Below are 124,917 nucleotides of genomic sequence, written 5' to 3'. Positions count from 1 at the left end.
CTTATGTTATCCACAATGCCATTCAAATGCTACACAGCGCAGCCCACCACACCAAGTCTCCAGGGATATAGTAGAGCCTGGTAATGAAGGCCTACATGTGTTTTAAATAATGTGGCAGCCTCAGATTTAATGTCTCAGGCTGCTGCTTACAGCCTCTGCAGCATATACATTACAGTCTATAATCCACTGCAATATTCAGGAAAAACATCCCACCATTTTAGTCCACATGTTTGTTAATGTGGGAACTAACGAGGGGATGAGTGGACCAAGGCTTACCTGGTCCACTCATGATTGATCATGCAGACCCCTTATTGACAGATTGGAAGTCTATGAGTGTGCACATGTCTCAAGCAGATCTGGGTATGCTATTGGTGGTTTGTGCCATTTGACAGAGTTCTTTGATCAATACCCTTTGTAAATGTTAAGGATGATATGACTGATGCCTCAGTCTTATTAATATGATCCAATTTGACCCACATAGAGCTGGATACACCTGTGTGTGTGTGTGCTGGTGCATGTACGTGTATGAAAGAGCTCACTTGTATGTCGTATTAAAAAAAAAAACAAGAAGGCCTCAGATGCCTGAATGGATGGACCCAACAGTACTTGACCTCATATGTTCATACCATTTTAACAGCTAGCTCTGTGCTCATGTGTGTGTGTTGTTCATGGTGCACCGGATAGAAGGTTAGTCATGTCTGCAGTAAATTACTGGATACAAGCAATGCACACATGGGGGTGTTTTCTCTAGCTGCTTATTGCCACTTATCCGTGTTCTCTGCGTGCTGCATATGTTGTTGTAATTGCTGCGTAAGTGCTGTAATGGGCACACAAGAGCACATAAATTCATGTGTCAACTTGGATTCGTTGACGCAGTGTTTTGTTCTATTATTCTGCGAGTAAATAATCCACTCTTGACACCCTCCATTTAAATGTTATTAATTGGGGACCATTAATGACGGTGGAGCTGTGATATGAAGGTCTGATTAGTCCAAATGTCACCATGGCTCCGGCTCAGTTTGCTGGCTGTTCCCTCCGTCGTGTTATATCTGTTTATTTGCTCATAGCCCTTTTGGAGATTCATTTTTAATGTGAGGTGCGCTAAAAGGCGGCACACTGGATCGTCTCTATCTGCAGGAGTGCTTTAACTTACCCTGCATGTGTGTACGTGGGTGTGCGTGCAAACGCTTGTGCGAAGGCTCTATTTATTTTATGTTACAAGCTTTTTATTTCTGTCACCGCAATATGCGCCAGCTTAGATAAAAGTAAATTCTGTATTATTAGGAGAGAGCAGGCACTACGTGTAGTATACTGCATGAATTGGTGCGAGTTGTGTGTATCTTGCTGCCCATCAGGTTGTTATATGGAGGAATATTTGAATTGTTACTATGGAAACCGAGAACTGCTGTTATACAGAAACACATATCTGGATGAGTCTCTGCCTCTCTCTCTCTCTCTCTCTCTCTCTCTCTCTGTTCCTTCGCCTACTGTCACACTTCTAGTGTGATTGTAAAAGACTTTTTTTATCAAATAGTTTCCCTCCACTGCCCTCTCTGAGTAGCTTCATCAGCCTTTTTTTATTCACCATGCTGCAGGTTGAGACCGTTTCTTCTTTTCTTAGTCCTTTTAGATTTCTTTAACCTCCTCCTCACCCTTAGCTCTTCTTTTATCATCATCTGCTAATCATGCTTCTTTTCATCTTTCCTTCTTGAGCTGCCTTTTCGTTTCCACACCTCCCTTCTTCACCCTCTCTCCCTCCTCTGGGTTTCTTATTGCTGTTCCTTCCTCCACCTCCATCTCTTTTGTGTATGTCTTTATTTATTCTCCTCCTCGCCCCACTCTTCTCTCTCCTCTTCTTTTCTCTCTGCTGCCTTCCTCCCACTCGCATCCTCCTCCTTCACTCTCTCTCTCTCTCTTTCTCTAGGCTCTAGCATCCTCATGGAGAATTCAGCTAGTTTACAATTAGCATGTGCACCTGCAATTAAGCCTGACAAACCTCTGCTAATTAGACCTTTTAGACAAACTGTTTTTTGGAGATCACATTTCCTCCCCTTCTGATTTTCCACAGTGTTCGGCCTTGGTACTCGTCCTGTTTCACAGATTTGCTTGTTGTTTTCTGCCTCTGTCAAGACTCTTAACAACTTCTCTCCTTTTTTTGGGTGCTGACTGGATCAGCTCATACTGGCTGCGTGATAAATAAAAGATTAGCAAAGGTGTTGTGTGAGGGAGGAAGAGGAACAAGCCTTCCACTATGTCCTTCATTTATCCCTCTCATAAAGTGCTGCTCCACTGCTTAATGCAGAATAAGAGCATGAACATATACTCATTAAGATAACTTGCAGAAAATATGCACAAATTTGTACCCCCTGCACACTTATATGCATGCACTCAGTAACTACCATTTTCACATCAGGCCATGACTAATTGTGTTTCTCCCTGCCTGTCACCTCCCTCCGCTCACATCTTTTGCTCTCATGTTGTTTTGCTCCTCTTTTTTTCCTTTAGACTCCACTGATCTTTGTATGTCTGTTAATAGAGGAGCGGTAAATAATAGCAAAAAGAGTAAATAATAGGTCTGCAGTTGACTTCACAGAGCAGCAAAGTGATCTAAGTGGGGTTGGAAGGAACAACTAAAAGAGTAGAGAGTAAAAGGAAGAAAAGCAATGAAACGTGTAGGAGCAAGGGAAACAGAAAGGGAGAGACTCAGTGAAGCTCAGTCTGAGTGTCTAATGGTCATTTAGCCTGGCAGCTAGTCCATGAAGCTGTGAGGCTGTCAATCTGTCAAATTTCACCCAGTGCTGTCCTCACACACACACACACACACACACACACACACAATTCGCTATCTCTTTCCTGCTCTGTCTTTGATGTGTGCCACAGGGTTCCTCCGAGGAAGTCACAGCACAGTATAATGGTTGTGGCATTGCCACTTGATGCTCCATGAGAGCTTACAGGCATCTCTCTCTCCCTCCCTCTCTGTCTCTCAATGTTTGAAACCAGCTATATAGGTCATGCACTTTGGTCTGTCATTAGGTGTTGAATTATCTCTTTTATTTTCAAACACTATAAACTGATAGGTATTACTACTATCAATAACATCAAGCCAAAAGTAAAAACATTAATACGAAATAGTAACACTAATAAATCATTTGAATTAATTATTGATTTTCAGTATTTTTTCTTACCTAGTGAAACAGTATTGTTGACCATACTTTAAAGCAAACAAACAAAGGGAAAAACAATAATAAAAATTTTAATGTAACAGGCAGCACCCAATTTGATTGATGGGTGTCACAGCTGAAAAGAATTACTGTATATAAAAATGACATTTACATACAGCACGCTGAAAAGCCAAGCTGTTTCGACCACTTCTGTTATAATGTTGGCCTTGGCGTACCACTACTTTAAGCCACTAAAGCACATAATCCTCACACCTCTGAGGGTGGCACTTCCGGTATCAGCAGCTGTGCTGTAGGTCTGATAATGTTCCAGATTCATGAATGCTTGCTCTTTGACAAACAGTGTCAGAGTTAGGGACTTTTCTGTCAATTTCACCCACATGCAAGATGTTAACTATAAGAACTATTTGTTTACTGTCTGATATATTCCACTTCATCTGTGAAAGGACGTTTTCCCACAGAAATGTAGTACATTAATATTTATACCTCTTAGCATGTTTGATGTGTTCTAACTGTTTTTAGGTGTGTGGCATTTATGGCCTATCTTTGTCTCTGTTTTTTTCCCTTCAGGGACGGCATTTACACTACTCCACAATGCTTGTCAGCCTCCACCCTTCTCCCTCCCATCTTCAAGACAAGCGCTTGGTTTCTTCCCTCCATCCTTCTCCTCCTACCTCAGACCAGACATCCCATCATCCTTGTCCTCATCCTCGGCTGACCCTGCCCTTCCTCTCTGTGTCTTTCTCTCTGCTCCTCTTCTCTATACTCCTCTTGCCTGTCTGCGAGTCCCGCAGAGGTGGAGGTCCAGGAACCGGACCTGGAGGTTCACCAGGGGGACAAGGAGGCCAGAGAGGAGGCAGCACCCAACGAGGGGTTGTCATCCCTCCTCAGTACCCTCCTGGCTCACCGGCACTCCCGCCTATCAACCCCAAGTTGATCAACTCACTCAGTATTGCTGTCATCCTAGTGGGCAACTCTAGTGAAGTAGCCCTGGGGGCTGGACTTGAGAAAGAGGACTTTCTCCACATCCCTTATCCTCCCAAGGTTGAGGTAGTCACCATGAATGAGACTGACCCAAAGAGCATCATTAACCGGATCTGTGGACAAATGACAAGAAACTCCCTGCAAGGTGTAGTGTTCGGTGATGACACAGATCAGGAGGCCATTGCTCAAATTCTGGACTTCATCTCAGCACAGACACACATCCCTATCCTGGGCATCCGGGGAGGGTCCTCCATGGTCATGGCTGCAAAGGTAGGATTTTTTTAGTTTTTTTGTTTTATAAAAGACTAAAAAGATTACGATCCCTAACAATATATTGATTGCACAGCATTGTCTCAAATATTGCTGTAAAGCAGGAACAGACCTCCTCATTTTATGTGCTTCATTAAGCAATGAGAACAGTGAGTACAATGAGTAATGTCTTTTGCTTATAATTACAGCTTATTTTAAAACACTTAGCACTGAGAATATAATTCTTGGGCAGGTTGATAAATAAATCACCTTCAGTAATTTGTGAAATGATGTCAGCAGTCTCAAACAAAAAGTAAAGATATTCATAAAACAGCTTGTTTAAAAGCCACAAAAAACATCATCATCAGCTCCCACTCTTTTTTAGGACGATCAGTGTCTCTACTCTCAGTTCTGCTTCTCATTCCCACCCAATGCCTCTTGTCACAATCCAGGTTGCAGGAAAAGCTACTCCAGAAATGGAACTTTGAAATATATCCTTAAATAATGCTGTTTTACCATGCTCAGCGGTGTTTTAGTCCCTCACAAGCACAATAAAGCAGTTTGTACTATACTGAATATTTTTTTCTTCAGTTTTGGTTTGGCTGAGTAGCTTTTAAATGGTGTCTATTTTTGAGTGTGAATTTATGTCTTGACCTAGGAATAGTTGCGCAAACGGTACTTTAAGTACAGATTTTTTTGTAGTGCAGTACTAGAGGAAAGAAGGGAAAAGGTAATCTTAATTGCTTTGTAGTAAATATCGCTGTGCATCTGTTACAGAGTATAAAATGTGTTCTGGCATCAGCTTTTGTCCTCTCCTCTGCTTGCCTTTAATATTAGTGAGCTAGGATTTTTCATGTAATGTGTATGATCTGATTGTAGAAGTGGATTGCCAGCTTCTTAGCAACTGCTTTATTTGTGTAATTCATACACTGTAAGACAATGTTCTTGTGTTATATTGGCTGTTGTTGGTTTTACAAGCTACAGAGGACATCATTATATGAAGGCATTCTTGTGGACACAATAGGTCAAGCAGAAACACAATTACATGTTTAAAACCACTGACTGTATATAAAGAGGAATGAACCCGCAGTGATGTCACCCATAGGTTTCCTGAAGAGCAGTTTCCAAGCTCCACAAATGGAGGTGGAGCGTGACTGGAGCTTAGGCAGACAGCTAGCAACCAGATCAAAGTAATTATGCCTTTAATTATACATAGCTGTAAGCTTTTATGCAGTGTAAATAGATGAGGCCAAAACGATCTTTGTACCAGGCTGTAAACATGTTTGTTTCTGCTTTAAAATTGAGCATTTGATTTTGAGGGCCTGTGTAGATTGACTCAGTTTAGTAGCCAGCCTCAAGTGGCCATTCAGGGAACACCGATTAAGTTTACAAAGTCAGCAAGCTTAATACCTTAATTAGGAAAACTGGTTATGTGCAGTGGCACTGGCATTACTTTGATTCACAGTACTTCTGAATAAGCCGCTTAAGTTCAAACAAAAAAATCAAATAAAAGCAAGAAACCTTCAGGTCAAAATAAAAATTGTTGCAAATTAAACCTAACAGTGGACCAGTGGAAAAAGGGAGAGTAAAGGAGATGCGAGAATGAGATGAAGAAGGAGAAAACAGAATAAGCAACTGAGGGGGGAGTGAAGGTTATGAAACAACACAACTTGTGTGGATGTGGAGGAGGAAGAGGAGTTTGTTCAACGTATAATTACTACATTACACAGCTGACAGAGAGACAGAGGGCACAAACTGAGAATGACAGAAGCAGAAGCATAGATAAGACTGTGAGGGACATTTAAAACTACCGCTGTTTGACTGTGTTATACATTATTTGAGTTTTTCAAGAAAGAATCTCAGACCTCCCCACCACCCCACGCCACCCCCTTCCTTCTCAGTTTCTCCATGATTATCACTCACTTGGCTTGTTTTCCTTTATTCTTCTTCTAGTACACATTTGTATTGTCAGGCTCTCTCTCTCTCTCACACACACACACGTACACAAAATGCAGTGAATGCAGTGGCTACTGTTGGCATGGCAACCACATGAATTCCCTCTACATATTGCATAAAGCAGTTATAGAGTCAAAAAGAAAAGAAATGATCATTTCTGAGTCACAAAAGCAGAGATAGAAGAGGAAAGGTCACAGTCGTGGGGTGGGGGGGGTGAATAGATGAATGAAGTTCAGACACAGGGGTAGATACTCAAGGGAGAGAGGATCATAAATCAGGTGGTAAGAATGAGAAGGAGTATTGACGGGTGAATTGCCTTTCAGTGTTGTCAAGTGGTTGTAGTAGCTTAATGTATTTTAATTTTAACTGCTTAGAATTCAGTGTGTCCAGAATCTGCAAACATTGGCTGTTTTTCGTGTGTAACTTTAATGAATAAACACAGCAGTAGTTAATCAATCAGTAATGAAAATGAAAATCCTCACACAAAGCAGAGAAGTTACTGTAACTCTCTTCAACCACGAGGCTGTGGAGAAGCATGTGGCTTTTATAGTTTACTGTAGTCAGGGAAACACATTTCAGACTCTAAGCAATGTATTTTACATATTTTAAGTTTCAGCTTTTATGTTATTTAGATTTTATTTGCACACTTCTGTTGTATCTTTGCTGAAATAGCACAGTTGTGTTTATATTGTGTTAATTTTGTTGACAAATGATATTCTGCAATTTGTTTACCTTTTATGTCTGAGTAGCTCTACTAATGTTGTGCCACTTCAGGTGTTAATGTTCAGTTTAAATATGGTAACACATTACACATTACTCGCTAAATGATCAGAAATTTGGCTGTCAGACAGTTGTTGTGATTCTAAATCTCATAAGTTTTGGCCAACTGTCTTGCATTTTACAAGGTCCAATTTCCCACATTAGCTGCTGTCAAGAGTTTGTTTTGATGTGTCTGCAAGAGTACTTGGGTATTACATATTAAACAAAATTAGGGGGAACCACACAGTGTGGGGTCCAAATCTCAGGTGGAGCTGTGTGTGATGTGGAACGTGAAGCCCTTTGAAGTTATTTTGTCTTTTAGCCTCCTGTGTACATCAGATGTGAGGTTGTGTTGCACAAGTAAATTGACATATTTTGCTTGTGATGACAGTTTTAACACATATCTGGCTAATTTACAATGATACAGTGTGAACGATTGACAGAGCTGGAAGTTTTATTCATTATTAATGTATTACATAAATTACACCAATATACATTTTCATTTTTTAAAATAATAAATTTTAAAATCAGTTTCATATACAGAGAAAGCAGGTTTATTTATGATTGCAGATAATGTTGAAACTGCTACATTGTGCGCACTGTGAGTTCAGCTTCAGTGTTGTTGTAAGCTGGTTGGGAGCTCATACTATCTGTGGTGCATGTGTGTAGATGTGTAGGTGACCTCCACAATGTGTGTTATTAGGTTGGAGGAATTGTATACACCATTCAGGAGATTCAGAACTTGAGTTTAACATTAGCAACCACAAAGTATAGCAGGAGAATTTTGCTCAAGACAGTCATGACAAGAGGTTGTGTGAATGAAACATGTTTGTGTGCATACATTTGCATAAGAGTGCGTGTGTGATTTTCCAGCATCAATAACCCAATTCCCTTTGCTTCCCTTACAAGTCCATTTCTAATCACTTCACATTTGTGTCAAATCTATTGTTCCTCCGGAAGTCCTTTACTTCTGGCAAACTTTAGGTCAAAGCACTTGATTTCTTCATAGTAATTAGATTATTTTATTGTGTTGAATCTTTAAAAACACAGTATTAAACCATATGCTTAGTCCAGATGATGTGGCCAAATAAACTGACCTGCTCCTTTGCAGCATCCGTAGCTTTATTTTCCTTTCCAGTTGCTCATTGTAATGAAACTGTGACAGATGCAGGTAGGCCCATTATGCACCAAACAATTTACACGCTTCCATTTAGCCATTAATTCACTCCGTGCCATGTGTTGGTATTGGCATAATAGGACGATGAAGTTGGCCCCAGCCCACACTCAACTTCGGCTCTGGAGACTAATGAGGTCTTTCAGATGTATTGTTGGGACTTAAGCTGAGTGTCTGTGCATGTGTGTGGACACGTACAGCATGCTGGTGTTCAATGATAATGGCCTCTTTGCCTGCGTTTGGGGAGATTACAGCAGTTGTTTTCACCGCAAACAAGGTACCAAGAGGCGCACAGCATCCTGATACCATTTCTCATAAATGGTCTGCTTTTCTTAAAGGTGTTTTTTTTTTTCTCTTAGCCCTGGATTTTGTTGTTCCATTCAGTGCTGACTACAAGTCTTTCAAACAATGTAGGGGCTTACAGTTCTTGTTTGTTTAATACAAATCTCTCTTGGGGTAAAAAACTGTCCATCTGGTGATCGATAATAAAACTCGTGAATGAATGGACTGCTGCGGCTGCTGTGGCTCTTGTGGTGCGATTTCTGAAATTGATAGAAAGGTAAAACACTTAAGAAGAACAAACTGCCATTGTATCCCTTTAGGGGGAAAATCTTTGTCTCTGCAGACGTTGCACTCTCTGCCATCAGAAACTGATTCACTGCTCCTTGATTGATTACTATAATTATATACTCTCTCTGTCCTAAAATAGGCATCCTTTTCAGAGAAGTACACGTGGACATGAGGAAAGTAAATTATATTCCAGGCCTGTTTGACCGACTGGTAGTTGTACAGTGATATAATGGTCCAGTCTATTGCAGCTGTGATTGTTGAAGCCAAAGGTAGACTCTGTTTTCTCATTCTATTGTTCTCATTTCCAATTTGTGGTTTTATGAATCCCCTCCTTTCATCTTGCACCCCATTATGCTTGCTGGTTGTACACGAGGGGATAATGGACTACCTCTGTAATGCCCCCCTTTGCAATTAGTTTCAATCCCAGAAGACAAGAGAATTAAGGAACAAACTGCAATAATAAACGTCAGTTATTATCAGATATTATTCTTTGCCTATCATTCTTAAGGCCTTTTCAAATGAGTTTTTCAAAGAAATGTGCAGAATGTAGTCGTTAACGTAGGACATCTGCAATGTGGAAAGCCAATTTATGCAGGAGATGTCAGCGATCAGTCTCAGAAATTACACAGACGGGACTGTCGACTCCATTTGTGTGCTGTCACTGCAACAAAAAAGCTCCATATGTCACATGTAACTTTCACAATTGATGCTGATACACTTGAACAGAAACAATATAGCTTGTTTATAAGAGCAAAAGACATCCTGAACCTGTCAATTTGAGCTGGTAATCCTTGCCTAATTTGTGGCTGCACCATGTTTTAGATGATTTTTATGGTGCATGTTGTAATTTGTTAGAGGGTGAAGAAAATGATTGACTAGATCTCAATGGGACTAAAGCAACAGACGAGATCCACACTGATTACTGTACCCGTTCTTTCTCTGTAAAACTAATCCCACCCTATTAGAGCTTTATACACACTATCTTTCTCTCTCACTCTGTCTTTCTGCGATACTACAGCTGTCTGCATTTGATTGATGTTCCTATTTTTTCCAGCTGAGTCGTACATTTAACCCTTTAACAATCCAACAGATGGAGCCTGTGATAGAAGATAAATCAGCTTTAAAATAATCTTGTTTGTCATTCGACAGCTAAATCTAGGTACTGTAAAAGGACACGAAGGTCTGACTCTCAAACCTTAAATCAAGAGAGCTCAGGCTAATTTGAGTTGTCAGGAAACAATGAAGCCTGAAGCTTCTCCTCAGTCAGTGAATGGACACAGACAGTTTATGAAATCTGTGATAACGTCCAGGTTGATTTTCTAGGTTGAGTTATTTTTAAAAAAGTCACTGTTCAAGCTCATTTTTTATATTTATGTACTTCTAATCTTAATGCAGTAACATATCCACAAATCAAGGTTCAGGGGTGTTTTTTTTTGTTTGTGACTGAATTCCAGTTCAACAGAATTGCTACTAAACACCACATTAGAGTTATGGTTACTTACAGTAACGTGTGCTTACATGGGAGGAACCCTTGTCTTTGAATGTTTAACCATTGATTCTCTTTAAGCTGTGGTTCACAAGCAGTAACTCTAACTTTAAGCAGTAATTCCAGTAGGAAAACTCATGCAAATTGATCACGACGCAACATTAGGAATATCAGTGATATGAACTGTATGCTAATATCTCACAGTGTTCAGTGACTCAGTATAGTTGAGCATACTAACATTTGTGATTTTAAAATGGCCATAGAGGTTAATGTGAGTTTGAATGGCTATATCTGTGTGTCCTGTGATAGACTGGTGACTGGGTTCAGGGTACCTCTTGCCCAGTGACCATGTACAGCATAAAGCAGGTATAGAGAATGGATGAATACAGTACCTGGTCATTAACAATTACCATATGAAGCAGCTACCATCTCACAAGATCACATGTAGCTTATGTGCATGTGTTTGGACCAATCAGCGTACAGTAATATTACTGTTAATACTGTTTTAGGTCCATCCAATTGCCTGCCCTACACTAATATGCTACAGTAATCATCAGTAGATCATTGAAAGTCGGGTAAAATAAATTAGTAATTTTTCACTGGGAAATTCTTGATATGTTCAACAGTTATTAAGACATTCCACCCTGAAATATGTAAACAGAATGATGACATTTTAAAAAGGGAGCAGGGTACTAAAGGGCCACTCTGTGCAATTAGAAATTGTTATGAAGTGGCCAAAACATGTATTGGTTAAAGAATGTAGTTATAGTAGAATATCTTGGTTAATTCAATATCCAATCATAGTGACCTGAAACACATTCCTGACGCGGGCTGCTTTACCTTGTAGCTATGATCCATGTAGTAGTTGCATTTATTCTTTTAGAGCAGACAGCATGTTACTATATAATTCTTGTAAAAAGGTTATAATTTTACATTTTATTTTTTCTCATAGTATGTTCAAATCTCTCGCTCAGTAGTTGTGCACGAGTGGCTTTACCTTTGCTCATTGTGGCCTATACATTTGTACATACTTATAGTCTGCAGGCAACAATAGCATTAGGGAGTATTGCACAATAGGTCAAAGCTGCAGTTTTGTTGAGATAAATATTTCATGTCAGTGCAGTATGCTGAGAGCAGGCCAGTGAGATTGCTTTCAGAGTGCAACTAGGATGAGACAGATTTGCTCTTTTTGTTATGCTGTTTTACACACACACAGAAACGCACACTTCATGAGTACCATGTTTTTACCTGCAAGGCTCACCACATGTATTTCTCATTGATAATGTGACAATTTCAAGTTCTCACATGGAGAAGGAGAGTAACGACATTCTGGTCTAGATCATATATAAAGTCATAGCACACAAGTCAAGGAACCAGAAATCAGAGTTGAGGTCAAAGAAGGTGTAGGAGTGTAATGCTAATGTCTGTTTTTCATCCTTTTCTCCTGTCTCTCTTGTCCTCTGTTTCTCCTCATTTTTGTGCTCTCTCCAGCGATACCCTAAACTGTTTATAAATGTGATCCCACACTCTCTGTCCCATGAATTTTGGCTGCACTGACACAATGAGCCTTTCCTGCACTCTCATTTATTACTGATAAATTTCTAAATTTTAATTGTGCCCTTCAAATGGGCTGCAAATCCTCTCTTTCCCCCTTTTTCCTCTTGCTTTCTCTTTCTCTCCCTCCTTGTCTTTCTCTCCATATAATGAGTTCGTTTTATCAGCCGCTGTGCTGTGCGTGGACAGGATGAGTAATTTTGGAGATCACAGGAGACTTCTCTGCATTGCACTCTGTTACAACAGGTTGTCAGAAGGCTTTGGGAGCCTCTCTTGGCTTCTTCCTGCCAGCATTAGCTATCTAATGTTTTAACATTCTGGCATATGAGGCCTAATTAACCAGCTAATCTTATTAAGAAATGTGATGATGGAATATGTTTTAAAATAAAACCAGATTAGTCTTTCATGATACCACATGACAGTCACCAGCCAGTATGTGTTAGATTCCTCACCAAAGACAAATTAAGTAATGATAATTGGCATTTGTTTAGATTTCTTGACTGACAAGGACCTCAGATAACTCTGAGATGATGTTGTAGGGCCAGAAAATCAATTCTTATTGGGAAGCTTCAACAATTTTGTAGTATTGCATTGTCAGTAGTATTTGTAAATAAACAAACCATAAACTACAAATTGTAGTTGTACTTTATTTTTTTTCTGTAGTTTGTAGACAAACTGAAACAACCTGTATAGGCAAGTGAAAATGAACTATGCTGTATAGATGGAGAAGAGAAAGAGCTGCCATAGTCAAGAGGCATGCATCACCAACTTTTGATTGAATCGGTAGGGACAGCTGGTGGAATCGGGCCTCAAAATGAAGCCAATATGGAAATGCCAAAACTGCAGTTCCTGGCTCTGAATGTATGTTGGCAGTGTTTGGGATTCCACCAACAACTAAGAAAAGTACCCTCGATCTGTAAATGTCTTTATTGTTTTTATAAATCCAGCAACTTTTGGCTGGTGCTGGGATCCTATATAGTAAAGAGTGGCTTTATCATAGCTTGTTCATGCAAGCATCTGCACCATATGTGCCGATAGGAACATCCAAATTGTAAATGCTCAAATGTGTTGTGTTTGACGGCAATGGCAAACATATTTTGCTTAGTTTAGAGGTCTTCTGTTGATCACTGACTGATGAAGAATTTGTTCTTTACCCTTTAAAAGCCAAGCATTGATCAGTTTGAGTGATAGACTGCTGTGTTCTGTGTTTTTGTGTTGTGCCAATCACAGCAACTGCCTGGTCGGTTTAAAATCAGAACATCATGTGGTTGCCAGTGGGAGTGAGCACATTAATGCTGACAGATGCCTCACTTATGCCCTGTAATCACAGGATTGTATTCAGTTAAGCCTCGGTGCATCATAGAAAAACAGAGGTACACAGAATTATCTTCTGTTACTAATAGATAAGATACATAATGACCATTTTTTAAAATCTTTTTTAAGGTAGTGCTTGTTTTTTTGTTCATGAAGCCGTTTGAGATGGTCTTTCATTTTACACATTCAGTAGTGTTGCCAGGCTCTCAAACTTAAAACAACTCCCTGTTAAATTCATATTTTCTGGAGCTGTATAAATGTATTAAATGAAGCTCTGGTGCCATCATCCATGAAACTGACCTTCATCTTGGTGGTGTTTGTTATGTTTAGGGATTACAGAGGGAGGAGATAGAGATAAAAAAATATAGAAAGATAAGAGCCAATGTCACATATTATGGTGGTTTTCATGGTTTTGCGTCAGGCTGAGGACGGGGATCTTAAAAACAGAGAGAGCTGGCTGACTTGTGGGTATTAAATCCCAAACAGGCAGACAGGTTGACTTTGTTCTAATTGCATGGAACAGGGGAGTGCAGTCATTTACATTCATCAGTGAGCCTCCATTCGGACTGAGATAAAGAAGGAGCAGAGGAACAGCAACAGATGAAGCAGAATGAAAGAAATATTTTGGTCCAAGTTTGGATGTTTTGTTCTTGTATCAACAAAATCCCTCCATGTGTTGCTCTGCTTGTTGTTGCTTGTTGTATTAGTACAATTCTGTAATGTTATAATTGTGCGTATTGTCAGTTAAAAAACAGAAGAAATAAAAACAAAACTAGGAAAAAAGATGGATGATTGAACATTTTGACATTGCATCCACTCATTGTCAGTTTGTAACCTCATGAAAGCATTGACCAGTGCTTTTTTTATTGTTGTTAAATAAGTTAGTGGAAATCTTACCTGCATCAGAATGTGTGTCCGTATGCATAAACGTGCGCTTCATGCATATGTCCTTGCGGCTATGTGCTTGTATGTCTGTTTTGTGTGTGTGTATGTGTGTGTTAGTGATGGAGAGCTGGAAGTAATATCTGTTGGTGACAGCTGGTGAGTCTCCCCCAGTAGCAGAGACTCACACATCCGGCTCAGTGGTCTTTATCTACGGTGAGACTGACACACAGTGAGTGGCACCTTCGCTGGCACTCGTTCACTCACCCTCATCTCTAATCAGCCTTGGCCTGATTCTTAACACTTACACTACGTTGCACTCGGGCCTCCTGCTGTGCTTTACAGCAACATCTGACCATGAGTGTGCTCTTGAAGCCTTTGCTTTGCGTAATTCATCTCAGGTAGAAAACATGCCGTGTGTGGTCAGGTAAATTTATGTGGATACTGTTGCCACTGTACAGAGCTGTATGCCACAGAGGCATCAAACTGTCAGCCTGCAGAAAGGTGAGTCTCCAAACTGTTGCTGAGACAGCTAAACAATGACAGTGACGGAGTTATATAGTGAGTCTACCATACAATACCTCATGTACTAAATATCAGCGGTTCTCATCCCTGGGGGCTACATTCTATATTTAGTACAAGGGATTTGGAAAGCAAGTGCACAGAAATCCTGAAATACCGTGTCAGCTACTGCAGAGGTATGTTAATGTTTTATGAAAGCGTGTAAGGATTTGATGAAGAGGAAATCTTTTATTTTCAATCTTAATTAATGTGTCACACAGCACCTTCAGACAGAGCTGTAGTTGTGAAGAATGAGCTTGTTGTATACGCTGATGATACCAGGGCGAACGCAGGAGGTGATCTGACACTGCAGCTGTTAAGAGCCTGCGGAGTGTTATCACACACAGTCCTGTTCAATACCTGCTGGTGAGGGGTGCCAGATTCTCCAAAATGTTCAGCTGTACTGTACATGGGCTGCTGCTTTCTGTTTTCTTATTGTTTCTGTGGATTCTTCACTGTCTCTCCCTTCCCTCTTTTTTTCCCTCTATCTTAATACCACATCTCTCTCTCTCTCTCTCTCTCTCTCTCTCTCTCTCGCCTCTTCCCTCTAATCTTCTTCTCTTTTTATTTTTTTCTTCTTCTGTTCTGCTTCAAAGTAAGCCAATGCTCCCCGGCAAGCACCAGCTCAAAGCTTACATTCTCACCCTTCAAAGCCACTGCTTGGGTATAAGTGAAGAAAATTCAACATGTTTTGCATTTTTGACACGCGGCGGAGAATGCAAGTGTAAACGGTAAATAAATTTAAATGTGATTCATCATTCATACACTTACCACTGTAAACTGGCTTACAGAAATAACTTGTAGACAACTTTTCATGGCATGTTATATGACTGTGAGAAACGGCAAGTTAACTACTTCTAGAAAACACGTTTTCTAAGAAAGGTTAAAAATGTGTCAAAGGGAGATTTTTGGATAGAATTATCTAAACTATATAATCCCACATCATTACTTGTACTAATAATCACATTATGTATATGCTTAGTTAGTTGACCAATTAATTCACTGTTTTTAATGTTATCATCTCTCACCCTCCAAGCTTCCCTTAGTTGCATTATCATACACACAAGCTCTTATCATTCACGTTACATGACTTCTGGTCCAGCAGGACCCACAACAAGGCCCCCACTTAGCATAATTATGCCACAGAGGAGCACTGTTAATGTGCTGATAATGCTGGCATGGCCTGACTGATTACTTGATATATTGTCTTTCTCGTTTTATATAATAGTGATCAGAGTATATTTGTAAGGTGAGATTATTAATTGAGTAGATAACTGGCAAATTACTAAAAAAACAGTGATCACATGCAGCCTTTTATGCAGTATATATGATGCTGTGCCTTAGGGGATGTGCGTTGGTCTTCTGGGATGTTGTAATGAAGACATAACTCTGTCTCCACAGTTGTAGAGAGACCTCATTCTGTTGAATCATCCACACATGATTCACACATGTAGATGATTACAGGCCCTGCTGCCCTTATACATACTGCAAGTAGGACTTTGTACACAGTCCACTTCTGTCAGCCCTAGTTAGCTTGGTTGGTTATAGTGTGTATATATAGTATGTGTGTGTAGATGAGTGGGTGGTCCCAGCCTGCAGACTGTCATAGTCAGTGAGGCAAGAATTTGATGCCTGTAGCTTAATCATAAGGCAGTAATTTGAAGACAGAAGTCACAACAAAACTCAAGACTAATGCTACAGCTTAGACTATTAGCTAGACAATTTTTCACTTCTTTTCCCAAAGGGGCAAAACCTATAATTGAGCTATGAACATAAGTGGCCTGTAATTGAGCTATTATAACTGACCTCAGGTGTGTCAGTAAGTGAGACTGTGTGAAGGAATGTTCTTATGTGTGCCTTATACCTGCAAGAGCGGACTTAATGTGTTAGAACAGATATGCTCCTATATTTGTGTGCATACAGTGCAGTAGAGTGTAAGCAGGTATTTTTTCACACTAATGGCATCTTTAGCAAGCCCGTTTCTATGGGAACAGAGTTGCCACGGAAACACCGCATGTCTCTTTGAATTAGAAATGTCTTCCTCTATCCCTCAGTCCTCCCCGCTCCATGCATCTCCCCTTCACTTTTTGCTTCCTAGTCCTCTTCTTTTCTGACTTCCCCATCTTTGACAGGCCAGCTGCTGTCAGTCAAAAAGTCTTGCACTGTTGAAGGAGACATGCAACACAAATGGAGGAAATGTGGGGAAGATGGGTTGGCATCTGTGCTCTCCACACAAAAAAAGGTAGAGAGGACTTTGTTTTTGGGGAGGGTGAGGGGTGAAAGAAATATATTGAAGTAGGAAGGAAAATGTTGAATGACATTCAAAAGATAATGATGGCGAGGAGGATGCTGCGAACAGAAAAGCGGGAAGACTGAAAGAGGAAGGGAGGGCCACAAAGAGGCAGAGAGATGGCTGATGAAAGGGAAGGGGTGAAGTGATTGATTTTTGCTCTCTCTGGTGCCTCTGGTATCAGTGTAACCATGCTGTCACACTTATCCAGCCTATCTGATTTAACAGCCTGCGTGATAAAAGGAGGGAGAGAGATATATGCACACAGAGATAGTTTCAGAAAAAGAGGCCAGAAAAAGTGCAACAGATTGTGAGAATCACTGATAAAGACAAAGGAGAGTGGAGGTGTAGTGAGTGTATAAATGAGAAAGTGGGGGGGAAATCACCCTCTTTCACAAGGTGCTGATGAATGTTGAAATAGAGAGAGATTAATGCTTCAAGAAAAGTGGAGGGAGCAAAGAGAGACAGAAAGGGAAATGGAGTTGAGATGTGTTGAGGAAAAGCGTGCCATGACAAGGTTTTGAACTGCATGTCTCTCATTGCACGCTGTGCTTGACTCCAGCCTGCACTCTCACCCTGTGTGCTTGTTAGAGAGGAAAGCAGAATTGAAAAGGCAGAGTGTATGGATGTAGGGAGGACAGATGGGAGGGAGAGGTAGAAGGAGGAGAAAGAGCAAACCTGCCTTTTGACACAGTTAAAGGCTCACATAAAAGCTTACAGCTGGAGTTTAGCCAACAAATATGTAGTAAGTATTCTGCATATTTGCACTGTTGATCATTTGACCTCATTTACTTTGTCTCCCTGCACTGATACAGAATCCTGATTTTTGTTTTCCACCCAGCTCACTTCACCTTGAAGGAACATTTCTGCAGCTCACATATTGAACCATTAGCTATTGGGCTACATCTATACTTCATATATAGGAAGGGTTCACATGCTGTCTTGGTTGTTTGTGCTCTCTTTCCTATTCCAGCAACAGCAAATGACGTCATCCACTTTTTCTACTTTTTGCGAGACTGCAGTCTATGCATAGTCTATGCATTCTAGTGCTTTTTTCATTCTTATATAATTTTACAACTTCCACGTATTTAAGCAATGAAGAAATTTACCTCTAATTGTCAGATTATTTTAGTAACTATTGATGAAAAATGAACACCAAGAATATACTTTTATACTTATATATATATATATAATCTATGGCAATCTCGTTCTCACACACACACCCACACATACAGCACACCAGTTGGTTAGCCAGGTCACACGTCAGGTGAGGGTCAGGTCTAACTATGTTGCATGTTTGTTTGGATTGGTGGGATCTAGCCCAATCAGCATGCTAGCTCCCATGTGTCAGTGATTAATTACCTGTGTTCTCTGTTGTGCTAATGAGCTTAATCAACTCCTCGTGAAGGAGCTTTCTATTAGCTTGCTGGGCCAAAGGTGATGTTAAATTGACTCCCTGCTTCTTTCCTTCTCTCCCCTCTCTCTGCTGTCTTACTGAGGGTTTCTGACAAGTTTCCTTCCCTGTTAGTTTTACAGCTTTGTATCCTTCTCTGCCTTTTTTTTAATTGTGCTACACTGTTTAAATCAGGAGTTGTTTTGCAGATATGTTTTCATTCATTGCTCTCTGTCATCATTTCTGTGTAGGACAAGGCTTTGGGCTTGACTGACATAATATGAGTGGTGCTGAAGCGTCAGATGTGGGACAGTGGGAGATTGAATCAGACAATTAATTGTATCTTCCTTGTGGTGCACACAGTGATGATAGCAATGTAGTGCTGGAGAAAGCTTGAGGCAAACGCAAGTTTCTTGTTCTTTCAGAGGAGTCTGTCTGTGTGTGTGTGTGTGTGTGTGTGTGTGCATGAACATGGTGTTTGCTGGGTACTGCATGCCTTTTGGTGTGTTTGGTGTGTGTGTGTATTTATATGGTAGTTAATGTGTGAAGCGAAGAGATTAATTTGTTATAATTAGACATTCAGCTGATGATTACGTTTCAGTAGCTAGTGGTGCAGAATTGAATACATGATGGAGCCTTTTAGAAAATATAATAAACACCCTCTGGTATTTTAATAGAATCTGAATGGTAGTGTGCTGGTAGTGGTTTTATTACATCTTACTGTAAGAGAAGGGATCATATTGATAAATAACCGTTGTGCCATACCAATGCCTGGAATAATAGTCCTTTTTCATGGAAGCCTTAAATACCAGGCTTGGTTTTCATGGAAAGATAGCAAGTTTTAAAGTAGCGTCTCCTCATCCAAACCCACACCCTCCCCTTGGGAACCTCTTAGGGCTCCCTTCAAAGCCTCACTCCTCCACTATGTCTACTATTAGTAATAATAGCTGTAAAGGTAGCATATTAGGCTCGCCTGGGTGTACCACTAACTGATATGTTAGGACAAGCTAAAATGTCAGCAAGATTTAGCATTAGTAGTACAATTTCACTTACTTGCTGGGAGAGAGGGACCTGTCACTGCAGTGACTGGTAGCTGTTTTTACAAGATCAACACTCAGCTCTACACTCTACAGATGACACATCTTGGTCCTTTTTCAGAGCCCATTTGTTACTTTTTGCTGTCAAGTTGTATGGATCATTTGAAGAAATATGACAAATCATAGGTAATGGATTAAATTACCAATCCTGGCTTTAAGCTAAAAGTAAAAACATGATTTTTTTCCCCCTGGGTGATGACTAAATATTCTGCCAGCAATAGGCTAACATTTCTCACTTAACCAAGTATTAGCCATGTGGCAGCCGACCTTATTAATTTCCTCAGCCAGGGATTGAGCCTTTTTCTCCTCACTTGGTACAGGATTTGTACATGATGTCATTGTTACTAAGTGTCATATCTACTTGATAAATCAGGATGAAGTTGACTCATCTAGACAGCACAGGAACATGTGGCTAAGCTTCTAGCTGTGACATAGATCGTGAATAATAGACACTGTGACTGGGCTGCAGTGCAAGTCCTAAAAAAAGAGATAATTTGCAATTTATCTCTTTTTTAGGACTTGCACTGCAGCCCAGTGAACAAAATAACAGTCTGCAATATCAATTTCATTACAAAAACAGATGTTTTCCAAATCTTATCAAAATAATGGAAGGCAGTATGCCCACTCACATGTACTGTAAACTCTTTTAACGATTGCCTTCTGTAATTACATATGGGAACAATTAGACATTCTATTGTTGACTGATATGTGGGATGTTTTGTGTACATTTCCTGGATAATGTCTGAACATTTTGCAGAGCTTGAGTGCACGTAAGAACAGTGAAGGGGTTGAATAACATAGATAGTGTGTTTAATACTTTAAATTACCTATTAACCTTTTTGACTGTTAAGGAACATAAATAGCCAAAAAAAGCTCACCAATATGTGCCACGTATTGACATGCAGCTGCAGCCCGTGGCTTAGCTTCTTCAGCATTGCTGGCTAGTACTACCTCTTCCATCGATAAAATACCAAAACAAAACACTGTTTACCTCCGACTTCCTCTAGTTGATTTTAACCGGATGTCATATAACCTAGCATTTCATATAACATGTGTAAAGTTGGTAGTGTGTTGTGAGGGAAGAGCTGAAGGACAGCATCCTCTCATCTGCAGAACATAGAAATTCAGTCATTATGACACCTGTCATAGACTCATATTGAGTTGGTCACTGAAATCATTTATGAACATTGAAATGTCACCCAAGTCAGACTGCCTGGCCATGACTATTATACTTGCTTGTTACCAGCCCAAAAAGGTGCTTAAAAATCATACATAATCATTGAAATATGTGTCATCTATCAATTACTATCAGCTTTTATATTTTGTCAGTCAAGATCCATTTTATTTGCTTCTGGTTTTCGTAGTGTTAACACTGAGGCCTGCAGCATGCACTGCACCAGTACAACCTCCATTCATCTAGTCTGAGTGACTCTCACTCACTCGTGCTGTCAAGCAACTCAGCAGGAGGTGGTGTGCTATTACTTTATATATGATCCACACCGGAGTCTTTATTACTACTCTATGTGGGAACATGAAACATGACATTATAGATCGGAAGTATATGAGTGAGTGTTGCAGATAAAAACCGTGGTACTTATGTAAGCTGATGGAGTGTTGTGTGTGTGTGTGGACTCTGCGAGTGCAATGAGGAGTGAGTATAATGTACCTCATACTAGGGGATCCTTAAGAAAAATAACAGCTTTAATCATAAATCATGAAAAAACATGTCACAATTTACCAAAGCTTTTTGTTTCAGTTCTTTGAACACTTCTTCTAGCACAATATATGTTGATATCTTCAGGCGGAAATATGCTGTGTGTTAACCAGTAACAGCTTTCTTGAGGGCACTGGTGTATCAGGCGTACTATGAGTGCACACTGTAGGACATAATTTGCATTATATGATTTGTGAGCTTTACTTAGCGGGTGGGAGGGGCAGAGAACACTAATTTGAAAGTCAACATATAATTTCTGTATCCACTATGCTTCTTCAGAGGTGATTCAGAGCTTTACGTCTCCATACATTTACTAGGTAATAGTTGTCTAAGTCTAAGTCTAAATTACATCTGAAATTATTGTTTAATACTTGATCTGCCACCATCTGTAGTACTACAATCAAGTTTTAATTTTTTCAAATTTTGCCATCCACTTGCCCAGTTAGAGTAAAGGATAATTTTGTAATATAAAAATTTCAGTCCTAGGACAGTGGAGTAGCAAGGAAACATAGAAACTAACATTAAAAATCCAATGGCTGATGTAACAAAAGAACAAGAATCTAGTCGCTGTTTACTGTAAAATCTGCTCGGGTTTTGAATGGTAGCTCATCCTTTCAAAAGATCATTCAAGATTATTCATAGTACAGTGGATCTCCAGTTTTAGACATGCTACATTTTACCTTGTATGTATAGCTCACACATTCAGCAGCCTGACCTGAAGGACCTCATGGCTGTCATGTAGTGGAAACAAGGTGCATGTAAAATCTGCTGTGGAGATCCTGTCAGTATAACAGCATGTCACCAAACTAAATGCGAGCAAACCTGAATGAGATGGGAGAAGTTTCCTTGTAACATGTTGTGTACATTGCCTCCCACAGTGTGCCATGTAGCATTTAAAAAAGAAACCAACAAAGGACACACAGACCTCAGTCTCCTGGGTGATGGTCTATAGAAGTGTTGTATTCACCATCCGCCCCTTGGCTCCTATTTGTTGGTCCTATTAGCAAGTTGTATAAGCTACATTATCGCATGTCATTTTTTCAGTTAACTGGAAAATGACCTGTTCTGTTATATGTGAGGACACGTTAACACAGATTTAATGAAAGGAGGACGAAAATGTCTTCAACAAGGGGTATTGTGATTTTTCTGTTCCTGCATTATGTGTTGTGGATGTCTGTTACATCAGAAAGCTCTAAATTGTGTAGTCCTACAGAAAAGCACAGGTTAGTGTCCCTAACTTGTTCGGTTGAACATTGTGTTGTTTTCTAAAAGTGTTGCACCAAAGTGGCTTCTGAAGCTTCTTTAAAGTAAAGAGTTGTTCAAAATCTGAACAAAGTATTATCAAAAAAAAAGAACAATTAGGCAATTGTACCTTTCTCTCTCAAATTATCTGCTCCTGTGTTTTTACTTTATGCCACTGTACTGAAAAAGAAAATAAAAGAAAATCAGCTGCGGTTCAGTTAGAAGACATAAAGCATTATGTTCTTGCACAAAATTATGAAGACAATGAATAATAAAGAAAGACAGTCAATCAGAAGAATCAGAAGAAGACTTTTAACACAATACGTAATTATTAAAACACAAATGATTGTGAGTTAATTAATGCTGTCTTTATTCTTTTATTCTTTGTGCTCGGTATATTTTATGTTCACAGCCTGGCATTCAGTAGATCGTTCTATGTACAAAGCAGGGCCATCATCATCGCTCTGCTGGCTGCTGTGGAGTGAATCATATTTCTAAAATCATTTCCTCGACAAAAATAGCAAGAGTAATTCAATCAGAACATTATGGGATGTTTAAAATGAAGTGTACTGGATGGAGCCAGGGATGAGGCATTGAAACAGGTTCATTGATAATTAAACAGCTGAATATGAGATTAATTAACAGTGTGTTTGATTAGAAATGTGATGATGAAGCATGAGGAAGATTGACAGCAGTGTTCAGACCATGAGGAGGAGAGATAGACAGAGAGAAGAAGATGAAAGGTGGTGCAAGACGAGTGTGATGAAGTGGAAAAAGCTGAGTGTTGGAGGGAACGATGTGTGCACTGCCACTTGTGTGTGTGTTTTCATGTGTGTTTGTGAGCCCCTGTCTCTGTGAGTTCTAAGGGTTTGCCTGTTTTCTCAAGCGAGACTCCACACTCTCTCTCAGCCTCAACAGCCACCCCTCTCTTACTCTCTTTCTTTCTTCTTTGTCTGCCACTCTCTCTCTCTCTCTCTGTCTCTCTCTCTCTCCCTGGTTCACTCTCTACCCTCCAATCCTCTCCCACCAGGGCTTGTTGAGCAGTGGGCTGATATGTCGCTCTTCCTCTGCAAATCTAATTGGAGACAGGCTTTCATTGGCATGACATGGAGATGAGTTGCCAAATCCTTCCAGCTCTCCCGCTCCAGGCTCGCTTCACTCAGCTCTCGTACAGTACTGCACACTGACGCAGCAGCTGCAGCCGCAGAGGCAGGCTCAGCTCCGACCACATATCCAGAGGAGTGTCTGTGACAATCTAAGCAAAATCAAATACACCCAATGCTCACTTTCTTAATGGGTTTAAATCATGCAGCAGGCACTGCTGCTTTACTGGCAGACACATTTTATTTAAATGTGTAGACAGGGATCTGTCTGTGAAGAAATAGCAAACTTTGTATTTTATTTACACAGATGAGTGTGTGCATTAATATAGTGTGTATTTCTGGGTCACCAGTGAGTTCAGTGGGAGTGTGGAGTCACCGTCTTAACTGGAGGTTATACTCACATGTGGGGCAGCAGTATATAACCTCAGAAAGCAGGAATGACACACAGTGGGTTGTTAAACTTAGTCCCATATCTGCACAAAGGTAAACTAAGGCCTTTCAAGTGATGCACGCCTTTTTTTTTGCAGAGAGTGGGGGTTAATTTGCACAACTCGAAGTGCTGACACCACCACACCTATACTATTTTGGGATTCCTGGGTTCTGAGGCACAATCTCTGTTTGATGTATCTTCAGAAAGAAGGATAGATCAATTTAACAGAGGGAAGTGTATAAATATATATATATAGAAGCAACATGATAATGCATTAATTAGTCATGACTTCAAACATTTGGAGGTGACTGAGGTGGAATTTCAGGTATTACATGATAGGAAGCTACAGTAAATATTAGATATTGATTAATACCAACTGCCAGGGCAGTTATTAAAAGAAAATGAAGTTTATTTGTGCACCTTTCTCCTCAAAAATAACTGTATGGTAGTCTGGTTTTATTAAGTTGAAGTCTCAAATATTTAAATATCCTACATATATTCATCCATTATCTATTAACCCGCTTCATCCTGCAGTGCAGGGTCACAAAGGGCTGGAGCCTATCCCAGCTAAGTATCCTACATATATAGATATTGAATATAGAATACACATCTTATGTAAATAAAAGACAGATAAAACCTAAAAAAAATGTTCACACTGACCTGCACACACACATTGTAAGCTATAACACACACACAAAAAGAAAATAAAGTGGCGAGGCACTTTCCTGGGCTCTTGGTCAAAGTGTGAGATGCAAAACGACAGCCAGAAAAGCAAGCAGATAGATAGGCAGCCAGCTCCGGTAATGACATAGACTACACCTCACAGGACACTTCACACCTCTGTGATATGAAGTAATGGGGCTGCAGGACATTATGTAAAAACAAAGGGCAGAGAGGAGAAAGATAAGATGATGTTGGCGGGGATGGATGAGGGGGAGGGAGGAAGGGGGGGGTGGTCAAGAGAAAATGAGAGGGAGGAAAAAGTGGACACTATAATGCCATGTGAATACAGGACCGAAATTAAATTGGGGTGATTAGAATATGAAAGAGAAAGTAGAATGAGATGATGATTAGCTGTAATCTAAGTAGGAGAGAATGAAGTAAGTAGTGCCTTCACAATCCCTCTGAATAGCAGGTTTGGTCTCACAAGTGATTACGCCGCACTGAGTCCACTTTTAGAAAGAGAGAATCAAGAAAGAGCAATACCAAGACAAAGAGGGAATTTAGAGGGTTGAAGCAGAAAAAGATAGTGAGTAAGTGAGAGGAAATGAAAAAGAGATCCAAATCTCGAGATCCAAACTAGCCAAGTAAAAACAAAGGAGATATACGTTCTAAAAGGGAGAAGAGCTGGATTTTTAGATACCCATTTTGTTATAGGAGCAAGAAGGATATTTACCTTTTTTAATACATTCAAACAAGTTCTTTCAGTACTACCAATACTATCTTTTCTAACTAAACTGTTTTTTATTTTTTTATTTTTTTTGTCCAAAAAGACTCAATAATTCTGTCACACAACCCAGTATTGACTGGACACAATCAGACCACATTTAGTGTGTATTTAGGCCAGCAGGACGGTGTATGTAGGGCTGGCTTAAAATAATTATAAAGAAGGAACATGTGATTCAGTACAGTAAAGTGGCTCACCTGTTTTTGGACATGGAGGAACAATAGAAGAACAAACTGACTCGGACCGCACTTGTGAGGCCGATGAAGTAATTTTTAGTTCCGGGTCTTTTCAAGGGAACATTTTAACCTCTCGCTCCACAGTCTTGCCTATATTAATAACAGACTGTAAAAATGTAACTGGCATCACTTTCTAAAGCCATACATCTGTTACTAAGCTGGGTGTCGCAGTGGCCTGATGTCTGTTTTTGAGATTTCTTTGGTACAGGTTCAGAAACATCTGTATCTACTGAAAAATCACAACATTTTGGTCTTGTAGTTTTGCAGCTGTATACTGACAAAATATTAGCATGGTTATTTAAAATTTAAACAAATATAGCATAGGGTTTAAGAGCTTAAGCCAGGAAGAAGTGTCAGTGTGGTGAACAGATTGAAGTGTGGTAGGGGACATGGAAGACTCATGTCAGGGTAAATTACACGTGACACATATCTTCACTATTCATTTAAGCATGTTGAAGCTGAAATGCTGAAACAGTGGTGAATTCTGATGGCGTGAGGTTAGAGGTAAATATCGGCCATGCATGAGTATACCATCATTACCTACCTGAATGTATGTGGAATATATGTACCGCCACTGTAGGTAATATGTCAGACACACACACACACACACGTTGCCTCCCCCTTCATTTCAGGCAACTCCAATCCCTCCACCCTCACTTGACACCGCAGTGCTATTACCATATCATTACAGTGAAAAGTCCTTTCTGCCCCTTTGGGTTAAAAAAAAAACAGGAGGAAGGAAGAGCTGGGATTTGATGTAAAGTGGAGGCAGGTGCGCCAACCCGAGGACCGCTCAGCCTCCTCTGTGACTAACATGTATGACTGATTACACACGTGGAAGGAGCCATGTAGTTAACAGCTTGCAACATATACAGTGCATGGAAGTTAAACAAGCACAGAAGAGGGAATTTGTGAACTTTTAGTAAACTAAAGTAAAGTGATCATTGATCATTGATCAAAAGCACATAATGTTCTCTGTGCTTCTGTGATTTGTTCGCAGTTCCACCTAGGTTATTATTACTGCTTTTGTGTAAACAGGAAAATGAGTGAGCAGATTTTGGGGTAGTATTCTTAATTTGTGTTCATTTTGAGAGGTAAATGAGAAGATGGTGCGTAAATGATGTCAGGATGTACCAGCTGTGCCTGGTTTGAAAAACAAATCTGACAACCAGACCTACTACCGTTACAGCTAGAGATGTAGCCCAAAGCTGCTGACAGAGTTAAATAAGCATTACACAGTATGTGAATAAGCTAACATATGAAATCATCCACCACTTTGGGCCAGACCAAAAATAACAACAGCTATTGGATATATTTCAAAAACTTTAAGCAATCTCGAACACATAGATGAACAATATAAATGTATAAAGGGTTAAAATGTAGATTTTCCTGTAGCTACCATATATGCGTCAGTGTGCTCTGAGAGAAAGTAACAGTGATGGGCATCAGACACAAATGCCCAATGAGAAGTGGACTTACATATAAAGTTGTGGTCAGGGGGTTTTCATGAGGTTATTTACCCATGATAAAACTTAGAGGCTGTATGTAGAGCAGAGGAGTTTGTTTACCAGTGTGGAAAAAAGCACATGTGGTGTAAAGAGCTAGACTGCTCACTAAAGAATTATTGCGTTTACAGTGCTTCTATATCCTGTGTAAACTCGGCATAATAACATGCTGATGCAAATAACCTTGGTACTAATTAACATTCTCACAGAATTGTCATCCTTTTAAAGTCTAGATGGAGCCAGGTGGTTTTGATAGTGTCAGTTGTTTTGTTGGTGAATGATACTGGTTTAATCATTTTACATGTAGACTGCACACTTCTATATTTCAATCACACTTTCAGGGAGATGTCTCACTTTTCACAAAGAGAAGACAACTGTCGTGATGCTGTTCTCATTACAGCCCCACTGACATGTCCCCTTCAGTCACTTACATTTTTAAATAATCCATCTTGACTTTTATGTCTTGATGAATGGCTTGGGAGTTTTACATGGATGACTGACTTGCCCTCAAACACTTCATGCAACCAAACAGCCCCTGCAGTTACAACAGAGCTTCTTACTCTTGTCTCTTCTTGTTTTCTCCGCTGAGAAAAATGTGAGCACATAAATGTCTGGAGCAAATTTGGTACCCCACTGTAAGTATTATTGAACCAGGTGGCCATCTCTCCTGCTGTGCTCTCAGGATCCTTGATAATGAATGTCACCTTGTCTCTGTTTGAATATTCATGACTAATCTTGAAAAAAGCAAAACATCATAAATGCATCATAAAAATAAAACATGTTTCCGTGTTTCTGCATGTTTTGTGGTGCAGACACAGCATGAAGAGGAAAAACTCTGAGCTACAAACAAGAAGACTATATTTGTTCCTGAGGCATGCAGGAGCTGGACACGCTCCACAATAATCTATGCCCTACCTTCCAGTTCCCTCTCATGCTGCATGACTCATGACCTTGTTTGCTGATTGGCTGTGTGTCTCTGGTTTCCAGGACGACCACTCCATGTTTTTCCAGTTTGGGCCGTCCATCGAGCAGCAGGCCTCCGTCATGTTGAACATTATGGAGGAGTATGACTGGTACATCTTCTCCATTGTTACAACTTACTACCCCGGGTATCAAGACTTTGTCAACAAGGTAAACAATCACACTCCAATAGAGACATACAAGTAATATATACCAGTATACCATCGGGTAAAATATATATAATGCCAGAAACACAAGCAGGAGTATAATCTGTAATGATGAATGTCTTCTTTTGATAAGAACTGACTTCAGGATACTTGTTATAAAGCGATGTGCCAGCTTTCTTAGCTGTGGCTTTAAATGACGGATTCACTTTTGCTCCAAGTCGCAGGCGAATTAGATATTTTTACTTTTGTTTTGTACATGTTATCTTTTTAGTTTTCTTTCATTTTTTTCAAGTTCATTTTATATCAGTTGATGGAATGATCCTAACAATTTGAGGACATGATTGTCTGGTTTTAAGCCATAATTTCAAGCTTTTAAAAATGATAAGGTTTGGCAGTGTCTGATATAAGTGGGCAGCTAGTTCCATTTTCTGATTGTTGTAATGGGAAAAGGCAGATTGGCTGAACATGTCCCTTTGAATGCAGCCGCTCACTAAAGCTTCAGGCTCCTTATCTCCAGGCCTGAGAACAGAGATCCTGAATAGCTTTGAACATCTGACATCTAAAAACAATTTTAAAATATTATTTAAAGCCAGTTGATCACATTTTTTTTAAAAAACGTCTCTCCTTAGAACAAACCTAAAGTAAACAAAGAAAAAAAACAAAAAGGACACATGAATGTGAAGGTCATCAGCCTGTTCATATTTGTGCAGCCAGTTATTCAGCTTCATGAATTTTATTCTCCTGTCCATAAAAGTTTTATTTTTCTTCCTCCAAGACAAAAATATACTACACACAGTGTGTTTTTTTTTGCCTGTTGTTCAACTTACATAACTCCCTTTGAATTGATTTCCTTGAGGATCAGTTATTATTCTCTGACCCTGAAACTCAAAACAAAAATATTTCTTTCATCTAAATGCCATATATAAGTCAGAGATCCACAAATACACATTTAGAGACAGTCCCAGGATCACTACTTGCTGCACTGCTCTTTTATCTATTAAAACTGTGCTGTTGTTTTCTGGGTTAACAGGTGTATAAGAGGATATAGCTAAGATTTGGGGGAAGAGATTACCTAGTCTCATTCTTGTTATATTTCTTCTATCCAAGAGATGTGTAAAGACAAACTGTTTGGCAGTCTGGGAGCTGGAGGAGGAGACATCAGTTATGTTCCAATATCTCTCCTTCACAGCTCCACTTTATCTGTTCAGCCTACACTTTTTCATCTCCCTCTTTCCCACCCAGGTCCGCAGCACTATCGAGAACAGCTTTGTGGGCTGGGAGCTAGAAGAAGTCCTCCTACTGGACATGTCAGTGGATGATGGAGACTTAAAAATCCAGAACCAGCTAAAGAAACTGCAGAGTCCTGTCATTCTCCTCTACTGCACAAAAGAGGAGTCGACCACGATTTTTGAGGTGGCACATTCTGTAGGCCTCACGGGTTACGGCTACACCTGGATTGTGCCCTCGCTGGTGGCTGGTGATGCAGACCATGTTCCCTCTGTCTTCCCTACAGGTACACCCAAAACACTTTATATTTTTTTTTAAATAAAAAAACATAAAAACATCTAATTATAAACAACAGAGGATGCTTGTTGAGCCTCTCACGCCAAATTAATTGTGATGTTTTGTTTTTATTCATGGTGTTTAAAAATGATGATAATTTTTTGTAAAGCCCCCCACTTCCTGTTGCATTTGACAGATATGATTTGCAGCAATGAGGCCTGGAGCATCAGTCACAGCTTTATATAAGGTGTAGCATTGTTACCCTCTCACTACATCTATTGCATGTCTGTCCTTCCCAGAAGAGGGGTCCCTCATGTTGCTCTTTCTGATGTTTTTGGCTGTTCTTTTTTGGTGGAGTGTGTGCCTTTTATGTGCCTTATTCTGGGAGTGTCTGTAATTGAATGCAATCTAATCAATAACCTGTAGCTTTCACAGTGTACGGAACCCCACCAACATCTGGCCTTTGTCTTAAATAGGAAATAGGAAATCTGAATTTATAATTTATTTTAAATGCCTCTAGATAGTCTCACTTGTCACATAGGGATGATGAGGTACCTCTTGAAGTAACGTCACAGTGCAGCATGAGAACTCTGCTGGTGCTGAATGTTGTAGATGAGGTGAAACAACTGAGAAAAACATGGGCGAAGTCTAGTGCCAATGGGAGATGTTTGCCTTCTCTTACATGATTAACCTTGTAAAAGACTTTTTCAAACCACCCCCAAAAGTAATGCTTATCCATGGGATAAACCCAGGTCTTCAAGGTGTCTGAAAAGTCCATCACCACCTCCTGATGCCTGGCAGTAATGGAGACATGACACCTGGGTGGATACACTAATTTTCACCCCCTTTCTAACTCTAACTCTAATGCTATGAGGCTGATGTCGCCTCTGTCAGTAACATTCTGCTCTCCATGTCAGTCTTAAATTCTGCTCATCTCAGTTCAGGCAGAGCTCCATTACTTTGCTTAGTTTGTGTTGATTTTGAAGAGAACAGGATAACTAGCCTTCATGTTGTTTGCAGATCTGTTTACTAATCCTGATTTCGCATTTGCACAGATGATCTTGACCCTAACCTACATGTACAATGTGGTAAATTTGGAGTAAAAGTAGTTAAGAGTTGATCTGTATGTGTTGTCAATAAAAATAAGTGTAGTTAGAGGGGTAAAGTTCACACTCCTTATTGAAAGAGACACTAAAATCTGTATTGCTGTGATTTGTATTAAAAAAACATGAATGGAAGTGGGGGTACAATGACTGCTTGACTCCACTATTTTTGCACAGGACACATACTAATTTTTGATAATTGTAATTGTAACTTTTCCAGCATTACATGTTTATAAATGTACATGTGGAAAGCTTCACTTTTAAATTGAGCTGTAATACTAGTTTGAGCTGTAGCCTCAGTGGAGTCCATCATTAGCTGAATTCCCAGTGATGCTTTGAAAATATTTCTCCAGGGTTTCAGGTCATTTTGCAGTGACTCTCCCAAGAACCCTTCCACTCACTGAGCATGTTTGAAGTTGTTGTTTTCCAACTACACATTTACTGCATTTCCCTTTTCCTCAGCAGGTGAAATAAATGTAATTCTAAGATGTGAAATCAGTAGAAACACCAGGGCTGCCTGAAAATGCAGGTTCTCCTTTTTCCGATACATTTACGGTGCAGGTTTGAAATGTGAATGCGTAATCCGAACCAGCCATAGACAATGACCTGAAAATGCACTTGTTTATGCGTGTAAGACATGGATTTTGACGTCTGATAGTCAGCAGTTCCTCATGCTTGAAAAGCCAAGCATGACAAAACTAGCTGAGCGGCGACCACATTCTCCACTGATGCTCCACTGATGCTCATATTTTTTCTGCCATGTTTTTAACCTGTATGAGCATTTCTTTCAGTAACTAGTGACACTCAGAATATTATAGATACTGTTACACTATTAATTATCTCTGTTTCTGTCACATTACAGCTGCCTTTTTTATGCTATTTTCCCCCTCGAGTTGTTTTTCACGGTACTCTGCTTATTTGTATCCTCACTCACTTTTCTTCTCCGTCTGTGTCTTTCTCTCTCTCCTTTTCATGCTTTCTATCTCCATCTTTCTCCACCTTTTTTTCTACTTCTTCCTTTTCTGTCCTCTTTCCATACCCCCCCCTTCTGACTTTATCCCTCTCCCAGGGCTTATCTCAGTGTCATATGACGAATGGGACTACAACATCGAGGCCAGGGTACGTGATGCAGTGGCTGTCATTGCCACGGCAACCTCCACCATGATACTGGACCGAGGGCCTCATACCCTGCTGAAGTCAAGTTGCCTCGGGACACCTGACAAAAAGAGCGCCAACACTGGCCACTCCAAGGAGATACTGAAGTGAGTCAATGCATCAAGTCAATGTATAAATTATAGCAATGAAAACTATCACCAGCCAGCAGAACTACACCCAATAATACTAATCTTCCAGCCACAGATAACTAAGTATTGTGTTTAGTGAAGTTATAGGTTACTTCAAAATAATATCTGTTCATGGTGGAACTGCAGTTATTTCAGCTGATGACTTTGAGTTTACTGTCACATGGCAGGCTGCTTAGGCTCCAAAAGCAATTTAAACCCCACAGAACATTATGTGCAAACACCAAACTTTTATGTACTTCACAATAAGCTAACATTTTTGCAGCCTGATAGCACATCTCTGTTCTTGCTAGAATCCCTTGTCGATGCTGTGGTTTCACGCACCATTGTTAGCCTCTTTAGACTAGCAGGGAACTTAAGTTAAAGCCACAACACAAGACACCTTATCAGAAAACCTTCAAAACTCCACTGCAAGCAAGGTTTCCATAGTTTTTTAAATTTATTAATATCAGAATGTGAATTGTACCATGTGTAGCAGTTTTTCATGTCATCATTTTGTTTCTTATATACGTTACTGTAAATGGGGCACTGCTCTAACTATGGTGGTGAAACCTGCTAGCATGATTTTAGGCAAAAAGCAGGTTGCTTAGCAGGGTGGGAAATAATAAAAATGTTTGGATAAAGCTGTCAAATCCTCCTCATGATAAACAGGTCTGCTTTTACATCACACTTTCAGCACAGGCTGTTTTTTTGCCAGCACTACATAAAAAACCTGTGCTTTTGAATAACTATTGTGTTGAGTTTGAGCTGCAGATCAGGCAAGAAGATCTTCTTGGCTGAGTAAAACATAGCAAATGAAAAAGTAATGAGTCATATTCACCTAGTTTTGTAAGCTTTGAAATGTATTTCCATGCAGAAAATGAGCAGGGGTTTGTGCAGAATGCAAAGAGATGGGCTGAAAAAGACTTGAGACGAAAGCAACTGAAAAAATAGATTATTAATAAATAAAGTAGTAAAATAAATCTAGCAAAGTTATGACCACACGTGTGCAGTGCAACATAGACTACAAATATGCAAAGGCATTAATAATACAGACAGATCCTCGAGCAGAGCTGGAATTTGTTTTACCAGCCAATAAATACATGAGAGAGACATGAAGGTTCAGATTTACACTCTCTCTCTATCACTTATCTTTATCTTAACCCACAGCTATCTTTAAACCAAAACATCCTTTTTTCCCCTTCCTCTGAGCTTGTTTTGCTTATTTTGGGCACATTACAGAACAAGAAAGAGCATCGATATTCAATAATTAATCCTCATTTAACTTCATAGGGCATGCTTTTACTCTTTACATTGATCAGTGAGTCCACAGCTAATTAAATGCTTGGGGACAACCAATTTCATTAATCACAATTAATGAAAAAAAAAGAGAACAGAACAGGGTTGGGGTGACCATTAACACATGGGAACACACATGTGTTGGTGTAACGTGACATTTAAATCCTCTTTAGGGCTTAAGCTAATAAAAGCGTAGAACTACTGATGCTATCCCTTATTATAAATACAGTTTATTAGCCTTACAGAACTCTGTGCCAGGCTGCCTCTCATCATCACCCCCCGCCCCCAAATATCTTCTCTGTTTTGTTTGGTTTTCTGTGTCAGTCTGAATTTGAGGAATGTGAAGAAATGGCAAAATATTATGCAACCTCTCCTGCCACTACTGCATTAATCTCCACATTGAGGTTGATGTATTGCTGCAAGTTTTTTTAGGTCTTGTCTTTACCCTTGTTTCTGTTTTTAATATCAGGATCACTTATGTGTGCCATCTAGCATTCAGCCACCAACAGGGACTAAGATAACAATAGCACCACAGCCATGAATATTTCAGTCCCCGAAGGACACTATCAGACACAGGGTTAGCTCTCAATCATCCTTCAGGCACACACACGGGATGCTACTTTGCTGTACATGTGTATGTGTGTGAGTTTGTGTGTGTGCAGATGAGTGTGTGTTTTCCAACCATTCCATTTTCTCCATATGACAGAGTGAAGGTAGCGAATTTGGATCGGTGGGTCTTGATGGTGACTCCAGGGGCTAGCAAAGGCTAAAGTAGACACACACACACACATACACACACAGAGACAACACATAATTCCACCTATTCCATGCCCTCGTCCCCAGATACAAAAGCAATAATAAGGCCATATGTCTCGGCGTGGTCCTGTATGGCTACAGGCCACAGTGGGCTGCATGCACGCTGGATTAGCATGCCATCCTGTCAGTGTTGATGGACGGAGATGGGAGACCCCAGTGAGTCACACACTCTCTTTGTTTAGGGGCTGCTTGACCTTAGTGGGCGGGCACACGCGTACACACACATATGCAAATACATGCATACAACTCAAGCAACTCACATGCTCTGACACAAATAACCAAACACGCACATACACAAAGAGCTCTAGAGGCCATCCATTGTTTCCTGCCTGACAGAAAGGACAGAAACACTGGGATAATGAGAAAATGTGCTCCAAGTGGTTTTGGATGAGGCACTAAGGGGCTTATTTGTGTGTATGTGTGTATGCGTTGGCAGAAAAAGCATGTTTTTTTGTTTTACTGCTGTTTGTTGGTTGTGCATGTGCACTGAAAACACTGCACATGTAAGATGTAAGAGATAATAATATTTTCTGTGAGTTTTCTTCATTACAGTCAAACAGTCAAAAGACATTTGTGTCTTGATGTGTAAGTGCGTGCTGCTTGTAGTTCGCCTTCTCATGCGCACAGGGTGAGCATGTGACTGTCATCTTATTTCACCTTAAAAGTAGTTTGTCCTGCAGCAGGAGAGTGGTATTATTGAATTTCTTAATGGGCACAATAAAAGTGTCTGTCTAATAAATCCTGTGTTTATTACATGGTGAGCAGGCTGTTCTGTTCTGCTTCTGGGCAACTAGAGCACAAATGACCGTCTCTTTCTATTGAACCTTTCCTTGCTGAAGTGAGTTACAGCATCAGTTGACATAGTTCAGTCACCTGCTCTTTGTGTCACTCAGTACTTGTTTTTTCGTCACTGTTCTTTTGTTAACTCCTCTGCTCTTCTTCTTTGGCTCGCTCTGTGATGCTCATACAGCTGCCCATTTTCTCCAAGAAGGCTGTTTTAACAGTGTGAAGCTCAACTATTTATCTATTATTATCCCTCCTACTTTTAGATTTTTTTCCCCACAAAAACTGTTGATCCTGCTTTGGTGTATATATATATATACTCTTACACACCAACCACCAACATATATATATATATATATATATATATATGTTGGTGTGTAAGAGTAGAATTACTTACAGTATGTTCAGCTTTGCTGTAAGAGATTTTGAAATGCTGTAGAAATAACCAATCAATATTTCATATGACCTTTTGCCTATTGGAAATGTTCACTTATTGGATCAGTGAACACTGGCACATGTTTTCTATCACTGTATGTGCTCTGTTTTTAGAACCAGGTGTGACAACTGATTGTCTACATGGTCTTGGTATCACTAAATGGCAACTTTGACATTTCTTTTTACTTATTAATCAACATTAATTTGTTGTGGATTATGTTTGGTGTAAGATATTAATGCTAACAAAGTATTTATATTTTAGACCTTAGGTTTTAGTATAACTCGTCTAGTCTATCCTATAGTCTGTCCCACTTCTCGCTCTTTTGAATCTAGTCTTTTTGGGTGAGGCGGAGAAGCTCTGCAGAAAGGAACATTCTGTCATCACACCTACCGCATAACCTCGAGCCACTAAATATCTGTTACACAAATATTAATCAGGAGGAATGTAGTTGTTGGACATTTCCCCTCTTGTGTTCAGATTTGTTGGCTCTTTATATTTTATGCTAAGAGCACATTCTTCTCATTTGCTTTATTTTGAAAAATACATCTTGAGCGTGCAGCGCAAAATTTTCAGACAGTGGAAGGTCATTGTCCTCGCCTCTTTGCCCTCCTTCACATTTTAAATGAAAGAGCGCTCTCTCTGATACATGCTGCCTCTCTAAAGACTCCACAGGTATCTGTCTGATGTCTCCTGCTCTACAGGGGTCTGCATGTGCCCAGATCACATGGAGCTCCTGTAGACTTACTTATTAAAGGCTGCAGCTCAAAGAAGCTCTGCCATCTCTCCTGTGTGCAGTCCACTCACATCACTCAGTGTGTGTATTTATGCTGTCAAAGCAGGGCCACTAGCACTAAATGACTCTATAAATAAGCAATGGAATTATTTGAGGAATTTTTTAATTTTGAATTTTTGAACTCGAATCTAAAAAAAAAAAAAGTGAAGAATTCAGAAAGTATTTCATTAGTGTAAACTTCTAGCAATTGGGAATGGCAGCCGACTCCAGATTTAATAAAAAACCTGCTGGCATACTTGATATTCAGCTGATACAAAATGTTAAATTACGGTACGTGCTGAAGACGACTACATGCTGCTCATGTACGTTATTAAGAATTATAAAGAGTTCTAATAAAGAGTTATTATTAGACAATGAATTATTTACAGCCAGGCTTAACATGCAAATGTGTATCATTGTCTTATTTTAGACTTTTGTTCTGCAGTCTCACATAATTGTGATGTACAAATTGTGATTACTAAAGGTTGTGCTGAGAATGTCGGCTGGTGTGGAGATGGGGTTGGGTGGGTGACTGAGAGGTGGACAGGCAATGGAGAGGCAGAGTGCAGACACTGACTGGAGAGTTGTGTGAAGCTGAAGAAGCAGTCTGACAGGTAGTTTCTGTCTCATCGGCCAGAAGCTTCCACATCAGGTTTTTAAGTGTCACCTTGTTCAGCTAAATTTCAGGTAACGAAGTATAATGCAGGACTTACAGAGAAAAAAAGAGTTATATTTAATTGTACTGTAGTGTGGTTGTATTTTTGCAATCAAGGAGTCGGCTCATCTCCTATTTGTTCTACACACACTCATCCGGCTGTGACCTGAAAATGTTTTGTCTTTTAATTACATCATAATCATACAAATCCCCCTGATGAAAACCTGTTGCCAACCCTTTCTAATTTGTTCTAGAGCACACCTCAAGTGGCACTGCTCTTACACCACAATCTTCTTCTGCATTACCATAATTTACCATATACTCTAGTTGTCCAGTCTCCTCACACAGCCACTGCTCCCACCCTACAGGACTTATACTGTGTAGTACAACATTATCAGTAAGAGGCAGGCCTTCTGCAAATTATGAGTCATCCACCAAAACCTGGTACAGTATGTGTGTGTGTGTATGTGTGTGCACACGCTTTTTTTACACTGGCAGCAGAGATGTATATTTTTACATCCCTGCATTGCTGCGACACTGGAGGAGCGTGTTCTGCCTCACACAGAGTTAAAAGAAAAAATTCAAAAGTGTTAAATGGCTCTGAAAGAAGATATCTGATTGTGTCCATGTCATTGATGAGTCATTGTCTCTGTAACCAAAAAATAAATTCCTCTCACAGCCAGTGATTAGCTGGGGAACAGTTGGTGAGCAGGGTGCAGACAAGCACTGCATATGGCTGTGATGAAGCCGCATGAGGTTCTGTTGGTAGCTCATACCAGTAGTTTTAATGTTTTTTTCCCTCTCTTTTTCCACCAGAGTCAGAGGGGAGTTCTGACATGAAGAGGGATCAAATAGCACATAAAAGCTACATCAATAGTACAGGGCTACAAAATGATAAATAGAGCAGCCTCCTCTGAAAATTCACAGCATGCATCAGTCTTTGTAAAGGCGCAGGTTAATGTACGGGCAGATGAATCCTATTGATGTGCAATTTGACGTGCTACTCAGAGGTTAGATGGAGAGATTGATCTGAAAGTGAAAGACAGCGTGAGGGGAAGTGGGTAAACACTCAGGTTTAGACTGAAAAATACTCCTTTCTCTCTTTCACCCAGCCTCTCTTGGGTGAGATTACTGTTCCCATGGCAACGCAGCTGATTGCATGAAAATTGCTTGTGGGTGCCATGGTAACACATTACATTACATTATTCTGTGTTAAGAGCCTCACTCCATCCTTATGTTGCAGTTTTTTTTCTTTTTTTGTCTTACCCATGTGACGACACATGCCACATGCACTTTCGGGGCGGCTGCTGGTCACATGGGTTGTCATGGTGTCGGTGTGGCAACAAGTTGGACCTCCACCCACGCCGCCTTGATCTTTTCTTGGGCGCCTATTCAAACATTCTTAGGAGGCTAATCCCATGTTACACGCGCATTACAGCACTTGTAGTGTGCAAGGCAGCCGGTTTGCAGCAATAGGCATTTCATGGAGGCTTGAGTCACATTATTGACTTGCTCAAAGCCTACTTTGGGCTCTGTGTGTGTATGTGAGGTGGGATAAAAATATAGTTGAAGACATTAGAGATAGAGGTACTGAATGTTCTTGTGGGAGGTACTTGTGATAAAATCTTGGGCAAGTTTCAGGCCCATTGCTCATCTGTTGCCTGCATTTTATTCACTTGTGAATAGATTTGTTGTCTTGTTTTTCACACTGTTTACTTGGTTGGAGATGGTGGGTAAAATGTCCCTTCTTTAAAAGTCCACACACACACACAGCTTCTTACTCCTTACATTTAGACAAGATATTTATTTCTCCGTTGGATTGTTTCAGAGGCTGAGCGTCTCCATGGTGATGGCAGCCCACAGATCAGGACAAGGAAGAGTAAGGGAAGGAGGCGGCAAAGAGAGAGAGAGAGGGAGAGATGATTCCAGCTTATCTGCCACTGCTGTACACTTGTTGACATAAATATAGGCTATGCTGATATGTATTCATGCAGGCGGTTAATACACTCTCCTCTCCCTTGTTGCTCTTCCACCTCCCAGCTCTGGTTTCTTGTTCTCTCTCTTTACCCTCCTTGCTTTTACTTACTCTCCACACCCGCCCTGTACTCCTTCTGTATTCTTTCTCTGAGGCACCATATGTTTCTAACTGGGTCACCTTTGTTGTCTTGGTCAGGAGCGTGAATCAAATATCAAGGTTACTACTGCTACTGATAAATTATAACAATAAGATGAAGACTCAAGTTAAACAAGTAAAAAATCTAATAGTATACAACATGTCCATTTATATCAACAGAAGATTGTAATATTTTACAGCTATAACACTGACATGTTATCCTGCATAAAAATATCTATCAGGACATTTTTAGTATTTCACAGCCATAACTGATGCAGCTTGTGCAACTGAAATGTTTTTATATTTATAAAAATGGTCTTAAACTCACAGTAAAATAGTCTGCTGATATCTGTACAAATGTTTCGAACAGCTTGTACTCTGTGAACAGTGTTGGTCATGTTGGGTTGCAACTTTTTAAGCTGTGCTAATCATTAATGATAGAAAAACTATACTATAACTATAAGTTCAGCTGTGGCTGTGAGAAACTTGTAGTTAGTTTACCGTTTTCATTAAACAGCAATGTAACAACTAACATACAACTAACAACTGACCAACTGGCCAACTTAAAGTAATAACTGTACTGGACAGAGCATCCGTGATATCACCCATAGGTTTCTTAAGAGCTGTTTTGAGAGTCTTTGGGAGGTTCCGACTGACCGCAAACTTACAGTCAGTGTAAACTTCCAGAAGTAGAGCACAAGTGGAGGTGAGGCAGGCAGGCAGTCACCAGGATGCTCGCGCTATGAGTCATGTGTTAGAGAACCAGATGTTTCTTTAGAAGCTGAAATGACCTGAGGGAGAGTAAATATGAAATGAGAAAATTCATCAGACAAGATATTTAAAAAACCTGCTTGTGTACCTATGCTAGTGTTGTGTTATCTCTTTGTTGTTGAAAAAAAAACACCTTTGCACCATTGTGCTCAAGCACAAAGTGGCAGATTTAGCATTAAAATATCAAGATGAGCACTGCCAAAGAATCAAGGACAGAAATACACAGCATAACAAATAATGCAATGATGGGCAATCATGTATTGCAGTTTATACTAAGAACTAAATAATCACATTCCATTCTTGTGTCATATATGTATAGATGTTTATATGTAGACGGTGCGGGGCCTCTAGAAATTTTTGTAAAATGACAAACCCTGGTTTAGTCCAAAATAAACATGCAGAGAAGAAGCTCCCAGTGTTGCTTGATATTTGTAACTCAATTTTCTCATTTTCAGGTACATCATGAATGTGACATTTGAAGGTCGAAACCTGTCATTTAGTGAAGAAGGCCACCAGATGTTTCCTAAGCTGGTCATCATTCTTCTAGACAAAGACAGACAGTGGGATAGGGTAAAATCCTCTCCTCTCCTCTCCCCTTGATGTATTCTCTGTGATGTGTGTGTCACTTTTTCCCGTTTGGAGAGTCTTCCTGCCACTTGAAGTACCTGTTACAGTAAGCCTGTATATCACACAGCCCTTCTCCCACTCACTCATGCAGGTTGGCAAGTGGGAGAGAGGCTCTCTGACGATGAGGTACCATGTGTGGCCTCGCTTTGAGCTGTACTCAGGAGCAGAGGAGCGGGAGGACCACCTGTCCATCGTGACTCTGGAGGAGGCGCCATTTGTCATTGTGGAGGACGTGGACCCGCTCAGCGGGACCTGCATGAGAAACACTGTGCCATGCCGAAAACAACTCAAACTCAGGTGAGACACCTGTACAGCTGCATCTGTAGTTAACAGAATATTATGCAAATGGTGATTATAATTTAAGGGAACAAGTGACTTACTGCTATAATTAGACATGGGCACAGATGCCTGATTACAGCCTTAAATTATTTTACATTTCCTTGAATTTTTATTTGGCTTCTTATTTTCCTATTTTCCCATGCTTACTCTGTGTCCTTGAGTCATTTTACTGCTGCTAACTAGATCATTGTCTTGGATTCTGTCCCTGTTTTCCTGCCTCCCCTTTCTCTTTACTCTGACCCTCTTGCTATCTGGTTCTCCTTGGATTGCGATAATGAATTTTCTTCATTGGCCTCCTTTTCTATCACCGGCATACCTGAAATCTCCTGAGAGCGTAGCTCAGTGTTTTTATTGACAGATCTTTCACCATGTACCCAGCTCTTCTCCCTCTGCCTCTTCCTTCACTGCCTCACATACAGCCAACAACATGCTTCAGAGGATTTGTATCATGGATCTGTGTAGACTTGTTTTTGTATGCACAAAAGCTGAAATATATGGACACAGAGTAAGACAGATAAACAGCTGTGTTCACTTTACTTCCTGTTACACATTTAATCTTAGTAATCACGCAGGGTTTTTCACTTTCATGAGCTGAATTTATAATCATACAGCAGTGATAAATAGAGGTGAAAACAAAACACTTAAACAAACACATTTGTCCTTGGTCTGGCACTGGCAACATCCGCTAACTGTGCCAAAGCTACCATTGTGATGTCCCTCACAGCTGTAATGCACCTGTATTTGCTTTGAGCCAAAACAACATCACTGACTGACGCACAGTTTGATTCAATGTTTGACTTGGTGTGTGTTATTCTTAGGACTGTATTTCTGTATCATTTGGATGCTAGGGTAAAACATGTTCTTAGAATTGTGAAGGTTAATGAGCTCTCCACAGTAGCATTGTTAATATTTAGACCTCCTGCATAAAACATAATGATGTGCTGGAAAAAAGCAAACAAAGTCACTGAAATCACAGCAGACCTCATTATTTTAAAGTGTCCATTTTTGAGGAAAAGTGATTTCTGGTTTCTGCTTCAACTGACAATTATTTTAATGAATCATTCTCATTAAAGTCTTAAATTCAATTTTCCAGCACCTTATTTATATATGTGATTTGGTCTCCTCTCAATTGATCTAATAGTTGCCAGCTACTTGATATTTAATAAAAAATACCCTCAGCATTTCCAGGTTTTTATGAACCTGAACTCAGCTTAAACATTTTCTCCTGTTTTTCCTTCTGCCAGTAATCAAACAGGAGATTCAGGGATTTACATCAAGCGCTGCTGCAAAGGTTTTTGTATCGACATCCTGAAGAAGATTGCCAAGAACGTCAAGTTCACTTACGACCTCTATCTGGTCACCAATGGCAAACATGGCAAGAAGGTTAACGGGACATGGAATGGCCTGGTTGGAGAGGTGAGGACATTATTCTCCTTCCAACAGTTTTTAATAAATAACCAGCTCTCATACTGCTGCACTGATCTGTAGTGGCCAGATGGTTTTTTTACTCAGCAGAGAATGGTAGAAGTCATTCTGACAACTTTATCCAAGCACCAGTAGAAAAAAAGCATCATCTGTAAGCAGCGTGAAAACACCCACAACGACAGTTTGGTCGATTTCATACAGACCTGCTGGCACATCAGCTGATTGTGGATTTCACAGCTGGCAGCACAATGCAGTAAAAGGCTGGAAATGTTGCAACACAACTGTTATTGAAGCATCAGAGTGACACCATAATGCAGTATACTCAAAATAAAATTACATTTTTGTGCCTTTCTCCGACTTCCATCAGAACCGGTGTAGTGTACCAGCGTAACTGCAGGTCTGTTTATCCCATTTTGCTCATGACCGAAGATGGTTTGCCACTGGGGCTGAGCAGTCTTCCTGTTGGCCTTTTGTATAGAGCTGTAACACTTTATAATCACAAAATGTAATAAAAAAGATATATACTTCAGTATCTATTAATTTGTAATGAAAAAAACAGTTTTGATTCAATTTATGTACTGTTGTTTCTTGTTTTGTTTCCTCTTGCTCATCACTGAGTTTGTATTATAATTTACAATATAGGGCGCAGGCTAAACTACTGTTGGGTGCTCATATTTAAGGACTAAATAAAATGTCAAAATATTTCCCATTCTGTGGGTTTCTCACGGTCTCTGTCATGCCATCTAGCACTTGTTCGCCACAACCTGCCCTGAGGGGGAGCTGTGATCAGCGCCACCAATCCTCAGGAGGACACAATGAGGTTCCTAATCAGAGATGGAGAATGGAGAAGACATGGAGGGAAAGAGAGAGCAATTGAAAGGGTGAAGTAGAGAGAAGGAGAAAGCTGCCTTAGGGAAAGACCCACATCTCTCCTGTACACATTAGACATCCAGCACAATGCAGCCATCATAAATCAATATGATGTCCAACTTAATTGATTATATCAGTGAATTAATGATTTTATTATCGTAAGAACATAGATCAGTGAAGTCTCATATATAAAATCACTGCAGATTGTGGTGAAAAATTCCCAAGGTGCATGTTGGCATAAAGGCAATGCTATGCAAATGTGCAGTGCATGCATGCATGGATTCATTAGTCCACGTCCTTAAATGCCTAAGCAAGCAGCTAATGATTTAATTTGAATGAGGAAAAAAACGGGACAACAGAGCAGAAACCAGAATGAGAAGGGGGGGGGGGGGGCGGCAGGCCATCGTGAAAAAGTGTGACAAAGAGAAAAACAGTGCGTAGAATTCCTGCTCACTCTGACATACATATCCCTTATTAACACAGCCCTGTGTGCTCTTTTTTATTTATGGCCCGAGGCTCCAGAAAACTTAGGGCTAAATATACCTGAAAGCACTCACAGGGAGGCTGAGTTAGTGGGGAGTCAAATGCTGACCCAGTGAAAGACTGATCTACTTTTCCTCCCTCTTTACTGTACAGGAAGAGCCTGGTAATCATTTAGCAGAGATGGATTTGCTGTTTTTCAACAGAGAGTGTTCAGCTCTGAGTCTTAATGTTTCCCCTCTGTCTCTGTGTGTCTGTCTTTGGGTCACCTACAGGTGGTGGTGAAGAAAGCCCATATGGCAGTGGGCTCACTCACCATCAATGAAGAGAGGTCGGAGGTCATTGACTTCTCTGTGCCCTTCATTGAGACGGGAATCAGTGTCATGGTCTCCCGCAGCAACGGAACCGTCTCCCCTTCTGCCTTTCTAGGTGAGGAGAAACACACCTGGTGTTTCTGGCAGATGTGTGATACATTCAAAAAAGCTTACATGCATGAACACACTCATATGTTATTATAGATGCACATTCACACACTGAGACACAAGTGGGTTTATCTGTGCTGAACAGTGTGTTTTGGCACACACTTTTGGTGTTTTTTTCTTAAGACTTGAATTACCTGTTGCATTTAAATCACAATCGGATTCCATGTTAGTTGTTAGTAGTAGTGTGCAGCTTCTCAATATATGAGGCTTCCTGCAAGATTTAAAACAGCTTGTAGAGTTATTTTATTCAGTCAAGCTGAGTTTAAAATGTATTGTTTACAGTCACAGTCTCAAAGCCCCTTTGTGTTTCATCAGCCAAACAATTGTAATTTGTGTTTTGCACAAGCTTGAGACAGTTCTGATATACAGAACATTACTCTGAATCTGAATAATTTTTTCATTTACACAAATGTTAAAAAACATTACACCTTTGCTTCTCGTGGGTTGTTTGCATGCCAGCTCATAAAAAGAAATGTCAGTGCAAAAAGCAATTGTTCAGTTAAAGTAAGAAGGGTTTGACTTCATTTAGTCCTCAAGACTTTGAGAAGTGGAACATGAAAGTTGGAACATTTACAGCTGCAGATTTGATTAAGATGCCATCAGTGCTTCAGAACAGCTGTCTTATGACAGCAGTGCTATAGTGTTTGTCACAGGCTTCATTCTTGGTAAAAAAAAATGGCAAGGCAAAGAACTTGGACTGGACACTGAAACATGTTCCCATTTCAGCTGTCCATTCACACCTACCCACATTCCACTCAGTGGTTCTCTTGAGAAATACTTGAACGTGTTCACAGATACAATCCTAATATGTGTTAAGCACACAGTCCATAGTGTCATCTTGATACCAGGGGGTGATTTTAGAATTTTGTTTAAATTACTTAATGAACTTCCTCTTTGTCTTTCCACATTTTCTCCCCTTTTCAATCCCTTTGTATCCTAATGCTCTTCCCTCCTCCTCCTCCTCCTGTCTCTGTTGTAGAGCCCTTCAGCGCTGATGTCTGGGTGATGATGTTTGTGATGTTGCTGATCGTGTCAGCTGTGGCAGTGTTTGTGTTTGAGTACTTTAGCCCGGTGGGTTACAATCGCTGTCTGGCAGACGGGCGAGGTGAGACGACACACACACCTCCAACAAGCACACACACATACACACAAACCTGTACCCAGTCAATCCAAGCTGCAAAAAAGTAACAAAGAGGTACATTTTCAGGCTGTGCTAAAACGAACAGCTAGGTGGAACGTTTTGTTACCATGAATGCACCATTTAAGCAGAGCCCTCCAGGTGCTAAATTACTTTGACGATCCCTTTCTGAATGAAAGCAGCTCTGGGACTTTCTACTTGATGTCTTTGACTACATCTACAGTCACTTAAGCTCTTTCACTAATGAAAAGGATCATTGACAGGAACCAGATAGGTGATCTTAAGTATTCTTAGAATCCTTGTCTGAACAAAGCATCCTCTGTTCTTGCATCTTTTTTACTCTCAGATATTACACAGCTGTTACACCACCACTGTCAGGGTTGTAAAACCAATGAATACACTTAAAAGGATCTATTACCGTCCATTGAAAATATGTCTGTGTGTGTGTGATGGTATGGAACGGCACCACAGCACTGAATCAAATGCAGTTCCAGCAGGCCGTTCAAATCAATTTGCCCATCAAAATCAATGGCTCATATTCAATTCAATTTCTTTTCTCTCTTTTATACAGTGCACCCTGCGCTGTTTGACTCTGAGGATTGCATTTAGCTGCCACAAAGGCAGCGACTCCAGATAACATTACAAAGTGTTATATTGCTACTCATAGCCTTTTTTATCAGGGACCAGAGAGGATGAAATGGCTTGGAGTTATGCTTCCTACACTACTGTTTTCTGAATGTCTTATTGCAGAGCAACAGCGTGGTTTAATCGCTGGGTTTTGTAAGGTTGTTGTGCTATACTGCCGCTCCAGCTGTATTATAATTGTAGCCTGCTGTGAGCCCATCTCCCCCCTCCCTTCGCCATCTTTGATGCCATTGAGCTACAGTAGGTAGTGTTTCCTTCCTGCCACCTTGTCATAGTGCAATAGTGGTAGGTGGAACAACAGTCTGCAACAGTAGGCTGTCACTGCAGTGGCTGGAACAGCACATGTGGACTGCACGGCACATCCAGCATCACTGACAAACTAAAGGATGGAAATACATCTACTGTACGCTCTCTTCTGGCCAGCTATCAAAAATCCCCTGCAATGTGGTTAAGAGGAAATGCAGATAAACTGAAGTATTACCTGGAATCTATGAAACTGATTGTCATCTTTGTTTGCACACGTTTTCATTTACTGCTGTTGTTCTGTCTTTCAGAGCCTGGCGGTCCCTCCTTCACCATTGGTAAGGCCGTCTGGCTGCTATGGGGTCTGGTGTTCAACAACTCTGTCCCAGTGCAGAACCCCAAAGGTACCACCAGTAAGATCATGGTGTCAGTGTGGGCCTTCTTTGCTGTCATCTTCCTGGCCTCCTACACTGCCAACCTGGCTGCCTTCATGATCCAGGAGGAGTATGTCGACCAGGTGTCGGGTCTGTCAGACAAAAAGGTGTGAATTCAAGGCAGTTGTGGGGTGGAGGTGCAGGTGTGTGAAAGTACATTATCAGGAGCAGTGTGAGAGCAAATCTATAGGATTTATGGCTTCTAAATTATTTTTTAACCTCTTCTTTAATGCACTCTCATGTGTTTTTGTGAAGAACTTTATAAAAATGTTACCAATTTTCAACAATTTATTATCTCATGATGAAAATGGCTGTGATGCATTACTAGAGCACTGCCTGTTAGTTTGCCTTTACTTTTGCTTTTACACTGTCCAAGTGTGACTGAGACTAAATTAGAACTGAAGCAATCAGCTGAACACCAGAAAATGAGTTTCTAATTGATTTAATGATTAAAAGTAATTTTTCATGTAAAATGTTCTTTCCTCCAGTTTCTTCTTACTTTGTACTCTAAACCTTTGTTATCCTATTACTGTAAAAACCTGTAAAAGGTTTGAAGAATTATGATTTTTTAATCAAGCAAACAGTTAATCAATAAACTGAGAAATGTATCTGATTATTGAAACCAATCATTTGTTGCTGCTCTAGTCCTTTCAACATTTTCTTTCTTTCAACTTTATCTACTGTACAGTGTGCTTGTCTAAATGTGTCTGTGTATATCTATTGAGTACAACTTTCTAAGCATAGTCCTGTGCTCCTGCTTAACAGTGCATTAAAGGCTATTTGATGCGGCTCAGTACCTTTTCCACACTAACGAGCACTCTGTCATTTTTCTCTGTTTTTCTTTCTTTTTTTCCAAAACCTGCCACCACAGTTTCAGAAGCCGAATGAATTCTCACCTCCATTCCGGTTTGGCACAGTGCCCAATGGGAGTACAGAGCGCAACATCCGCAACAACTACCGGGACATGCACACCTACATGACCAGCTTCCACCAGAAGAATGTAGATGAAGCCTTGTACAGTCTGAAGACTGGGTGAGGAGGAGAGAGATAGAGAGACAGATGGGGGATGGAAGGAGGAAGTTTAAAAGGATTTCAGCAGGGAGAAAACAGACAATGTTATAGAGCTGTGAGGTCCTGTCCTGATGCAATACAGGGAAAAGATGATGAAGGAATATAAGGAGAGTAAGACAGAGGAAGAGCGAGCATTCTGGGCGATGTGGGTGGGCAGCCAGTAGAGCTGCACATATATACGCCTGCCACAGGCACCCAGAATAGCAGCGTGCCCTGTGGTGGCTCTAAAAAAGTAGCTAATATCTCACTTTCCTTGTCACTCTTTCTCTCTCCCTGTCTTCAAATGTTTTCATCAGCCACCGCTGAACAAATAAGAATGCAAAGCAGTGATGTACCTCTGAGGATAGCCACACTTGAGAAGATTCATTCATTGCAGTTTGACAAAAAAAATCTACACAAGGTTCAACTCACTTGTTGTTTCCATCACATACTTCTGAATGTAGTTGCTCAGTTGTCATGGAGAAGTTTAGGTTTTAATTACACACCTTAGCTTGCATGGAGACACCTAATCTATCTCTATGACAACCGAGCAACTAAAAATAGAAGAAACTCAGAATAGAATAAAATAGAATAGTTCTTGATGGTGTCCAAAATCACTCCCTTCCTGGTTCACTACACTTACTAACCAACTTTTTTATTTTTGAGTCCTAAAAAAATCACACAAAATAAAGCATGCATAGCATGGCAGTGGGACAGGTGTGTGTCAGGGGTCTGAGAGGCTAGTAGCACAATCTGCAGGTACCTTGACCCCAGTCTGACCACCGCACATGCTGAAGATGGTCAGAGTGGGAGTTCCAAACTGTCTCAGCTGAGGCTCAGTGAAGACAAGTGGAAAAATGTTACATAAGGACCTAAATGTGTCATTAGGTTAAGGATATAGGGCAGTTATTTTTTCAAGTTTCAATAAAAATAGATTTGCTATTTATCACTAATTATTGCTCAAATAAAGACAGGGAGCTCAAATGGTACATTTTCAGTTAATTAATTTCAATTAAATGTTAAGCTAGCATAACCCAGAGTGTGTAGTTAGCGCACAGCAGGCCAGCTCAACATACAAAAATGTGAAAAGATATCAAATATTAAAAAAAATCCAGTAATGAAATTCTAAATTGTATTGCATGTGAATGAGCATTCATTACATTACATACGTTCAGTGCTCTGTTTCTGTGACTGCATTCGAGGAAACTAACTAGGAGTTACAAGGAAAATGGAAGTGACTTTGGACAGTGTCATTACACAGAATAAGTACAGGTAGCTTCATGATGTGTTTTTGAAAGTATTGTCCTCATAATACACTTTCAATCCACAGCAAACTAGATGCCTTCATCTATGATGCTGCAGTGCTAAACTACATGGCTGGCAGAGACGAGGGCTGTAAGCTGGTCACCATAGGGAGCGGCAAAGTGTTCGCCTCCACTGGCTATGGCATCGCCATCCAGAAGGACTCAGGCTGGAAACGAGCTGTGGATCTGGCCATCCTCATGCTGTTTGGAGACGGTGAGCGCTTCGATGTTGTTTATACTTAAATGGAGAGTTCTAGGTATTCTAGAATTTGCATAAGAGAGTGGGACAATACGTCTTAAGTGTTTGGATGTAGAATCACGTATAATCATCATTATACTTAGCAGGAGACAAACCTTTCACAATGTAGAAGGATATAAGAAGTGGTGCTCACATTAAAGGCAAACCTGCTTCAGTTTTGATTGTCCAATAATTATTCAGGTTGAGCATTATAGAATGCAGCCATGCTCTCAGGTTAGAGTCATCATAGTGGCTGTCAAGGAGCTGTGACTCAGAGTGACGCCGGTGTTTGTATGGTGACAACCCGAAAAGCTGCTGGTGGGAGCCAGCAGTCAGATGAACCCTCCTGGGCCTCCTGAGATTACAGTTTACACAGTATAGTCCTGAATCAACAGCAAGATACAAGCAGGCCTGAAAGGCTGCATCTGCTGGAGAAGATTGTTTGTTTGATAGCTCAGGAGGTTCTGGCAGCACTCAGTGAAGGGTGATTTGGCAGGAATAGGAAACCAACCAACCTGAGCAGAGAGTTAGAGGGAACACTGATGCTGGAATCTTAGGATAGTCTTCTGATGTTGGATTGGCATGATTGACGCATTTCTTCAGTGTAACATGGACATGGGCCAATTTTTAGTTATATTTTGATCTGCACCAGATTGACACATGAAAGTAAAGTATGGTCACTGACATCCTGTTGGATGATGTCATAAGGTTTCAGGGCATAAAGATCCACTGAGTACTGAAAATGGTTACCAAAGCAGGCCATAGAGTGTACCTGGGCACAGACTTACCTTGTTCCTGGACACCATTGATATGCAGCGCTCAGTTGATTGCCTCTGTTTTAGCTGCTGGCTCTGTCTGTCTCAAGGCTGTGTAGCAATTTCTTCAGAGTGCAGGTGCTTGCGGCATTATTGTTTACAGTTCACTGATTTTAGGGGAAAAGAAAGAATGTAAAGTTTTTCAGCTTTTTAAAACTTGGCTCTGGCATTGTTCTCTTTGAGCAAGTAGCTTTTCTACTACAGCCATCTTACAGGTCTCCACACTGCTGAAGTCACAGGCTGCTAAGCTGCCACCTCTTCGTCTGCTTGCTTCTGTTGACCCTCATTTAAAATGCACTGACCATGACAGTAGAAACAGATAGCCATAAAGCTCCGTCTTTTAAAACCACCACATTTTTCTAATTATTCACCACTTCCTCTGGTGGATAGGTGGTGTGCAGGGAGGACAGGACTCGGCTACATTACACATTTGTTTTTGTTATGTTATGGTGGCAGGTGACCATACTGTGTGAACATGTATATGGATCAAGCCGAATTGTGGGCCTGTGCCCCATATGTGTTTAGTGACTACAGTTGTAGTATAAACACTGTCTAATACGTATGCACCACAGAGCAATGCTCTCAGTTTCTAGGTCGGGTTCTGTTTTGAGCCCCAGCTGCTGTATTGTGATTTGGGTAGTGACTGAAAGAAGCCAGCAGGGTGTCTGGCGTCTCTCTGACAGAATGATGAGTGAACTGACCCACAGAGGGCCTCCGTATTGCGCTGCTGCCTCTTTATCATGAAAGGATTGTGCCAGGTCAGGTGCTCTGAGGGGTGCAGCTCTTTTCATACAAGATGTCAGTACAGACAACTGACAGGAGCCCTTACTTAGAAATCATAATTGATGCAATAGACGGCCATCTATATACATGACAAACACACACCAGTGTCAAAGTGTCAGTGTGTTTTGTCTGCTGTGACACACACTTATTGAACAGGCAGTAAAAAAAATTCTTATACTTGAACTTTAACTGGTAATGCCTAATAAAATCAAACTTGTTTAAGTTAATAACGTCTAGTTTTACGTCTGTAAAGTGGTCCTAAGCAGCAGTAAAGTTATCACCACTGTAAAAATGGTGACCACTGAGCTGCATCATCTTGGAGGCAACCATCTTAGGGTGCCAGGTGAACAGGGTGAGAGTTAAATCTGTGTTCCTGGATGTCAGCCATCACCACTTGTGGGCTGGAGCATTGAACACCGAATCTTCTTGACTATTCCCTGCAGCTGTCTCAGAGATCAGTGTAGTAGGTGCTTTATAATAATGTGACCCTTTTTCGGGTAGTGCAACAGCAGTGCTCCGGTTGCACTCGCCTGCTTGGAAATTGCTACACAGTAGTTGGATGGATATGGTTTGGCATATCCACTCCTGCACCTGTCTAAAAATAATGCATTCTAATGCAGAGGTAGTTCTGCATTAAATTGTTCATAAAGGCCAGTTCAGGGTTTGTCCAAACTGTTAAAGAGACCCTGATACATTTGCAAGCATCATATACACTTATACTGTATTCCAGAGTATCTTCTAGTATGAACAGGCATGTTGGCTTCTACAGAAGGAACTGAGCTCTTTTTGTGAAACAGTGACTAAGAGAAGCTGACCTTTACATTTACCACCACTCTTGGTTTTTGCAGCACTTCTACATTTTACATCTTAGAAAGGCTACATTTAAAAGAACAACTGTTCCTGATGTGAGGCTTTGCCTTTGGAGAATACACCTACAGTAACACTCCACATCTAGAGAGAGCATGTCCCCCATGTTGCTCACTACCTGCCAGATCATATACTCTACTACACACTGACACATGCGCACGCACACACACAGATGGTGGCCTTCGAGGTGCTATCACTTTCCATTTGGGTGTGTGCAATGGATAAAGAGGTCAGTGCAGAGAGAACAGTCACCTTGTATCAGATCTTTAGGAGCTGGATTGACTCAGACCTCAACAAACACACTGCTGCAGACCTTTTGAGTGATGTACACTAAAGTGCCAGTGTGTGCCTGTGATAGGTTTGTGGCTGTGCGCATGCTGGAGTGTGTGTTTCCCAAAGATCAGACATGTCTGCACACATTTACAAAATGGAAGTACAGCCTCATTGTTCTGTCAGCTGTATACATGAGGCCAACATATCAGACCTTACTTCTCATTACTGGATTGTCTCACTGTCAGCCCTCATACTGTAGTCCAGGTGAGTAGCTCAGACTCATCAGTGTTTTGCTCACATCTGTCATGTCACATCAGAGTCAAGATGAGAACATATTAAGCTACATGTACAGAGGAAAAGAATCAAAACAACAGAAAGCTAAAGGGCACAAACACACAAAGAACATATACACTTTCAGAGAGAAACGAGGAGATTAGAAGGATGAGATATGAAGGATATGAATGTAAGGGGGATAAAAACAGTAGGGTTTAGTTCCATTATAGACTCTGCCTATTGATCTTCGTCTTCTTCTTAGCTTGGTTCACATCATTGGGTGTAATACAAACACATACCTGGTGATTTATTAGCTCTAAGCCTTCATGTAGGAGAGCCTTATGTCTCTGTCTCTCAAATCAACATGCCAGTGAGAAGAATCAATCATGCTGGAGCTGATCGTCTGTCAGCAACCAATCAAATTTGAGGCAGTTTTAAATAGAACTAATGATTTTTTAGTTTTTATTGTAGAATGTGTTAAATGAGATATTCACAGGCTTTCATCTGAAAGCAGGTACATTTGCAGTCATGCACCATTTTGATCTTGAACTTGTTCAAAGCAGACATCTTGATCACACCACAGTGTCTGCTCAGTGGAGGTGTAGTGGCTGTACGTTTCCATGTTGGATTCTTAATGAATTCCTGTTAGATGGGAATTACTTTTGATTATGTGACTGGGATAAAAGAAAAAAAAATGACAGCACTAGGTTGGATGAAAGTCAGATTTGTAACACACAGAGATGTCATACAGATATACAACAAACATTAGTCAACTAATCACCTTACAGCCTAATAATACTCTCTTGTCTCTCTGAGTTCCATTGAGATAAGAAAGTGAAAACTAGTTAATAGCTATCTGGCACATACACACACACATACTCATGTGCACAAACGTCCATACGCAAACAGTGTTATGTAAGCAGAGGGAAACTATATACCCCTTGATCTCACACAGACACCAATGGTGTAGATCAAACAAATCTCTCTGGACGTGTCCTTCCCCTTTAGCAGTCCCCCCCAGAGATTTGGAACTGGAGGGGACGCATTTTGGAGTGGAAATGTTCGTCACATGACACAGCACACTTCCTCTCTGAGGACTGTCAAGTCCCAGCAGGCGGTTTTTTCATTCAACAAGGAAGGGATAGCCTTGCATAAGCAATCCTTAATGAGGAAGTTCCTCTGAGCAGTGTTCAGTCAAAATAATTCAACATGACATTTGTTGCACGTACATGAGACCTGAGCTGTTTTTGGCATCAACACCCCATCTAAAAAAAAAAGCTCCCTCTCTTTGTGCACTCACACTTTCATGTCCAGGCACCTAAGGGCAACTCCATGTGAGTGTGCGGGTCACACCTTACCAACACACACATACAGTAACATGTGTGTTTGTGTCTCCAGGTGAGATGGAGGAATTAGAGGCCCTCTGGTTGACGGGTATCTGCCACAATGAGAAGAATGAGGTGATGAGCAGTCAGCTGGACGTGGACAACATGGCGGGGGTCTTCTACATGCTCGGAGCTGCCATGGTTCTGTCACTCATCACCTTCATCTGTGAACATTTATTCTACTGGCAGCTGCGCTTCTGCTTCATGGGCGTGTGCTCTGGGAAGCCCGGGCTCACCTTCTCCATTAGCAGAGTGAGTGTGCTCATGTGTTATTTTAGGTCTGACCTTTGTCCTCTTGACAGAAAGATCACAGGAGGGGCTGGTTTAAAACCACTGGCTGCAGTTGAGGTCTATCGAGTCAGTCAGGGGGATGTGATGACTCACCTGAGATACCTGTGGTGCTTTTAGCCCAGGCAGTTTAACAACAAAACACAAGTCAAAGGTATTATTTGCTATACAAAGATTATTCACCTCATTTCACAGAGCAGATTGTTTAATATTTAAATTTAATTCCCTGCTTGGTGAAGCCACATATAATAACAAATGTGAATTTACTAGTTGCAAAAAACAGAGCCTATAGGTGAATAAAAGAGAATAATTAGTTTTAAGGTTTAGGAGATGAAGAATTTGGGTTCTGCTTAAATATTTTGCTGTGTTTTGTATTTATTATTAAAACACAAACATACTTGTTAACCCTCAAAATTCAAAATATGCACATGAGCTCCTGCCTTTTTTAAAGTATACATCAAATTTAGGGACTGACGATATATTTGCAGGTCCTTGAATGCATCAGATTTAAGTAACTGCAGCATTTAGATTTCAGCAGCTATCTAACAAAAACTGAGAAATCACAGCAATACAAAGAAGTGTAAATGGTTCAAATAGGCAAACTGTGTAGCTGTTACAGAAGAAAGGGTGAAAAGACAGCCGTCACAGGTTGAGCTCCATAATCATTAAAATGTGAACTCTAAGACACTCTGAAGTTTTACAAATGAAAAGGAGCTTGAGTGCAGTCCAAGCCCTGTTTAGTTCATCACCATGTAAATTGGCTCCATATAAATAATAATTTGAGCTGTAATTCATTTGCATAATGTTACCTTTTAAGAAGCAGGTTGTTGTGGCATGCAAATTGTCTTGAGTTATTATTTGCCAAAGGACACGCGTGTTTATGTGTTTGGTGTTTAAGGTGAAGGCGTTTCTAATTGTAATGTCATTTGCTTTACACCTACTCAGACTTGACCTGAAGGACCTTAAAGAGCAGAAATGACCTTTCTGAAACACAATGAGCAATCCGGCTCAACAACAGTTTTAACATGCTAGATTTAATATTCTAACCCGGTTAGAATTTGATTTTAAGTGCAGCCACTTCTCAGACGAGGTGCTTTAGAGCCAGCGATCTATCACACGTTTCCTTGACTGGGTAAAGACAGCAAGAAATTGATTTAAAATAGTGCAACATTCTGAAAAATGCAGTTCATATACAGAATATAAAAAGTGAACAATGGGCTAATAAGATACAGAGAGAGAAAGAGATCAGTTAGCGGGTGTCATGATAAAGGATGAAAGTGGTAGCAGGACAAAGAGCAGAAAAGAACAGACACAGCGGTGTACCAGTAACCTCTGTTCTATTACCTTTCACAGCAGCCATAGTAGCAATAGATGTAGAGAGATAAAGACAGACAATCCCATTGGAACGGCTGCCGCTCACCAAAGCATCCGGAAACGGAGATAAAACAGACACAAAGAAGAGAATGGAGGCATGAAAGAAAAGAGGGTTGACGATTCACATTCATGAATGCAGCTCAGCAACGAGGAAAGTGACTAAGAGACAGACAGAAACTGTTTCTGACAAGCTGACGCCTTTGAGGAATGTTGGCCCATACGCCGGCTGGTGGGTAGTGTGTCCTCGACCTTTCAGATTTGGCTGTCGCCTCGGCCGCAGATTCCCTCAGCCCTCATTTAACCATGCTTGTTTGACTCCGCTCACAAAAGGCTTCCCTTACATGAAAATCTAGTGCTTACCAAACAACATAAACACACTTTTTTAATAGGTGTAAGTTAATACAGCCTGATGAAACTTTCAAAAAGTGATTAATTTTCTTGTTTTTTTCTGAAGTAAAGCAATTGTGATGTCAAAAGCGAGCTGCGCTGGTGTCAGCTGAATTTAAATGACATTGATTAAACTTATTGATTGGCAGTCAAAACCATGGGCTTACAGCTCCCTGTGTGTTATCAATCAAGGCAGTGATTTGCTCCGTCCCTCGCTCCATGTCTCAGGTGGAGTGCTGAGCATCAGCTGTGAGGGTCCGCACTGTTCCCCAGAGAAAAGTCATTTATGAACTCAGACCCTATCACTGTTTAATAGTGTGTAAACAAGAGGGTGGTCATTGAGAACATGGAAATGCATTAACCTCTCTGCCTCTGCCTGTCTCTGCCTCTCACTCCCCTTTCTCTATCTTTCTGTCTGTCTGGTGTTTAAATCTGTCTCTCCAACATTAAATTCCCTCTGGTTCCTGACTTCTTAACACTGCCACACATTTTTCTCTTTTTGCACTCAAACTTGGGTTCTATACGTTACCACTCTCACTCGTCCTCCTTCCTCCCATGGCCTGTCTCACCCTCTCTTTCTCTCTCCACCTCCCTTTTCTTCTCATTTTCACACTCCAGGGTATCTACAGCTGCATCCATGGGGTACAAATCGAGGAAAACAAGTCAACCATAGACTCACCTTCATCCACCATGAAGAAGAACATGAACAACACCCACTCCAACATCCTGCGGTTGCTCCGCACCGCTAAGGACATGACTGCTGTTCCGGGCATCAATGGCTCTCCACATGCTGCCCTGGAGTACAGCCATAGTGGCCGCGAGTCGGCTATCTATGACATCCAGGAGCACCGGCGCAGCCTGGTAGGCCATCCTGTAGACTGTAAGTCTGCACCACCCTACATGCCAGAGGACAACATGTTCAGTGACTACATCAGCGAGGTGGAGAGAACTTTTGGCAACTTGCCCCTGAAGGACAGCAACCTGTACCAGGACCATTACCTGCACCACCACCCGGCCTCGGCTCTGGGTATGTCCGGCCCCCCGCCTAATAGGCCGCGTAGCTTAGGCAGTGCTAGCTCGTTGGACGGGGGCATGTTCGATTGCGACAGTTTAGGGGGAGGGGTAGCACCGATCTTCACCACCCAGCCCCGCCCCTCCATGACTCACAGGAACACCAGTAAATTTGACCTGATTGCTGGCCACACCCCTTCGGATTCCAACCAGGGTGGGTTCAAGGGAAGCAATGTGTACGGCAGGTTTTCTTTCAAAGGAGGCGCATCCAGCACGGGGCTCATCGGGGGTCATGACAGGTACTGTGGTGGGGGTGGGGGAGGCTCGGGAGGCGATGATGGGAACATTCGCTCTGACGTGTCGGATATCTCCACGCACACTGTCACCTATGGCAACCTGGAGGGAAACAACAAGCGACGTAAGCAGTACAGGGACAGCCTGAAAAAGAGGCCAGCCTCTGCCAAGTGCAGACGGGAGCAGGACGAAATAGAGCTGAGTGGCTTCAGGAGGAGACCCCACCACCACACTGTCCACCACCACTTCCCTCACGGGCCCCTGGCACACCGCACGGTCTCACCTCCCCTGGAGCGGAAGCGGGCAGGAGGAGGGGGTAATTCTTCACCTTACTTATTCCGCAAAGATAAAGAGAATCTGAGGGATTTCTATGCGGACCAGTTCCGCTCCAAGGAGGGCAAGGCCAAGTGGGAGCAAGAGGGTGGAGGTGGAGGAAGCGGTGTAGGCGGTGGTAGCGGTGGTGGTATCTGTAAAAGCTTAGTTCCTGTGGAAGACTTCCTCAAAGGTAAAGGAAAGAAACAGGAGTGTAAAGCTGGGCTTGGTGCAGTGTCAGCTGGGCAACAGGCCCACACCTGCTGGGAGAAGGGGGTTTCAGGAATAGGAGGGGGTGGCATAGCAGGGGGTGACTGGGAGTGTCGTAACTGTCACAGTGTGTGTCACCACAGTGGAGGAGGCAGCACATGCCCAGCTAGCGGGGGGACCAGCAGTCGCCCCAGCTCAGCTACATGTAAACGCTGTGACTCCTGTAAGATACAGCCTAGCAACCTTTACAACATCAGCGAGGATAACAACATGGTGTTCACTGAGCGGCAGAGCAGCATAGGATCCAGCCAAACACAAACTCAGGCTCAGCGCAGGAAGCTAGGGCCGGGTGGGAGGGTGTTACGGAGGCAGCACTCATATGATACATTTGTAGATCTACAGAGGGAGGGGGCAAGCCGTATGGGAGGGGTTGGCGGGGGCATGGGGGGACAGTTTCCCCAGCCCCGGAGCGTGAGCTTGAAAGACAAAGACCGCTTCATGGAAGGCCCCAGCCCTTACGCTCACATGTTTGAGAGGTATGCAGGTGAGAGGGAGTCTCCCATGTTTGCAGGAATAGGCGGGGACAGGACAAAAGGAGGCTCCTCCTTCAGCTTGTTCCGTGGAGGCGAAGGTGGGTTGCATCGGCGGTCAGTGGGGGAGAGAGACCTGAGGGACAGAGATAGAGCTATGATGGGAGGTGGGGGCTGTGGTGGTGGTGGTGGTAGCAGAGGGGCCGGGACTTACTCCTTGTCTAAATCTCTCTACCCAGATAAGGTGAACCAGAACCCCTTCATCCCAACCTTCGGTGATGACCAGTGTCTTTTACACGGTGCCAAACCGTACTACGTCAAAAAGCCACAGACGCAGCAGCAGCAGCAGCAACTTCTCAACAACAGCCGAGGAGGAGGGGACTTCCGCGGCTCCATGGGAGCAACTTCCTATTTGCCCGCGTCTGCCACAGCTGGGGTGATGTCCAATGTAGCCCCCAGGTTCCCCAAAGAGCTGTGTCTGGGCGGGGTGGGAGGGCCCATGGGAAACCACCATGGGGCCAACAAGCTACTGGCTGGGAGCAGGGACACATTAGGTTTGGGGCAGGGACAGAGACCCTTCAATGGTGCCAGTAATGGACACGTTTACGAAAAGCTCTCCAGCATTGAGTCAGATGTGTGAGAGCAAAAATGGAGGAAGAAAGAGAGAGAGAAGATGAAGTGGGTGAAGAAAATGAGGGGCAATGGAAAAAGGAGAAAAGGCACAGGCTGATGACCTCTCTGCATGATGGGAAGGAGGAAACATGATGGTGTGTGTGTGTGTGTTGTTCTCACTCCGATAAATGGAAAGAATTTGGACATTGCACAGAGGCCACTGCCGGCTAAGCTGTGGTGAAGTCCAGCAGGAGACAAGTTTTTAATGAGAAGAGAGGATTCTGGTGCTGCTCCGACGCTCTCAGAAAGATCTGAGGGAGGGAGGGAGGGAGGGGGAAGTGAAATAAAATCTCCAGTCTCTGCTCTCTTCATATGCTCATTGTCTTTCCCTCCCTCCTGCAGCTCTTCGACACCAAAACAAACATTTTGTTTAGCAACGGAAATACAATCATGAATGAGAAATCAACACTTCTGTTGAAGTAACAGGGTAAACTAATAGTAATTGTATTGATAATGTTGATAATATTATTGAATATTATTCCAGTGTTTAATGATGATTGGTTTGGATTGTTTTTCAATTTTATTTATTTAAATAGTTCATGTTACATATTTGTATGATGTTGATTCTTTCTTAGCTCACCAATATTACAGGAGACTGGTAGACCAGCTGTCAGTACTGATCTGTTTTTCAGGGGGGTGTTCCTGTAATTTGGACTCTTCTTTGCTATCAATTCTTCATGCTTGATTTTTTTTTCTTTCCTTACTTTTGATTGCTGTGAAGTGTATGTGAAAGGCATGACTCGCTGAGTACATCGTCTGTACTTAGAAATTTGCAAGGGTCTTTTTCTTACAGAAGCAACATCATCATACTGATTTGCCATTTTCCTTTCATTTATTATCTGCAGTACCAAATGGGTTTCACTTTTTGAGCTGGATGTGCCTTAAAGGACTAATACTGATTTTCTATTCTGTTTTGGAGGCAGATCCACAAGCCTGAAAATAAAACTCTGATACAAAGGCAGGGTTAAAACTTAACGTCTACATCAATCAATGACCGATAAAAGAAGCAGATTACAAGGGTTAATCAAACAGCAAGTCAATTTCCTTCAAATCATTTAGCAAGCAGCTCCATAAGATTTATCGCTCCTCACCTCCTCGTAACGAACGACCCAGAAACAGACTGTCCATTAAGTACATGTAAATCACATTTAATGTTTAAGAGGTGCTCTCGTGGTGTTTCAATGGCGCTGACTCAATTGGCCGTGACAGTTTTGCTGTTCAGGACAGGGACATAATGGACGCTCAGAGACACACACAGAGAGAGAGAGGGGAGTCTGCTGCTCTGATGAGCTGTAAATGTTTTCATGATTACTGTTTCAAGCCCTGCCCTCTGTATTAGATGGTCACATCTGAGTGATGATCGGAGGATCATAAATTTAAACATTCATACAAACATTTATTGAGTGGTAACGTGAAGGAATAGTCAGATAATCATGTTTCGGTGAGTTGGATGAGAACACTGAACGTACGTCAATGTCTGTATGATAAATGTGAAGAGATTTGATCCATTTATCTTGACTGATGGTAATGTTTCTGTTCTTTACGTGCTGCTCTGCACTCTTTTAAGATAAGATAAGATAAGAGAAAATAAAACTTCATTAATCCCGGAAGAAATTCTTTTTTTTAAGACCACGAACAGAGCAGAGAAAGTAGAGTTTTCACTCGACAGTCACCCACAGCTTTCATGATGAATGAGCCTAAAATCCAGATATGTTAACATTTTAACACTTTTATCAACTATTTCAGCATTCTTCTTGCATTATGAGGCATAAGCTGCAAGGTGTAATCCACCACTGTGACAGCACCTAGTCAGAAGATCATAGCCACGAGTACTAGTAAACTCCAGCACAGGATAACTTAGCTTAGCATAGCAACAAACTAGAAGGAGGTGGAAACAGCTCTCCAAGCTCTGTCAGGCGATAACATTATCCACTTAATTTCTTGTCTAAGGGTTAATATTATTATTGTTTATTTGCTTAAATTGAAGTGTGATTTTGTAGTAACCACCAAACCACAACTTTTTACACCCTCACCAAAATTCAATACAGTGTAGTTTTAGTTGTGGGCTGTAGCAAGTTTGCCATTACAAGATTTAGTTTAGAATGAACAGAAAAAGAAAGATTGTTGGAAGATTTAAAGTGTAAGAAGACTTTATTACCTTTAGGCAGAGTCAGGCCAACTACAGTATTCAACCCCTCTTTCAAGTCTTTAAGCTAACCTTAGCTAGTTGGTTGTAACTTCAGTTAACACATAGACATAACAGATTTGCTCTTCTCATCCAACTCTCAGCAAGAGCGGGAGCTTCCCAGAACGCTGACCTGTTCCTTTAAGAGTTACCGTCTCAGAGGGGACCTGGTTATACATTAAACCTCCCCTTCAGTGCACTTGGCCGTCATTTCTCCCACTCATGACTGCACTAATTCAGAACATAAAAACATTTCCATTATGCACAGAAGCTTTGATTATGATTTGATTTGATGATGGTCTGCTGGAGGAAGCAGGCCATCATCTGCTTCACATGGTGAGATTTTGATGAATGAAAACATTTTACCCTCAAGTCTATGGTCCTGTGTGGATTGTGTCAATATTTTTTTAAGAAAAAATAAATAGAAAGTGTCCTAAAAGCAGGACGGAGGGACCCGCTGCAGGCGTTTTGTCTGCTCTAAAATCCACAACATCAACAGGTAAACTAACGCATTATAAAGATGACGCTTCAAGCTCACTCTTTTTAAACTATCTGCCATTTTTAGTCACTTAAACTCCACTTTTTGCCAAACCAAATTGTAATATCAAAGCACAATGTGACTGAGGATTAGCTTATTGTACATCTCAGTGAAAACCTTAGAAGATTTTCCTTCTCTTGGTTGACAAGTCAGTATGTATGATACTAGGGGGTCTCCAGTGTTTGTAAGGACTTGCATGTATACACCTTTCTTTATTTCTGTTTTTCAATCTTAACTTTTAGCCCAAAAAATATGTGTGTTTTTGAACAATATTTGGAATTTTATCACTTTCACTGGTACAGATGATCCATGTAGTACTGTAGGTGAGTGTGTGTGTGTGTGTGTGTGTGTGTGTGTGTGTGTGTGTGTGTGTGTGTGTGTTTGCTTGTTTGTGTCAGAGAGGACACCGATCTGGGAGTCTACATTTTGGTTTTACTCAGATAAATATGCCTGAACTGATGAAGGCGTTCACTAGAATAGAGAGCTGTTTTATAGTTTCTACAGAGACGGTGGTGTAGATGCTTTTCAACAAGGCTGAAGTCTTATTTTACACATTCGTTGTCACTGAAGCCTTTTCTTCATTCTAACTACTTTCTCCAATTTTTTCTCTCTCTTTGAATAGATCTCATTATTTCTGTTATTGTATGTGCCTGAATACATACGCTTGATTACCTCTGTGTGTGCTCATGTGGAAGAGAGACAGAGTGCGTGTGTGGGATAACTGTTTATTGTACATGTACTATAGAACTGTATACTGAATACTTTACCTCACGCTCATGGACTTTTGATAAAAAAAACTGTACAAAGCTGGCAGAGGATACATCTATTTGGTATAAATCTTTGATTCGTAGGGCCCCCTCGTAAAAATTGCTTTTGTAATGACTTCAGGCCAGGATATGTGCAATCGTTTACTATTATACAGATACTGCACACACTTGATTTCCGTTTTGATTTGGTCAAAGACCAGCTGAGAAGGTAATTTTTTTTCTCAAAGGGGAAATTGTAAAGCACCATTATAGATTAGTACCCAGAAAGCACAATAGATTATCTATTGTATTTTTACAGAGGTAGTCTCTTTTCTTTTTCTTTTTTTTTCTTCTTTTCGGCTAAATCTTCTGTTTTTTGTGGTTTGCTGCAGAAGATGGAACGACTCTGAACATCCCTGAGCTGTACAGATTGTGAAAAATGTACATAGGACAAAAATCTAGTTCACCCTTGCATTTTTTGTATGAAGAGAAATTACTTGTGTGAAGAGAGTACTTTCAAATTTGATTGAATATTTAGTAATATTGAAAAATGAGATTAAACACAGTCAATGTGAAAATAAGTGCTGAGAAATATTATTCTTCTGTCTCTTTGGAATAAAAGTGTTGAGTATTAATAAAAAATAACAAATCTGAACAGCTTGGTCTTCTTATTCATGTCCATGGCTTGGCATCAAGACATCTTTCATGTTCTTTTTTAATATCACTATGTCTCATATAGGTCATCAGTGGTAGGTAATATCATTCTCTAATGCAGCATTTTGTTTGCTCTTCTCTGTCCTTTAATAAGCAGGACTCTCATTACGTGAGATGTTTCTCCTCCATGTTGGACAAGTGTTTTTAAAGGCTGAAGAGGCATGAGTGTGACAGAGAAGAAGAAAATAATGAGAGATGTATTGAGGGAGAGAAGTGATGCAAAATGAACTGAGCAGCAAGAGATCAAAGCCCCCAAAACCTCCCTGTACTCCCCCTCACTCACTCCTCAGACTCTTAAAGCCTTGTCCAGCAACAGGAGTTATTTAAAGAAACCAGCCGATTTCAAAATGTACCGATGCTTCGCTCACAGATTCGATGGAAGAATTTTGAACATCTGCAGTCCTGGATGCTGACACATCATGGTGAGGCAGGACAAAAATAATCTTGTAATCAGTTATCTGTCCTGCTTCTGAAAAAATAACCAAAAAAAAATCTTCCATTTATTCTGTTTAATTGTTCAGCCTCTACACCAGCCCAACAACCTCAGGATGCGTTGCAACACATGTAACTACTTCTTGACAATTAACTGTTACCTAGCAACTGGCTCTTTTTCCAGAGATGGGGGGAGGGAGGAAGGGTGTAGAAAGAGAGACGGGGAGATTTATACAGTATTCCCACAGCATCTTAACTGGATTGCATACAACAATGCATTGACAATACAGTACCAAAATGGAAAGTACAGCCTGAGCTTAACGCCCACACATCGCAGCAGAGAGAGGAGAGAGAAAAATGGAAGAAGGGGGAGAAGTGAGAGGAGAAGGATGAGGGGTGTGGTGGTTTGATGTACAGATTACACTATGGAGAGATGAAGGGGAATCAGCAGAGGTACAAAAGAAGAATTATGGTGCCGCTGCAGGTTGAAATGAGAGGAGAAGTGACGAAGAGGAGAGACGTGCCACCCTGCAGTATGTGTGTGGTGAGGATGACAAGTTGTAGAAGAAGAGCGCAGGAAACTGGTTGCTGTAGAAACACTTGGCAAAGTTTTAATGAAGGCATAAAGTTCGATGTCTGTGCCCACAACACACACACACAGGATCACCATACGCAAACAAACAGTATAATTATGTTAGTAGATAATAGGCACCCCCTGCTGGGCCCACAAGGACCGTTCCTGACATGAGCTGAGCAAAAAAACAGAAGATCAAGCCTCCACGAATCAGTGTAATGTCACGTCTGATTACAGCCGCAGACGAGCACTGACACCCTGTGGCAAAAACATGCCATCCTCTACTAATACCTGCACCGCAACCTTTACATGTTTACACAACATTCGCTTTTTTTGTTTTTTTTTACACTGAGAAGCTAAATAGTGCTACATGATTAATCTGTCTTCCAGGTTGTTATGATTAGCTTTAATCTCAATGCAAATATTTAAAACATTTTCAAAACCGTCCCCTTTATAGTGTTTTGGAAGAAACAGGAAGTATAATGTTGCCATGGATACAGCAAGTTACATCAGGAGCGTGATCTGAGCTGTTACTAATGCAATGAAAAGTATCACTGTATTAATTTACTAATCAATGGAAAACAGACCATTCACACCATGTTCTAATTGACTGTCTTCTTTATTTAGAGACGTATGAGGTTAGTGCTGGTCAGTCCTCAGCTCTGCTGCCCTTTGGTACTGATATTTGTAATATTTGTATTTGATATTTGTAATATGTAAACACTTGTTGTTGTTACAAGGCAGTGTAAGGTTATTATTATTGTGAAATTGTTTCTATAATTATAAAGTTACTAAGAGGTACTTTTAGCAGCTCAAGTGAAACATGAATGTCATGACATAACGCTGGTTATAAAAGACTTTATTAAGGCAGAATAGATACAAAAGCGTCTTTCTTGACCTCACAGCAGAAGCCGAGTATTCTTTTTTTTTTACAAAAAGGAACTTTATACACTTCATAAAAGGATTTCATTCATTATATTATATTTGCCAAAACCCACAAAGCTACAATCGTTTTTTTCTTTCTCCTCACTCTCTATCTGTCACCCTGAACCAGCTTCACCCCTCCCTTCTTCAACACTCTGACCCGTCTCCTCCTCACCACCCGGCTGCCCCTCGGCACACTCGCCCTCACAGCAGTCCTCGGGGTGTAACGGGCCAAACTCGCCATCTCCCCTCTCAGGCCGTGTGCCCTGCTGCCTCCCGCCTCCTCCCCACCATCCTTCCCCCGGTAGCCGTGGCGACGGAGGAACGGTTCCAGCGTTGCTAGGCGATGAGAGAGCTCTGTGATGCGGCGGTGCAGCAGGGAGACTTCTCTGAAGAGGTCGTTTACGGACTCGGACAGAGGGCGCACCCTGCAGGAGGAGGAGAGGAGGCTCTGGTTTAGATGCTAAAACTGATTTTCTCCAGACATCTCACATGGTTCAGCTAAAGCCAAATATTACAACAACAATATTATAACAGTATCCAGTTCACCTCACATCTGGAACTCACAGTTGCAGTGTGAGAGCCTTTCATCTCTCACACTGCAACTGTAATGTTGAAAAAAAAGAGAGCAAATCAAAGGAAATGAAAAAAACAAGTTAACGCTGCTCAGACAGGTCAGATCAGATCAATGAAGAGCGTTTCTAACTTGTATTAAAAGTAAAAATAGTAGATGTAAAAATGTAATGCAGTAATGAAATGAAGCTGTTGTGTTTATGTTGTGTGATACCTGGAGTAGTCGGGCAGTAGTGTGCTGGGCTGAGAGTGCAGCAGAGTTTTGATCTCACTGAAGATACGTTTCCCCCAGGCGTCTAACACCCGGGTCACACTGCGCACCGAGGCCACGTTCACACTGTCAGCTGAAAACCAGAACACAGACACGCACATCAGGCTTTGATTTACTGAACAAAATGAATGAATCATGAAAATCAAGCAGCAGATGTTCTAATTATTTAGAGCCTCGAACAGTGTTTCTCATCGTGCTGTGTTTCACTCAGCTGTTCTTTTTCACAGCTTCAAACGCGCCGTGATTTACAGGCCTCGTATCTCCAAAAAAGCTGCAGAGATCAAACAGAGTGGATGATGATTTATACCTCCTTCTCTGTAGTTCCAGTACCCATAATCCAGTTCATTCTCCTCGCCAACTGCGCAGACTCCGGCTGCCATAGCAGCCGCCATCAGCACCATCATCAGAGAACAAGGGGCCATGATGAGCAGACTCTCCAACCTGTGAAAAAATAAGAAGAAGAAGCAGGAATCATCACATCGTATCAGATAAATATAGGACAGAAAGGAGAAGTGATGATCCCCAGACGTCAGGTACACGAGCCAGAAACACTGCAGTACACACTCAGGAGCAGGCAGATGTGGGCCCATCTGCTCCCAGCTGTGCAAAGTCACTCCAGTACTTTCTGCCATTTTATACTTTGCTATTGCCACATTTATGCAACAACTGCTGGATCAGATTGCACCTCTACAGCTGTCATTGAGAGTTTTTACATTAATACTGTTGTCATATGACAACAGGTGACTTCACCTCATAGAACATGTTGACTCTCTCTGAGTCTGTTTAACAAGACCTGAGAAAAAAGGGAATGTACGTGTATGTAGTCGTCACAATGCAACCTTCTTTTTGAAGCAGAGGACCCAGAGGTCCTGCTGTACTGGAGGGAAGCCAGCTTCCTGCTCCCCTCTGCTTACAGGAAGACACCAGATAAACATGTGGAGAGATGTACCTCCACATATACTGCAGCTCTAAACAAATAATCTGTCAAAAACAGGAAAACTGTACTAAAAAAAAAAAGTACTAAAACGGTTTTTGTATACTGAGAACAGACTGATTACAATACAGAACCATGTGTTTTGTCTTTTTGTGTTGCAGTGCTGGTTAAAGGGTGAAAAACAAGAAACGACGTGAAGGCAGGCGACCCAGAACGAAGGACAAGCAAAGGAAAAAACTGAATTGCCTCCATATGACAAAGTCTGTGAATCACACTGGACATCAGTGAACTCATGACTCATTGTTGAGGTATTAAAATTGTTTTCAGGGGACATGAATTTGGAGGCAGATTAAAGGCACAGTGACAAGCAGGCGTGCACAATAACCTGATGCAGCCTGTTTCACATCTGTAAAACACACACAAAGCAGCATGTCTTCACTGAAATGATTCAACTTTATAAACATATCACAGGCTGTTTGTAGGAGGGAAAGGGGCAAATGAGGCGATACTCACGAGTTGAAATGATGATGCTTCAACACTCAGCAGGAAGTCTTTTTCTTCGCCGCTGCAGTTTGAATAGCAGATGTCTCCACTCCTCGTGCTGCTCCACTCTGTCACTGTCACCGTCCTTTCTTCTTCTTCTTCTCTCTCTGGTGCTCTCTGATGCTCTCCCCTCTCTTTCAGCTGTAACAGTGTAATAATTAGTGTGGCAGCAAGTCCAGTGCTGCTCAACCTCTTTATGCAAAGTTTTTATATGTGGAAAGTTAGGAAGCTTTACACACCAACACACGCCCACCTCCTACTCTCTCTCTGTCTCTCTCTCTCTCTCTCTCTCTCTCTCTCTGTTACAATCCAGCTGTTGCCAGATGTGGCACACCAGTTAACCTGTATATGTCTCTCTTTGCCTTCTTTATGGAGCAGGCACGTATGGCAGAAGCTGCAGGATCAGATTCCTCCAGTTTTGCACTGTGGTCTCCTTCAGCCGTGAGTTATGGGTGTTTTTTATTTATCTCCCCCTCATCTGCCCTTTACCCTGCCAGGAAGAGCATTTATGTCAGAATTTATGTCATCCTTTACTTTAATCTTTCCCAGGCAACTACTGAACATTTTATTTTACTGTAATGTATTTGAGTGTTATATAGACTTATATAATGCATCTAAACGTTTGATTAAAAGCAGAGAAAACTTTGAGAAAGTTTTAAAGTTGCAGTGAAAAAATGTCTCCTTCTGGCAGCGAGAGGAATTACAAAAATCTTTCAATACCGCTGCAGCTAGGACATTTACACTTACATGTTTACATTTTTAAAACCAGCAGCAGAGGATTAGGTGCCTCCTCAGATGCAGATAATAATAACTGTAGGTTTTAACTGATTATATTGTATATGCCATTCCCTCTAAAGATTTATTGTGACTTGACATACCATGTCTCTTTTAGCATTTATCATTTTATCATCCGTTCAGTCAGCAACCACCTGCAGCACAATTACAGGTAGTGTTAGTCTTATGCATGGTTATATGTTGAAAAGGACAAAACATTTATTATTATAAGTAAAAGATTCTGCCTATAGAGCCCTGACAGACTTTGGGAGTTCTTCTGCTGCAGCTGACAATGTCAGACCATGCACGCTTTTATTTTAGATACATTTTTATACTTCATACGTTAAACAAATTTCCCCTCAGGTATAAAAAAAGGAATTCTTCTGATATTTCGAAGCTAATATATGAGTAAATAAATCCATCCATCCATTTTGTGAACAGGCTTTGTTTACTCACACGCCAGTTTAGGGTCCTCAGTTAACCTAACATGCACGTCTTTGATGTGTGTGGGGAAGCCAGAGCACCCAGAGGAAACTGGTGCTAACCACTACACCGCTGTGCCGCCCAAGGTAGTCATACACAGTACTTTAATGCTAAATATAATGAGATTAAAATAGGTTGAAACAAAATGTTTCCCACCATGTTTTCTTCCTGCCTTCAAACAGAAAGAGAACACTGTGACTACAGTTCATCATAGTTACAAAATTGTGTTATGCTTTCACTTTAGCTTAATATTTAAAGTTCTCCTCTGTGCTGTGTCTCTTTCAATGTGGAGGTGTCTGTGTTTTTACAATAAGTAAAGGGATTTGTATGCTTTACTCCTCAGGATGGAGGGGAGATAAGAAGTGTCGCAGACGGGAAGGAAAATGGAATGAATTATTCTTTATTGACCGGCATCCAGATGTTATTCCAGCTCTGTCTGTTTTTATTCTGTGGCTAAAGTGAGGTCAGAATTGGCCAGAGAGAAAAATGGTAAAGAAAAAAAACACACAACACAAAAAGTCAGGTGGAAGAGACAGCTGAGGAGGAAGAAAAACAGACAGACAAATGGGGGTTTAGTAACAGTAACCGCTGCACTCTAACATCTGCAGAGAACGTTTCAGCACAGAGAGTTATGGCAGTGAAGAAGTCACACCACCATCCACAGCTGGTTCACATTAACAACAGGCAATTTGTCACCTTTAGCTGAATTCCAGCAACACACACACAGATACACACACAGAGACTCTCTCTCTCTCTTGAGTCTTTCTTTCCCTCTGCCTTTCGAAAACCACATGACAATGTGTACACTCACACTGTTAGTTTGCCAATACTGTCTCACTGTGGAGGAAAGCCAACATTGCACTTTGCTTCCAGATGCTGACGTAACACCATTCTGTGACCAAAAATCCTCCAATACAAACTCCAGTTAGGGACTCGAGGGTCTTCTTGTGTTGTGTAATGTTTTTCGGGTGTTTTTTTCATGCATCAAACGTAGCTGCTGGCCCCTTTAGTGTCCAGAAAACATTTGAGGAAGTAGTTTTGCAAGAACAGGAAACATTGCAGCTTATTCACCACATAGAAACACACACTGAAAAGGACTAAAAACACACCCAACAAACCAGCAAGTCACATCATGGAGTCTCAGCAGATCTGCGGTCTTTTTATCATGTTGACTTGGATATTTGTCATTTTTGTCCCGTCTGTCTGTTCAGGAGAGGATGCACCAAGTAAGCCCTTTGAATTATGTTCCTAATGTACAATCAGCTGCTCAGCTGAGAGAACTTCCTGAACCTTCAATGTAATTGTTAGCAGAAAGTGTGTGTTAGTATCATATTAAATGGAAATAATAACTTCTTATCAGTACATCTGTTGCTCAGTTTAGATTATTGAATGTCTAAAATGTTCTCGTTATTATCATTATGTCCCTTTGCAGAAATAATCCTGGACAACACACTGTTTGTGACATTCAAGGGAGAAGATCTCAACATTAGTGGGACACTGACACAGCCAGTCAACCAAACTGCAGATGTCCTCAAGTGCTCCGGTCCTTCCCACAGGCAGATATTCCACTGTGACATCCCTACAAACAGCTATCCGAACACTACACTGATGCTGCAGCTGAAAAAGCTGAATTTATCAGGAGATTACTACTGCCAGTATAAAACAGCTAAAGTGTACTGGTTTGTTTGGGTCAGAGGTGAGTGAAGAAGGATGGACACAACTGATGCATGCAGAGCAGATTCAGGTCCCTTTTTGTTCCATATTTTCACAATAGAACTAATGAGAAGGAGGATCACTTTGGTGCAGCTCACCATTCTCTTTGTATCATTAACATATAACCGCTCCACACAGACACCAGACTGGGTACATTGTAAATGTCAACAGTTTTATTAAAACACATGCAAAACAGATCAAACTTTTCCCCTCTGTGGATGAGGACCGACTTTAACTTCTCTCTCTCTCTCTGCCTGTGTGTGTGTGTGTGTTTCAGATGAAGGCTACAAGGCGCCTGTTGACCACACAGAATACATAATGGCAATCATCACTGGTGTGCTGCTGTTGTTCAGTGTGGTTGGCTCAGTGTATGTCTTCAGAGGAGATTGGGTAAGATTGCTTAGCAGGAGTTAAGAAACAGCTAGTTGCAATGTATGAGTTTAGCTGTGTGTTACTGTGGCATTTGAGTGACTCTGAGCTCTGATGCCTTTACTGCAAGTAGAAAGTGCAAACAGAAAGTCTAATCCATCGTGTTTCATCAAACAAGGTTTTTGAATTTATCACCATGTGAATTGGGTAATGGTGGATATTTTCCACTTACACACTCCCTGCTAGATGTAATGAAAAATAACATTTAACATTGTCAAGATGACCTTGTGACCCTGTACTACAGGACAAAGTGGATTTAGAAGATGAATTCTGTGTTTTTCATGTGTGACCATCTAAAGCTGTAACTACAGTACAACCCTCTCAGTTCACTCTCACCTTCTTCTGAGAAATAATTATCTGTGATTTACTACTACATTGATTTTTTTTACCATCTTCTAGAAAGAAAAGATTATTAAATGTGCTGAAAGCAGCAAAAATCCAGGGCAGACCAGAAAAGTGAGGAAGGAACAAGAGATGGAGGATAACACGGCTGTGATAGCAGATCAGTCTACGTCCTTCTATGCAGTAAGCGTCCCTTCAACTCACTAGACACGCTGTCATTCTACCATGTAATATTTGCTGTAAATCACATTTGATATTTCTTGAACACTGACATGAAATTCCCTCAGAGTCTAGAGCCTCGGCCGGGTTCCATCTATCATGTGCTGGACCGCTCAGCTGCAAATGGGGAACAGGAACAAAAGAAAGTTAAACACAAGAAAAAGGAGATCAAACAAACGGTTTGTAAACTTTTGTGAAAATAAATGCAGTGTTAAGATGTACCATGTGATTATTCACCTTTCTTTTCTCCTCCACAGGTTGCACAAACCACAGAAAACAAGGATGAAGGTGTATTCGAATGTGTTTATGAGAACTTCTGATTTCTGATTCTGAACTTGTTCCTACAAATTAGTGGCTGAGAAATGTATCTGTTGCTTTGTTGTCATCTGTAGTAGTTATAGAACATTTATTTTGACTCTTTCATTGAGCAAAAGTAACAAAACCACAATGTAAAACTTTGAAATTGTAAGTAGGCTACATTATACAGTAGCCTATATGTTTAGAAGCATTGTCATTCAAATGTAGTCACTTAATAATTATACATTATATTTATTCTTATATATTATTCTACTGGATTATTATCTTAGATTCTTAGAATCTTAGTATCTTAATTCTTAAATTGATCAAAGATAAATTACTCTGTATACACTGTTAAAAAGTTAAATTATATGTATGACCATATGCTGCTTCGTCTATCTTTATGAAATGTGTTTTAATAATATTTAGCCAAAGATCATAGCTTTTAAATAATTGCAAAGCTGTATAATGTTTATTAAAGCAATTTCTGCATTTCCGTGATACCTCCTTATTTGGGTTTTCCCGTTTATGACACGCATCAAGCGCACCAATAAAATCGTGAGGTATGACATTTACGAGCCAATACCAACGCTGCTGTCATTTAGACTTCCGGGTTTGTTTGGGTTTTGTTGTTATCGTTATCATGGCTGCAGAGGGTGATTTTTTGGCGAGATACCGAGCTGTGTCAAATAAACTGAAAAAGTAAGGCTTTTATTTACATTGGACGAAATCGAAAATTGATCATTATCAAGATGATCGTTACGTTACTTTGCTCTGATGCTACAGCGATACGTTACACTGCTAACGCTAATAAGCTAAGCTAGGGTTAATCGCTCAGTTTGCTAGTGTCATTGCTGTCATTGAAATATAAGAATATGCATTATACGTTGGTATAGATATCTCCTGCAGTGTTTAATTCAGATGGTAGTTATAACGATTTACTCCAGGCATGAACAGTAAATGCTAAGTCGCTGGTTTGTTTGATAGCTAACGATAAGCAGCTACTATCTAGAGCTATGAAAACTAGCGAAGTACGAGTTCATTCATATACTTAGCACCGTAACATTATTAGGCTTTGTTAAACGAATGGTACCTAATGTAATTTAGATAAACTTAAACCACGAAACTCCTATGTACTCTGTAGTTAAATGACCGTATGTTTGCTTCAGGCGTTTTCTCCGGAAGCCCAATGTAGCTGAAGCGAGTGAGCAGTTTGGTAAGACACACAGGACACAGTCAAATGTCCATATTAATGCTTCTCAATATGTTTGTTTCACATAACCTGCCTATTATGCCTTGTGCTTTCAGGTCAGTTGGCCAAAGAGCTGAAGCAGCAGGACTGCCTTCAGTATGCTGCCTTCTGTAACCTAGCCATGGCTCGGTGAGGGAACACAATTATAGTGTTCATATACATTACTACTGTTGCTACATCATACAGTTTAGTTTTTCTCAGACTGGCTAAATGGTGATCAAGAACATAATGTTGATTCCTGATTCCTTTCTGGTAGTCAAATATGTTTTCTAACTCTACTCTCTAACTAATAACTAATGTATTTATTTATATTATGGTGGTTTACTCTATACCGTATCTTATTTTTCACTGCTACTGTGTTAATCTTAATCTTAATGGTCCTAACTAGCCCGAGACTATATCAGTTATGCAATCAGAGATGACAATGGTGCAGACGTTGTTGATTCACATCTTTGATTTCTCAACTGCAGGTGTGAGCAGACTCTCTTTAACGCTCCAGGAGAGGCCCTGGCATTAACTGATGCTGCCCGCCTCTTTCTCTCATCTGAGAAGGAGAACAGGGCCCTGCAGGCACCAGGCTTTGACGAGCACCTGCAAGCTGCTCTCAACTGCTACAGTTTTGCCATCAAGGTACGCTATTGTTCCTAGCGTCTGATTACATGTGTTGTGTGTGACATCTGACACAGCACCTGTGGTCTGAAAATATCTTGGAAACAAAGGTGGTAATCTATTCAGTGTGCAGTATGTGAAGAGACGAGAGTGGAGGTAGAGAATATGGATTACATTCCTAAACACTGATGTAAATATGAATTACAGGTGTACATCGAGATGAATCAGCCTGTGATGGCAGCCAGCTTGTGTTTGGAACTTGGCAACGCACTCAAGGTAGAACTTAAGATCAGAGCTTCATCTGTCCCATAAGATACATGACCTTGATTTTGGTTTTTAACATTAATGTAATTCATATGGCTACAAATTTCCACTCCACTGCCTTCGTCAATAGGAGATGAACAGACCAGGAGAGGCCATCGTTCATTATCAGAGAGCTGCCGAGTTACAGACACAGACGCCCATTGAAGCCCTGCTGTCAATGGGAGAAATGGCCACATGTAAAGTTCTTACCCGTGAGTTCAGTCTGTCTATTCAGACCTGATTATCGAGCTGCTACTGTACATTTTCTGTTGCGTACATAACTGTTGTGTGTGTGTGTGTTTTTTTTAAGGTGACTATGATGGTGCTTTATCAGTGTTTACAGAGATGCAGCTAATGTGCCAGGAGAAAGGACTGCAACTACCAGGAACCACCACTCCTGTCGGTGAGACTTAGATGAAAGTTTTATGTAAAGATAACATGTTAACTGGATCCTGTAAAAATATGTTATGAATGGACGCTGCATCGAATATCTCAAAAATGTATTAGTCATTAATAAGTCATTAGTAAGTCATTATGTGTTTGATCTGATAACATGAAAAAATGACTATTTTCTATACACCTTTTCTTGGAAAAGGTGCATTTTTGGACATTGTGGCCAAATGTGAGATATCCAGAGTCCTGCTGCTGATGTTGCTAGAGGTATGTGCAACAATTTTATGAATAAAGACATGGTGGCTAATGTTTTTAGCTAGCTACAGGCATTTTTGGTGTGACTTTGGTGTGATTTATTTTCCACTGCATGTTCATACTATTCTGATCCAAATCTGATCCACACCAGTATTTACTTATTAAATGATGCTTTTAACTATAAATAATATTAATATTAGACTGAATTGATTGAATAAATTTATTGTATTTGTTTACACAATGCAGCAAGATGCATCAAAAAGCAGAAGAGCTCAAAGAAAAACAAGTAAAGCTCTAGCAGGCTGTTTGTATAGAAAATATGTTGAAGTGTTTTGAACACCAACCTTGGTGTTTTTCTGTGCAGCCTCCACCTCAGAAATTGTTACCAGAACATGCACAGACACTGGAGAGATATGCATGGGAGTCCTTTGATCCTCACAGCCAAGGTAAAAGTTTAATTAATTTAGAGCAAAGTATGTGAATTGTATCTCTCTTCTTGTTGGGAATTCAAAGAATGTGTCGTACATGTTGTGAGTAACACATATTTGAAGTGTGTAAGCACAGATCTTGTCCTCTCCTTCAGTGACCTTCCTGCCTGAGAATGTTTTCCTCCTTCTGCAGTCAGTGGTGGTGAGTTTCATCATCCAAACACACTTCAGTTCACAGGATTTCCTGATACTTCCTGCTTCCTACAGGGAAAAATTATGGTCTCCATGGCCTTCACATGACAATGATGAATGTGGTGGACTCTCCTTAGGGGGTTCTTTTCTAGTTGCAGTATTGGCAGTGGTGTAAAGTTTTCTTCTCTCAGTACAATGTGCTTAATAAATATTGTAATCATTTACATAACTTTCTAAATAATATATTTTCATTCTTGACAAGAAGGCTTTATCCCTACGATGAAAGAATAAAGTTCAACAACAGATCAGGGAGGCCTTGACAGGGTCGTCTGAATCTGCAGTTAGGTTTTTATTAGTTTGTAACAGCGAATGTGTTTTGCAGATGGCGTGTCAGGAGAAAGACACAGAGTCCCTCAAGTCTCTTCAGACTGAACTATGGTGATTATCCAAAAATCTTAATTTCCATCATTAAATGACGATCATGTCTATGTATTTTTAATTTTCCACATTGATCATGTTTGCATATATTTCCTCTTTTTAGGCCGTTTCTGACTGCTGAGCAGAATCATCTTCTCCACCTGGTGGTGCAGGAGCGCATAACACCGTCTGGTCAAGGCATTTAGTGCAGCCCAGATTTTACTCACTTCCTCTGGGAACGACGCTTTATATAATGGAACATTCCTGTTTCTGACTGGGTCTGTTGTAAGACCTGTAGAAGGGTTGTTTTCAAAACTTCAGTGTTGTAACTTTCATTCAAAGAATTGTGCAAAATATACAAAAAAAAATCTAAAATAATCCAGCAGATTTTGTGCTAATGGCCTTTAGTTACTGTGATGTGTTTCTTAATTTAATTTCTTTTGTGTTCTTCTTCAACTAAAGGCTACACGTCATGTGTATTTATGCTGTATGATAGATAAAACACACGTCTTGTGTTATAATTTGTTTTATTAATAAATGTCATGGCTTAAATCCCAATGTAATTACAAACAAAACCTTCTATTGCATAGTTCTGTGATATGGTGACATGAAACACTATCGTCCTCCATCCCTGGTTCACTTTATGTTCACTTGTACAAATGCATGTACTTTCCTTATGATAGCAGCCAACTACAGACAAAAACAAACGGTTAAAAAAACAGTCATACAAAATGCTACAAAAATATAATGATTACAATGTACAGAGATTAAAAAGGATACACTATACTTCAGTTGTAAAATAAGGCTAAAGGATTAAAAACTACTTGTAGTGTGAAGGCTTGCTCCTCAAATACAGATATGTTTTCACTACTCGGCTCTGGAAACCTGCAGTAGTAACTGTTGGCCTCACAACAGGACTACACTGAATGACAATAACAAAAGGGGGTTTTCACTGAGGTAAACACTCCTTACAACCTAACTTTAGATTCTTTTAACAACAGTTTAAGACAGTTCACCTCATAATCGCGTCTCAACCCAATATTACAGCTGATATCACCAAACTCAATCAAAACAGTCTTAGTGGATAAACAGCACTGCAGGCCACAGAAATCTGAATATTTAATTTTGGAATAAACTCAAGTCAAATGAAAGATACCACTAATTAGCTTAGCATAAAGATGGACACGTATGAATTCAAGTAAAGACAAAATAAGCAAATATTCTGTCATGTGAGTTTTGGAGCTTCACTAACCAACAGTTGGTTGAAGCTTCATATTTGTCACAGACATAAATGTTGTCATGATTGTCTCCCAGGAAAACAATGAAAAACCTAACCTTACTGCAACTACTACTTTAAAGACGTGGAAATAATGAATGTTTTCTCACTGGCTATACTGCTATGAAGTCATTTTTTTAAGTGTTGTGCACATCTTATCCCGACTCCTCATCCTGTCCCACCTCTGAATAAAATGGTCAATTGCAGCCTTTTATGTCTGCATGTGTTACGTTCAATTTAATATTCAAAACAGAAACAAATGGCTCTTTTTTTTAGCATTTGAACTTTTTCCCTCATGTTCCTAACTGCTGATGGTCTTCAATTTGTCCGACTTTGAAATAAATCCTATTCTTTAATCTCCCTGTTCAGAGGAACACGAGCCCTGAACCTCCTTCTCTCCAGCCTCTCACTCACTCTTCTTCCGAAGGATGAGGTAGGTGATTGCTAAGAGAAAGGTGAAGACGAAAGAGATCCATGCCAGGATATAGGAGTGTCCGTACTGTTTCTCCTTTTCGTTGGCATGAAGCTCGGCTGTGTAGATGGATGCTGCTATCATTATACACAGGCCTGCATGTGAAAAGAGGGAAATATGGTCACAAAGTAAGACGAGGAAGTTAAAACTTGTCAGAAGTACATGAAGTTTTAGAGTCCTGTGCATGCCGAGAAGATCCACAATTAACCATCAGCAGGAGATCTTAAGGCAAACAGGTGTTTCCCTCACTCATCTGTCATGTCCCACCCAAAGTCAGTATAACTACCAGAAATTTGATAGAAGGGGTTCAATTACATTGCAAATGAACAGAAAACATGTTAAATGTCCAGTAATCTTATCCTGGTCTGACACAGTCCAGAAACCACTGTCTCCCAGACTGCTCTTCCTGCAGGGTTTTCACCATCTGCCCATTATTATCAGTCTTTATACGACCTGCCCCAACAAGACCCGTTCTATCACACGTGAATGAAGACAGCATGTATGGATGATAGAATAAAAACCTGTAACCTAGTTACATGACATGAACAGAGGAAGCAACACTAGCATTAATTTACTGTTACCAAACGACACCTAGTGTTACAGCAGTGCTGTGGTTAAGAACTGCAAGGATTCAGATTTTTAGGGGATTTTTGTGTCCTTCAACCATCTGGAAAAGCTTGGCATTGTGATATTTGCACATATCCAAATATTTGCTGATATAAATCAGTCTGTTATAATGCTAAGTAGTCATGCTTCCACACAGAAGTGTGGGCTTTTCTTTGTAGATTAAGAGTAGACTGTACAAAACACAGTAAAATCTCCCCAATGTGCTATAATCTGGATTGAACATGTTAAAAAAAACCTTCATTTTAAATGTCTAGAAGGATTATGGTGCATGTGTCTCCTTGTTTTGACATCCCCTCACATATTGTATCACCTGTCATTTGTTTGGGATGCAAACATGCTTATGAACTTTGCATCGCCACAGTGAAAGACACACCCTTTCCTTCCCACCCTTTAATTTTCTCTTCATAAATTAGACATAAACAAGCCCTTTATATTATATTCGCTGCCCTCAGTTACTCAAACATTTAACACACATCCTCCACAGAAACAATCATATAAATCAATAATTCTTATAGCAGCAGGTCAGATGTTTGACTCAGGGTTACTTACAGGCAATTAGCTGTAAAATGCCGGTGAAGGTGAACCTCTGGCCTTTGGGCAGGGTGAACAGCTGAGCCACAAACACAAACAAGGCCAGGATGGTAAAAACACAGGCCAGCACTGCAGTGGCCTGCACCGCCTGCAGGTAGTCTACAACAAAACAGGCAGAGTGAAGGCTTAGTGACAATGAACGTGCTTCAAAAAGTTTCATACAGTAAAAGTGAAAAATAAAAGTTTTACCCTCTGGGTAGTTTCTCAGGTTGGTGAAATGCCAGACAGAGTTTGCCCACTCCCACCTTCCCCACAGGTCAGTTGACACTGTATCTGTGACCCACCAGGCCTGAAGACACATTAAGATGCAGGTGAAGTCATACAGCTTTATGTGTATATGCAGGTATCAGTGTGGGCAGCTTTTGTATTATTCTGTAAGCATTTGTCTGTGTAGGTCTGTGGATTTGCAGAAACATATTTAGAGAAGATTGAAGCAAGGCGTCTGGACTTGTAGAGTTTTCTAGAAGACGTTTCGCTGCTCATCCAAGCAGCTTCATCAGTTCTGAACCAGACGCCTTGCTTCAATCTTCTCTACGTATGATGACCTGGATGACTGAGAATCTTCATCAACAGAAACATATTCTGACACCAAACTCCTGGGTATTTGAGTATGCCTGGCCGAGCTACTGTCTGTCACTGCAGCTTGAGGTGCAGTATAAAACAATGAGTAGGAGCCTGTTGTTGGCAAGGATTCATATAGAACAAAATACACCCTTCAGTTCTTCCTCTGGGTTGAGCCGGTTGTTAAAGGAGAAAACAAAAGAAAATGATCCTCTTACATTATCAATTGTGGCCACCAGAAGCAGGATGACAGTGGTAATGTGCAGAACGACGATTCCAGCCAGCATCAACATTGTGGCCTTGTAAAAGCTGATAACAGGGAGAATGAGGAAGGATACACACTATTATTTATTTTCCACGCACAGACTTATGTAACACAGGCTTGTACAGCAGAGAGTATCAAATCACACACACACACAGAGAGAGAGAGAGAGAGAGAGAGAGAGTCCCAAATAGTGTCTCAAAGAGAAAGGAAAGAATAGTGATAGAAAGCCGCTGCATACAAGCCCAAACACGCCCAACAGGTCTCAGGGACACATTTCTGAAAAAGGCACACTTGGTGTCAGACATCACAGCTCCCTGCTCACACATAATAAATTATTTTTCCACGTCAAATGCTTCACTAGTAAACTCATCATTTTTAAAAAAAGACCCATTTTATGGTTTAACATCCATTTTAGCGCCTGTTAAACCCTCATCCGTTTTCTTAACGACTCTCTTTTCACTGCCTTCGACTGTTTCCGTCGACAAGAAAGGCGCATTTGTTTAGTCGGTGTTAGGGCATTCCCTAATGGGTGCTGCTCCGTTACACACACAGGCCTCTCACTATAGTCAACAACTTTAAAAAGAGCGCGAGTACGACGACAGAAAACAACAATAAGTTCACTTCTAACTTTAATATCTAAATAAAAACACTGTTGGATGTTTATCAGTGTTTATCTTTACAAATGTCCAGGCGCGCCTCCTTTTTACGCTTTTTGCGCTCAGTCATATAAACCCTCAGAGCGCTTCAATACTCTGTTACACTCTCTACAGACAGAAACATCACACACATCATGTGAAAAAATAAACAGTTTCACACAGTATGATCCAGAACACAAAGAGTAACAATATGGATAAACATTACCTGAAAGCGCTTTGACGCACGACGCGGGAAGTTATTTGGGAATGTGAAATACAGTAGACCCACCCAGCTCTGAAATCACAGCACACACATCACTCTGTTTTCCCTCTCCATTCCGTCTCTTTCCCTTGACAAGCCCCACCCATAAACTTTCAAATTTTTTCACTCACTGAAAAGTCAAGAGCCAAACAGCATCAGGTTCCTCCCCTTCAACCCAAACCACAGCGTAAAAACGTCCTTCATCTTCACATGGGCTCATTTTATTTCACACAAGCTGTTTCAGATGTATTTATCTGTTCGTTTATTTTCTAAATAAACTTTTCTGTTCGTAATAATCCAGGGTGTGAACGGTGTGCCCTGTGCTTGTTTTTGGACCACTCTCACAGACTTGCCGCTTCATTATGCACAGCAAAATGACTTCTCCTGAATATGGGACATTAAGAAGCGATTTAGTCGGTGATGCAGTTCATTCTGAGCTGCAGGAGCCTCCTGTTCTGTTCAGCACCAGTTCCACTTTGATGGTAACACATTTTCATGCAAGTGAAATGAAACTTTGGCTCCTGAAGGCAGGAATGGAGAGAGGAATTAAAATACACAAAAAGAAGCTTTGATTGGATTACATGTGCCTTTCAGCAGGTTTTATTTTAATTAACCTAGTCATGATGGTAGTAATGCATGCAGTTCTCTACATGACTCTACAGCAGGACAGGAGTTTCATTTACTGTCACACAACCTTCCTCCCTCAGACATTGTCTGGGTGCAAAGCTCTGTTTACCAAATATAAGCAGCCAGTCTGCATTGTATGACAGTACACACCCAGGAGGTAGTTTTAGTCTGAAACGAGAAGAGAAACAGATTTATAAATAAAGGTTTATAAATTTAACAATCTACTCTGAAGACGCCCTGTGGAAATTAAAGCCACTCAGCTTCTTTATGGGGCTTATAATAAAGCTACATCGTCTGAGCATGTTTTTTTAAAGCTCTTTTATTTGCACATGAAGCTAGAACTCCCCTTGAATATATTTAACAAATATATTGACAATCAATAAATATTTTACATTTTTTTTACTCCTCAGGTCTGCTGTGTTATAAAATGCTCCCACGTCTTTACTGTTCTCTGCACTCTCATTCAACAGATTGTGCCTTTTATTTATAACAGAATGAGTGACTACAGTAAATAAAGACTGTCTTACTCAGCCTGAGCTTTCACTCTCATAATAAACATTATAGTATCAAACAGGAATGAAAAAATGCTAAAAATCTGAAGCAGGACTTTTCACTTAAAGCCACGCTGTCACATCTCAGCCACAGACCTGTCATGTTTTAAGTATATATTGTCAGATAGTTGTTATTATTGGCTGTGTTTAAATGATACCATGTTATTAGGGGATTAGTTGGCAGACAGACATGTAAAGCCTTTCATCACCTGTCTTGTGTGAATATGTATTTTTCTTACAAAACAGCTTCATAAAAGCACATTTTAGTATAAACTGTGTACTATATGTGTTTTTTTACAGCTCATTTCTGCCCGTGTTTTATCTCCCCCCCACCCCCCCACCCTCCCAAACTATGGTCTGTGGAGTGAAGACCGCATGGCCTGAGGAAGTCCTGGTTTGAGCTCTACAATGGCGGCTTTATCCTGCGGGAGGTGGGATGAGGATAGATACTATAATTGCTTCCTTTGCTTTCTCAGTTACTCCCTCATTTGTTGACAATGCAGATTCACTGAGTTATACGCTCAGTTTCAGGAGCAGAGAAGGTACAGTATGTACACTTCAGATGATTTAAGTGAAACAGGAAGAGGAATGTACAGTATTTTTCTGTGGTTTGGCATAAGAGCTGCTGTAGGCTCCCTGTTCTTACAATTCATAATTAAAGATAACAACTTTAACAGGTTAAGCTCCTTAGTGTTGCTGTTGATGTGCTGTAGAAAAATAGACAGGGGTGTGATTGATAAGTTTATAGCTTGAGGTTGGCGGAAATTAATTCCACGCCTCTCCTTACATGCATGTGCAGTTCAAGTCTCTGAGTGATTATTTAAGAATTTTGATGCCAGTAACTTTTGTGGTATTTCTGTTTTGGGTATTTGAAACAACACCATCCTCTGTGCAGTCATCCAAGATTCTAACAAACCTGCTTTATTCCCCTGATCTGGCACTTCTGACACTACCTGATCTCCAACATGAGGTCACCAATTTAAAAGTGACCTGTACTTCACCAGTGCACTCTGTTTTACGCTGGCTTTATTGTTTATTTCTTTACAAAGCAAATGAAGATAGTGAACAATGACTCAGAGACATTTGTAGACAGAGACTATTAAGGTGCCACCAGCTCTCAGTATCAGGTGTTCTGCAGTGCAAGCAGCACTGAACACCTGATACAGACTGTAGGAACGACACTCTGCTGGAGGCGGACATTCAATGTCATATAACCTGCTGTCAAAAACATCCCACTGTGCTCTATTAAAACACTGAATACTCTGTGAGTGAGCGACTTGCTGAGCCTCATAGCTGATAAAAATATTTGTTAGTTTTACTTTCACTTTTGTGCATGCACACTGTAAGCTGTACGAAAACATAGAATGATCATATCTGAATAGGAATAATCAGGTTTCTCTGTATTCTGAAAATGGCTAAAACCTGGGACAAGTCAATCATTGCTGTCAGATTTAAGTCTATGGTTCTTTATATGCTCACATTTGGGTAAGTAAGTGCATCCCATCAGATATTGACAGGTAATTATATAGTCTCTTTTACAATCAAAAAGTGCTTTACAGAGACAGAGGCAATGCTGTGGATCATACTCATTATAATAGGTCTTGAAGGTTTCTCACATGTTACACAGCTGTGTGTGACACTGACTGGGTGCTGATAGAGCCATTAGTGTAAGTCTCAGTTGTTATTGGAGCACTGCTGGGATGAAAATCATTTAAGAGCTGTATTTTATGTCAGTGTGGGAATGAACCAGAGGAAGTATTTCATGCTGACAGTGACTCTCTAGGAGTCAGAACCATTCCATCTGACCCCTGACAGTTTGTCATATCCTCACCGTGAATGGCGAGGGGGCGCTGAGCAGCGCTGGTAGCCCCCTGTGTGCCACTTCTGAGTCACTGGAGTTTTCTATTCATTTTTCTATTCCCATCACACCATGTGGGCCTCTGCAGAACATATGTGCTCTAACAATCAAGATGTTATTGCGAAGTAGCTGCTGCTGCAGAGACCTTATTGAAAGGAGAGACACCTTTCAGGAATGAACATTGACATAAACCTCATTTCTAACAATAATTAATTTGTGCATTGTGTACACAACATTAACAAGGCAGAAAAAAATAGTTAATTTTTTATTTAGTGGAAAATGTCACATTATAAGGCAGAGTGTGACCATCTTCAAATGCTGGTTCACTGTTTAAACATTGTTCTGCTTGCTAACTCGTAAAAAATAAAGAAGAGAAAACAAAAAGCAAAAATGTGATGAAATAGTTGCAGCACACATCCTCCCAGCAAACAAATCTCTTTGCCCTTCATAACACCACACTCCCCAGATCCCAGCTCTGTCCGATTTCTTTTGAACTGTCACTGCACATTCCCATAACATCCAGTCTATTACCACAGCCGTCACTTCAGGATTTAGAGTTTCAGAAGTCTGAGCCTTTCAGATTAATTCCAGGGGCTCTGGTTGCCTCTGGACAAACAGGCTTTACTGCAGCAGGGCCATCCTGAAGAGGCTGATAGACACCAACACAAAACACTGCAGTCACGTGTGCCTGACTGATGCTGCAACACCTCAAGAACAAAATGTTGGTCTTTAAGAGCCACAGTTAAACTATTTATTCCTCATCCATACTGCAGCAAAATGCAGGGACATTATACTGCAGTATGGATAAGAACTGCACACATGAAACTGCTGATGAGTTCACCCTACCTCATAAAAAAATGTTGACTTTATTAACCTGAATTAATTATGCTACAAAGTTGGGTGTTCTCTTTAAAATATGTCTTATCTTCAACCATTATGGTGGATGATCTGACAGCTGAGCAGTGTGTGATGTGCTCACTTTTCACGCGCCCCGCTCCGAATGAAGCTTTTTGATTGGCTCGTGCTTGATGACTCTTAATTAATCGCCCTCGTGCTGAAGAAAAGCCTCTGTGCTCGTGTGACCAATGAAGCGTCAGCAATCCGGTGATGTCTTGCAAACACAAGAACGGAACAAAAATGTTCGTGTTTTTAGTAACAGTTTATTTTCAGCTTTGTTGTTCGGTCAGCTCAGCACAGCGGGAGGATGATTCTACAGCCTCCACCAGGCGGGAAGAGATGAACCAAGACTCGAACGTGGAGCTGTGGAAGCGGCTCGAACAGGTTATCCGGAGCCCCGGTCTGCAGGGTCAGAGTGAGGCTCGGCCTGAACGTGCTTCCTCTGTCAAAGAGCCACTCCCACACTCCACTGTGCCACAGCTCAAAGAAAGTGACTTCAACTCTGCGTACAGCAGCTTGTCTTGGACTGCTGGTACTGTCAGCAGAATACCAAGGTCCACAGGTCCAAACACCGAGGAGGGACACCAAGCAGACTTTACAGGTTAAAGAGGAACCCCATCTCTTTCATGTTAACAGGTGTTTGAGGGTCTTTCGTCTTCCTTTTAAGCAAAGCAGACTGAGCAGTGTGTCGCTGCAGAGAGCTGCACTCATGTCCTTCAGGTCGGCTCTGTTTGGCTCTGAAGTTTAGTCTGAGGATAGGGAGTTCATCTGAGCTTTGTACCGTTTCCAGCTACAGGCTACACAAGGTGCTACACCTGTGACTGAGAGAACTGCACTCTGGGTAATGTAGGCACCAGAAAGCAACACCCACAAGTTGTATAAGGAGAAATTAACATATGTCATACTAATAGGAGGAAATCCAATATTTATAGTTTCACATGGTTTGCAGTGATCAGTTGGGATTGTTTTGGTGTGAGTTGTTGAGTTTTGGATTTTTTCTAATATAATTGAACTAGACTGCACAAAAATACAAGCTCAACATTTCTTTCTGTAAAATTATGACCCACATAAATTCCACACATAAATTTCACATGTTTTGAATTGTCCTTAAATTATAAAGAAGTTAAACAATGTCAGTGTTGATATCTCCTAAATCTCTGCAACACTCACCAAAACAATGTAAATGAACAAAGAGCAAACACATGATTATTAGATTTTGGGGGTGTATCTCTTTATTTACTTACACTTTGTTTCTTTCCCCTTCAGATTTTCATGGATTTCAGGGGGAGATTTTGGGACCGTTGTCTGACTCCAGTCCACATTTCTCTGAGTGGCAGGCTATGAGGCCTCTGGTGGAGTGTGATGACAAGGTCATGACCTTCACTACCTCTGGTCAAAAATTCACTCACCTGTTCGTAGACAGAGGTGAGACCATCAACAGCTGCTTTGGTGAAGTCAAATAGACAACATAAGCTCCTGTAGAGAAAACATAAGCTCCTGTATGTCATAGTTTCATATAATTATTTTATGTTCTGCAGTGGGAGACCCTCCCATCTCTGTCTTCCATCTACCTCCATACTGTGGTTACTCATTGACAACATCACAGCAGGACCTTGAGATGATGGTACCATATGATGCGTGTTACATTACTGAGGAGGTACCAGCAGCACTTGCATTGTAATCCAGCCAATGGTCACTCATCTCACTTGTCTATTTACCTTTCAACCTGTCAGAATGGCAGCTATGTTCTGCCCTTGCTGTGGTGGGAAAACCCACTGAAGCTCTCTTGCCCAGTGCAGCTGCCCACTCCTGCTCCCTCGCCCCCCCTCCCTGCACCGTCACTCTCTTGCTTCCCCTACGGCATGATGGTGCAGATACAAGTGCAAGAAAAGGATATTCAAATACTAACAGTCACAGGTACTCCACCCTCACTGACAACACGGTCAATATAATTATTAGATGATTGGTTTTGATTATACCTTTTTTAATGCTTGTGGTTTTTTGCATTAAATACAGTGTGAATATCATGAATTTAATACTTAGGATCTACAGTAACTGGGCACATTTGCACATTAAATGCAGTTCTTCTCAGTTGTTGAGTTTTTGGGAAATGTGGGATACACTTAGCAAAATTGTATTGAAAGACATGAATGAGTTTTGTCTACAAATTTGTCTAAAAACACATTTCCCAGCTGAACGGCTCTCTCCAGAAACCTTAAAAATTTTAGGTTTAGCTCTTAATTCAGATATCAGAATGTGTGTGTGGGAGACACAATCTCTGATGTTTTGACTGAGTGAGAATGACTGCATCAACATGTCTAACAGTGAGTGGAGACTGGGTTCCATTTGTATCTGAGTTGTGTGCCTACCGTGTGGACTCGCACAACCTCACCTTCGCCATCTCTCTCAGTGCTGCTTGTATCAACAAAGAAGTAAGTGGGCTAATTTAAATGGATTAATGTGCATCTGCTTGTAACAATATTTTATGTGATACTCTTTGTTTTTCTTTAACAGGACGATTCGCTGCTCCTCCGAATGAAGTTAGACGATCGAGAATACAACCTGTCCTGTCCTGTCAGTGGTCAGTTTCCCAACACCCCCTCCTGGTATTCGCCACAGTTTCCTGGTGTCCCTCAGCTTCCAGACATCCCTGTTCCTGCTAGCCCTACACCGACATCCCCTCCTCCTCCTCATCTGCCATCACAGGAGCAGATTAAACAACACTACCTCTTCCCTGGGTTCCAGTATCCCTGGCTGCCTCAGGTCTACCCTCCTGGCTCACAACCTCCTGGTCCTCCTCAGCCCATACCTGGCAGTCCTCCTGGGCCCCAGCAGCAACAGCAGCAGCTCTCCAACCCCACTGGTCCTGAGAAATCTCCTGACTCTCTACAATACCAGGTTCCTTTTGACAATTCTCAGTATCCAGTATTTTACTATCCTCCATTGACACCAGCTCCGACCACTGCAGCTCCACAAACCATTTCTACTACTCCTGTTCCATCATCTGTGGAACCTCCCAAACCTCCAGACAGTCAGTATTACCCTCAGTACTATTTTCAGATACCTTACTATCCTGCACCCACTGCAGCACCAGTGACCCACACACCTGCTCCTCTCCCTCCACCAAAGCAGCCTGTGGCTCCACAGTTTCAAACTGAACCTTTTTCTCCTGTTGGTTACAGCTCCTACTATCCCTATTGGCCAGTTTTCTACTATTCTATGACCGCTCCACATCAGAGCCCTCCAACTGACACCTCTAATATTCCCAGCTATCAACCCCCTTATGTAATACTGCCAACACATCAGCCACCTGCTGAAGAGCAACCTCAAAGACCAGTGGATCCACAAAGCGCCTGCTCATCTTCCACTCACACTTTTGGTGGCTATTACTTTTATCCTTACTATCCTTACCATCATGCTCTGTACCCAACACCATATCCTCTTGTGCCCCAGTATCCAGACATTCAAATTCCATTGACCACAGAAATGCCTTCTAGCACCACAACCTCTGTCATGAGTACAACAACTATCACGACTCCTGATACAGCTACTGAAACTACCACTACAATTGCTATGAGTCCCACTGAAACTTCTACAACTACCAGTACCAGAAGGTTTACAACCAAAGCCTCAAAACCTACTCCACAGAGCCCCCATCTCCAGTGTCTAAAGGATAGAATGTTTGCCTTACTACCTTCTGCTCACCCAGAATCCATCCAAGTCAGAGGTCAGTGTTTGTGCAAACAAAGGTGCTCTTTGTCTCCATGAGATTTTTGACTAGATGTTGGAGTTTTCATTACAATGATCAGCTCACATTTCTAAAAACAAAATAATGTGATTAATTCTGTCAGAAAAATTAAAGGTCCATTAATTGCTTCTACACCAGATAAAAAAACTTGGCGTTACCTCTCAAATGTCGCTCCACATTGCGGCTACACGCTACAGAGGACCGACCACTCTGAGATAATCCTCCACTCTCCTCTTCCAGCCTGCCACAGCCAGTTACAGGTAAGCTGCTCATGAAGGCATCCTTGCTGTCTTTGAATGTCATTTTTACATACATGTTTACTTTAAAAGTTCATTTAGCCCTGACCCGTCTGACCTTGTGTAACTGAATTAACAGGCTGGTCAGGTCACTGCTGCAGTGGTTTTCAGTGTCAATTAGCTGCCTCACTAAAGATTCTGTAGTTCAGTGGATTGACTGCAGCTTATAGTCCAACCAGTACCTGCAACAGGTTTCACTGGTGTATGTGCCACTTATGATAAGCTCCCCAAAGCTGCAGTGCAAAAACATGGATGCTATAAAGTGTAAGTGTTGGTAAGTTGTGTCTCAAATAAGTCTGCGGTTAGTAATTGTAAAGATTTCTTTAGTGCTCCGTGTAATAAAATGATTATGATGCAGTTTAATACAGTGGCACCAAAAAGTACAACACTACATTTGATTGCTGATGCTGCAATTTCTACAGCACTTTACGACAACAGTCCTGTTTGTATTATAGGAACAGACGAGCAGTTCTTCCTCGTCAGCAGCTCATATTTATGATTAATCCCATTTGGACTATTAGCAGCTTTTGCTCTGCATGCATCTTTACTGGGTGGAGTATTTTATGTTCTGTGCAGCCCAGCTGGTGAGAATGTTTTTGTGAGTCAAGCTTACTTTATTTTTAAACACAGTTGCTGCGTGGTTAGGCTTATCCTGAGTTTTATTGACTTTTCTTGCTTTAGACTCCCACGACCATTTCCCTACCTGTAAGGTTTTGGGACGTGTCCATGGCGCAGTACAGAACTCTGGACCTGCAGTGCCCATATCAAAGTACCACAGAAAGTCCAGCAACTGTCACCCCACCTGCTTCTACGACCCCACCAAGCACCACCAAAGCCAAGACCAGCTCGCCTGTTGACACTAAGACTAAAGTCATCTGCTCCACCCATCAGATGACTGTGGAGCTCCCTGCTGGACCCATTTCAGGAATAGTCGTTAAAGGTGTGTATATATAGTGATGTATATGTTCCAGGTACATATGGTTGCCATCAGCTCTGCATGAGTTGTTTGAACAGTGAATGGTATGTTGGGGGAGGGTGGGCTTGTTTCTTGTTTTGACTAAGGAACGCTTAAACTTTGTGCCTCAACATACTTGGGATGATAATTGCTCCCCCTTTTTAAGTGTTTTTCAGAAAAATACCTTATTGTTTATTTCCACATGTAGACATCAAAGGGAAAAAGATGAAGCTTCAGGAAGCCCCAAAGCACTGTGGGTATTCTGCAAGCAAAGGAAAAAATGGCAAAGTCCGGTTAAGTCTCCAGCTAAATTCGTACTGTCATATGACCATGCAGGCAAGTATTGACTCATATTTCACACTGAGCTCATGACCTTTTGTGTAATTGACTATTTTGTGGTGCCTATTAACTCTTGTATAAACTTGTTTTCCCTGAAAGGGTAAAATGTACATCATCACTGTCTCCTATATGACAGTCAAAGGGAGGAAGGAGGCTCAGTTTTCTTGTCCAGTTGTTGTCGTCCCAGGGCCCGGCCAAGGTAGATGGATTTACTCCATTGAAAGGCTGTTCAATTTGCCAAGGGGTGTTTTCTCCGGGCCATTCAGAGTTATTTTAACTGTGCGGCTGACATTTGTCGTGCTGTCCCTCAGAGTGCAGCCTTCCTAGCGAACAGCGTCTCCCCTGTGGACCCAGCTCTGTATCCCAGTCACAGTGTCTCTCCATGGGCTGCTGCTTCAACAAGCAACCCCCTGCCTGCTACTACCCCATGGATGGTGAGCTGCAGTCTGCGTCCCCACTGGCATTTTCACGCCACTTAGCTGAGTACAGTTGAGCTGTTTTGGGTATGGAAATGGTAAGTGCTACAGCTGCTGGATGCGTGAAGAGATTCAGGGCCAGCACAGCATGATTCAAGCCTGCAGTGACACAGAATGTGAAAAGGGTATAAGATACCTTGGGTCTCATTATCAATTGCCTCCTGAGATTTCTGACCTTTTGTTCATCTGACCTTTACATAACCATGCATGTGTATCTCTGTTTATGTGTGCGTGTTTGTATCTCCCTCCAGAGTGCACTATTGACCGGCACTTTGTCTTCTCTGTGCCCGCCTCCCTGACGGAGCCCCCTCTCTCCCCTTCCCTGCTTGTTGCTGCCAGCAACTCCACCTGCAAACCTCAGAGAGTGACTTCTGACTATGCCTTGTTCAAGATACCAATGGATGGCTGTGGGACACGCAGAGTGGTGAGATATAATGAACACTGAAAATTTGGGTGCAAAGTGCATGTTTGGACTCTAAACTGCCTGATCCAGTTAACATGTCTAGTAATATTCAGTGTGTGTTTAAATAATAAATTCACGTCGGTTTCTGAAGAGTGTTGCCATGCTGGCAGTGTCACTGTCCACCTAAACTCCTAAAACAGGCAAGAGATGAAGCACGGGTGGAGATGAGGCAGGCAGGCAGCTCACCTGTCACTCAATTTGGCCACACCCATAATTCTTCCTAATTTTAATGTCTAATATAATGAAAACAAATGAGTAATAATACAATCCATCCTTTCCAGTTGTCACAAAAAGAGACCTTATCGACCAGGCGACCAAGTGCTTTACAACATTAAAACTTTTTTTTTTAAAGTGCAATATTAAAACGATAAGAATAAACAATAAAAGAATGCCAATAAAACATTAAAAGAGATAAGTGTCACAGTGATGTATTTAAAAGGCATACTGAATAGGTGGGTCTTAAGTTTGGCTTTAAACAGTGGCAGGTCAGTGATTATGCGTAACTCAAAAGAAAAAGGTTATTCCAGAGTTTAGGACCTGCCACTGCAAAAGAGCAATCGATCCGCTGTTCGCACCTTGACCGAGGGACCTGCAACAGATGCTGGCCAGCAGAGCCCTGCTGGGTTGGTGAATGTTAAAAATCTCACACAAATAAGAAGGTGCAAGACCACTGACAGCTCTAACTGACTCACTTAGTTATTCCACTACTTTTGGGAACTTTTGGGCCATTTTAGGGTGCCTCATTCCTTTTTTGGTGTGTTTCCTGTTTCAGGGCTGTTTTTTGAAAAGTTCCAATGCTTATTTGTAGTACTAACAATTGCAATGATACTAAAACTATTACTACTAATAAGGAGAATTGTTTACTTGGTTAATATTTGGAGCTGTTATTAGAAAATTGTCCATTAGCAGTTTGTTTAATTTTTTGTGACATCAGTGGTATCCAATGGCAACCAGTACACCTTTTTGGGTATTTGTTGGTGTCTACATGTAAATTTGGTAAATTTTGTTTGTTTGATTTCTCTCTTGAAGGTGGTGGACAAAACTGTTGTCTACATGTTGGAGATCATCAACAAGATTGAGGCAATCAGCCTCAACTATGGCACCATCACCAGAAGTTCTCCTGTCAGGTCAGGGTTGGTTTCTGTTCACTGTTCACACTGAGCACCTGCTTCATGCTACAGATCTGTATCAGCAGTTGGAGACAATCTGCTGCCAATATACTCAATGTGTGAAAAAAAATTATGGTTAGGTTTTCATTTTCTGTCTCCTCTACTCCTTTGTTATTTCCAGGTTGCTCATAGAGTGCAGATTTGTGCCAGGATTACTAAGTGTGAGCTATGTGGTTAAATCTCCCTCCTTTGGTCCTGGACTCCAGTCCAAAGGAGTCTTTGGAGTCCAGCTGAGGCTTGCCAAAGGTATGTGGCTTTATTCTTTATTCATTATAAAAGAAAACTTTAAAATAATTAAACAACACATACTTATAAGGCATCCAGATCACCTTTAGGAGATTTTCTGCCTGGTTTTGAGTCTGTGAGACTACATACAGAAATAATCCATCTCATCTCAGATGCCCAGTACAGCAGCTACTACCCACAGTATCACCAGCCCCTGCGGATGTTGCTGGGGAAACCTCTCTATCTGGAAGTGCGCCTCCTCAACTCCCCAGATCCTACTTTGGTGCTTCTGGTGCACTTCTGTGTGGCCTACCCCCGCTCTGGAAATGCTGTGTGGGTGCTACTTTACAACGGGTATGTTGAAAAATCTCCTGTGTGAAAAGAACATTAAAAAAAAACTCAGCTCAGCAGAGGAGGAGGAGGATGCTGAGGAAGGAACAACAATATAGTGTTGCTTATGTAATTGACTCATTCTTCCTAGATGTCCAAACCCTTTGGACCCAGCCCTGGTGCAGGCTGTGGGGTTCAATCCTCCACCCCCCCCTCCGGAGAATCAGACCCGCCGCTTCACCATCAGCACCTTCCAGTTCCTTCCTGATGGCGAGTTCAAGGACCCAAATGAAGAGGTAAGGTTCCCTTCTTAGTTTGCAGCATAAAATGCATGTGCTATCTGGATGCTGGATGTGCAAGTTAATGTAGAAGGAAGGATCGTGGCCTAATGTGATGTGTCTACAACTGGACTGTTTGTAGCTTTATAGGAACACTAAGGAAAAGTGTTTCTTTGTGTTCTTAGCCAATCATCGTTGGATCTAACTTCATATTTAACAAGCATCTATCTTCTCATCTAACTATTGGCAAGAAAACGAATACATACATTTCCCAAAATGCCAACTGTGGTTCCCTAATCTTTCCCCCTTAGTGTGTGGTAATCTGATGCTTTGCAGTATGAAAAAAGTCAAATGTGCAGCTGTCTGCCTAGAAAGCTTGTAAATGTATCCCTGAGGAAATGGATACCATCTTATCTTAGAGGGAAAGTTGGCACTCAAGAAGTTTAGGCTCAGTAAATGTACATTGGTAAAGTATATCTCTGCTCCCTCAGTGCAAATTCACACTGATTGTCTTTTTATTTAGCAGAAGCATGATGTTAAAAGCCAGTGTTAGCTGTATCTCTGAATCCCCAAGTCAGCATTCATTACGAGGAGTGTACAAACTGCACATTCTAGCCAACTCTCAATTGGCAGCAGCTGTTTTGTCAGAGCACATTGCTCACTCTGGAGACTGGACACAGCATCCAATCGTGCTCTACTTCTGCCTCCCTCTCAGATCTACTTTATGTGTTCCACTGAAATCTGCTCACCACGTGACCAGCCTTGTGTTGAGGGATGCTTTGGCCGGTGAGTAAACATGATCTGTGTCTTCAACTCATCCACCACACCCTTTATGAACTTGCACATGTACACCCATGACTGGAGTTGTCCTCCCCGAAACCAGCCCGAGAGTCTGTAGTAGCTGCAGTTCCATATGACAGCAGGGCGATGTTTTAGTAATGAGTTTTGAATTATTTATAAGGACTGATCTATTTCCTGTTTTTCAGTTAAGGACATGGAAGATGCATGAAGTTGGTGAAAATGCTGATCTGGTAAGTTATGAAACAAATGGCTCTTGTGTGTATGGTCCAGACTTCTGCTGCCTTTCTAACCACTTCTTCTTTTTTCAGGCCTTAGACATCACCCATGTAACCACCAATAAAAACTCTAAAATAACATGGAGAGTGATTTTGTTCATGACCCTGGAGCAGGCATTCCATCAAAGAGAGGGAGGTGCCACTGTGGAGTGGACTGAACCTGTTGTGTGGAACACCGTGCAGTATGTTTTCCTTCAGATAAGAGACAATGGTTTGAATAGGATAACTGGTGACTATGAGAAACTAAAGGAAACAAAGCAGCTTCTGAATATCTAAACCCTGTGTGGCTCACACAGACACAGTTAACTTGCTAGTGTGTGTCAAAAATGAACTGCTGGGCACCTTTAAAGTCCCACCGGGCCATGTGTACTGCATGAATATCATGCATCCTCAGGTTTACTGTGTAGTCATCTGATTAAATGCATTAACTCAGGAACTACCACCATGCAAACCCAGTATCAGATGAAATGGAATGTCTCACCATATCTTACCTCCTTGTATATTGTTCTCACTTTAATGGTGGATATTATTACTTTGAGTCAAAATGCAGTGAGCCTGGGGCAACAGGAGTCCTGAGGCTTACCCAAAGAATTTCCTTAGACTTTAGAGGTTAAAATAAACTTAAGTTAGCAGCAGTAATGTTACAATTAAAAACAAAAAAAACTGATCTGAGGGCCAAAACAGCTGTGTGATGGGGAGCTGACTGACCCTTTGACCATTTATTATTTTTTTGTTGATTTAACACTGTGAATTCTAGGTTGCTTATAAAGCAGAATAATTAATAACGTTGATAAGTTGCCAATCAACAACCTTTACAGTATGTACTCTTCATTTTCACTCCTAATTTCTTTATGTTAAAGCATAATTTTTTTGACTGGCCTTCTGTCTCCTGGCCAAAGTGAGTGAAGACGGTACACACACACAAAGGTCAACAACAATAATGAGCTATTCAGTGAATTCTCTTTGCCTTTATTCAGTGAGAGTAGACACACAGGCCAAACCTCACATCATCTGTACCTGGTAATTTATAAATTAAGACTTAATTTATTTTTAAACCATTTCAAACAAACATTCGGTAACAGACCTTTAAATATTTGTGATTTCTGTTAAATATTTTTGTTTAAATAGAGGCTGCACACAAACAAGCTGAGGGTCCCTATTTTAAAATCTCTGATTGCTTCCAGCACTATAAAATGCACAGATTATTGCACATCACCAATTTAAAAATGGCTAATCTAATCTAATTGTTGCCTGGCATACTGAGAAAGAACGCACATAGGCACACTTTCCAAAATGAATATTCATGCTCCACCAGTGAAATTAGGAAAAGAGGGAATTAAATGTTTGAATAGAGAAATAATCAACATCTACAGTGCAACAGACTGAAGGTGTAAAACGTGTGAATATTGCAGAGCAGAATTAGGATATTAAAATCCACTCTTGCTTTTGTTGCAATTTGTTGAAGCAAAATGCCTTTGAAGTATTTGCTGCTTCTGGTGGTACTCTTTGACCACTGGGTGTCATCCCAGCAATAAAAATGCCAGAGGAACATAAGGTACTCCATGCTACATGACTCACAGCTGGGCTTGTGTGCAGACCTTGGCCTGTGTGTTGGTTGTGTAATGAGTTAGGCCTGAAATCTTCCAGAGCAGCCCACCCCTTTAATATTCAGCCCTTTAATGTGGCAGCAGCAGAGAAAAGCGAAAAAGTCCATTTTTTACATTTTATTTTATTGGAGGGGTGGGGGGGCTTTAAGAGCATAACCATCTCTCTTGGTCAAAAGACCCTCCAACCCCACTCCTCCCCATCCCTCACATACACATACACTCTCACACCTCCCCTCCGTGAAATGTATGGAAGCACTGCGGCACACTGCGTGTATTTGCAGGCTGCATGGCTGCCTGGCTCAGCGTTCAAAGGGAGAGCGGAAGATAGGAGGAGGGGAATGACTACACCAAGAGAGTAGGAGGAGGAGGGAGGGAGGACAGTTTCCTTTCTGTAACGCACACGCTACATGAACACACCGGGAAAACGGAGAGAGGAAAGAAAATAATAAGCGAGAGAGAGAGAGAGAGAAGGAAACACCGCAGCCTCTGCGTGCGTCCGTCCGTCTTTTGGTTGGTTGTTTTCAGGGAGGGAAGAAATCGTCCTTTCTTTGAACGCAGACTTGCGGACTAACATGGGAAGAGGGAGCTCCTGAGGAGGATTGACTTTCAGTGAACCTCTGCTCTGTGGTACAAGTCTGTGGCTGATAGGAAGGAAAAAGGCGACAGGGAAGACATGTTGAGGGGGTTTTCGTCTTGAGGTTGCGGTAGGGTGTTGATGTTGCTCTTAAAACACACGGCTCTCGTAGAGGGGAAAAAAAGAGGCCAAATGGAAACTGGGCGGTAGGCTGAGCTCAGGAGCCATTGTTTTGATCGGTGTTTGTTTAATTGGTTTGTTATGATCAGAAATAACGTAGGCCTCTAAGGCAGCCCTGCAGTAAATAAATACACGGTCAGCACATAGCTGGAAATGTACCTGCCTGTGTTGTAGGGGGACTGAGACAAGAGCAAAACAGTGTTTACGAGCTGTTTGTTTTTAGAAATATTTTCATAATCAGGGAGTCAGAATATTTCCAGATACATCAACTCTTAAGGGGATCATACAGAGGCCCGATAATAACAGTGAAGGCTACTTGGCTTATTGAAAGACTGTTTTAATCCTCCACCGACCGTCTTTACGCACAGAGGTGCACAGGATTAGATTTTAGCCCCAGTTTAGCTGAAGAAAGGGAACAAAAGAAGATTTTTAAATGTTAATGTCGACCGACGTTGCATCCATCATGCTGCCTGTGTCCCGGGGTCTCCTCGACCGGGATAGAGAGCTGGACGCCATGGCTGGGGTGCATCCCAACCCGGGCGGTGCTCCTGCAGCTGTCCGGGGCATGAAACGCGGAGACCCGGAGCCCGACGGACAGACAGCGGCGGCTCTGGTGGACTCGGCCGGGGCGGAGTGCAAACGTCCCCGCATTGACGGCTCGGGAGGAATCGGCGAGGTGGGTCAGGTGAGATGGGGACTCATACATCCACATAGCTTCTCTTCACATTTTGATGCATGATTTATAAGTAGCCTACATGTATCTCAGCGTTTGCTCTGTGGTTGCTGTAATGTGTGAGAATGATAGTTGTAGATACAGTGTTGCTGCAGCAGAAGGCCCACGCCGTACACACTCTGCTCTGTCCATTAGCAGCTGTGCAGGAAATACCACCACATTTCGCAGCTGTAAATGACTGTACATGCTTCTAATTCAGTTTTAGGGGGCAGCTGGAATAGTAACAGTCCAATCCAGAGTGTTAACTGGACTGTTTTACTGCAGCTCAGACTGTTAGTTAGAAAGCATGAATCCACTTTGACCTGCAGGTATCTCAGTATTTTTGCTTTATGCACGTCCTTAGAGTCCCAGCAGAGGGTGGAGATTGTAAACAAACCTGACCTTTCATTATGCAAAAAAACTCCTCCATGCGGTGTGATGGTGTGGACAACATTTGGTTTACAATGGAAACTGAGGATCCTGTTTGCTTATTTGATCTTTGAGGAGGGGAGGGCAGACTGAGGTAAACAAGGACTCAAGTTTGTTGAGGGCAATCAGCCCAAACCTAATCAATATAATGATCCTGGGTTTCTGCACTAACATTACTACAGACATATTATATTTCAAAGCTTTATTTTCCCCTCACTCATCCAAAAAAATGGTCAAATAGTTGTCATTAACAGAGCTTCGCAGGAGGGCAGGAGGATATCATTAGAGTGGATTATGTAGGGTGAAGTACTCCACTGGAAGACAGAAAGCTATTTCTCCCTCACTGAAAGCACCAGTAATGGAGGTGAAGTGGCCTGTTTGCTCCTGCTTGGAAAACTAAATGGCTGGCTTTACATCGTTGTGCTGTCAGTGAGTGCTGACAGACAGGCTCACAAGCCTAATGCACTTAAAAACAGATGTGAGTGGTAGAGTGTGTGTTTGTGTGTGTGGTAGAGAGAAGCACAGATCAATAGCTTCAGCCCTTAAAATGTATTGAACGTGAACTGGCTGGACAGTCCGGAAATGAGAACTAGAGAGATGCCCCTCCACCCCTGCTCTCTTCCAGTTGGTGCAGGAGCAGATTTGCCCTATCACTGGCAGTAAAGAGGCTTTGTTTGCAGCTAATGGAATCACATGTCATACTGGAGGGGGCATTATAAACACACACTGATCTCTGAGATCCTTATTTAAGGCAGAGGATTTGTAAGATGACCAAACACATACACATACATACATTTATATATTGGTGAGATGAGGATGAAGAATTAGTCTAGATAAGGCCATTGATTGATACAAAATCAATCTTCATCTACTTCATCATTGACTTTTTTTGCAGCTCAGATTAGTATATTATACATTGAATACTTTAGTGTTGTTTGGACAAAATAGGACTCCTGGAGTCTTCATGTATGTCAGATAGTGTTAATAATACACATTAGTTTTGGTACTGTATAGGTACGGTAATTTCATTTTCATGCTGGCCAGTAAATGTTTACCTTCTGAGGCAGCTGATAATCTGTTTGGTTTGAACCTATGCGCTGTGTGTTCACACAACAGCAGTTTGGTTCAGCCAGTCTCCTGATGTGAAACTCTCTGTGTTATGGGTGTGTTTTTAGGTTTTATAACAATAAAGAAGATCCAAATACTGGGTACCTCCAAACACTTTCCAAGATTGGTTTTCCAGATGGTTCTGTGTAACAAACTATATATGGTGCATTCGGTTCATGAAATGTAAATGTAGAAGGACACAGAGTAACTACCCAGTTAGTGTGATTAATTATGTCAGAGGAGATGTTAGGTGAGAGTGAGACATGTACCTGCACCTGCCAAAATGTAGTTCATCATTGTGGGCGTGTTCGATATGTTGCAGGAAATTTGGTCAATAAAAGGGCAAAACCATCAACCAATCACCCACCCTCACCTCCATCCATCATCCTACAGATTTTTACACAGCAGAGGGAATAGGATGCAGTTAGTTTGAAAGCCCTAAATCTTTATGTTAACTAATTGTGTGCGTTGTTTTATTAAAGCTAAGTTATGGTGGTCTTCCTGAGTCTGAAAGCTGCACTTAATGTTTTAAACTCATCTGTATGTGGTATTTATGCTTCACGAACAGACAACAATCTACTTCTAATCCCTGTGTGTGTGTGTTTATATAAAACAGTGACGTATGTTTATACCTTTTCCTCTAACACTGACACCGCATAGATAGTCCAGATGCAAACTGAGTTGAGCGACATTTAGTTTTCCTACTTTTTAAATGACTTTCAAAGAAATGCAGAGCCCGTGGAGCTAATCTTCAGATGAGGGTAAAGGATGGAAAATATGACTTCAAACATTATCCTGGCTCTCATAAAGCTCAGTGTCTCCCTTACTTAATCCTTTCCATCCCAGAGTTTAAAAAAAAAAAGCCTACCGCTGACATCATGGCACAAATTGAACAATGACTGGCATGGGAAGCCAACACATGGGGGGGTGGGGTGGTGATAGAAAGCGATCCATTTGCAGCGCTGCAGCCTAATAATGCGATGTCTCCCATTTGGTTATCAACACTGCTCTTTTTCTCATTAGGCTGTGATGTCATCACAGTGCAGGGGAGGAAGTGCTCTGTCAGGTCAAATCTGCAAAGTTTTAGCAGAGCAGTAGTGCATTTATAAATCAGTGCAGCATGCAGTGGATGACTGAGTGCTCAGCTAACACAGGCAAATAAAGCCAGTGGAAGAAACAGGCTGAGTGCTTTCAGCGGTTGGAATGTTCAATGCTGCTCAGAGAAATGATTGGCTGATTTTCATGGCTTTGTGCTTATCTAATAGTATGGATTGTAAATGAATGCTGAATACCATTCTTGTACAGCACCAGGGGAAGTCCTGCCGTTTTCAGCATGACGGGGGGGATTCATAACACCTTTCATCCTCAGCCTGAGTCAGATTTAGGGAAATGTTAAGAGGTGGTTGTCGGCCTCGATATCCATCTGGCCTGCTGCTGAGCGGCCCGTGTTTTGTTGTCACTCTGCGCAGGAACCGGGGCTCTCTCTAACCTAATAAGGTCCTGCCTGAGGTGACAGCACTGAGGACAAATGACTTGACTAGGACATTAATGTAGGTGGATCACCCCTCTGTACTTTCAGAGCCAGCGCTGAGATAGCATGAAAACATCAGCAAGAAAAATGTACCCTCAGAGTCAGTTGGGAATATTTCTTTAGTTTTAGGGCCCCTGTTCTTCAGTGATAAGTTGCTGGTAGAAAGATGTTGACTGATTTATGTTTGAGAGAGCCCAGCAGTGTTTTGGGATGCTGCTCTGGAAGGAAGGTTTAACTGTGCTTAAATGAGCCATCCCCACATATCAGCTGTAGTTAATTGACGTGAATTGATGATGTATTTTTTGTAACTGACTTAACCACACTTTAGAAATAATGACAACTAAACTCTCTTTGGTCCATTTATTCAAGAAAGTATTGTGCACCTTAATCAATAATGAAAGTAGTCTAGACATAAAAGGGCTGAATATAATGTAGAAGTCTTGTTCAGCAGTCTCTGCTTTAGTAAGCAGTCAGCAGCTCTAAGTTGATGGTTTAACTTCCTTTTCTTACTAAATTCAGTGAATCTTTGCTAAAATGTCAAAAGTAAACATCAAACACAATCTTCTCCAAACATCGGCATCAACATTAGTCCCAAAAGTCTAATAACTTTCTCTGTACTTTCAACAGAATGATGTAATGATGTAAAAAGCAATTTAGAGTGATCATTATGGGCCATTATGTTGTGCAGTAATAATTACAGCTCTCTCATATCAGATCTGAAATAAACTGCGGGATAGAAATCAGTTTTATTTTGTGAAGCTGGCCAGTCGGTGGACACCAGTTATTACGATATGATTATCTTTCTGTCAGAGCTGCAGAGCTTTCAGTATGCACTGATTCCAGTGTATAGTTACTGTGGAAAGTCAGAGGGATGTGAGGTGTATCGAGGGAAAGCAAACTTCAGATCATCCAGTCGACTTTGGGGGCTTAGCACATAAGTGGCCCATGGAAGAAATGGATTCACATCCTGTTGAGTGGACAGAGTGCCCTGCTTTGCTGTAAGGCTGGATGACTCTGAGCAGTAAAATGTAGTTCCTCTTCGCCTCCTCCTCCTCCTTCTCAGAAGAGCAGCAGTCCCAAGGCACGATAGGAATAGACACGAGTCTTGTGACCAAATTAGACATCACACACACACAAAACAATCACACACACCTACCACCACCTGTGGTTTTGGACAGGAGTAGCAAGGTTCATGTGTGTGCAGTGGATTACTGCTGCCACGTGAAACCTGGAGGAAGCTGAGCGTATCATCCTTTGCCTTCTCTTGGATTTTGTTATGGCAGGGCTCCTCCTGTCCCATACTCCCCTTGAGCGTGTTCCTCCTCCCCTCTTTGCCATCTGTTGACTTCAGGTCATTTTCCTCTGACTGCTCACCCAGTCCTACCCCTTCAGTTTCTTCTGTTGTTTTAGCCTACCAACCACCCCCACCCCCCCAACAAAACAAAAACCATCACCACCTCCATACAGGAGTCAGCTGTGCTTCATTTGTCACTTACAACAAAGAAACAGCTGAATTATGATGACTATGTGAAGTACAGATTCTTTTTGTTTCTCATGTGAACCAGTGACTGTGGTGTTAAGAGGGAAACTGAGATCCACTCATCGTGAGCAGCCCTCCTCCCCTCTTGACTCTCCCAGTTCCTTAAGGAAATTAAGCACATGACTCTGCTCATGTATGACTCATTGTCTTTGCTCCCTCCATCTTTCCCCCCTCATTTATGTAATGCTGTCCATTTCCTGTTGTATTTCCAGCCCTTTACCTTACTCAGCCTCTCGCACAGATGAATTCCAGATGTGTTTTTAAGACCTTCTTCTCCGTGTGACACAACGCGGGTATATTTGTCGCCTTTTCTTTTTTTGGGGTTTTGTTTTGTTCTTTCATGCCTTCAGTGAATTGTATTTAGAGTTTGGCTTTGCTGTAAAATTAGGTTTATTCTTTATTCATGTTATTCAAGCCTCTAAGAGGTAATTCATTATTTAGAGCTTCTACCTCTCAAAGCCAGTTCACTAAGTACATTTTTGGCTCTGAGATAGACTCACACAAGCTGCATTTTTCAATCACGAAGACGCTTCCTGCTCCCCTCCTCCTCGACTGAGCCTCTTACATTTGGAATAGTTGCGCACAGTTTCACTGAAATGGCCCCATGGGGTCCTGAGTTTAGATGGCTACAGTATTAATCAGGCGAACTCAAGCTGTGAAGCGCGCAGAGCAAAGTGTTCCCCCTGGGGACAGAGCAGACGAGGGACATTGGTTCCAGATGAAAGGAAGATCAGAGGGGAAGGACAGAGAGAGAAGGGAGGAGCTAAGTTGTTTTCTAATCTAGTGATATGAAGTCAGAGACAGGCAAATCTGTTTTCCCCTTCAAAGTGAGCTTTAATTGCTGTGAAAAGTGACATTTTAATGGACTGCATTAGCATAAAAGCTGAATATGAGTATGAATAAAGTGAATTACAAACTCTTTAAGGGAGTGGAAACATGATTTCTGTTTAATATTGGGCTCCGAACAAAATGAGAATTTTTTTCTTTGCATCTTTCTTAGCCATAATTACTCACCAGATGTTTGATGTCTCTTCTTTACACAGCCAAAGCATTAAGAGGAATGTGCTAGAGATTGCATCAGGGCTCATGATCGCATTTCACACCAATGGGCCTCATGCTCACTGACACTCCTGACCTATTTATGATTTAAGAGCCGCTGTGACACTTGTTCTTTTTTTTTCTTTCCTGTCTTTTCATCTCCCGCTCGCATGATCTCACTCGCCCCCGTTATCACGTCTTTACAAGCACACAATAGAACTGCAGGGTGGAAAACTCTGGGGGAGACCAAACTTGGGAGATAGGCAGGAGTGTGTCACCGACTGAAGTTAATTTGATTAGGACTCACTGTGAAGTCAAATATAGAGACACAACGACTGAGTGTGTAAATAAAGCAGCATTCTGGAGTAGTAGAACAATATCTGGTGTGTTTTTGCAAATTACTGACTAAAAATCTGCTTCTCTCTTTCAGAACAACGATCCTTTGACCCTCAGTTACCATGGTTACCCGTCTCACAGTCAGGTAAGGCCAATCATAAACACGTGCTAAAAAGATCAGTGTTTTATAATATACCCACATCCTATCCTCCTCCCAATACTCCAGTGTTCACATAGCATTAACATGGATCGGTGTAGCTCTGTAAACCACAAGGTGGGGGTGTAGATTATAATTTATCGGTCGTGTAAAAGAAGATGTGCCTCCACAGCGTTACCTATTCCAGCTGATGCTTTCCATTATATTTTTAATAGTCAGCAATATTATTAATCATCTTGGGATTTTATTTTGAAACATGCTGCCCACAAATACATAAAAACAAAAAACTACACTGAATGTTGTGTGTGTGTGTGTGTGTGTGTGTGTGTGTGTGTGTGTGTGGTGTGGTAATGCTACAATCCGTTGGCTCGTCTTTGTATTAGCCTGCTGATTGTGTTATTAGACTGTTCAGTTTGTGTGGTTAATCCTTAGATCATCCTCTGTTCATCCACTCATCCTCTCATGCTCTGCCCATAATCCTCTCATCCCTCGCCCCGCTCTCTCTCTCTATGATGCCCAACAACCTCTGGCTGCTTATCTGTACTTTATCTGTCTTGGTTCTTCATTCCCCCTTTTATTTGCCTCAGTATGTGAGTGGGGCTTTTCAGTATATTCAAGTGGATACTGCGAAAGCCTGGAAGGCAATTTCAGAGCATTTCAGAGCTTCTATCATTGTCAGACGATAGAGCTTTGAACCGCTCCCTTCACAAATGAACGCGTTTGAAGAACGTTCATAGAGTTTTGCCTTGTGTTCGGATGGAAAGGAGTCAGTCAAGGACTACTTGGGGAGGCTTGGAGGTGTGAACAGGCCTCTGACCAGGGGAGAAAAAAAGGCAGGGAGGAAGAAAACAATGCTGGGCAGCCGAGGCTTCCACAACACAGAGGTGCTAAACTGTCAACAGCAGTGTGAGAATGATGTGATCAAAAGCTCCTGAAAGGAAGAGCCTGGAAAGCAGCTAAAGCTGTGTGTGTCAGTGAAGTGAGAGACAAGCTCTTTGCAGAAGGATCTCTATATGGGCTTTTTAGTTAGATTATCTGGCAATGGTTTTGTATAAACAGGAGGTTTGATGCTGGTGAGTGAGAGGAAAACAGCAGTAAGTGACCAAACCTTTTTAAGGTGAAGAGACCAGTGAGACGGCTATGAATATGCTCTCTTTATGCCACAAAACATCAGCCAGCCGATATACACATTTATCACTCTGCTTGAAATATGTTCAAGAAAACTCCTCACAACCTTTAACCTTAAACTCTGAATATTTCTAGCAAAATTGTACCGTATGTTTGGTAGAGTATTCCTGTGCCTGGGAACAACTTCATGTTGTTGTCACATGTAGTTCAGGGCGTGTTTGATGCCTCCAGCATTGTCATTTGATACTTTGTTATTATAAAAATACAGATTATTGCAGCTTTGATGTGATAATATCTGAACTTCAGTCGGTAAGTTTGAAGCGTCATTGAAATTGTTCAGAAAATTGACTTTTTGCAGTCGTGACATAAACATTTAACTGTCGTGTAAAATTACCAGCACATCTGCGTAACAAGGTGCATGTCTGAAAGGGGATAGAGAGAGAGAAGGAGACTCTTCACTACCTCTCCCAGTGGTGCCAGCAGCCCCAGTTAACTCACCTACATGGAGAAAGAGAACAGAAGAAGGAGAGGGAGAGAGAAAGAGAGGAGGGAGGGACTGCGACATGAGAGGGAAGCAGAGGGGAGGGGAAAGTTTGCAGGTGTGACAGAGACAGAGAAGAAGTAGGAGGGGGGAGGCGTCAGGCTATCTGGGTGAGAGAAGAGGAGAGGAGGAGGACTGGAGAAGAGACAGAAGAGATGAGCAGGCAAGGGCACAGCAGCAAAACAGAAGGCTGGGGGTAGAGGGAAAGCAAGGAGCGAGTGGGAGAGCAAAAGAAAAGAGTGAGTGGGAGACAGTGAGAGATTAAGAGAGAGAGAGACACAGAGAGAGGGGGAGAAAGAAAAGAAAGCAAGCAAGGGAGAGTGACAGGGACAGAGGCCAGCAAAGGAGGAGGAGGAGGAGGTGGGGAGGGGATTGGCAGGGCAGACAGAGCGAGCGGGGGCAGAGAGAGGGAGATTTTGAATCTGTGAGACAGACAAGAGAGACTGAGCTGGTGAGGTGACACAGGCTCGGAGAGGGAGAGAAAGCGAGGCAGCGTGAGAAGAGGAAAGAAGGAGAGAGAGAGCGCGAGGAGAGAGGAGCGACGACAGTTTGAGTTGTTGCACAGAATACGATGATGGGACTGTACTATCCTAACGTGTTGTCGGTGAGTGTTTATCTTGATATGTTTTCATATTCTTCCGGCATCAGGACGACACTGTCACTGAGCTCTAAATGTTATTTAACTACTGACAGATGAGGACTCTGTTTGACCTGTTTACTAGCGTTGTCCAGGACATTTTTTTAGACTCTTGCTTAGGACTCTGCGGCCAGTTTCTGCTGTACGATATGATGTAAACACTGAAACTAGTGTAGTAGGCATAGATAATCCAGGCTGGAGATTGTATCGATTCAATTAGGCTTCACTGTGGTGAAAATGCACAAGCGGCGGTATATTATTGTACGCTGTTGTTGTAGCATCTGTTCTCCTGCCCAGAGCTAGAAGAGCACGCAGTCTGAACATCAAGAGCTGCCTCTGCCAGAAACTGTGCTCTGTCATGTATTATGTATGCTCAGAAGAATCTATGTGAACATAAAGTACAGCGTGTTAGTCTGTACAGCTGGATGTAGCAGCACTTCTGCCATCTAGACATTTCTGAGGCAAAAGGAATGGGGGGTGGGAGAGGGAGTGTAAAACTCTTTCTTCTTTATTGTCCCTGCAGCTGTCTCTGTACATCGCTCTAGCCTGTGAGCGAAAGGGACAGGTGTCCACAGAACAGTTGTCTCTCTTTCTCTTTTTTTTTAATTACTTGCTCTTTCTTTCTCTTCCTCCCTTCTCCCTTCTGCATCTCTTCTATTCAGCTAACACCTCCTCACTGTAATTTCTGTGTCACACATTTCCCAAACACACAGAAGCTCAAGCACACAGTGGGCTGCAAAGTTGGTGCATGAAGTGTCATGTTCATATCATTACATTTCAATTGGTGTGAGTCAGGATGAGTGTGTGTTCTTGCTCGCATGCATGTGCTTCTCTTTCAGCTGTACCTTGGATTCCTGCTCTCTTTACTGTTTGACCTCTTTTCTCCCTCCTCTTGCTTTCCCTGGGGCCCTGGCAGCTGTTATCTCAATGTTTTCCTTTAAGAGCCCCTGGAAGAGAGGGGGATGGGTTAGGAGAGAGAGAGAGAGAATGAGGGAGGATGAGAGGAAATTGATTTTTAAGGTGACGGGACACCCTCGGTCAGTAACCGAGAAAGCCCTTGGTTGAGGAAGTTCAGATTACGCAGGACAGGCGAGCTGAAAGAGACGGAGAGCAACACAGAAATGTAACAATATTGTAGGTCAACTGAGCTCGTTTGCTCAGTGACGCAATTTCAGACTGTAGAGCTGACTTTGCAGTTATTTGTGTGTGTGTGTATATGTAAGTGTTCAGAGTTGATGACAGGGGTAATTTATTAGGTCTTTAGTAGCGTTTCTTATGTTGATACTTAGCCAGAGAGCTGGAGCCGCAGATCAGGTGTGAGAGAGTGAAATATTTTCTCAAGCCCCACCTAAGTGCGTGCCCTGAGGCAGGGGAGAGACTCCTACCTGCTGCAGAAGCTATGCACACACTGCCACGCGTGCATAAACTATAATCGGGCCGTGAGGATTCAAACCCCCCCTCCACTGCTGCCACCATCACCACCCAGCCGCCTCCACATCCCAAATCTTGTTATTGATTCTTTGCTGGGTTAACAATGATGGTCGTTAAATGATCCCAATGAGCCGTGTTGCCGTGGCAACTTGCATGAGTCATTCATTTTGAGCTGATTGTTAGATGGTTCGAGGCATGAGGAAAATGTTGATGGGAGAGCAGTGCGAGGTAAACACCTTTTGGACTCTGCTTCTAAATAAATAGTTGAACTGCCAACAGTTATGCTTCCATTGCAGCTATTTGCATCTCTAATTGCTGTAAAAGCACTCGCTGTGAGGCAGCTATAAAAAAAAAAGCCTTTGAAATGGATAGGGGTTGCCCTCGCTGACTCTGTGGATGCTGCAGTTGACAGTGACAACACCATCCTGCAGCTGGCTTGCGTACATTTTTAAACCACAGTGGACAACCAGACAAGTGTTGTATTATTACAGAGGCCATCCTGAGCAGCGAGACAAGACAAACTCGTTTCATGGTCATACCTAATGTATTGGAAGAGGTGTGTCCATGTTGGGTAAATACATATCTGCCTGTTAGTTTGTGTGTTCACCTGCACATATGTTTGTCTGGGTTTTCAATGAGGAATGAATGTGGACAAATAATGTCATCGTCTTTTTGTTAAGTCTGTTTATCTTTCATAAAATGCTGCAGCAGTGCCGAGCAGATGCAGCTGGTAAGGAGATGACAGGAAAAGTCAGAGTGTGTCCATGTGTGCATGTGTGTGCGTATGCACATGTATAAGGAGTCTCCCCGAAGTGGCGTGCGAAGGGAAGGGGGAGACCCTACAAGGATAAGGATGGGGGGTGGAGGGGGAGGGTTTTGTTTGACAAGCATACATGTTACCCTATAAGGAGATGAAGAAGTGTGTGGGAGGAGGGGCTTGGACACCACTGATATCCTGTTGCTATGAGGCAAATGGTCTTGATTGACATGTGTGGGGGCGGGACGTATGTGAGGGTCCCTTCTGGATTTTATGAAGCGTAAAGAAGTGAAGCGCACAGCAGAGAGAGTGGGAGGAAAGGAGAAGGCAGCAAGAGGAGCAAAGAGGAAGAGCAAGCAGGGGGAGGAGGAAGAGTGATGGAGGAGCAAGAGGAGGAGGAGGAGGGGTTGATGTAGGATGGAATAATTTAACAAATGGGTGTCTCCTGGCTCATCGGTATGCCACAGACACGTCGTAAACGTTTCTCCAGCTGTTTGCAGCTCGGGTAACAACAACACAGACTCAAAGGCCAAGACGTCAGCTGATCTTCTCTAGTTATTATGATTATTGACCCAACATGTGAGCCGTATATTTTTTCCCATATTCAAGTTTGTTGAATTAGGCTATAGACTAATGGCTGGAGGCCAGATAAAGTAAGATCCTGAAATGTCATTATTCATGTGAAATGACCCAGTGATGCCCTAGTTAGCGCTTAGCCTCCTCTCCTCTCCTCTCCTCTCCTCTCCTCTCCTCTCCTCTCCTCTCCTCTCCTCTCCTCTCCTCTCCTCTCCTCTCCTCTCCTCTCCTCTCCTCTCCTCTCCTCTCCTCTCCTCTCCCCCTTCCCCTGCTCCTGTAGCATAGTGAGATCACTACAGACGAGCACATTTTATAACATGCCTCCTCAGACACACTTGCTGCTGTTAACTGACCCGAAAGTAAGCCAGCTACAGCTACTGCTCTGAGTCACTGCCTTTGCCCGGCCGACGCATACATACACTTACACAACCCTTAACATCCTAACACCAAGGCATCTACGCCAAAACATGAACGCCGACAAGCACAAGACCTGTACACAAACAAACACAACATACACAGACCCTGTGAGTGCTGACACAAACATGCAGCGTGCAGTTTGCTTGTCCACAGGACGGCACTTCCCTTTAGATTGACCAATAACGGCCTCCCTCTCTGTCTCTGTGTTCCTCCCTCTTATCTGCTATCTGTGTGCATTTATTCAATAGATGCTTTTATCCTGATGCGAATCAGAAAAGCCACTTGCAGTCAGCAAAAGGCCCATAGCTTGATGGGTTGAGAGTGCAGGAAAAAAAGAAAGCACAGCACACAGGCACATACTGTTTTAGTAGATATCGGGCTGTTGACTCAGTGTATCAGGTAGAGGGAGGACGGTTGAGGTGCGGCTAAAATGGATCTCCTCTGAAAAGGCCAGTCGTCAAATATAAATACGGGACTGTTTTTGGCTTGCATTCCCGCTTCTATTTTGGTCTGGTAGAAGGAGCAGCAACAGCCAGGGTTGTCCATTCTCCTGCTAGGCTGTTTGTCTGTTTCCGTGCAACAATACAGACACGAGAATGATTGACAGAGTTCTGATCTGATCTGTGCTTTAAGCTGTGGAAATGACATATATAACGTTGCAGCCAAGGGATCAAGTCTAACATATCAAACCTCCTGTGTATGCCGTATTAACAATCCAAGTCACTATCATTCTGTCTGAGTTGCATCACAACTTGTCAAGTCCAGGACTGACTCATCTGTCGTCGAGTGAGATGTGTCATGAGTCATCAATGTTGGGACTCGAGTACGACAACACTGAAGCCGTGATGAACATTCTACTGCGCAGTAGGAGGGTAGTTTTCCCAACAAACAGGACAAAAGGTAGAATTTCTGTAGCACTCGCTTTCCTCTCTTCGTCAGCGTTGGTCTCCAGGCAGCAGGGAGATCCCTGAATTTGTCTCATAAAAGGTGCAACTCATTTTTTTAACAACTAGCTCAATGACAGATTTAGATTTTAAATATAGTAGTAAATCTGCCAAAAGTATTTTGTCATCAGTCCTTGTTAGATGGCCTCCTCTACTTTTCATGCATAGAGTAGGGATGTCCCACATCCATGATTTAATTTCTTGCCATGCAATAGCCTGGAGACCTGTACAGGGTTCGTCCTGTCTCTCACCTCCTGACAGCTGTGACAGGCTCCAGCTCCATGCGGCCCTTTGTAGAATAGAGCGGTTAGCAGAAGGGATGTATGGATAGATAGATGGATGGATGCCATTCAGAAAATGTTTTCATGTTGTTGTACATTGTAAAAATGAGCCAGTGTGTGACCCCCCTGGATTAAGGGATTTAAAGGGATTTATCGTAACATTTGTAAAATGTGTATTTTCAGTTTATATTGTAGACACACACATGGTTTACATCTGCAGATAAATGTTCTTTGTGTCACATAATATCTGTGTGTATCCAGAAAAGGTTTTGTGGTTGCTGTGTAATGTTGTCTCATCACCCTCTTTCTACTTTTCCCATTTCACCCTAGCTGGGTGATCAACTTTCTCTTTCTAGCGAGACACAGGAGCAGGTCTAGTTTCTCTTCTGTCTTTCATCCAGGTTAGCTCCTACCTGGTTGACCCTGACTGACTTGCTCCACCTACTATCATTTTTACCACTGCAAATGTATTTACGGTAATGCAGAATAAGCTCACACAACCTGAGATCATCATACAGTAGGTTATAACTAAAAACCTATTGTGTTTTTTTTTCTTCTGGAGTTAAAGCCTGATCTAAATTAGTTAATTTCCACATTCCTGCTCTCCCTCTTCTGTCTCTATCTGAATTGAGCAAATGTAATAAACTCAGAATGTCTCATTTGAGGATTGCAGCTCCTGCTCACATTATTACCATCTCTGATGTAACAGACTGAGTTTTTTTAACAACATGACAATGAACATTTTACACATGAGCAGTTATGTTCTATTTTTAAGCTTTCATTTATTGTTTAGGGCAACAAAAAACAGAAAAGGCAAGCAGCTAAGAAACCAGCCCTTCTTTAAGCTAGAAAGCCTGGATCAACACGTGTATTTATACATATTGTTCTGATATAATCCTAACCCCCATGATTTATAATGACCACTGCAATAAAAGTGTGCAAAAAAAACCTTTTCTCTAGCCAAGGTATGAGGTGAATGTGCTGCTACATGTAACTAAAATCAGACAGGAATGCAAGGATGTAAAGGATGTAATCTCAAATCAACAGGAAAAAGAACAGCTACAAAGTAAAGTGGTTTCTCCACAGGGTGATAGAGTCCGCAAATAAATGCTGCTGATGTCAAGCTACTGACATCCATTTTCATCGTTCATAGATTTCTTACTTTATGTTATTAATTAATCATTTTTTAATCATAATATAATAAAAATTTGTTGCAAGTCTCATGTTCCCAAATACATTTAACCCAGAATGGACTGTTAATGTTCAGTCCGCATTCATATTCATCTTCTGTTAGTTGAAAGGCAGAATCCCCCCGCTGTTCACCAGGTTCAGCTCGGCTGAAGTGGCTCTCATATCTCAATATCGATGTGATTCGAGTCGACCATGTGCATCCCCCCGGTTTGTAACTTAGTCGAGGGGCCGGACTGCAGTGTCACAGGTGTGATACGGAGAAAGGTCAAAAGCTGGGAGACAGATGGCATACACACAGACACACACAGGCACACACACACCCTCCCACACACTTTTAGCACTCCCAAAGGGACAGTGATCTATTGTGCAGCTCAGATGGGCATCACTGCTGCCTGTCACTCACATACACACACACACACACCTAGTGAAGCAGATGTCTAGTAAGCCTGGTGTAGTTGTTTTAGAAGCAAATAATATTACTTCCACTATCATCATTACTATTACGTTGTGCTTCTGGTGCCACCAGTTCACTGCTACTAGTGAGAGTAATAATGGTGAAAATGATTCGATTGTTATGACTTATTATTACAATAATAACCAGGTATTATTACAGTGATTAGTAAAAGGAGGAGAACTAGAAGAACAGTGTGATTAAAAGGCTAAACACTGATTGCTTAAGTGCATTTAATAAAGTTTACAGGTTTTGCTTTTATGGTTAAAACTAATATTTTAAGCCTTTATGCTCAGAAGATATCAGCTTGGTGGTGTGCTAACATTAGCATTTAGCTTTAAACACCTCTGTATCCAAGTAGATCTATAGATAGACTTTATATGGCCTTTCACAAGATTCTCTGCTTGTTACAGTCTTAAAATTAATTGCCTTTCCAGTGCAGTCATCTGAGTTATAAATAGATGTGAAAGACAGCAATAGATGATTTATCTGTTGCAGCTTAGTATCAGAGACCAGCCATGCCTCTTCTAACAGTCATCACCTTTTATCAACAGCCCCCTCTTTTTTCTCTCATCCCTGCTGTCTCCATTCACTCTCTAACTGTTACCATTTAGGGTATCTATGCCCCACTGCCAGTAGCAAGGAATGTGTGTGTGTTGTTTTATACTCATGCTTGTGTGTCTGCACTGTGTGTTTGTGAGAATGCCTGTATTGTTATCCTCCATGCTTGAGTTCAGTTCAGTTCTGGTTTGGGGGTTATAATAATAATAATGTGTACAACATACTTGGGCAAGCTTCCTCACTAACAGTTGGTCTTTGTGTGAGCATTTTAGGTGTGTGGGTGTTTGCGTGTCAAAGGTGGTTTGTGTGCAGAGGCGTTTGTGAGTGCGTGTGTGCACTCATCATTGTACAACACACTGAGCATGGAGGCATCTGACCCTCAATAATAGATGTGGCTGCAGTGAATATTTAATGGGTGGGGGGCGCAGACACATGCAGGCTTTTATACACACACAGACAGGCAAATGGAAATATAATATCCAATCCTGTATGACTTTTAGACTGAAGAGTGGTCTCCGTGTGGTCAGGTGATGCTCTCAGTAAAAGATACTGTGGAATTTGGCCAGCCAGTTACTTTAGTCCACACTTTTCTCTGTCTTTCTTCTACCAGGGTTCTCAGGATAGTGCCGGTGGCCAGGAGGGACTCGTACCTCCACCTTTCTCTACTTTCCCACCTCCTCCACCACCGCCCCCCCAGAACGGCCTGGCCCTGGATTACGGGAGCAGCCTGTATGCAGCAGGGGCTGTGCAGGGCCCTGTGGAAGCCGGTGGAGTGGCGAGCAGTGCAGCCAACGCTGCCAACAGTCTCAGTGCCCAAGTGAGTGCCAGCCTCTTCCTCGGTGTGCTGCCCACATTGGGTCTTTGCCTCCAGAGGGTATGGAAAGCAAGTGTGTGGAGCTCTGCAGATTTAAAAGATAATTACAGGGGTGCACAATGCCAGTCTTGTTACTAGTAATTAGGCTACTGAGTGATACCAATGTCCCCCTTTTACCCAAATTTAAACATCTCTGTGTTAATTTACTTATCCAGCTGTTATAGAGCAGCATTAGTGTTAATTTGTTGCCCGCAAAACTGAAGGCCAATGCTAATTCTTCTATAACGTTGTTTGTGGTCATAGCATTAAAAGAAGCAGACGGATGCAAATGCATTGTTGTGTTATGTAGATTGAATTTGTAAACAAAAGTATACAAGTATACCCACAGATAATACATATCCTGAAAAATCTGGAGCATCTGAAAAGGAATAATTTTAATCTCTACACTGTGTGTATGCTGTGCCCATTAAACAAAATTAAAGTTAAAACATAACATTTAATTTTTTACAGTTTATGACGTAAGCCAAATAATTGGGAAAATAATCAGCTGAATAATCCACAGTGAACACATTTAGCTGCAGATCTATTGTGTTATGTGAAAATCAATAACAGGTGTCAGTCATTTCACTCGTGCTTGATTGTGTATAATTGCAGACCCCTAACCACATCTCTTTGTTTCCTCCCCTTCTCTGTCTGCCCCAGCAGTCAGATGGGTCCTCCCAGATTGACGGCCAGCCCGGGGTTGGCTCGGGGGGAGGAGGGGGTGGGGGGACTGCCGGGGATGATTCAGACGCTAAGGGGACCCCCAAACGCCTCCATGTATCCAACATCCCATTCCGTTTCCGAGATCCTGACCTACGGCAGATGTTTGGGGTATGCAGATCAAAATTTGTAGTTTTTTTTTTTTTTTACCATAGAACAGTAGTAGCTTCATGTTAAACGTTGGCAAAAAATATTAAAACCACCCTGTTGCCAGTGGATCTTTCTGATTGTCATTTGCTTAAAGAAATCACTTGTCTCATTTGATGATAAATGGCAATGAGAATGTCACCCAGTCACCTGGAGGTCCCTATTTCATGTGTGGTTTAACAATCTGCTGTGGTGCCTGTAAAATTCAGATCATAAGAAGGCAGAAGATAAGGTAGAGACTAGGGATGGCTCAGTGCCAGCTCACCACGGTTGAACAGTGCTGACACCCTGTGGTGACTTTCAGTATGTGGCTTACATGCTGATCTTCTTTGTGTTCCAGCAATTTGGCAAAATCCTTGATGTCGAGATCATTTTCAACGAGAGGGGTTCTAAGGTAGGACAATAAATAATAAATAATAACTTATTTTTTTCAGTATTTGTTATGAAATTATCTCTCAAAAAGCTAAACTGGTCGCCCCATGTTCCCCCTTCCCTTCTGCTTGCAGGGCTTCGGTTTTGTAACATTTGAGGCGAGTGCAGATGCAGATCGGGCCAGAGAGAAGCTACATGGTACGCTGGTGGAAGGACGTAAAATAGAGGTAACTCACCACCCCTCAGCCCTTTTGTTTTTGTTTTTTGAAGCAGCGACCATTTTCTCCTCTCTTTCCCTTCCATGTCCGACAATGAGAATGAGTTTATTCTGGCCGTATCTACCCCAGAGAAGGTTTTTGGATGGCTGTTATGTGTTCAAACTCTAACACCCCCACCCCCTCTGGCTTCACTCTTGGCATGGTGCAGTGGTGCTGCACACAAAGACGTCTCTCTTGACGGCACTTCCTATTGATGTTCATGCTGTCGTTGCTGTTCTCGTCATTGTTGTGGGCTGTCCATTGCACCTTAAAGTCGTGTGGTTTGCAAAGCATGCTGGGTGGAGTGGCTACACAACAGGCATGGCTAGTGAGATGTCACTACGACACTGATGATACCTGCTTCTGTCACAGCATGTAGGATGTTTTTTTTTCTTTGTTTTCCTGCACCTTTTCCATCACTATCATCTTTTCTTCCATGATCATGATGAGTGCCTATTTTTGGTTTATGGTTGTGTTAAAGACCGGAAGTGCAAGTTAATAGCCTCTTAATAGTTATTTTTCTGTGGAGAAACAGTGCTTGCTGGTGTCTGTAAGAGGCTACTGTATGTTGCATGGATGGAGCATAAGGTCAGATGTTGTCAAGGAGTTTTTCACTCTTTCATCTAACACTCTGCGGCTGCCTCTTAGTCGCAGTTTTTATGTTTGATGTGTTCAGAGATTGATGCATGATGGGGGCATTTTCAGAGGGGGCGGTTTTTGGGAATGAGACTGCTGTGAGAAGTGTGGTGTCATTTCTGATGCTTTTAAAATAATAGTTTAAGATGAGCTAGATGGATGTTTTTTTTTAAAACACACATGTGCATTGTTTACACACACACTTGCATCCACCACTCCTGAAAAAAGGAACACCAGATCTCATGGAAGTGCATTTTGTTGTGACATCTTTTTTTCTTTTTTTTTGTAATTTGTTAGCATGAGCTTGGATTTCAGTTGCAAATGGCCTCGGAGATCAAATACACACCATGCTTTTGCCATTTGCTCTGGCTCTTAAGTTTAAAAATCACGCTTTTGTTTTTTATTTCTACTTGCTACTAAAGCTTCTTCTGCATGGTCTCGAATGTCCTCCACTCTGTCCTCTCTGTGTGTGGGTGTGCAGAATAAAAAAAAAAACGATGGAGGGCGGAGAAAGAATGAACAAGTGAATAGAATGCAATAGATAGCTGTCGTTCCCTCTTCTCTCCTTTTTTTTATTTATTGGTTCTCCTCCATCTCTCGTCACTCTTTTTCACCAGGCCAGTCTGTCTGTCTCCCCAGTTTGTGTCCCCATATGCACCTGCATTTCTGGTGTCCACCCCCCCCCCATATCTCTGTCCATCTTCCTGTCCTGGGATGTAGTCCATGATAGCATCATCACCGGATAGCGGGATTACGTTTGATTTTTGGAGTGTATTTGAACATAATCTGGATTTAAATTATGTATAGTTTAGATCATAACCTTTCTGTTCCCCTTTGATTGCTCCTTTCTATATATTTTATATGATTTCTGTGTTAGTAGTGGGGTTTTAGAGGCTAGATTGTTGGCTGATACCTGTAGGTGACTGTTGACGTGACCTGTTACATCACTTCTTCTCTACCACAGGGTGGGGGTTGCTTTTCATTACCTCGTTATGTTTATGTTTTCTTTTTTCTTTTTGTTTTGGCTCATCATTTTTTTCTTACATATATTTTCTCTATTTCCCTGATGATTTTTGTATGTTGTTGTTGTTGTCAGTCTCCACGGTAACTGCTCGCGTGTCCTCACGCCGTTTCCCTGGCAACGGTAAGTTGTGTACACATGGCATCATCTTTGAATGACCCCTCCCCACCCCACCCCCCATCCGCCCAAATGAAATAAAAATGCACCCAACACCCAAATGACGGACTCCTTTGCTGAAGGGGAGCTTGATTGATTGATTGACAGAACCCGATTTGCTAATTCTGTGATTGATTTGGGGAGGTGGTGAATGAAACTATTACGAGATTAGCCATTGACCGCATGGCATTATTATAAAAGGCCACTTGTATAACTGAATGTACTGCATCTATCTGCAAGTGCAACAACTATGACTACCACTTCTTATGCATTCATTCCAATCACCTCTCTAACTGCATTCAGCATTTAATTCCAGAGCTGTATATCCTGCATGGTTTACTCTTTCTCGTCATCTGTATGACGTCATATAGTACTATGTCATCTCTCTGTGTCATGTGTCAGCCAATAGCTGCATTTTTTGCACCTTAGTGGGACAGCATGCTAAAGCATGAGTGCTATGTTAGCTTTACTGGAGAGGGGATAATAGTTGTCTGTATATCATGGTGTGCTGTAGTGCTTGATGATCTCGTTCTGTACCACTCTGTAGAGTGCAGGCAGTTGTAGAGGCAAAGGATGTGCAGACAGTCAAATCAATGCTGTGTGTGCCCCTGAATGGGATGCAAGTATATTTTAATTAAAAGAAAATTCACTCATTTGTAATATTTGAGATACATATGAAAGGAAAAAAAAGCTGTCTTGACATTTGTAGTATTTATAAACAACTCTACCAGTGACCACTTTCTTTGCTCTGATTTCTGTAACAAGGTTTTTTGATCAGTTTGGGTCTGGATGGTGTGTGTTGGTGGTTGTGTGCTTTGAAGTGTTTCTGGTGTGTGACACTGATCTGGAATGACTAGCAGTGTTTCACAGCCATGGTTTGATTTGAGTTTTTTGTTTGTTTTTGTTTTTGAGGAATGATATTTGCATCCCCCATCCTCTGTCTTTTTTATCTAGACGTCTTCTTCTGTATTCTCCATTCATTGTCATTTCTCCATCATTGCTCATGTAGTTAGATCCTACAGAGGCAAACGGCCCAGTGTATTGTTGTACGTGTGTATCGCATCTTATCGTTGGTTTGTTCATTAGAAGGACTGCACATTTGGATGGATTGTTCACTTTCTCTGTTTCTCTCTCTCTCTTGTCCACATCATGTTTTTCTGTGTCTTTTCATGTGGACTGGCTTCTTCCTCTGCATCACTCAGTACTTCTGTGTCTCCTCTGTTGTTCTCTCTCCCTCCTCTTCCCCCCTTTTTCTGTATGTGTATTTGATTGGGAGGGCTGCCGACCTTATTTGATTGGTCTCTTGCTGCATCTGATGCTTGCTGATTGGCTAGTTTTGCTCACCTCTGGTGATGTGATGCGCTCTTGACTGGCTGTGTGTAATTTGTGTATGAACTCTTCAATTGATGTTTTTTTGCATTGTGTTCAACTGATAAATCTGCCGCTTAATTCACCTACTTTTTCCCTCCTTTTTTTTAAAGGTAGCAAAAATATGTGGATTTCTTTGTGAATGCCTTTGTTCTGAGATATTTTGTTGTTTTTTTTCTTTGTTCTGTGTGCCAATGGTTGCATTGTTTGTGTGCAAAAACTGCCTGACTACTCACCAGGATCTTTGATTTTGATGTCTTTCTCCTTCAAAAGAAGCGCATGCATCAAATACCATCGCTGCTCATCAACAGAATTAACCCCTGTCATAAGTACAGAAAGTGTTGAAAGCATAATGACACCTCACACTAAAAAAAAGCACAAGTTATATATGAAATTTAAGTCATCATGCGAAGATTACTGTGTCACATTCTTCATTCAGTTTAAGACAGCATACAGCTGCACACTGATTGGATTTAGCAACACTTTGATATTTACTTGTGTGTATATATTTTAGACTGGTTTAAATTGGCCTCTGACCACTGTCTTTGCTCTGCAGGTTAATAATGCCACAGCCAGAGTGATGACAAACAAGAAAATGACCACACCGTACTCTAATGGAGAGGGCCTTGCAGCACTACCATATGGTAATGCTTTTTTTCACAGTGAACATCTGATGTAATATTGTAGTATACACTCTGCAGTAAGTTGTTGCCCTTCTGTAGAGGTCTAGTTAATATATATAACTATATTTGTATTTTTTTTTACAGCTGGATGGAAGTTAAGTCCAATGGTTGGAGCCATGTACAGTCCTGAGCTCTATACAGGTAAGACAAGTTATTATTTTACATGACTGAAAGAGTGTCACCCCAGCACCATAGGGATCAAAAAAATAATTTAATTAATTTTCAAAACAGAGCTGGATTATCAAATTGTTCCAAATGGTAATATAAAGGTAGCTATGTTGACTTCTGATAACTGCTCTAGCTTATTATCAGCTGATAAGAGGGTGTGGATGGTGCCTATAGGAACTATAAGCTGCCTCTCTTTACGTTGTATCATCATGCTGCTTCCATTTGATTTCAACAAATGCTGCAATACTTGAGTAAACTGTGCACATCTTTCACCTGCAGCACCCTCTATTTTTTTTAAACTGGTTCAAACAAGCATTACACATGTGTAACATGGGAAACTCTATATCTATCTAATGCTACCAACCGTAAACTAACCTGTTCTTTCTGTGTTAATTCTAACTCCATCTCCTTTTTTTTTTTTTTTTTAATCAGTACCAGGTTTTCCGTACCCGGCAGCGGCAGCAGCCGCTGCCTCCACCGCTGCGACCTTTCGAGGCGCTCAGCTCCGGGGTCGTGCCCGGCCCATCTACAGTGCCGTTAGGGCAGCCGTCCCACAGCCTGCCATCCCTACCTACCCTGGGTAAACACACTTTAAAATCTATACCAAGAAACTGCTATCCAGAATAAATGTAGACACATATGTTACTGCATGGCGTAATTGTGCATGTTGTGTTTAAATACATTTTATTGACATTTTGCAATTGATGATTGCTGAAATACCATTTCCTTGTGCCTCCGAAGTTGTAAATATGTGAAACAATTGAATTGAGTAGTATTTCTTTAATAAATATTAGGCTCCCCAGCCAACCAAGTGACAGTAGTATCACAGCGCACTTGCATACAAAGAGGTGGTATTCTGTCTTGCATGTTGCACGGTGTGTAATAATCTCACCTTTCTTTCTCTTCTCTCTCTCTCACAATCTGTTTGGCACCATTTTCTCACCTTTCTTTTTCTCTCTCAATCATCACCCTGGTTTGTTATTTCCTGCAATGCCCACATGGTGGCGCATCACACCATTTTTTTTGTTATGACTTTCCACCACTGCTCCTGTGTACTCTCCACCTCTTCTCCTTTCCTTTTCCTTTTTCATCTGTCTCTCTCTCAGTGTGATGGCCTATCAAGATGGTTTTTACGGTGCAGCCGATCTCTATGTAAGTATGCCTGCCTCTCCTCCACTGCCTCACTCGTCACTGTTTCCCCCCCTCTTGCCTGTGGGTTTTCAAGTGTGAAGCAGCACAGATCAAACCCATAGAGACGTGTACTTTTGGGTGTCATAGCTGCTCAACATTTTACGTACCTTTTGACAAAAATTTTAAAATATTTTCCTATTTTGTTTTTCTAAACAAATATCATGTAAACAATATACCAGTATAGAAGTATGATTACTCACCTGCCCAGCACACTGTAATCGTGTGTTCATTCATAAGTAGACTCCTCTAGGGTTTGTCTCTGTGCATTGTGAGTTAGTTTGTACCAATGTGATTACGAGTGTGTGTCTGTGTGTAATGGTGTGTGTGTGTGAGTGTGTGTGTGACCAGGTTGACAATAGCTGTTTCTGTTCTCTCTGTAGACTAGTGTTTCAGGACATTAGTGGCAGATTGCCCCAGGTAGGGTTTACACACTCTGTGTGAGAGCCAGTGTGCATCCTCCTCGTCTCCAATGACTGCGTGCTGCTAGACATTATTGACCATCTGAGATTGAAATGCCTTCTCTGTCTTCTTCTACTAACTCACTGGATTCTGACATGGGTGGAGTTGCGGAAGGGGGAGAAAAGAATTGAGTTTAAATTAAATTTCACAAATAACACAAAATATCAGCATCTGAGATGACTTAAGGCTGTAGTGGTGTAGTGAGTTAGGATAGTAGGTAAGACGTGGGGATGTGATTTTAATAATTTCGATCTAGCCAAATATATTCAGTCTGTATGCCATGTTATTATGTATACCGACATAATACTTTGTTTATGCTTTTATTACCACACCTGTACTGGTCTCAATTTGCGGTAAAATTTAAAGCTTTTTACAGCCAGATAATGAACACGATGCATTACTGGTATTGAAGAAAGATGAGGCATGTAGGAGAAGATTATACATCCAATCAGCATTTAATTCAGACCCCTTCCAGGAATCTCCCTATCTGTTTCACTTGTGGCATGCTAACTGAATCAATGTCAGCATGCGGACATATGTACTTACAAGGCTGACTCCCCCCTCCCTCCCTACTTGTCCCTCCTATTTCCTGTTGCCTCTTTTTTGTGTGTGTCTTTTTCTTCTTCTTTTCCTCTTTGGTTGTCAAAGTTGTTGAAACCTTTTCTGTAGTTTGTCAGCTAGCTATTTTTCTTTCCTCATCTATACTTCTCTCTTTTTCTTCACTCTTACTTTCTGTTTCTATTTGCCCCCCCCCCCCCCCCCTTTCTCCTTTCTCTCCCTCACCCTCCCAGTCCAGCCTCCCTCCCATAGCAGTACCTGTGTGGTCCTGAATGCAGGGACTTGGTCGTGACTGATTCCTTAGGGTAGAATGCAGTGGTGTGTGTTTGTTCCTTTTTTTATAGGAATATATGGCCTAATACACTGTATGTTCTAAGTTTGGGAAAGCATGCTGTGTCTATCAGTGATTGGTTGCTGGCCACGTGAGAGTGTGCGCAACTTTTTTTAATCCAACTGGCTGACTGTCTTCTTACACCTGTAGTTTTTTGTGTCTGTTCATCAGCTGTTCATCAACAACATAAATAATGACACAATCATCTTGCTACCCCTTCCCCTTTCTTTAACTGTGTGTTTTTGGTAGGGGAACCGGGGTGGGGCACAGTTATGGCTATGACGTCTCTCTCCCTCTATGTCTAAGGAAGAATAATGTATTTTGTGCTGAAAAGTTAAAACAAAACATTTTGTACCTTTAAGGATTTTTTATGGATTAGTCATGGAGTGAGAGAGCCACACAGAGCCTGAGCTACATCCTTGTGAATGCTATACTGCACCAGATTAGCCAGTTTTGCTGACTGTCTGCTTGTTAATCTTTCGCTCTCTTCTCAGCAGTTTTCTCACAATGTAACCCCCTTAGAATCACTACTCGCCTTTTAGTCTGCAGCAGAAATATGGCAAACATTTAATAATAATGTCATCTTCTTTTTGTTCTTTCCCATATGTGTCTTCATTGTATCTGTTATTCTACACTCTTCTCTCTCTCTCTGTCTTCCCTCTTCCTCTCGCTCTGTCCTATTCCTCTCTTCTCTTCATCACCTCCTCACAGGGTGGCTATGCAGCATATCGTTATGCACAGCCAGCTGCAGTAGCAGCAACACCTGCAGCAGCAGCAGCGGCAGCTTACAGTGACAGGTGAGTGGACTGACCAGCACATCTCAGGTCCAGCTCCAAGTAACAACGTGTCTTCATGTGAAGTGTCATTTGGGAAACATTCATACAGCAGAATGTTAGTGCCACGAATATCAAATATCTAAATTGTCAGACAAACAGCTGTGATGGATCTCAGGAATCAACCTAAGGATGTCCTCAGTGTATGAAATGTTCAAGATGTTAGTTGTAATTCATATGTTATATGCATGAATGTGTGGGTGTAATCTCAAAAGAGAGACACCTACTCGCAGCAGAACTTACACTGAAAGGGAAGATATTGGACACTTTTTAGGTTTCACATAAACAGACAAATGTGTTCTCGTGTTTCTGTGTTTAGAGATCATATTAACTTTCTCTTATATTTCTGGTAGCTATGGACGAGTTTACACGGCAGACCCCTACCATGCTGCACTCGCCCCAGCAGCCTACGGTGTTGGAGCCATGGTAAGTCAATTTTCTAGGTTGATTATTAGATGATCAATCAATGTCAGCTCATAAATATGTTTGTTAGTTAAAACATTTGCTGTAAAAATGTTTTTAAACGCAGATTATGTATTTTCCAGCATAAATGCTTAATGTATTTCCTTCACCATTTGTTTCTCTTGTTTTTTGTAGGCCACGCTGTACAGGGGAGGCTACAGTAGATTTGCCCCTTATTAAAGACACTACATTTTTCAGGAGCTCCTCTCTTCCATTAAAATTACTAGAAAAGAGCTCCCCCTGTTGTTGTGGAGGTGGACTGCGCCCAGTTTTAAAGTGTGGAGTTGACCACAACAAAGATATTTCAGATCCCACCCAAGAGGAGTCCCACCTTTCTTATATGCGCTACTACAGAAATAGAGGAATGCTGTATTAAAGACTAAAGGATGGCCTTACCTTTAAAAAAAAAGAAAGAAAAAAAAAAAGAAAAGAAAAAAAAGAAGAAAATCATGACTGAAAAATGGCCACCTTCCCTATTGCACGGCTGTATTATAGTACCCCCTTCTTACTCCTCGGCACTCAGCAGCACAAGATTCGGGACAGATGTTCTTCCAAAGCCTGTCTGTGGATAACTGATATTTAAACAGCTGTCACCCACATATGAGTAAGAAATGAGCGCTGTGCGGCCTGCACGCACTCTGCATTCAATGAAAACGAAGAGAGGACCAACCAAGGCGTCCACAAAAAAACATCAGGGCGGTAAAAAAGGAAGAAAGAAAGAAGGTGCATTAAGAAGAGTACCTGAAAACCTTCTGAAAGACGAGTCACTAAATTGAGAAAACACCCACACGATGGATTTTATAATTCCTCCTTACTGTGGGTGGATAGCAGTGAGAGGATTTCCATTTCTGCTGTGTTCTAGCAGAGGGAGACTGAACGTGGCAGCTTGGAGAGATGATGTGACGGTTCATAAGGCTACAGAATTCACATGTGAAAGCTGAAGGAGGGAGGGTTATTAGAGCTGTTCCTTACCTCAAGTTTTCTTAGTATGTGGAAATGGTAAACCTTTAAACTTAAAATTGTTATGATATGCAAAGAAATTAGTTTAGAGATAAAAGTTACCAAATTATTATTATTATTATTAATAAACCATTATTTTTGTTTGACTCCACGGCACAGCAATCACTGCTGTAATGGAACAATAGACAACAGTGAACCTTGGGGTTACAATCTGACAATAGGCATCTATACTACAAAGATATTCCACTTTTCACAGATATAACACAGGAATTCACTACACTCTGTGTGCGACCATCACTTAACACTACAACAAAGTGTAACACTACAGTTTCTATGTAGGTGAGGTTACATTAACTAACTCATTAACCCACACACAACCCTAGGGTTCATGTACTGTCTGATCCTTTAGAGGAACAGTGTGTGGGATTTAGTGGCATCTAGTGGTGAAGTTTAAGACTACAATCAACTTAATACTCTACTGTAGAAACATGGTGGACTCATTCTTAGCTAACTACACTTAAAACAAACAGATAACAGTTAGATCCCTCCAAATCCTGCACACTGGGCCCTTTAGACATGGATTATTTGGATTCCCCCCTCATCCTCCACCTTTTATAGAGAGTCCAGCATTAAATGAGTCTTCCTAAAACATACTTTAGTTGGTAATTGTGTTCAAGATGCTGCCAGCAGCAATTACTGAGCAGGTGGGAGGTTCAGTCGCTGAGTTATTAGTAAATATTTAAATGCAAAACACCTTACAATTGTGCATATTTCTATACCATTGTATTCTATATTTCCAAAACGTGGCTTTTTGGCTTTTTTGTTTTTTGTTCCAAAGATTTGTAGAAAGCACATTTTTCTGCCGTATGTATAAATATATTATCTTTGTTATTGTTATTATCATAATCCAATAGCTGTCTTTATTTTTTTGTCAGCATTTTTAATATCTGTAAGTGTTTTTTTCTTGCATAAGATGCAAATTAAATTTCAAATTTTTTAAATTTTTTTTTGGAATACAGTTCTTGGGCTGAGAAATGACAAAGAAAGGTATGCAACATTACCAGACTTTGGTCCTCTCAGTCAAATATTATAAGTCTGTCCAGGCAGTTTTGTATTATTTGTTTTGATCATAGGATCCACTAGCATGACTTTAATTATATTATACAGTTTTATCTGGATATTTTTTCTTTTGATGTCCATGATTTACAGGAGACAGGGCAGATTCAGGATGAATGAACATAGGCCTGTAGCACTTTGGTTAAATTCAACTGTGTTACTTTATTTTTCACTTATTTGTTTGCAGTTTTTTTGTTTTCAAATCAGATTCCTTACATTTCAGTGATTAAATCTGTTGCTATGGGTTTGTGTAAAAATATCCAGTAAATGGTCTGAAAAGTGTTATCACTCATTCATACACAGGTGACTATTCCAAAATGTCCATGAGGGATATCATCTCAAGTTGTGTGTAGAATGGACAGTAGTTTTGTTTTCTTTTCCTTCCTTTTTTAATCAAAGATTTCAAAGCTACTTTTGTGTTTTCCACTCCTCACACCTGGAAAAAACATGCAAGTCTATAACTTTTTTTCCATAAAATGTGCTGCTTTTGAATTTTTGTCATGACATTCAAAACATTTCTTCTTTTTGGTTTTTACATAATATCTCCAATTTAAAATAGAATGTGCTCTGGATAGAAATAAAAAAGGCACCAGCCACAGATGCCAACAGTCCCCAGCATGTTCTGGTTCCCCTTTTTTTGAAAAGTGCTACACAAAATACACAAAGATGGACTTGTGGAGCCACTTGCAGGCATGGACAAACCAGCATGAGTGTCAAGTTTAAAAATAAGACAAAAAGAAAAAAAAAGGTTTTGCATGAATCGTGTCTTTTCATATTTGACTCCTGAGCAGCAGCAGAGCCCAACTGCATTCTTCTTCTTTACCACTAAACTCCATGATGGGCAGCTGGCGGTTTAAAGCTAGTTAACACGACAAAGAGCACAGTGCTGTTTGGCAAAGAGGCCTGGTGACAAACAAAATGGCTGCTGCACAAACAACATGTGGTGGCTTCATTTTGCTGTCATGGTTTTCTTGCCACTGTATTATAGTAAACTATGTGGTCACTCTTCATAGTTGCTATGGTTTCTCAATGAACAGTCTTTTCCCTCTGTCATGTCTGTATCTCCCTTGACTGCCATTATTATTTTTTTTATTATTATTTTGTTTTTTTTTGTTATTGAATGTCCATATAAAATGTTTTATATAAAAATGTTTTGTTGTGATTGAGCTTTTGGATTCTTTTTGTTTTGTATTATATTAGTAAATATATATATTTACTTCACTTAAAAAAGGAAAAGTGTTGGACCAATTTAAACGAACTGCTTTGCTCAAACAAATTAATTACGTTTATCCATCAATAAGTTATATTAGCTCAGAAATACCTAAATCATTTGATTTGTTCAAATGAAAAGTCTGCATTGCTGCAACCAGGAAACTCAAATTATCTAGTTTTTCCAAATTAAGCATTTGCCTCATTCAAATTACATGACTGTAATGCATCATGATGGT

General features: G+C 41.3%; 8 protein-coding genes and 1 long non-coding RNA gene across 16 annotated transcripts; 7 read left to right on the top strand and 2 right to left on the bottom strand.

Annotated features, from left to right (window-relative positions):
* Window positions 1-4,238: 4,238 nt before the first annotated feature.
* grin2bb (glutamate receptor, ionotropic, N-methyl D-aspartate 2B, genome duplicate b) lies at window positions 4,239-60,134 on the top strand. The gene is made up of 15 exons (XM_028405336.1): window positions 4,239-4,433; window positions 28,113-28,256; window positions 29,495-29,765; window positions 31,928-32,120; window positions 40,239-40,353; window positions 40,502-40,707; window positions 41,994-42,165; window positions 43,800-43,953; window positions 44,986-45,111; window positions 46,344-46,573; window positions 47,338-47,498; window positions 48,847-49,034; window positions 53,468-53,706; window positions 56,122-57,313; window positions 58,100-60,134. Exons 1-15 carry the CDS (start codon window positions 4,239-4,241, stop codon window positions 58,498-58,500), a joined length of 3,987 nt encoding a protein of 1,328 aa, XP_028261137.1. The 3' UTR covers window positions 58,501-60,134.
* LOC114436042 (uncharacterized) lies at window positions 53,656-56,703 on the bottom strand. Of its 2 annotated transcripts, none has more exons than XR_003670670.1 (3): window positions 56,503-56,703; window positions 56,183-56,399; window positions 53,656-55,471 (listed from the first exon to the last, which is right to left on the bottom strand). It is a non-coding gene; the product is annotated as an uncharacterized LOC114436042 (long non-coding RNA). The 2 variants fall into 2 exon arrangements; XR_003670671.1 differs by having other exon boundaries at window positions 53,656-55,465.
* Window positions 60,135-69,152: 9,018 nt separating the features above from the next.
* On the top strand, window positions 69,153-71,489 carry nfam1 (NFAT activating protein with ITAM motif 1). The gene is made up of 6 exons (XM_028405889.1): window positions 69,153-69,449; window positions 69,656-69,919; window positions 70,214-70,326; window positions 70,765-70,890; window positions 70,995-71,105; window positions 71,184-71,489. The coding sequence occupies exons 1-6, from the start codon at window positions 69,356-69,358 to the stop codon at window positions 71,244-71,246; spliced, it is 771 nt and encodes a 256-aa protein (XP_028261690.1). The 5' UTR covers window positions 69,153-69,355; the 3' UTR covers window positions 71,247-71,489.
* A 338-nt stretch (window positions 71,490-71,827) lies between these two features.
* Window positions 71,828-75,767, top strand: f8a (coagulation factor VIII associated). Its single transcript, XM_028405822.1, has 12 exons — window positions 71,828-71,925; window positions 72,393-72,439; window positions 72,532-72,604; window positions 72,946-73,105; window positions 73,292-73,360; window positions 73,479-73,599; window positions 73,698-73,790; window positions 73,983-74,047; window positions 74,400-74,481; window positions 74,619-74,665; window positions 75,038-75,093; window positions 75,197-75,767. Exons 1-12 carry the CDS (start codon window positions 71,867-71,869, stop codon window positions 75,276-75,278), a joined length of 954 nt encoding a protein of 317 aa, XP_028261623.1. The 5' UTR covers window positions 71,828-71,866; the 3' UTR covers window positions 75,279-75,767.
* Window positions 75,583-79,860, bottom strand: LOC114436002 (epithelial membrane protein 1). The gene is made up of 5 exons (XM_028406027.1): window positions 79,726-79,860; window positions 78,818-78,908; window positions 78,228-78,327; window positions 77,997-78,137; window positions 75,583-76,915 (listed from the first exon to the last, which is right to left on the bottom strand). The coding sequence occupies exons 2-5, from the start codon at window positions 78,890-78,892 to the stop codon at window positions 76,755-76,757; spliced, it is 477 nt and encodes a 158-aa protein (XP_028261828.1). The 5' UTR covers window positions 78,893-78,908; window positions 79,726-79,860; the 3' UTR covers window positions 75,583-76,754.
* A 5,121-nt stretch (window positions 79,861-84,981) lies between these two features.
* LOC114450725 (mucin-2-like) lies at window positions 84,982-89,065 on the top strand. The gene is made up of 8 exons (XM_028429097.1): window positions 84,982-85,119; window positions 85,233-85,351; window positions 85,428-85,611; window positions 86,020-86,126; window positions 86,209-87,421; window positions 87,581-87,702; window positions 88,420-88,678; window positions 88,902-89,065. Exons 1-8 carry the CDS (start codon window positions 85,035-85,037, stop codon window positions 89,063-89,065), a joined length of 2,253 nt encoding a protein of 750 aa, XP_028284898.1. The 5' UTR covers window positions 84,982-85,034.
* A 59-nt stretch (window positions 89,066-89,124) lies between these two features.
* On the top strand, window positions 89,125-89,953 carry LOC114450666 (zona pellucida sperm-binding protein 4-like). The gene is made up of 3 exons (XM_028428970.1): window positions 89,125-89,231; window positions 89,344-89,466; window positions 89,760-89,953. Exons 1-3 carry the CDS (start codon window positions 89,138-89,140, stop codon window positions 89,951-89,953), a joined length of 411 nt encoding a protein of 136 aa, XP_028284771.1. The 5' UTR covers window positions 89,125-89,137.
* A 1,052-nt stretch (window positions 89,954-91,005) lies between these two features.
* On the top strand, window positions 91,006-93,153 carry LOC114435956 (zona pellucida sperm-binding protein 1-like). The gene is made up of 7 exons (XM_028405950.1): window positions 91,006-91,098; window positions 91,262-91,386; window positions 91,539-91,719; window positions 91,847-91,991; window positions 92,689-92,759; window positions 92,960-93,004; window positions 93,083-93,153. Exons 1-6 carry the CDS (start codon window positions 91,025-91,027, stop codon window positions 92,961-92,963), a joined length of 600 nt encoding a protein of 199 aa, XP_028261751.1. The 5' UTR covers window positions 91,006-91,024; the 3' UTR covers window positions 92,964-93,004; window positions 93,083-93,153.
* Window positions 93,154-94,938: 1,785 nt separating this feature from the next.
* On the top strand, window positions 94,939-121,867 carry rbfox2 (RNA binding fox-1 homolog 2). 7 transcript variants are annotated; one of them, XM_028405730.1, is made up of 13 exons: window positions 94,939-96,086; window positions 102,198-102,248; window positions 111,786-111,992; window positions 112,695-112,862; window positions 113,239-113,292; window positions 113,405-113,497; window positions 117,265-117,352; window positions 117,476-117,532; window positions 117,992-118,139; window positions 118,666-118,711; window positions 120,810-120,895; window positions 121,285-121,357; window positions 121,529-121,867. In XM_028405730.1, the coding sequence occupies exons 1-13, from the start codon at window positions 95,844-95,846 to the stop codon at window positions 121,571-121,573; spliced, it is 1,359 nt and encodes a 452-aa protein (XP_028261531.1). In that variant the 5' UTR covers window positions 94,939-95,843; the 3' UTR covers window positions 121,574-121,867. The 7 variants fall into 7 exon arrangements, with proteins under 7 accessions (XP_028261531.1, XP_028261530.1, XP_028261527.1 ...); XM_028405729.1 differs by having other exon boundaries at window positions 112,692-112,862; XM_028405726.1 differs by having other exon boundaries at window positions 94,939-96,095.
* Window positions 121,868-124,917: the final 3,050 nt, after the last annotated feature.

This window comes from Parambassis ranga, chromosome 1, assembly GCF_900634625.1.
Source record: "Parambassis ranga chromosome 1, fParRan2.1, whole genome shotgun sequence".
Taxonomy (NCBI): Eukaryota; Metazoa; Chordata; class Actinopteri; family Ambassidae; genus Parambassis; species Parambassis ranga.
The sequence above is the reverse complement of the archived record's forward strand: the minus strand, read 5'-3'. Positions and strand labels throughout refer to the sequence as shown.

Coding starts and splice junctions, on each gene's coding strand:
- grin2bb (XM_028405336.1), top strand. CDS start 4,239: ATGAATGAGACTGACCCAAAGAGCATCATTAACCGGATCTGTGGACAA. Junction 42,166..43,799: donor GGAATGGCCTGGTTGGAGAG/GTGAGGACATTA, acceptor GGTCACCTACAG/GTGGTGGTGAAGAAAGCCCA. Junction 53,707..56,121: donor TCACCTTCTCCATTAGCAGA/GTGAGTGTGCTC, acceptor TTCACACTCCAG/GGTATCTACAGCTGCATCCA.
- nfam1 (XM_028405889.1), top strand. CDS start 69,356: ATGGAGTCTCAGCAGATCTGCGGTCTTTTTATCATGTTGACTTGGATA. Junction 70,327..70,764: donor ATGTCTTCAGAGGAGATTGG/GTAAGATTGCTT, acceptor ACCATCTTCTAG/AAAGAAAAGATTATTAAATG. Junction 70,891..70,994: donor AGTCTACGTCCTTCTATGCA/GTAAGCGTCCCT, acceptor AAATTCCCTCAG/AGTCTAGAGCCTCGGCCGGG.
- f8a (XM_028405822.1), top strand. CDS start 71,867: ATGGCTGCAGAGGGTGATTTTTTGGCGAGATACCGAGCTGTGTCAAAT. Junction 73,600..73,697: donor CACATGTAAAGTTCTTACCC/GTGAGTTCAGTC, acceptor GTTTTTTTTAAG/GTGACTATGATGGTGCTTTA. Junction 74,482..74,618: donor CTTTGATCCTCACAGCCAAG/GTAAAAGTTTAA, acceptor CCTCTCCTTCAG/TGACCTTCCTGCCTGAGAAT.
- LOC114436002 (XM_028406027.1), bottom strand. CDS start 78,892: ATGTTGATGCTGGCTGGAATCGTCGTTCTGCACATTACCACTGTCATC. Junction 78,138..78,227: donor CCTGAGAAACTACCCAGAGG/GTAAAACTTTTA, acceptor GTTTTGTTGTAG/ACTACCTGCAGGCGGTGCAG. Junction 76,916..77,996: donor CATTTTACAGCTAATTGCCT/GTAAGTAACCCT, acceptor TTTCACATGCAG/GCCTGTGTATAATGATAGCA.
- LOC114450725 (XM_028429097.1), top strand. CDS start 85,035: ATGAGGCCTCTGGTGGAGTGTGATGACAAGGTCATGACCTTCACTACC. Junction 87,422..87,580: donor AGAATCCATCCAAGTCAGAG/GTCAGTGTTTGT, acceptor CTTCTACACCAG/ATAAAAAAACTTGGCGTTAC. Junction 88,679..88,901: donor TTCAGGAATAGTCGTTAAAG/GTGTGTATATAT, acceptor TTCCACATGTAG/ACATCAAAGGGAAAAAGATG.
- LOC114450666 (XM_028428970.1), top strand. CDS start 89,138: ATGTACATCATCACTGTCTCCTATATGACAGTCAAAGGGAGGAAGGAG. Junction 89,232..89,343: donor CGTCCCAGGGCCCGGCCAAG/GTAGATGGATTT, acceptor GCTGTCCCTCAG/AGTGCAGCCTTCCTAGCGAA. Junction 89,467..89,759: donor CTGCTACTACCCCATGGATG/GTGAGCTGCAGT, acceptor ATCTCCCTCCAG/AGTGCACTATTGACCGGCAC.
- LOC114435956 (XM_028405950.1), top strand. CDS start 91,025: ATGTTGGAGATCATCAACAAGATTGAGGCAATCAGCCTCAACTATGGC. Junction 91,099..91,261: donor ACCAGAAGTTCTCCTGTCAG/GTCAGGGTTGGT, acceptor TGTTATTTCCAG/GTTGCTCATAGAGTGCAGAT. Junction 91,387..91,538: donor CCAGCTGAGGCTTGCCAAAG/GTATGTGGCTTT, acceptor ATCTCATCTCAG/ATGCCCAGTACAGCAGCTAC.
- rbfox2 (XM_028405718.1), top strand. CDS start 95,844: ATGTTAATGTCGACCGACGTTGCATCCATCATGCTGCCTGTGTCCCGG. Junction 102,249..111,785: donor GTTACCCGTCTCACAGTCAG/GTAAGGCCAATC, acceptor TTCTTCTACCAG/GGTTCTCAGGATAGTGCCGG. Junction 118,140..118,665: donor GCCATCCCTACCTACCCTGG/GTAAACACACTT, acceptor TCTCTCTCTCAG/TGTGATGGCCTATCAAGATG.